Raw genomic sequence first — 144179 nt, 5'->3', positions numbered from 1 at the left:
ACAAACTGTACAAGGATGAACTTTCAGCAATATTTACGAAGTCACGAGTAAAACTTTAAGAATTTCTCCGTTTTACTAGCTTCGTTTTAGCGTGAAAACCAACTCCAGTCGTAGAACAACTTTTGATTCGTTTAACAAAACTTAGCTTTTGTAACACCTCAGAAACTGTTTAATATCGAACACACGAGTATTCTGAAAGCGACACACGAGTGTCAACTCCTGATCCAGAAACAACTCCAGTTAGAGAATATTTAACTTTTCAAAAACATTGGAAATAGTTTTGGGTTTGCATATATAAACGTGGTAAATGTAATTTAAACCTAATTTCACATAAACCAGTTGGTAATTTGCTACCGAGAAAGCAAGGGTGAGACAAATCACAATAGTTGGACAAGACTAATAATACCAAGCTTACGACAAAACAAATCAGAATCTAAAATCAATCATACAAACACTGTTACAGAGGTTTAATAGTTATGTAAGAACACATTGCATGTGGTAATGGTTGTAACAGGTACGAGCTACGACGTCACAGACATGTTAAACTACTGTGTATCTGGTTCACACATAACTTCACATTTCGACGGTGCAATGCTGCCATGATGCAAATGAATATTTTGCAGGAAGAATATTCATAGTCAAACTGTAAAATGTGGTACTAATAGACAAAAACGTTCCGAAGAACATAGACATCAGTACAACCCTTAGAAACAAAATATCGCACTGCAGAGTTTAGAATAGCAGCTAGAAACAAAATATCGCACTACAGAGTTTAGAATAGCAGCTAGAAACAAAATCTCGCACTACAGAGTTTAGAATAGCAGCTAGAAACAAAATCTCGCACTACAGAGTTTAGAATAGCAGCTAGAAACAAAATATCGCACTGCAGAGTTTAGAATAGCAGCTAGAAACAAAATATCGCACTACAGAGTTTAGAATAGCAGCTAGAAACAAAATCTCGCACTACAGAGTTTAGAATAGCAGCTAGAAACAAAATCTCGCACTACAGAGTTTAGAATAGCAGCTAGAAACAAAATCTCGCACTACAGAGTTTAGAATAGCAGCTAGAAACAAAATATCGCACTGCAGAGTTTAGAATGGCAGCGAGAAACAAAATATCGCACTCCAGAGTTTAGAATAGCAGCTAGAAACAAAATCTCGCACTACAGAGTTTAGAATAGCAGCTAGAAACAAAATCTCGCACTACAGAGTTTAGAATAGCAGCTAGAAACAAAATCTCCCACTACAGAGTTTAAAATAGCAGCTAGAAACAAAGTCTCGCACTACAGAGTTTAGAATAGCAGCTAGAAACAAAGTCTCGCACTACAGAGTTTAGAATAGCAGCTAGAAACAAAATCTCGCACTACAGAGTTTAGAATAGCAGCTAAAAACAAACTCTCGCACTACAGAGTTTAGAATAGCAGCTAGAAACAAATTCTCGCACTACAGAGTTTAGAAAAGCAGCTAGAAACAAAATCTCGCACTACAGAGTTTAGAATAGCAGCTAGAAACAAAATATCGCACTACAGAGTTTAGAATAGCAGCTAGAAACAAAATCTCGCACTACAGAGTTTAGAATAGCAGCTAGAAACAAAATCTCGCACTACAGAGTTTAGAATAGCAGCTAGAAACAAAATATCGCACTGCAGAGTTTAGAATAGCAGCTAGAAACAAAATATCGCACTACAGAGTTTAGAATAGCAGCTAGAAACAAAATCTCGCACTACAGAGTTTAGAATAGCAGCTAGAAACAAAATCTCCCACTACAGAGTTTAAAATAGCAGCTAGAAACAAAGTCTCGCACTACAGAGTTTAGAATAGCAGCTAGAAACAAATTCTCGCACTACAGAGTTTAGAATAGCAGCTAGAAACAAATTCTCGCACTACAGAGTTTAGAAAAGCAGCTAGAAACAAAATCTCGCACTACAGAGTTTAGAATAGCAGCTAGAAACAAAATTTCACTACAGAGTTTAGAATAGCAGCTAGAAACAAAATCTCACACCACAGAGTTTAGAATAGCAGCTAGAAACAAACTCGCACTACAGAGTTTAGAATAGCAGCTAGAAACAAATTCTCGCACTACAGAGTTTAGAAAAGCAGCTAGAAACAAAATCTCGCACTACAGAGTTTAGAATAGCAGCTAGAAACAAAATCTCGCACTACAGAGTTTAGAATAGCAGCTAGAAACAAAATCTCGCACTACAGAGTTTAGAAAAACAGCTAGAAACAAAATCTCGCACTACAGAGTTTAGAATAGCAGCTAGAAACAAAATCTCGCACTACAGAGTTTAAAATAGCAGCTAGAAACAAAGTCTCGCACTATAGAGTTTAAAATAGCAGCTAGAAACAAAATCTCGCACTACAGAGTTTAAAATAGCAGCTAGAAACAAAATCTCGCACTACAGAGTTTAGAATAGCAGCTAGAAACAAAATCTCGCACTACAGAGTTTAAAATAGCAGCTAGAAACAAAGTCTCGCACTATAGAGTTTAAAATAGCAGCTAGAAACAAAATCTCACTACAGAGTTTAAAATAGCAGCTAGAAACAAAATCTCACTACAGAGTTTAGAATAGCAGCTAGAAACAAAATCTCGCACTACAGAGTTTAAAATAGCAGCTAGAAACAAAATCTCACTACAGAGTTTAGAATAGCAGCTAGAAACAAAATCTCACTACAGAGTTTAAAATAGCAGCTAGAAACAAAGTCTCGCACTATAGAGTTTAAAATAGCAGCTAGAAACAAAATCTCGCACTACAGAGTTTAAAATAGCAGCTAGAAACAAAATCTCGCACTACAGAGTTTAGAATAGCAGCTAGAAACAAAATCTCACACTACAGAGTTTAAAATAGCAGCTAGAAACAAAATCTCACTCACAGAGTTTCAGAGTTTAGAATAGCAGCTAGAAACAAAATCTCGCACTACAGAGTTTAAAATAGCAGCTAGAAACAAAGTCTCGCACTATAGAGTTTAAAATAGCAGCTAGAAACAAAATCTCGCACTACAGAGTTTAAAATAGCAGCTAGAAACAAAATCTCGCACTACAGAGTTTAGAATAGCAGCTAGAAACAAAATCTCGCACTACAGAGTTTAAAATAGCAGCTAGAAACAAAGTCTCGCACTATAGAGTTTAAAATAGCAGCTAGAAACAAAATCTCACCACAGAGTTTAAAATAGCAGCTAGAAACAAAATCTCGCACTACAGAGTTTAGAATAGCAGCTAGAAACAAAATCTCGCACTACAGAGTTTAAAATAGCAGCTAGAAACAAAATCTCGCACTACAGAGTTTACAATAGCAGCTAGAAACAAAATCTCGCACTACAGAGTTTAAAATAGCAGCTAGAAACAAAGTCTCGCACTATAGAGTTTAAAATAGCAGCTAGAAACAAAATCTCGCACTACAGAGTTTAAAATAGCAGCTAGAAACAAAATCTCGCACTACAGAGTTTAGAATAGCAGCTAGAAACAAAATCTCTGCACTACAGAGTTTAAAATAGCAGCTAGAAACAAAATCTCACTACAGAGTTTAGAATAGCAGCTAGAAACAAAATCTCGCACTACAGAGTTTAAAATAGCAGCTAGAAACAAAATCTCGCACTACAGAGTTTAAAATAGCAGCTAGAAACAAAATCTCGCACTACAGAGTTTAGAATAGCAGCTAGAAACAAAATCTCGCACTACAGAGTTTAGAATAGCAGCTAGAGACAAAATCTCGCACTACAGAGTTTAAAATAGCAGCTAGAAACAAAGTCTCGCACTACAGAGTTTAGAATAGCAGCTAGAAACAAAGTCTCGCACTACAGAGTTTAGAATAGCAGCTAGAAACAAAATCTCGCACTACAGAGTTTAGAATAGCAGCTAGAAACAAAGTCTCGCACTACAGAGTTTAGAATAGCAGCTAAAAACAAACTCTCGCACTACAGAGTTTAGAAAAGCAGCTAGAAACAAATTCTCGCACTACAGAGTTTAGAGAAGCAGCTAGAAACAAAATCTCGCACTACAGAGTTTAGAATAGCAGCTAGAAACAAAATATCACACTACAGAATGTAGAATAACAGCTAGAAACAAAATCTCGCACTACAGAGTTTAGAATAGCAGCTAGAAACAAAATCTCGCACTACAGAGTTTAAAATAGCAGCTAGAAACAAAATCTCACTACAGAGTTTAGAATAGCAGCTAGAAACAAAATCTCGCACTACAGAGTTTAGAATAGCAGCTAGAGACAAAATCTCGCACTACAGAGTTTAAAATAGCAGCTAGAAACAAAGTCTCGCACTACAGAGTTTAGAATAGCAGCTAGAAACAAAATCTCGCACTACAGAGTTTAGAATAGCAGCTAGAAACAAAGTCTCGCACTACAGAGTTTAGAATAGCAGCTAAAAACAAACTCGCACTACAGAGTTTAGAAAAGCAGCTAGAAACAAATTCTCGCACTACAGAGTTTAGAGAAGCAGCTAGAAACAAAATCTCGCACTACAGAGTTTAGAATAGCAGCTAGAAACAAAATATCACACTACAGAATGTAGAATAACAGCTAGAAACAAAATCTTGCACTACAGAGTTTAAAATAGCAGCTAGAAACAAAATCTCGCACTACAGAGTTTAAAATAGCAGCTAGAAACAAAGTCTCGCACTACAGAGTTTAGAATAGCAGCTAGAAACAAAGTCTCGCACTACAGAGTTTAGAATAGCAGCTAGAAACAAAGTCTCGCACTACAGAGTTTAGAATAGCAGCTAGAAACAAAATTTCGCACTACAGAGTTTAGAATAGCAGCTAGAAACAAAATCTCGCACTACAGAGTTTAGAATAGCAGCTAGAAACAAAATCTCGCACTACAGAGGTTAAATTGGCAGCTAGAAACAAAGTCTCGCACTACAGAGTTTAGAATAGCAGCTAGAAACAAAGTCTCGCACTACAGAGTTTAAAATAGCACATAGAAACAAAATTTCACTTTTCAGAGTTTAGAATAGCAGCTAGAAACAAAATCTCGCACCACAGAGTTTAGAATAGTAGCTAGAAACAAAGTCTCGCACTACAGAGTTTAGAATAGCAGCTAAAACAAACTCTCACTACAGAGTTTAGAAAAGCAGCTAGAAACAAATTCTCGCACTACAGAGTTTGGAAAAAAACTAGCTAGAAACAAATTCTCGCACTACAGAGTTTAGAAAAGCAGCTAGGAACAAAATCTCCCACTACAGAGTTTAAAATAGCATCTAGAAACAAAGTCTTGTACTACAGAGTTTAGAATAGCAGCTAGAAACAATGTCTCGCACTACAGAGTTTAGAATAGCAGCTAGAAACAAATTCTCGCACTACAGAGTTTAGAAAAGCAGCTAGAAACAAAATCTCGCACTACAGAGTTTAGAATAGCAGCTAGAAACAAAATTTCACTACAGAGTTTAGAATAGCAGCTAGAAACAAAATCTCGCACTACAGAGTTTAGAATAGCAGCTAAAACAAACTCTCACTACAGAGTTTAGAATAGCAGCTAGAAACAAATTCTCGCACCACAGAGTTTAGAAAAGCAGCTAGAAACAAAATCTCGCACTACAGAGTTTAGAATAGCAGCTAGAAACAAAATCTCGCACTACAGAGTTTAGAATAGCAGCTAGAAACAAAATCTCGCACTACAGAGTTTAGAAAAACAGCTAGAAACAAAATCTCGCACTACAGAGTTTAGAATAGCAGCTAGAAACAAAATCTCGCACTACAGAGTTTAAAATAGCAGCTAGAAACAAAGTCTCGCACTATAGAGTTTAAAATAGCAGCTAGAAACAAAATCTCGCACTACAGAGTTTAGAATAGCAGCTAGAAACAAAATCTCGCACTACAGAGTTTAGAATAGCAGCTAGAAACAAAATCTCGCACTACAGAGTTTAAAATAGCAGCTAGAAACAAAATCTCGCACTACAGAGTTTAAAATAGCAGCTAGAAACAAAATCTCGCACTACAGAGTTTAAAATAGCAGCTAGAAACAAAATCTCGCACTACAGAGTTTAGAATAGCAGCTAGAGACAAAATCTCGCACTACAGAGTTTAAAATAGCAGCTAGAAACAAAGTCTCGCACTACAGAGTTTAGAATAGCAGCTAGAGACAAAATCTCGCACTACAGAGTTTAAAATAGCAGCTAGAAACAAAGTCTCGCACTACAGAGTTTAGAATAGCAGCTAGAAACAAAGTCTCGCACTACAGAGTTTAGAATAGCAGCTAGAAAGAAAATCTCGCACTACAGAGTTTAGAATAGCAGCTAGAAACAAAATCTCGCACTACAGAGTTTAGAATAGCAGCTAGAAACAAAGTCTCGCACTACAGAGTTTAGAATAGCAGCTAAAAACAAACTCTCGCACTACAGAGTTTAGAAAAGCAGCTAGAAACAAATTCTCGCACTACAGAGTTTAGAGAAGCAGCTAGAAACAAAATCTCGCACTACAGAGTTTAGAATAGCAGCTAGAAACAAAATATCACACTACAGAATGTAGAATAACAGCTAGAAACAAAATCTCGCACTACAGAGTTTAAAATAGCAGCTAGAAACAAAATCTCGCACTACAGAGTTTAGAATAGCAGCTAGAAACAAAGTCTCGCACTACAGAGTTTAGAATAGCAGCTAGAAACAAAGTCTCGCACTACAGAGTTTAGAATAGCAGCTAGAAACAAAATTTCGCACTACAGAGTTTAGAATAGCAGCTAGAAACAAAATCTCGCACTACAGAGTTTAGAATAGCAGCTTGAAACAAAATCTCGCACTACAGAGTTTAAAATAGCAGCTAGAAACAAAGTCTCGCACTACAGAGTTTAGAATAGCAGCTAGAAACAAAGTCTCGCACTACAGAGTTTATAATAGCAGCTAGAAACAAAATCTCGCACTACAGAGTTTAGAATAGCAGCTAGAAACAAAATCTCGCACTACAGAGTTTAGAATAGCAGCTGGAAACAAAGTCTCGCACTACAGAGTTTAGAATAGCAGCTAAAAACAAACTCTCGCACTACAGAGTTTAGAAAAGCAGCTAGAAACAAATTCTCGCACTACAGAGTTTAGAAAAGCAGCTAGAAACAAATTCTCGCACTACAGAGTTTAGAAAAGCAGCTAGAAACAAAATCTCGCACTACAGAGTTTAGAATAGCAGCTAGAAACAAAATCTTGCACTACCGAGTTTAGAAAAGCAGCTAGAAACAAAATCTCGCACTACAGAGTTTAGAATAGCAGCTAGAAACAAAATCTCGCACTACAGAGTTTAAAATAGCAGCTAGAAACAAAGTCTCGCACTATAGAGTTTAAAATAGCAGCTAGAAACAAAATCTCGCACTACAGAGTTTAAAATAGCAGCTAGAAACAAAATCTCGCACTACAGAGTTTAGAATAGCAACTAGAAACAAAATCTCGCATTACAGAGTTTAGAATAGCAGCTAGAAACAAAATCTCGCACTACAGAGTTTAGAATAGCAGCGGGTTCCGAAATAACGCCTCAACACAATTATGTGATTCATCTAGAAAGTAACAATAGCTACAAATGACAAATAAAAACCCATAGCTACAAAAATGAGTATATTTGGTACCATAAACTGGAAAGTAAACAAGGATTTGGGACTTTTGAAGGTTCGCACACAACTAGTGACCTTTGGAAACTTAGGATGGTTTCCATGGGAAAGATAACAAACAAACTCGAATTGCGTGAATTCTATTGAGCCGCATCTCGGTCGAGACTGCCAGTGCAGATCCAGTAGCTATTTGTAATATTCTACAACTGAAAATACGCTCAGTCAATGTCCAGCCATAACCATTAGTTATAGCACGATCAATGAAGAGGAAACAGTTCCAAGAGTTATAGTAAACTTGGAATATCGTTGTTAATACTCCACTGTGACTATGGACAGTCAAGCAACAAATCAACACTAATAGTTCTATGACAGTAAATGTAAGCAATTGTACAGTACTGGCACACAAATATTTACCCCTGTGTAATATTTGACGAAAGTTTACTACATAATCTAAGAAACCAAGCCCTGTTAAACACATACTGTATATTAAACTGCTCACAAAATACCCTCAAACTCGGTAGACACCAAATGCTTATCCATAAACTTAAAAATATGCCTTTATTTTGCTTAACTCTAGAACCCTGGCTACTTAATTAGAACATTAGGTTATAAGAAATTTTAACGTTAATTCGAATCCATCGCTATATTAAGACAGCTTTCCTAACCTAAACTATTTATATCAAAATTAAGCCCCCTTTCACCACCACCAGTGGTGGATCTGCAGACTTCTTAAAACCGGGTTTCTATACCGTTGGTGAGCAAAACACAGATAGCTCTTTGTGTAGTTTTATGCTTAATAACAAACATCAAAATTGAGCGAGTGTTAAAATATAACCAAAGTTGTCTAAAAACTAACGAGTTATCACAGCCACTATCTTTGTATTTTCTGTAACAAGACTGTGTATATTCGTAAATAATCTAATAGTTTAATTTCAGTACTAGTCAGTTTTCATATGACTATCTAATTCATCTACAATCTGCGTTAGCCTTCATAAATAACCCACGTAATTTTAAGCTTGCGTAATCTGTTCTATCCTCGTACCCTTAGTCTTCTTGAAAGCGATTCCTACGCCACCCCAGTGGTTCAGGATTAAAACTTAAAAATCAGGTTGATATGACATTTTTTTGTTTTGGCGTACTATATCTACACCTTGGGCTATCTACGCTCTCGTCCAGAATGGGAAACCTAACCCCGGAATTTAGTGATGTAAGACCGTAAAACTTGTCACTGAATTACAGGGAGCTTTTCATTTTTAGGAATATTTTAAACGAACGGAATTTTTGAAAATCATTACGTAGCACTATCTCCACTTAACTACAGAGTGTTCGGAAAGTCACTGTGCACTTATATATTTATTAACAGACAAAACTGCACAGTGACTTTCCGAACACCCTGTAGTAAGGATAGTTTGTACATGACAGTAAAGCTTCGACTTAAAGCTCAAGTTCAGGGTTCGAACCCTACGTTGAGAACAGCGCAACTACCTCAATCATTTTATATTTAAACAATCTTTAAAATACGTAACCTTTCGATGTAATACTTCAAACAAACGAAATAGGTGCACCGAAGAATAGGTTACGACTGTCGTGGGACTCGTTACGTAATGTGTTACTTTTAGTGTCACTATAACAAATTTCTATAATAGACAAATATTCTATCAATAAAGAAAACAAATAATGGAATAGTTTCTTACGCAATATGTAAAAGTGCGGCTCAACCCAATGTTGCTATTAAAGCTTCATGCTAAAAACATGACTCCTGTACATATAAACAATCTGTTCTGCTCATTTGGAAAAAAATAAATAAAAAAATCCAGCTTTTTCTAATTATAATACAAAGACGCTTATTAAAAATTATTTTTGAAATGTAATGAGCATAATATTATAAATCCATGTGGGTTCCTCGTCACGAACGAAAAAACTAATTAGCTACAAGAGGAGGATTGGAAGATAAAAACAAATCGTACCAGAAAATATCTATAGTGCTTAAAGTTCTCGTTTCTTTAAGTTGGTGCAAGAAGCTGTGTGATTTATTGTGTAGTATTTTGTTTTTGAATTTCGCGCAATGCTAAACGAGGACTATCTGCGCTAGCCGTCTCTAATTTAGCATTGTAAGACTAGAGGGAAGACAACTAGTCACCATCACCCACCGCCGATTCTTGGGCTACTCATTTACCAACGAATAGTGGGATTGACTGTCACATTGTAATGCCCCACAGCTGAAAGGATGAGCATGTTTGATGCGACAGAGATTCAAACCCGTGATCCTCGAATTACGAGTCGAGTTCCTTAAACGTCTGGCCAGGCTGAGCCTTATTTTGAAGTTGGTTTCTGTATGTTACTCGGTGCATGGTATACTTCCTCACAAGATAATGCTACTAAACAAAAACTGTTGTTTATTCTAACAAAATATTAATGGAACTGGGAACGTTGATTTCAGGCCTCAGTTTATCTATGGTTTAAGTATTCTTTTCTGAGTTTCTATTCAACATTGGCCTGAGCCAAGATCTGAAACAACTTGGGAGAGGAACGTAACATTAAACTAGGGCGCATGTACCGAATATATTTGACTTAACTGGTGATCTTAAATTAGCATGTTCTTTTGATAAAACCAATATAAACCTAACAGCTGTAAGGGAATGTGAATTTAAGTTTGTTTCAAAGTGATAACTTGTGTCAGGAAAATCGTTATCCTTTGTTTCCAAATGTGAGTCTAATTAGATACGTAATTCTTGTAATTATAGCTTTTATTTTTTCAAGATGAGAAATTGCAGTGTTGCAAAAAATTGACGTCTCATTAGAATGAAATGATTCTATTTTAATAAAAACAAACTTCTTCAGTCGAGTACAAGAATTTTCAAAAAATGATTGGAAATACAAAATACATACGTATACGAAAAAAAATTGTGTTTGTTTGTTTTTGAACCTCGCACAAAGCTACTCGAGGGCTATCTGCGCTAGACGTTCCTAATTTAGCAGTGTAAGACTACAGAGAAGGCAGCTAGTCATCACCACCCACCGCCAACTCTTAGGCTACTCTTTTACCAACAAATAGTGGGATTGACCGTCACATTATAACGCCCCCACGGCTGAAATGGCGAGCATGTTTGGCACGACGGGGTTGCGAACCTATGACCCTAAGATTATGAGTCGCACGCCTTAACATGCTTGGCCGTGCCGGGCCGCAAATCGTTTTGAATTGAATCGTCATTTTTTGTGTTTACATAAAGAAAAAAATTTAGCAACTTCCCACAAATGAAACATCGTTCAAAGAACTTCTTGAATATTTATAAAAAATTAGAGAAATTTTGACTTCATTTGATTATCAAATTCAAGTCTTATAACTGTTTTCAAAGTATGCATCTTTTACTTTAAAGTAACCCAAAATATTTACAGAACTCTGTATATTTATGAATAGGAACGCAACATTGAAAGTTTATTTTAAAGCACGAGTCAGTCCTCGATTAATTCTGTCAACGAAATAACTTAAGATGTTTTTACATAATAATTCTCTAATATTCATAAATTCTGTATGTGCTAGGTGTATCGAAACAATAAAAAGTAACTAATATGGTATAATGAAGTTCGCCAAATTAAGATTCTGTAAATTGTATGATGCACTTCACACTTAAAATGTCTGTTTATACTATAACTTAGTTGATGAAATATGTCGAGTTATTCGTTGTGCAGGTGGACTGAAAGCCATAAACAAAAGTGCAAACGTGCAGAATTTAATTAACGTAATTTCATTTGGTGTCTGCTTCGCTTGGTAAAATATAAAATGTCTGAAACCCACAAACCGCCTATTATTGGATTGAGGGTGAAGTAAAGTTGGGTTCAGCCAACAAATTGCATCGCAATTGGTTGAGTTAATTGCTCACACGAACTTGTGACGTCATGACACAACACGTACAACTGAGTGAACAGTTGCGAACGGGAATAAAAGCTTGTTTCAAGCTGACAACTTTCTATCAAACATTATCATCTCAACGTTTACATATTTGAAATATTCATTCGAGTAAGTTTAATTTGTAGGTACGATGTACCTGTTTACTCTTTATTTGGTCTTCATTTCTACGATTATTTATTTTGGCCTGATTACAGAACAGTCAGATTACTTTAAACCAGTATAAAGGAACACCTTTATACCTATACTAATTAATAACCTAACATCCGGCCTGGCATGTCAGGTGCGTTAAGGCGTGTTCGACTCGTAATCTGTGGGTCGCGGGTTCGAATCCCCATCGCACCAAACATGGTCGCCTTTTCAACGATGGGTGCGTTATAATGTAACGGTCAATCCCACTATTCGTTGGTAAAAGAGTGGCCCAAGAATTGGCGGTGGGTGATGATGACTAGCTGTCTTCCCTCTAGTTTTACACTGCTAAATTAGGAATGGCTATTGCAGATAGCTCACAGTAGCTTTGGGCGAAATTCAAAAACAATCAAAACAAACCTAACATTCACCTGCAACGCCCCCTACAATCCCGTACTTGTTTATGCTTTCGTCTCTAAGACGTGTCCGTCAACGGTCGCATTCGAATTTCCTTAACCTGAAGATGACCTAGAAATGTCGAAACGTTGTTCTCTTCCTATAAATAAGTGTTAATACACCTACCAGCCGTTCTGAGATACAAATTATTAAACGCTTCTACACAAAACGGAATTTTTCAACGACAGTTTTTTTCTCTATGAAATAAGTGAAAGCCATCATTGAGTCATTTACAACCTTATTTTTTCTGATGCTTTAAATTACATTTCAATGGCACTTGGTCTTTCCTTAATTGCTTGAAAATAGCAATATCTGTAAGCTGATTATAAGTCTACTTTGACAGCTAATTTTTCTTTTCAAAACCTTCACAACGTCAGGCCTTAATTTATTTTTCTTAGTTAAATTACTTGTTTTCGAACACTCAATTTAACGATTTCGTGCGACTCTCCAATAATATTTTTCACAACAACTACGCGTGCACCCCTCGTGCATTTATTCGTTAAAAAAAAAAATTATCCATATTTTGTGGAAAATTGGATTTCCAGTAAGTCTTTTTCCGAACAATTCTGACAGCGCGAGTGTTGGGGGTTAAAGATACATACATGGTTGAACTCTAAATGGGAAACCGATGTGATAACGATGAAGTTACGTGTCACAAGTACTTATTCGAGGTGATAAGGTACTCTCCCGAAATTCATGTTGTCATGCCAACGATTACAATATTCTCGTGCACGGTAGAATGTTCTATCCTTCATCCGCTTTAGTGACGGAAATCACGAGTTAAAATTCGTCCCGTCACGTTATCTTTATGTCTCTTCCAGATAAACTTTGGCAATGTAAAGAAAAGTATTTCACATACTCAACATAAAATAGGATAATGCCGAAATCGCGATCACGGACATATGTAGTTCACGACCTTCACCAGAAAACGATTTAACAACAATAATCAACGTACTTTATTGTAGTTTATCCATTAAGAAAGTTTTTAAAGTCATTAAAATGGTTTAAGTATCTACGAATATGTTTCCTGAACGCAATGCTGTAGAAGGGCCTTCCTGAGCTTTTCATTGCAGAAACAAACCTCAAATTTTAGTGTTGTCGCTATTTCGTCGGATGTGGAACGTTCACGTGTGCAGTTTTTTGTTTGGTTGTTTTTTTTAAGTAATTATCTCTTGATGACAAGGGTATCAGATTTAATTAGAATTGATGAAATGAAAAGACTGAAAACAAGTGCTTACTACAAACTTAAAACATAGCATTCCTATCACTTAAAATAAAATATTTAATTGAAACTAAAGACCAAGTAAACTTCAGGACAATAAAGTAAATATGAAAGACTAACATGCTGTTTGGCAACCACAAGAGCTCTACATATTAAGGAAAGAAGTGCATCATCTATCATATAATATTACACACACACGCACAAATTCACCAGCTAAACTGCAAGTTTATATCCTAACGAATTACTTCAGAAGATCCGAGGGTCGCGGGTTTGAATCCCTGTCGTACCAAACATGCTTACCCTTTCAGTCGTGGGGGCGTTATAATATGACAATCAATCCCATTATTTGTTGGTAAAAGAGTAGCCCAAGAGTTGGCAGTGGGTGGTGATGACTAGTTGCCTTCCCTCTAGCCTTACACTGCAAAATTAGGGACGGCTAGCACAGATAGCCCTCGTATAGCTTTGCGCGAAATCCAACACAAACAAAAAACACTTCAGAAGATCAACCAGTTGCATTATCTCTGCCACTGAATTATGGGTGAACATCCAAAGACGTAACCACAAGAGTTAGTACCCCATATTTAGTTCACTAAACATCACACGTTCAGCACGGTCTTATATCAGTTAACCCTGAAGATATATATAAAATGTTTGGTACTTGTGTAGGTTATAACCCTAGAAAATATTTTTACATGTTCATACAACTTAAACAGAATCTTTAGGTTGGCTTATTGGTTGAATAATTGTGGTAATGTTCTAGTATTTCTAAATAAAATGAAAGTTCCTATTTAGAACGTATCCTCTTACAAGCATTATTGAATTTGGAGAAGGAGGTTCCACCACCAAACAGTATCCAAGTTTTGAAGATATTCATTCCAGTAAGTTTTTAATGTACCACATGTTTAACTTTCTTCACTCTTCATTTCTACGATTATTTACTTTGACCTAATTACAGAACTGTCATAGCTGCAGAGTGCGCTCAGTCATTTACTGAAATAGACCACAGCAAACGGTTTCAACCTTTTTCTCTCCAAAACTGTTTGCATGTACTTTTGCCGTCAACGGGGTATTCACCCTGATACTAACTCCGTATTGGTGAAGTTGTGCTTCCCGTGATCCCTGAGGCAAAGTTCTTGGGGCTCATCTTTGACCGTAACCTGATCTTTATTCCACACATCAAGCAGTTGTGTGTCAAGTGTACAAGGACACTGAACATCCTCCGTGTACTCTCTTCCACATCATGGAGAGTGGATCTTTGTTCCATGCTAAAAATCTATCGTGCCCTTATTCGATCAAAACTGGACTATGGGTCTCTAGTCTATGGCTCTGCCCGGACTTCGGCCTTACATGCTGGACCCTGTTCACCGTCAGGGGCTTCGGCTCTGCACAGGGGCCTTCCACAATTTTCCAGTCCAGTTTGCAACTGTCTTTAATCTATGCTTCAAAACTTCGATCTTTACCATCGCATCCCACGAGGGGTTGCGTTTTCCTTAATCAGTGGGCCACACGTTTTCATAATAAATGGTCTGTCCTTTTTCCTTTTAGCTTTCGTATCTAGGTGCAGTTGGATGAATTGGGTCTTTGTGGGCTCTGCCATGGTTTGCTGTAATTCGGTTGTTGCACACAGTTTGTGTTCATTGTCAAACTGTACGCCACTTCTCTTACTCTGGATCACATAAAGCTATGCAATACATGAACTGTACTATGTATACCGATTCATTTAGCTCTCTTAGTCCTGGAATCGTTCCATATCAGTTCTTACCTTATTCTCGTCGATATTCAAAACGGAGTGGCCCATTTCTCTCTGTTATCTACTTCTGTTCAGTTTTTCTGGATACCAGGCCACGTCAGTATTCACGAAACAAGCTCGCTGACATTGCAGCTAAGTCAGTCTGCTATGCTATTATCACCACCATACCTGTCCCATAGATGGACTACGGTCTTGTATTCAAGGCCCAGCTCCACATCAGTTAGCAGTCAACTGGGAGTGAGCAATATCATAAGCTTTTCAAATCAAACCTTCTATTGATCTTTGTCCATTTTGCTTCCATTAGGATCAAAAAGAGGAAGTTGTTCTGGCTAGGCTACTCATTGGTCAGTTTTTAACTCACCACTTCCTTTTATCTGGCATTAATGCACATCTGACTATTACGTCGTTGTTATGATCTAGAGCGACAGCACCATTTTAAACATACTTTTAAGGTCAGTGTCATTGGTGAGGGTAAAAATGTCCACCCCAATTGCATTTTTCAATTTTAAGGGGTCATTGGTCTTTTTAACTTTAAGATTTTAATCTGAATATTGTACTGTTCTGTTTTTAGGACGATTCCTTTTAACATATTTTATTTGTTGCCTTTTTCCGACTGTTTGGCTTTGCGCGAAATTCAAAAACAAACATCTATCGATGATGATAAATCTTTTTAGGCTTCCCTTTCGTTCATAAAGTTGTGCTTTCAGACGGCTAATATCATTCATACGATTTTCACTATCAACTGGAAATTTTGCATCAAATTCGTTGCGAAAATTGTTAGTTTTGCTTAAGGTTGTATACTTTATTCCTAAAAACTTTGTTACACAAGACACATTGGCTTATTATTTGCTTCAATCATTGCAAATTTCAACCTATAACTTTCATTAAATTATCGTTTCACATTTTTCTAGTCACGCACCATTTTTTTCAGCAGTAATGCCAGAATCGGTTAAATTGTCTTTATTTTCTAAGTGTTCACTATCATCTGGATTCTTTCGTTTTCGAATTATCCACTTATCCATGTTATGGGACTAAAAACTATATTTAAACACCTAAGTTGCACAATAAAAAAGGTTTGCAAGCGCATGCAAAACGACGCACACTCGATAACTAACAGACTGATGTTACACAATAGGCAGTCTGCGGCAGTGATGAAGCGCGCGACATTAGCGATGACGTGAGGCAATGAAGTTGCTAATTACCAAATTTGCGATAAAAATAATAAATGGAAAAAGTTTATTCCTAAACTCGAGATGGCCATAATTGTGCTATCCACTAGCCATGGAGCTGCCCACTTATGTTCTAGAGTATACACGCTACGCTAAATAACCTCTTATGGCAGCGAAAATTCAGTTCTAAATTAGATGGCCATTATAGTGTTTAATCAACGTTATGTAAATGCACTTAATAGATATACAGAAAAGCCAATGTATGCTTGTTAATTTCGATCGCCCGTGGCATTAACATAGCAAGAACTCTGATTGGTTTTTGAAAGAACTTGGTGTATCCACACTGTAATACAGACTATTTCTTTGTTGGCCAAACTTCCCACCATATTCTTATTTCACGACCCCGACACACGAGTGCTCACAGATTATATTCTGCTTCCCAAACATACAGAAATACTAGTTTTGTAGAAAAAACATTAACCAAATAAAAACCAAACCATGCTTATAAAAATAGTTATTCACTACATTTTCGTGTGAGGTTGCTCAGCAGTATGTACGTTCAGTTCCTTTTATTATGATGGAATATATTTAAATGTCATTTATGATGCACGCAAGTGTCTACAGAGATGATAGATTTGGTAATTAGTTACTTTATAAGCTTCTGAAACATTTGCTTGCTACTTTACCAACTGTGTAGCTAGTTATGCAGATTAAATATATACAATAAAAATTGTTTGACGCTCGCACACAAACATCTCAACCATCTATATTTGTGGTAAAACTAACAATTACTAATGCAATTACTGTCTTGTATAATCAAGTCCAAAACTTCCATCGTGCGAATGCCGGCTTTAAAATAGTTCGTACTTTTCTCTCGCATTACAACCCACGGGGATTCAACAGGACGGGCAATTGACAATATGCAAATCTGGAGCTCCACCCCTCCCTCCACTCTTAACTTCTGGCTAAAACAACTGACATTAAAACATCAAACTATGTATCTGCCTTTATTAAAAGTAGTTTCTTAACTCAAAATTAAAACTATTGAACTGAGACGTAGAAATAAACATTAAATTCAAGTAGTATATGCATATCCACACCAAAAGATGCTCTACCCTTAGCCAAACCCTTGAATCTCCTTTCTCAATAAATTACAGGCAAAATATGTTCCCAGTACCAACAACTATCGGAAATTCTAACGTCATTCTTAATGAGAACAATCGTGAAATATTTTAATGTCTCTGACTCCAGGATAATCGTTTCTTTCGATAATTTTTACCATAACTTTTCTCAGTTTATCATACTGAACTCACCATTGTTTTAAAAAAGAAAATCGGTGGTTAAACATTGTCATTCCACTGACGTTGGTTGGATAATTTGGTCCATTATAAACGTGGTACGTTAGAAAGATGGAAACAACCCGATCAGTATTCATATCAAACACGTTTCACTTATCGATCGTCAGTTCTCTTACCTACATCACTACTGCTTCCCATGACCCTTACCGCAACTTTTCTCCTCGATATTACATTAATAACGGACGCTGCCCTCCCATCAGGGTTAGTCAACAACGCATAATTTAGGTCGGCGAAAATCTTCATGCCTGAATATTTTTTATAAAATTTGCAAAAAGACTTATCATTCATCCTTGCAATTAACGCATTAAATATAAAACACTTGCTAACTGGACTTAATTCGTGTGTTGTTTAAAAATAGTAAAACGCATTAAAGAAGCCTTACTTGTACAACAACTCAAGCCCAAAATAAACCAATACAAAGGAACACCTTTATACCTATATTAAAAACAATATAATAAATAATATAAAATTACATATTCAAACATCTAAGCACCCCTCTACATTCCGACATTCAGTTACACAACCCCTTTCAAACATGTTGTCAGCTTCCGATCAGTTACCACTTTCTTTCTTTGTGAACCTGATGATGACTGAAGAAGGTTGTTCGCTTCTCCACGTAAAAAAAAAAAAAATGTCTCAATCCAAACGAGCCGTTTTTACATAAATATTTTTCTCGACATCACTGAAAACGCATGTTTGTCTAAGCCATCCTCTTATCAATATAGTTTACATTGCATTGAGTCATTAAGTTAGATGAATATATTTTCTGTATATTTATTTAAGTTTATAATATGGCTGTAAACTAAATCTTTTAGTTTACGATAATCATACTAGCATATTTGTAGCGTTAACTCTGCAAGTTTTATAATGCACAGTATTTATTACATGTACATAATGTTTTTCTAAAAAAACGTGTTTTTTGCATATCGCACCAAAATATAATGTTCATGTTTGCTACAAGACTTAACAAACGAATGTCCAAAATATAATCAATTATGTATCACAAAGTTCCATCAAGTTTCTTTAACCTACAAAACAAACTACATTATATTTTACTATACTAGATATTTTTTATTATATACATTATTTTACAATAAATTTAACCACAATTTTGTAAGACAATCTAAATCTTGACGTTTCTTCTTGAACGAAGATCCCCATAATTATGTACAGTATATCAAAGCTAGTTCTGCACAGTAGCCAAGTACATACACACTGCATCTCTCTTTTCTTGGCCTACAATTTCTTCCTCACCATCATAATGTTCATTACTGCAAAACTGGACAGTTTCCTCACTTTCTTCCAATTCTTCACCTTCAACTAAACAAAAGTTATATAGAATACATGCAGCATGCACAGCAACACTCAAAAATTCCATTTTACTGACTCCCATGTACTTCAATCTTCTGAACTTCCCCTTAAGATATCCAAAAGCATGTTGTATTGCTTTTCTAGTACTTAATAAAGATTTGTTGTAAAATAGTTGGTTTATATTCAAATGACCATTATCCAAATACGGAGTAAGCAGCGTACTGCTCAATGGAAAGGCACTATCGCCAATTAAGTGGTAGTTATGAGGAAGAATTTCTTCTGGACTGTTCAATATCTGTTGATACAATGGGGTGCCGAGATAAACACGAGATTCGTGAATAAGCCCTGGAAAACCCACAAATATGCAAGTGAACTTACATTCGTGATTACAAGTAGCCAAGAGATTGATAGAGTATTTGTGCTTTTTATTTATTCGGGACTCGCGGTCGTGTTTCGGTGTTTTTATAGGTATGCGACAAACACCAACAGCTCCAACCACCCCAGGAAACTTTGCTATTTGTTCAAAACCACTGACAACATTATAAAGTTCATCACCCTGTGGCCAGGAAATGTTTGCACCAAATTTTTTAACCAACAACTGGCAAACTTCTTCACAAGATTCCCATGCTGTCGACTTAGAAACTCCAAACCTAGCTGCAACACCTTGATATGACTCAGGATTTCCAAGAACCCACAATGTTATCAAGACTTTATCGTATAATGGAATAGATGGTTGTCCACGTCTATTTTCTTTAGGAAGTTGGATACCTTGCAAGAGTTTCTGAAACACATCAATACTTAGTGACATATAAAGAATATGTTTTCCAAGAAAAATTATTTGCATCTTTATGTAACTTTTCCTTTAACATTAATATTTTAGGAGATTTATCTTAAACTGAAACTTCAAATTTTCAATTCACTTTTGTGAAAACAATCATTGCATGAACGGTTAGTTTGTTTTAATTGGAAGTTAACATACTTAGTGAAATTAAAACCCAATTTTGCAATCAGTATAGCTAATACCTTTCTTAAATTCCCACTTGAAAGTAAAAATACATTGTTTAATAAGCTGAATAGCAACATTAAGATGTTTTACACACTTATACCCATATAGCATTAGTCTGGCCAACAATAAATAATACAGTATACGTTGCTTATAGAACACAAACATTAGCTGTCAAATGACTGATGCTGAAAATGGCATTTGTATAATATGACCAGGCAGAAAATATTTGATGAGTTGGGGAAAGTTCCATAAACTAATTTAGCTACTCTGAAATTAAATTTACAATGGTACGTTAAATTGTGTTGACTCAGTTTTTGTTTGTATTACAGGTAAGTTACTGCTACTAATACTGTTATATAGTAATTACAAGCTATCTTTAATTATATTAAATTAATATAAAGTAAATTTAATAGTGGTCAACTTTTAAGTGGTTCATTATTACCCTAAACCAGCAATTTCTGCCCCTTTTTTTCTCTTCATGAAACCATTGAGTAATTAGTTTTCACAGCAAATCCCTTTCAAACAGTAACGTTGTGTAAAATTAACTCTCGGATATGTTGACTTGTTTTCTACAGTTTCAGGAACAGTTACATTAAACTTTAAATTTCTGATAGTACTCAGTTATTACCCAGTAAACTTGAAATAAAATTCTTGAATCAAAACATTAATTTTAGTTATTATTTCAGAGACTTGAGGTTATTTTGAAGGACAATACTTTAAATTCAGCTCAACCAAAGTCTTAAGTCTTCTAATAAACAAGAAACACTAAAATATTAGTAAGAACTGTAGAACCAATAAAGTGAACAATGATGCCATTACCAATTTATTCTTCAACCCCTTAAGAAATGCTGTTAAACAATATCCAAAAATAGGATAGAAGTTTTTGAAAGACTGCAAAGCTTCACAGCTGAAAGTGGCCATTTTATTAAACTTTAAAACTCAATACTGGAAGAGCATTTTTCCTAATGATCCACAGCTGTGTATAAAAAAACCTTAACTTTAGTACAAACATCTATATACTTAAGGCATGGCTGCTGTGCTGTATTTTACTACAGTCCCAATTAAATTTTTGTAGGGTATAAAAAAACTTTATTAAACATCAGGGAAATTAACTTGTAAACTATAACAAACTGCCATTTCTAAGGCAGTACTTTTGCTTTAGAAACTATGTGAAATTACATATATTAAATTCTATACACAGTAGCTTTATTACAATGATTCTGTAAAACTTCGATCCATAAACTTCTTTTGCAAGTTAATAAATCTCCCTACAGTATATCATTAAACAGATGCATTCCCTATGTATCCCAGTACGTCAACCAGCTGTATTTGATTTATACTTTATTTCTAATTGAAAGATACAAAGCAACTTGGCTATCATTAAACTCCAAACAACCAAACTAAGTGAATAATAGTATAATAGCTACAGCAAAGAGGTATTTAAACAACAAATTGAGGGCAACATTTTTCTTTACCAAGGATGAGAAGCACAACAAACAAGATTAAACATTCAAGAGTTGATGCACATGGAACTAATGTTGAAATGATTAGTTCCATCCTCCAGTTCTTACATACACAGGTGTACCAACAGTCAAGGCATAAATCAGTACCTTGAAGAACTAATTACAAACTTAAAGCAGAAATTTCAGCCTCAAAGAAGTACTACTGAGAACCACTGCTAGGGCTGAATGGCAAAAATTCTCTAACATACCCACCTAACAACAACATTAATCTTGCCAAACAAGCAAGCTCATAAATAAAACCTCAATACAAAGATGAATGGTATATGAAATCATCCATGTTATGGATCAACTGGGTGAACCTTAAATTCTAAGTTAAAAAAACAAAGTCTTAGCAAATTGGGCCTCTAAACTAAAATAAAGCCTGACACACGCACGCACACCTGCACGACAGCATTTACAGTCTCTATCAGAAATATAGAAAACTTACTAAAAAAAGAGATCTGAAAAAAGAATGCTACAAAGGATGATTACTTATCATAGAACAGTAACTTACATTTAATATCATCCTTAACTTGGCTGTAGTTAACTTTACAAAACCAATTATTTTATTTCATCAGGAAATTGTGGAAAAAAGGTATTAGTGAGAACTGCAGCATGAAAGTCAGGTTGTAAATTACTTACTGAAAATTTCAAATTTAAAAACACTATATTTAATCTGACAATTTCTCAAAAGTAAATGGACAACTCAGTAGGTAGTCTTGGTTGGTATTCAAAATGCATAGTGATTGGCTTAATAAAATGATGGTTCAATGAGTAGATGTCCTACCATTCACTTAAACATTTTAAGAATACTTAAGAATTAGTAGATGCTTTTAATGTCTTACAATATAGTGACATAACCTATGAACTTAAGCTCACGTGGTGGTATGTTATCATTCCTAGAATTTTGATGAAGATAGCATCCACACAAGAATCTGTCAGGTATGACAACATAGCTTAATGCTCAGGATAGTTGCTCCCATTAATTCTTTTGCTATGAGCTATTCTACATATTTAGTATTTGCACTGTAACTTTTGATACAGTATATGTATCTTCACAAAATTTGGTAGACTTTTATTAAAAATTATTTTGTACATAAAAGATCAGATTTTATAATGAAAATAGTATTTCCTTACTAGGCTGAGTGACTTCATGTTATGATTAAAAACTATTCTTTGAAACAAAAATCTCATTATTTACATAATCTATAAAATGCCAAATACATTTCAAATATTTAACTGAAAACAGACTTTACACTTTGTTATTTCCTATACGATGTGGGGTCTGTCACTTAACCAACCTTGTAACCATTATAAAAAAAAACAAATTAATATTTCATGCTAGTGACTACATATTATAACACAAAAATACAAATGTTTAGTCTCATAATGCTATGTATTTATTACTTTACTGACCTTCCTGTCATGCCTAGCTAACATTACATAACTTGTATGTTGTGTTTCAGTGAAATAAAACTGACCTGTAGGCTTAGTGGATTACTATTTTGTAATATAATTACATTTCAATTACTGTGTGTCTATATATATAAAATATAAATGTATGTATATACATTATTACTATTTAGAAATAAATTTAATTTAATTTTCTTAAAATACAGAACAATAAACCAAGTAAAGCAAACACTTCTCACTGCAACTTTTGTACTCAGTTGTTGCTGAACATAGGTTGCTAAGCCTTTTAAAATTTTGCATGCAGAGAATATGAAAAAAATTATTTTGTAGGTTTTACACACACACACAGTTGAATAACTAAATAATCAAATAACTACATAAACACTATAGAATTCCACTATAATTTATTAAGCTTTAGTTACTAATATGTATTTAGATTTTACAAAGTATGAAACATCAAGAAGACTAAAGACACAACTTACCTCCTTAAACTTGGATCAAAAGAATATGGTCACCTTTCTACAGAATAAAATGGCTGAGAAAACTACTCTGGGGATATTTTAAGCTTTTGATTGGTTATTCACATGCCATATACTGTAATAAGAGTATATAAGGGGCCATTTCAAAAAATGGAAAGAGTTGAACAGGGCCACTGTGTTTGATTCAGTACATAAACCATATCTCAGCACAATACAAGATATAAGGTTCTTTTATATTCTAGCTTGTCAATATTAGTAATTTGAGTTCCTACTTTGTACAAAACTATAGACTTAGTATTTTGATATCACAAACAGTGCTGCATTCAACATACCACACGACTAAAATCCATTTAAATGTTATTTTAATATTTACTTTTAAATTAAGAAATTAACTCCTACATAATATTAAAATTTAAATTATCTACAATTTTATTCCAAACTTATTCACATAAATTCATAAAATAGTAGTTAATTACAAATCAACAAACAAGATGACATGGCATTTGACACATGACCCATAGCAAAAGCATTAAATTATGTATTCTAAGGTTTTGGATACTATAGAAGGTTCTGATAATGTCTTTTTATAAGTTAGAGAATAGCTAAGTCAATAAAGCATTAGTCTTGTTAGATATGTTAAAATATTGCACCTGCACCAGATTGATACTTTCAAGCACTGAATTTTTAAGGGGGCCTGTTTTTGAGTTTCAAATATACTACTGTGATAAGTAACTTGCTCTGTTACCACTTCCCTCTCTAAAATGTGAAATACAAAATAGAAGTATACACCAAGAGGATAAAATAAAAACTGAAACCTGTAAACAATTTTCCATCTTACAATAAATTATTTCTGAATTTTCAGCAGTAATTTAATTGATTTCTCTACAGAATGTTTAATTAGAAAATTACATGCCTTGTAATACCATAATGCAACCTGTGGAAAATGAAACACACCAAGGTTATTTCATAAGGTCTTTACACCACTAAATTCCAAACAAGCAACCAATGAAAATATTTCAAAATCTTACAAGCAGTAGTTTAGACATTTAAAAATATGTAAAAACTAACAAATTTATGTAAATAAGCTACAAGTCCCAAATTTTAATGTCCTAAATCAGTGAAGAAAAAAAAAACTTTTGAGAAATAGAGATGAACCCTAAATTATACCTCAACTGTAGCTGCTGACATTCTAAAGTGAGTCTTGAACTCTGACATCCGATATGCAGGAATAACATCAGAAATGTAACTTTTCTCCTTTGATACTCCATTTGTATCCCTATATTTGTAGAACAAACATCCTTTTAATAACATAGGCTGAGTTTTGGTACAAAACAAATAAACCAGGTATATGCATTCAGAGAATTGTTTCTCTCGTTTTTGGAAATAAAAGTTAAGAAAAAATGGTTTGAAGACATGTAATGTCAATAACATGATTCAAGAGAGAATAAAAAGTTTTCCTTTATAATAATATACTGAACAAATTAAAACAGCACAAACAACAAAACACTTCCTATTAGAATAAAAAATAAGATAAATATCATTACAAAATGAATGAAATCCTAAAACTATTGACAGGTGTACCTGTCCTCTTTATAGATAGAGCAGTTCCATCTGTAATAAGCACTAGTTTTATATTTATTGTTTAATTTTATTAAGAAAAATAAAATTTCTTTTGTTATAAATAAAACATCAGAATTCTTAATGTTTGTTAAGTCTTGTTTGAGTTTTGATCCAGAGCAAAATGAAATGGAATCTAATGATAAAAATAAAAGTTGTAGATAGTCATTAACCACAAAATGACACTGTTAGTATTAATCAACCATGAAACTAATAACCTCTTAATCTCTAAAGTAAAATTAATACTTTCAAGTAAAAACTAATGATTCAGGGATTTTTATATTTTTGTTCGTTTGTATCAATTTTACTACATAAGTAATTAACCTTCGACTCTAATCTAATTTTGGTATTTGTTCACCAGGGTTAAGCCATAGCCATTCTTAATTTTGAGCTACTAACCAAAGGAAAGGTAGCCAGCCTGTAGCACTTATTACCACAAGATCCAGCTTTGAACAGAATAATGAGACTAAAATGTCTTTTATAATATCCCCACTCCTAAAAGTATAATGTGTATGCATTCAGTACACTGTATTTCAAACTCTGGAACTTTCAAACCCAACAGTCATGCCAGAATGAAATTTCGAGTACATATTCCATTTAGTTTCTTCGGGCAGTAGTACTTATGTTTAGCAAATTAAATATAACTTTATGCTCTTCACTGTAGGGCTGCAATGCAATGCCTAATTAAGAAAATAACTTCTGTCTATCAGTCACATTTCATGCTTTTGGATCTTGTAAAATAGGAAGGTAGTATCCAAATTTACCATAGAAAACAACAAATGTAAATTCTATAAATCTTATCAGTAGTGGTTTACACATTATATACCTTTTTTAATGGTGTAAATACACAGCATACTGCCTATTATTACTGTTCTAAACTAATGAGAGATGAACTTTTCAAAAGTAATGAGAGTGAATGTATACGTTAATTGTAGTTACCGAGAAATTTCTCTCACATACATTCCTATAAGAAACTTAACAGTGGGTAGTAGCATTAGAAATCAGATAAAACAACCTTCAGTACTAATTTTTAGTTTCATCTGGTGGATGGTGGAGAGAAAAAATCTAGATCTAGGGTATGGTGATAAAGCATACATGAAACGGCAATGACAAACAAATTGGAACTTTGACAAACAAATTGGAACTTTGACAAACAAATTGGAACTTTGACTTCCATAGGCTAAGAGAAGAAGAAAATACATTATGAGGGAAAGGTGAAACATGGAATATGAAGACAGTGGTTCAAAGAAAGGTAAAATGATGGAATGGAGGACTACATTAATATATTCCAGTCTAGAAGAGTAAGCCATCTGGGTGGCAGTGAATCCAGAAGAAATACATTAACATGTTAGGGACAGAGGAAGTAAAAACTCAGTAGTATTGGGAAAAATGAGAGGTATGGGATAAGGCAATCTGATAATCTGAGAGAAAGGAGGCCAAAGACCCTCAGTTGAAAAGCTAAGAGAAAAATTCTGTCCCTTAAGTCAGTGGGGAATCACTCAATTGTAGACCAAGTGTGGAACATTTTTCCATTGAAGGAGGATGTATGGTACAATTTAAAAGGAAAGCTGAAGCCAGAGCCCAAGGAACTAAGGGCCAAAAGAGGGGTAACTTATACCTGAGGTATGTGGAAAATGCATCTATATGGGGAGGACTTAACAACTGTGAAGCCACCATAAAACACAGGGATCTAAAGACCACTCAGTGGGATAGAGTTGATAAGGGTTGGAAAAATGACCCACTACAAGACTGAAATCACTTGGTGCAGACATTCTCTCAGATATATATGGTGCTTGTTCACCTATAATTAGTAACTCAAACATTTGAAAACCAATATCCCCCTTAGTGACTGATATGTGCTACCAACACAGAATTGCCCAAATGAATCATCACCAGAGAATGTCTGGCAAGAGGAAGAAAGTCATTCTAAGCCTGATAGACCAAAAGAAGCTAAAGGATGTTAAGATGCATAAACTTTTTTTCTATAGACCAACCAATCCAAAAACTCTTGGTGACTGACCCAGGAACCCCACACTGCTGAAGCAATATGTACATGAAAAGAATGTAAATCCTGACAAGGAGGAGGTGTGATATCCACTGACATACAGGCCTTGTATAAACACAGTAATGGGAACAAACAAGAAATCCTGAGCAAGGTTCAATTTAGTGTGTAGGGCCCTCTGATGGGATCATATAGGCATACAATGAAGACGGAACAGTGACATCATTGAATACCACATCTTCCCCCAAAGCAATAGAACCTTGTGAGCATAAAATTAGGAAGCTGAAAGGTCATTGCAAACTAACAATTTCATGGAAAAAAGTTGTAGAGAAGGTTGGTCCCAACTAAGATCAGTGTAAAAACAAAACACCCAGGTGGACGAGATATTGGGTAGGTCAGAGAAAGGACTTATCCAATTTGAGCAGCAACTATAAGAAGCTGGTTGATTGGCATTTTATGGAACAAAACAACTAGGCTGTCTGTGCCAAACAACTGGTAAAAAATTTAAAATAAAGTATAATTATCGATATTTGTAAAAAGAAATCAGGTTAAAACAAAACAAAGTCAAATTTTTGATTTAAAAAATTAAATAGTATTAAAAAAGCAAATGGCCCTCAAATTAAAATCATTTGTAAGGTGAACAGTGTCACTATTGCCAATGACACTTTTCAGCACTTTTTATCTGTGGATAAAACATATCTAAAATGGTGCCACCATTTAGAGTCATAATGATGGCATGATAGTAAATTGTGGACTATTGTGACTTGCGTATCACACAGATCACGCACTGGTGCATCAATCTAAGAACGAAAGAAAATGATGAGTTAAACTGTAACCAATGCGTAGTCTAGTTAAGACAACTTCCTCTTTCTGATCCTTATGGAAACAAGAGAGCCAAAGTCCAATAGAAGATTCTATCTGGAAAAGTTTATTATCATGTTGCTCACTACAAGTTGACTGCCAAATGGTACAGAGCTAAACCTTGAATACAGGACCATAGTCCATGTATGGAACAGGTACAGCAGTGACAGTGTCAGAGAGCTCATTCCCACAAATACCAACATGGCTTGGTATCCAGAAAAACTGGATAGAAATAGATGTTAAAGTGAAATGGGCCAGTCAGTCTTGAATATCAGGGAGAACAGGGTGAGAACAAACATGAAGTGATTTCAGGGCCAGTAGGGAACTAAGAGAGTCATTATAAACAGTGCAGTTTGAGTACTGCTCGACTTCTATGTGATCCAGGGTAAGAGAAATGACGTACAGTTCAGCAATGAACACACTGTTAACTCCTGTTAACAATTTCTGTGGGTAACCACCAAACCATGACAAAGCTCACACAGTCACCTGATTTTGAATCATCTGTATAAATGGGAATGGAAGGATGGTTCAAACGATTTTCGTCTTTTATTAGGTGACTCAAAGTAAGGTCACACTTGAGAATAGTAATAAGTCATGGTGGGATTGGCTGACCAATGGATACAGCATTTTCATCCAAATGCACCCAAATACAAGGGCCAAAAGGAACAATAATAGATCATCTGTTTTGAAAAAGCATGGCCCACCAACAAAGGAAAACACAACCCCAAGTGGGATGTTGTGGTAAGGATCAAAGTTTTGAAGCATACAGTAAAGACAGCTGCAAATGGCAGAGGTATAGAGGAGATTCGTGAGACTCAGCATCCAAAATCTGGACTAGCAGATCATAGACCAGAGACCCATAGCCCTGTTTTGATTGAATGAGAGCACAATACATCTTTGGCATAGAACATTGATCAGCTCCCCAAGAAGTGGAAGAGAGGGCATGGAGGATGTTCAGTGCCTTTGTACACTTGACTTGTAGCTGCTTGGTGTGTGGTATAAAGGTCAGCTTATGGTCAAAGATAAGCCCCAAGACCTTTGCCTCAGGGAATGTGGGAAGCACAACTTCACCAACATGGAGTTCAGGATTGGGGTGAAGAGATTGTTTGATTCGAGGAACTCAACAAGACAAGCATGAATCAAATGACAGTGACTATTATGCAAATTTTAAAAATGTCTGTCATTATGTCCAGATGAAAAATGGATGTAACAAAATAACAACAAGAAACACAGGGTATGTATATTTTGCTACATACTGAGTAAATGATCATTGTAATCTTAAAACATGTCAGAACACCTGAAAATAGCAAAATAAGTTTTAGTACATTAATTGATAGTTGTTTACAATGGTAATTCCAATAATTATAACTGATAAGTAACAGTAATTTACTAAAGTTAACTTTTTCAATTTGACTACTGTATATGTAAAATCCCTTTTTTGAAAACTTAATGATAATAACAATTAAGTTATAAACATACTGTGTGATATCAGAGACACCATTTTCTTTTATCACTTTGCAAAGCTCTTGTATGGATTGTGTTAGCAGTGATGTTTTTTCCATCCATTCCTTATGATGGGCTTCTTGGACAATAACAGATCTCCTGCTGTGGTTTATCCACTCGTTATTAAATTCTATAAACCATTCTGGTGGTTGTCGATTTGCTCGTCTAAAACGTTTCGTAGTTGGCCCATTTAACTGTGATGTTGGAATATCTGACTGAAGGGAAGTTGGCTGTGATGTTGAGTTTGGAAAAATAGTGGGTGAAAGACAGGAAGGAAGGCAAAGTGAAGCTTGGATGTAAGCTGGTGTTGTTGATACTTCATTTAGAAGTTCATCTAACACCTGTCAGGGGAAACAAAAATATTCTTCTGATTAAATGTTAATGTTATCTTACACTGAAAATGTATTGCCAAGAGATACATACCTCTGTTCACATAAGAGCTTTAATTCATAATTACTGCTTTATATGTGCACAAGTTTTAACTTGCCACTAGCCTTATGCTCCAACTCACCTCCACACATTTGCTAATGGCACAGCTGCATTATAGCATAAAACAACCCTTCATGAATAGGAGTGTGGCACATCCTCTTAGCATAGCTGACTCCCTCTATACTGTAGAACCCAATCATCACTTCAAGATCAGGCACAAAAGTAAGCAACAAAAGTGGGAAGAATCAACTGGAAATATATTTTCAGTGAAGGAAAATGTTAACTTCCAATTCCATGCTCACCCTCATAATTAATGGTTAAGATTCCACCATGTAATGGTGGAGGGACTGGTGCAAATTGAAATAAAAGAGCTCTGTTTGGAAAATATCTGAAGAGAGGTTATGGAGTGTGAAACTTCAATGAATGGGTTAACATCCATGGGAGACCACACCACATCTATAACTTGTATGCTCTTTGCCCATGGTGAAAAAAAATGGATGGACAGAAGCACATCCAAGAAAGTGGGCATGTAAATAATGTAGAGTGGCTAGGGCATCTTGGGATATAATAAGTGGGCTATTTCCAGCCCAAAATCTGATGACACAAAGAATGGAACATTTTGGCCATGGTCTTCATTTTAAGCCCAGGAATTGGAAGAAAGAAGACTTTACTGAAAATCTAGGAAAGCACATGCATGATAGGAAGGTAGAATGCAACATGGAGGGTTAACTCGAGTTCATATCCAGGCAGCAGTCCACAGTAGGAGGGAGGTACCAACCCAATCACATGTGAGAACTTCTGAAAGGGCATGTTTGGTGTGACGGATCAAAATATAATGGGTGAAAAAGTGTGTGGTATGGCCTGGATTATCCACCTCAACAAAGGAAAGAAAGAAATCAGCAGAAATGTCATGGTGAGGTGAGAGATATAATGAGAAGAGACCTGGAAATGGAGGTCAAAGAAGAATAAGTCAAATGAATAAATTATCAACCAAACCTGTAACTGCAATTGACAAAAAGTCACAGAAGAAAAGATTCCAGTAAAGAAAAAACCAGGAATGGGAACCACAGAAGAAAGCTATGCATGCCAGATAACATTTAATAGCTCAGACAGAACAAAGGAGGCAATATATGCCAGTTGGTTGGTTGATTTAGTGTTTTATGGCACAAAGCAGCTACGCTATCTGCGCCAAAAGTCCGTTAAAAAGATGAAAATAAATTAAATGTAGTAAAATACATAAAAGGAAATGAAAGTAAAACAAAACAGCATTAAAAACAGAAAAAGCATAAAACTAGTGTTGACACCTAGTCTATAATGTTAAGAGAGAAAGCAGAGTAAGAGAAGTTGTAAAGAACTTTCTCTAGCATAATGGTAATGATCATAACCCACCAGGAAGACTAACAGGTAAGTACAAGAACCACCATCAGTCACTTGAAGTTGGCCTCTTCAGTCCTAGTCCCAGGTTATGTGTCATAACAACCATTATCAAAAGGTAAAGTAATAAAAGGTTTAAAAGATATGAAGCAAAATCATAATAATAATTAGCCAAATGTCCAGTAAAAAGATAAAAGTAAAGTAAATGTAGTAAAATTCATAAGAGGAAATGAAGGTAAAAAAAAACAGCAATTAAAAACATAAAATGGCAGAAAACCAATGTTGACATCCAGTCTACAAAGTTGTAAAGGACTTTCTGTAGCATAATAGTAATGATCATAACCCGCCAAGAAGACTAACAGATAAGTACAAGAACCACCGTCAGTCACCTGAAGTTGGTCTTTCCAGTCCTGGTTCCGGGTTATGTGTCATTATGGCCAGTACTGAAAGGTAAAGTAATAAAAGTGTTAAAAGACACACAGCAAAATTGTAATAACAACTTGTCAGGATGACTAACAGGTAGTTCAAACGGGCAGTTCAAACAGCAGCATTAGTCACCTGAAGTTGGCCTTTCCAGTCCTGGTTTTGAGTTATTTAATGTTCTGGCCATTTTCCAATTTCAAATTGAACTAGAGAGATTGAGACTCTGAAAAGGGAACCACAATTAAAAAGGTGTAATGAATAAATATCAAACATTCAAATGAGATTAAAAAGATCAATGGCCAGTAAAAACTAAAAAATTTATCAAGGTGGACAGTGTCACCATCACCAATAACACTGTCCAATGATATGGACAAACCTTGGGACAGAACATGTTTAAAATAGTGCAGTTGTTGAGAGTTGTAACGATGGCAAGAAAGTAAAATGTGGCTTACAGTGATTTGAGTGTTACACAAACTACACACTGGTGCAACAGTTCCAGATAAAAGAAAACGATGAGTTAAAAAACTGTAACCAATGCGTAGTCTAGATACAACTTCCTCCTTCCAAACCTTACAGAAGCTAGATGGCCAAAATCCAATACAGGGTTTTATTTGAAAAAACGTGTCTGGTTGCTCACTCCAAGTGGACTGCCAGCTGGCATGGAGCTGAGCCTTGAATACAGGACCATAGTCCATGTACAGAATAAGCACAGTGGTGATAGTGACAGAGCAGATAGGTTTAGCTGCCGTGTCTGCAAGCTTATTCCTGCGAATACCAACGTGGTCTGGTATCCAGCAAAACTGGATAGAAGTAGTTGTTAAAGAGAAATGGGCCAGTCAGTTTCGAATATCAGCGAGAACATGGTGTGAGCCAACGTGAAGAGATTCCAGGGCCTGTAGAGAACAAAGCAAGTCAGTATAAATCATGCAGTTGCAGTACTGCTTAGCTTCAATATGATCCAGGGCAAGAGATATGGCATACAGTTCAGCAGTGAACACAGAAGCTGTAGAGGGGATTCTGCGTGCAACCACTGAACTGCAACAAACCATGGCAGAGCCCACAGAATTACCTGATTTGGAACCATCCGTATAAATTGGAATGGAAAGATTGTTTGAAAGATGTTCAGAAAATAAAAGACCGTACTTCCAATCGGGAGTATCTGCCTTTCTCAGATGACTTAAAGAAAGATCACATTTGGGGACTATAATAAGCCATGGTGTGATGGGCTGACCAATGGATTCTGCAATGTTATCCAAGGACAGACCCAAGGGTCTAGCATCTTTAAGGCCGAGGGTCTGGCAGAGCTTCAGAGCCATAGACCATTGATCCATAGTCAATTGATTGATTCGAGTCATTGATTCGAGGAACCAAACAACACGAGCATTGACTATCCTCTCTAAGGTTTTACAGAGACAGCTTATCAAAGCAACTGGATAGTAGTTTGAAGGAATCTTGGGACCTTTCCCAAGCTTAGAAAAAGGTACGATAATAGCCTGTCATAATTCTCCTGTCAGATCCAGTTAAAAACAATTAGAAGAATATCAAGAGAAGCAGGAGAGAGATAGCACAGCATGTCATAATGTACATCATTATGTCCAACAGATGTACTGCTAGACCGATGAAGGGCCATTTTCAGTTCCACCAGTGTAAAGGGATGATTATAGACAAAGAGAGAGTCAGTTCAAAAGGAAAGAGGTGAACGCTCTGCCCGAGTCTTCATGGCCATAAAGGTAGAGGAATAAGCAGAAGTGCTAGATACCCAGCAATAGCTTTCACCTAGAGTATCGACAATGCTCCGGATGTCAGCTACCTCTCAGACATCAGAGAGTAAGATCAAGAGAATGACAGAATTGTAGTGCCCACTGACCTTTTGAATCCTGTCCCATATGGCCTTGGAACTGGTGGTAGAAGATATTCTAGTTGTGAACTTAATCCAAGATTCCTTCTGGCTTTGACGTCTTACCCACCTAGCATGTGCACGGAAAAGAACCATTCCAACCATCATTGGAAAGCGATGCGGTTTGAAAGTGTGGGATATCTACGGAAAGTACCCCAGGTCTGTTTTTGAGCCTTCCGTGCCATGTGGCAGGCAGGATTCCACCATGGACAAGGATATCATGGAAAACATGTTGAGGTTTTAGGAATGCACTGACCAGCTGCTTGTATAATAGAGTCAGTTACTGCTGCCAGACAGTCGTCTATTGATGGCTAACTGACAATGGCAGGATCAAGTTCTGCAAGAGCAGTGAAAGTGGACCAGTCTGCCTGATCCAGCTTCCACCAGGGCACGTGGGTAGGGTGGCATCAAATATGGCCAGTCTCTCTCAAAAGTATATGAAAATGATTACTGCCTAGTGGATTATTGTCAACCCTCCATGAAAAATGAGAGAATAATGAAGGGGAGCAAACCGAGAGATCAATAGCAGTAAAGGACTGACTAGGTGCATGAAAATAAGTGGAAGAACTAGTATTGAAAAGAGAAAGATTGTGATCAGAGAGCATATGCTCTACAGAGCAACACCTCCTATCAATATCAGCACTTCCCCAGAGGGAATGATGTCCATTAAAGTTCCACAGGATGAAAAAGGGAGAAGGCAACTGTTCTATGAGAGCATCAAGATCTGATTGATCATATGTCTCTGCAGGTGATGGTAAAACCCAAGGAAACACGGGTGGCTATGGCCTCCAAGGATGTGTCGAGTGGCAAAGACAGGGTAAGGACATGTTGAGCAACCAACAGTGCTACCCCTCCATGCACTCGTCCATCACACAGCCTGTCATTTCTGTACAAAGAAAACTGCCAAAAGGTGACTGTATCAGCAGGTTTCAGAAATGTTTCTTGTAAGGAAAGACATACAGGATGGTAGGAAGCAATCAGTGTTTTGATGTCTTCCAGATTAGAACGTAAACCTCAACAGTTCCATTGTATCAAGGTAGCCATTTTTAATGACGGGTAGGCAGAGTGGGTGGAGAACCTTTCTGTTTATGACCAAGTCTTTTTTCCTTACTGTCTTTATTCGGAGGAGGTCTATCGACCTCCATGAATCCTGCCCTGGGTCAATTGGGCAGGTCTTTGTTGTTGGAACGGAATTCTAGTGACTAAGGACGTGAACAAATGATTGTTTTACATCTTGGGGTGGGAGAAAAAGATGTATCTGAAGAAATGCCTGTATTTGAAACCAAAGGATGTGGATCTTGGGGTTTGTTGGAATGTATGGGAGGAACAGAGATGGGTGTAGAAGTTGATTCATCAACCTTTTTTTAATCATGGAGGTCAAAGGTTTCTCATTTTTTTGAAAACGATTCTCTTGGAGGCACAGAGAGATCTGTCTGCACTCCCACTGTAGTTGTGGAATGAAGTGCAGCAGCATATGTCCGAGATGAAGTGGCGAACAGCAAATTCTGAGCCTCAGAATAACTAATGTTATGACTCATTTTCAAATGCTGCACCTCTTTTTCCTCCAACCATTTTGGGCAAGAATGAAAGTAGGAAGGATGTGAACTATTGCAGTTGATACAATGTAGGTCCATGTCACACTCATAAGCATCGTGGTCCTTGCCACCACACAAGCACATGTCAGGGAACCACAACATGATGTCTTTGAGTGGCCAAACCTCTGACACTGGAAACATTAGAGAGGGTTTGGAATGTACGGCCGTACCCTGCAATTTAGATAACCTGCCTCAATGGTGGCAGGTGCACGTGGTGATATAAATGTCAAAACAAGGATATTTGTCGGCAGTGTAACTCCATCTTTGCTAGTGGAGATGCGCCTCACTGCAGAAATTCCTTGAGTGGAGAAACCAGCAAGAATCTCTGACTTCGGGACGTTCTTCAAATCCCTCTCAACAATAACTCCTCATGATGAATTCAAGGTAGCATGAGGGGTAACCTCAATAGGTATATCCCCAATTGCTGTTGAATGCAAGAGGAGTTCACTGTGTTGGGATGTGGATGTTTCAACCAATATGTCTCCAGAATGAAGCTTCTTTACTGACTTTGGAGAGCCAGCAAGTCCCTCTAATCCCTTCTGAATAAAAGAGGGGACATTTGCCCTAAAGGTTTTTCTGAAAAAGAATGTAATATAAGAAAATGAGGTACATGTGTTACAGATGTTGAAGATTGCTGCTCAGAGTCTTCAAGACGTGGTCGTTTACCTATTGACTGTTTTTTCACTATTTTATTTAATCTTTTTGTAGGAGGATCCATAGGAAAAAAGGAAAATTTCGGTACCCACTGACCCCACCAATCATGGAGCCCTATGAGGGGATGCACTACAATGTCATGCAAGGACATTGCAGCAACACCAGCATCAGACACAATGTCTACAACACCCGTTGAAAACTTCCAACACTGGTACATGGTTGACTGTAGCCCAAATGGACCAGCCGATTGGTCCAAGGGGGGGCCACCCAAAGGCTGCCCATCTACACGAATTCAAAGCCAAAGTGGTGTGTTAGGGTTGGACCCCTCAACCACCAGGATCCTCTCCTCCCCTTCACGGGTCACCACGCACGGCAAACACGTGGGTGAATGTTTAGATCCAAGAGGAGGTAACCAGAAAGAACAGAACCTTCCCTGGGAGGTTCCCTCACCATGTACAGGTATACACACTGAGGGGATATATGCCAGAACAAAAATCAAAATTGGAAACAAAAGGTAGGAAAATTAGTGCAAGATAACCACAAGTGAAAAGATATGTGATATGATTTTGAAAGGAGATACATTAAGGGCATGCAGAACAATAAAGTTGCAATATGATATGGAAATAAAACATCAAGGTTCAGAAGAGAAAGGTATCAAAAGAAAAATAAGAAGAAAACACTTGGCAGAAGTGTCGGACAAGTTAAAGTAGAGGACAAAGTTGCTCTATAGCCCATAATTGTTAACATAGAGCCTATTGTCAAACAGCCATGTTAAGAAACTTGAAAGATGATGGATACTGGAAAAAGGTAAATAAAAAATAAAAAAAAAACATTGTTGAGACTAATGACTAAAGATTCACCATTTCCTCTGATGAATAGACAAGGAAGAAGGGCAAAATGAATTGGAAATAAATGATGCTATATGTATGAAGAATACATGAAGTTGGAGTGTGGGAATGGCAGAATGAAATATCGACATGGGAGATTAGCACATGAGGAACATGGTGCAGGATGAAACAAAGTATGCGACAATTGAAGTAGGTGAAGTAACATGTACCATGACTGAGCATACCCCAACATGGATTGGTTTAAATGATGGACAAAACCCTGGGAAAGTTTGTTTTGATTTGAATTTTGTACAAAGCTACACAAAGGCTATTTGCACTAATTGTTCTTATTTAGTAATAAAAGATGAAGGCAGCTAATCATCATCACCCACTGCTAACTCTTAGGCCAGTCTTTTACCAACAAATAGTGGTATTGACCATCACACAATAATGCCCCTCTGGCTGAAAAAGCAAGTATGTTTGGTGGAACGAGAATATGAACCCACCACCCTCAGATAGTGAGTCATGTACCCTGATCACCTGACCATGCCGAGCCCCCTATAAAAGTGTAGTATATAAAAAAAACTTTGACTGCCTGACAAAAAAAAATGTATGAATCAGAGTTAGATAAAACAGAAAAATGAAGAGCTGGTAGAGGTAGACCCAGCTGTCAAATTGAAAGTGACAACAAGATGCTGAGGAAATAAAGATGTGAAAGTATACATCTACCTTGGAATAGAAGTTCTTTGAAAATATAGGAAAGACTTCATGGTGAAATGAGGTAAGTCTTATGTAATGGTTCAAACTGGAAAGGTCTATGAACAAATCTCAGTCTGATATTTGTGAAGACACAACAAACAACTGGGAATAAAGCCTCAAAGTAGAGTGCCTGAAAAAGTTTAACACTCTTGAAAAGATCATGACCATTGTACACAGAGGCTGGCTGGAAAAGGATTCTGAAGAGAAGGAAAGGGAACAGGAGAGAGTAATAATGGAGGAGATGCACCCACAGGTTTGAATTGAAAGTGCACCAAAGAAGGGTAAATCTGGATAATTTGGCCAAACAGGATGTGTACTGACTGGATATTCACTGGAATTACTCATGACACAAATGTCAGTAGTCAGCAAGATGGCATCTCATTGCTTACTACTGACACTTATACAAACAAGGGAGAGGAAGAAGATTTGTTGGAGACAGAGATCTGAGTAAAGTAGGAGAAGACTACCAGTGATGTAAGAAAATAGTGAAATGTGCTATTTAGCACCCTCTACAAAAGAGATCCCAAAAACAGACTGGTGCAGAAAGGTGGCCATACATAAATATGTATGAAGGCAGATAGATACCTATAAGTTAAAAGTACAACTCTTCCCAAAAGATCCCAAAACAAAACAAGCAGGTATGTAGGAAAAGGACATAGGAAGACAAACAGGAAATGAGTTTCTATCAAAGACATCTTGGGAAAACAAAGGAGGTATATGAAAGAGAGTGATAAGGACTAAATGAAATTGGGAGAACTGGGTCTAGGAGTACGACTACAAACCTGAATTGATGATTCAGTATTTTGAGAACTGAGGAAAAAAACTGTAGTGCAATGATCTGCCAATGCTTGAGCCTCAGAAATTTAATTAGGATAAGGCATGCTGACTCCAGAATGCAACTGATCAATTGAAAGGAAGAGCATGGGCCTCAATACTGGGAGAAGGACAGAAAGCTATATAACTGGAGGAAGGGGTATCATGCAGAAGAGAAATCATATGACATAGTGGATAATGACAAAATGGAACAAACATGTGTCACCATGTCCAGGAATGCAGATGAAGGCCAAGGTACATCTAGAAGTGTAGGTTAAGACTGCACAACTCTCCCTAGGAGTGATAGAACCAGTCAAGGTTCAGGAGAACTCTCAGGAAAGACTCAAAACTGATAGAAGACAAGCTCAAACCTCCTCTGCAGTTACAGTAGTCCCTAAAGCCAGAGTAACAGCAGACTGTTGAGCAGTGGTATTTGTAAAAGTTAAAGTTATGGTTAAAGTGAAAGAAGAAAACATTTTGAAAAAAGAGTGAGCAACATAACCCATTTCTTGGAAAATAAAATAGGACATACAAGAAAAGAAAAGAAAAATTTAATGACTTCCTATCTATGCTGTACTACCAGGCATCCTTAAAACTAATAGTACAGTACAGATAGCTTGACAATGCAGCTAAACTCACAATGTTTAGCTATCTATACTGTACTATCAGTTTTAAGAATGCCTGGTATATAACATAATCTATTTCTTGGAAAATAAAGTGGGAAATCCAAGAAGAAGGAAAACAATTAATGAAGGTGTAAGAAAATCAAGTTCAAAACCCAACAAATATAAATTACAGTGTGTATTGGAAAAATATATATCTCAACACTATAGTGTCAAATTGAGAAGTGAAAACTGACTACAGTGAAAAAATAGTTGTGTTATGAGGCTGTGTTGTACTTATTGGTGGAGGATTGCCACATGCTAACTTGCATGCTGCTGTGCCATGTGCATACACATGGAGCTAACTGGAAGTGCAAAGCTTATGGTGAGCAAATATTTGTACATATAAAGCAGTAAACATTCAGAAAAACTATTATGCAAAAGGAGGTAAAGCATCATATCAGAATAACCTACAACTGTCAAAACTGATGTTAGAAAGATTAAGACACAATACATACCTCTGCAGTATATATTTGTTCTCACTCCACTGGGGCTATTGAAGAAAATGAAAAAAGATATCTGGCTAAACCTTTTTGCACTGATTCTTTCATAATGTAACAGTGCTAAATCTGGAGTCTTTCTGAACCAACTGAAATTCTGCCATATTCTAAGATGATAAAGGAGACAAAAATAAGAAGCAAGCTCAATCAAATGAAATGGAAAAACAAGGAAAGGCAAACAGCTAAAGGCATTTTGTTATGAATTCTGAACTTCTTCAAAAGTCAACATAAGTATTAATTAGAAACAAAATTGTAAAACAATTATCATTTATTTGAAGGAAAGAAGGATGAAACAAAACAAGAAAATAGAGAGAAAAATGGTACACTTTGAGAAAAAATAGTCAAAATTGAAATTTTCAGATGATCGTAAACTTGAGATTTTACATCTAAAAAATAAAAACCCTTGAAAGTATTTTTTGCTGCTCTATTTTTGAATTTGCTCCATTTCAGTGTTGAAATTCTCTAGAAATCAGCAGTGCATCAGGATATTTTTCCATCTCAAGGTATGCATTGCATGATTAGATATAGGATCATTTCAAACATTTTCTGCTGTTTCTAATTTTTCTTTTTGTAAATATAAACTTAAATCTGCTGCATGCTGTAATTTTTAAGACTTTTTCAAAATCGTTTTAACTTTTTTAGTTAATGATTTGTTTATACTTATTTGAATTGTGCAATGTAATGAAAAAAAAATAGTATTAATTCATTCATCAAAATCAACAATACTATAGATAGTACCAGATAATTAGAATGAGGGTTATATAAAATTAACAGTCTGTGAAATTTGACATGGTTCTTTTCTGCGACATTTGTTCAATAACCAATTATGTGACTCTTGCACAGTATAATAGATCACAAGATATCAACCTATTCTGATCTGTTAAACAGTTCCTTCAAAGGATGATCTATTATAAATTAATTTCTTCGGGTAAAAAAAACGTTGTTTTCCACGTTCCTCTTCTTGACTATTTTTCAATGTTACCCAACGTTTACATTGAAAATCACATCAAAATAACTCCTGGTGAATTACAAAGAGCCACCTTGGAAGCAGTTTGTAAAATACAAGATATATCCAAAGTCTAAATTTTATACCTTTCTGACTAGAAACCTGTAATTGACAAATTAAAAGGAATGTGGCACAAAAACATCTATATTACAAATGTTTTTTTATTTCAATATTAGGCCTTCTAGATTCTAATGCTTTGTCACTTCTCAGTATTCAACACCATAATATGAGAAATAATGCATTAGCCTATCATATCTAACCATTGTTCTCATCAGATGTTTAAAATTCAATCCAACCTATCAACAGTTGGAATTTGGTTATTGTGTAAAAACAATCTCCTCTCTCCTAAGATGGTATTAAAAAAGAAAGAAAGAAATATATTGTGTGAAATACTATAAATGAACATGTACTTTAAAACTGAGTATCTTTAATATATAATCTTCTTTAAGGCCAATGGTATATAGGTTTCTTTACATAAAACCTCACTAGATAGTTTCAAAAAAATACACATTACATAGCAACTTCTTAATACAGAAAAAATAAAAAATTGGGGCTAGGGTTGTAAAAAAAGGTAAAGAAATTAAAAGGGCACTCAACAGAATGCATTCCACAGTGCAGCACTGACTGTATTCTATATTCCAAAAATACAACAATATGTCTGTGTCTGTCATCAGCAATGAACACAAATCATTTCTGGAAGGGTAATGAGAAATAATATTATGCATAAGCCTAAGTTTCATCAAAATCCAATCCTTTTTGACTGAATTACACAGCCTAAAGATTATAAAAAGTTGTTCTCCATATTGAGAGATAGCAATGTTTTCTTGGTTTTTTTTTTGTGACCTTGATCTGAACCTCCAAACAATAAATAAAATCACTTATCAGTTGGCTCATAGTTCAAATGTATTACAGCTTTTGTTCAAACTCATTCAGCCATTTTCACATGGGTGAAAACAGCCTACATTACCTTTGGTGGCAAAGGTAGCAAGTCTTGAGATACTGCAGACATTATGCATTCAAACTACACCCCACCCTCATTTTAACTCCATGCTGTTCCCTAGAATTACATTTTGTGGAGTCAAATAGGGATTTGTGGTTTGAGTAAATAATGTTTACAGTATTTCTAGTTTTGTTTCCTTACATTTTTTACAATCCCAATTTTTATCGTGTTTGTTGGCTTTTATAAAAAAATTTCAACTATTAGCAAGAATTACTTTTACTTACATTGAAATATTCCCAGTGTGTTTTTCTTCGTCCTGACTTCGTTGTTCTTTCCTTAATTTTTTTATAAGTACCAATTAAGTTTGACCACTTTTTATTTAATACATCAGAAGAAGCTGAATAACCTAATTTCTTGAAAGCATTGGCCATTTCCTTCCAGAAGCATCGTTTTCTGAGTGTTACATGTTCATCAAAAGTCATCTTCAGCTTTCTGTACTCTTCAATTAACTTTAGAGTTGCTGTATGGGTCCAAGTAAACTTCTCTGTAAAGAGAAAGCCACAAATCAATAATTTTACCATACTATTAAATAACATTCAATTATCAAAACATTATCTATTACACAGCATATTCAATACCTTGATAAATCCTGTAACACATAAGGAAACTGCTGTTTCCAAACAGATCATAATGTGGTCTAACTTGTTTACCAGTCAAAAGCAGAATTTATCATTTTCCTTACTTAAAAAAAGAACTTTTGATAGACACTCACCCCTTCTCAAAATTTTACTATTTTCCCCAAATATTTGCTTTAGATATTTGCAAGCAAATAGCCTTTAATGGACTGTTACCTCATCTCCTAAGATATCTTGTGAATTCACCTACTGCATAATGATGTCATTATGCAGTAAATGCCCTCCACCAATAGGAAGGGGATACACCTCCATGCACAAATACTTATCCTACGCATTTACACTTGAAAACTTCGTTCTTTAACTGGATAAAGAATACAAAGGAACAAGCAATAACTATTCTTGTTCAATGCTTCCCTCTATATGCAAAAACATTTCATATTACACAAGCAATGAGCTCCTACATCTTACAATTACTGATTCAAATGTGTTTTGCATGTAAATCATCATGTAACAAACCTTCACCAATAAAAGTAAACCAATCTCTTCTTACACACAACTCCTCTATTTGACTCCACAACTTGTCACTTTGAGTGTTGGCACAAAATGGAAGAATCAGTTTTCAATGAAGAGGAAGGGAGAGAAATATGACAGGAGGTAACTACCTATCAAAAACAAATTTTCAGTGTACAAATATTATAACTTCCAATCAGGTACATTACCCTCACTCCCATAAATAGCTAGACCCCCAAATCAAATATATGTACATTGGTCACAATGTTTTAACTAATCATATTTTTTGATCTGGTTCTATCCACCAATGTGTAGCCTTTCACAATAGCCCACGTTTTACTGTCATACCATCATTATGACCTTGAGCAACAACATCATTTTAAATGCCTTTTTATGGGTTTACCCATGACATTGGACAGAGTCATTCATCTTTTAAATGTTATTTGACTTTTATACCTTTTCTAGTTTTTAACTATTTACTTTTACATTTTTCCAGTTATTTGGTGCAGACAGCCTAGTTGCTTTGTACCAAAATACACCAAACAATCAACTAACCAAACTGATGAAGGGATTACTGCAAGGGAAAGAAATATGCATCTTTTGAAAACATCCAAAGCCAAAGGACATCCTAAAAAGTACAGATTTGCAGTAAAGGATTATATGTGGGAGGTAGCACTACTTCTGTACCAGGTATACTCTTTACCCTGTGAGATGAAGTTGTTACTACCATGAGAAAAAATTGGGAGGAGCATATCCAAAAGGAATAGGAAAATAGTTGAATAGAGATCTAAACCACACAATACTGAAATCTTGATCCTTTAGAGTATATCAATGTGGGATGCACATTCTTTTATTCTTACCAGATGTAGAGTAGCTAGGGTGCAATGCTACATCCAACCTGTGGAAATTGTATGAAGATCATACTGTCAGCAAATAAACAAGATGAAAGTACCAAAAAAAGAAACTTTCACAGAGCAGTTATATCCTTCTACACAAAACAATCATGATGTGAAAGGAAGAAATTGTAGGCCAAACATAGGACATTAACTCCCCACAAACTTCAGCCTCTGCTTTTCCAGCAGTCATCAGCAACTCTGAGATCTAGACACTAGTGTCAGAACCAGTCTAATAATGCAAGAATTTCCTCATCCTCCCTATATTAAATCTTGAATTCATATGAACAAATTATAATTGAGAAAACAGAAGTATTTCTAAAACAAATGAGTAGAACCAATAAAAATCAAGCACAAAAGGTTGAATTTTAAAGTTCAAACTGATATAAATTTGTAATAAAACATAATCAAAGCTTTGTATTCACATGAAGAATGAGTTAAAACACACAACTGTACACTAAAATGCACGCTGAGAAAGTGAGGATTGTACTAGAATAATAGAGGGAGCTAGCTGCACTAGTACAGATAACACCATATGCTTGTTGGAAGTTAGTTACATGATCAGCACATCTTCTGAAATGGAATGAAAATAAAGGGAGATAAAAGATTGGTGTACCGTTTGCAAAAATATTTTAACAACAATCAAAAAGCAAACCAGGACTGAGAGAGCTTTACAAGAGCAGAAGTAGTTCTGGTTTGGAAATTAGAATTCTAAGGCACACATTTAAAAATATGAGAAAAAAAATTACTTGGATAGAACAAAATTAGATGTTGCTAATAGGAATGATATGTAAATTACAAACAATCTAAACATATCTAGTTAACAAGGCACTTATTAACAACACACTAACAAAACCTCAAACTTTACCTAGTAAACAAAGTACTAAATAATAACTGTGTAAACCAACAAAAATTGCCTACAAAATGAAGTAATAATCAATATCTAATTGACAATAAAACTAAATTAACTTAGACAACAAAGGCCAACAAATATCTTATTTATAAAGGTCCAAGCATTGATGACATAAAATACTTAATTCTCCTATGTGCAAGGAAAGACAAAGTGATACAAAGAGCATTTGAGCCATGCCAACCATAGGTATCACAACCAAGTGCAAATTATGTAAGCCAAAAATTGTCACTAATCCATGGGAGGTCTGGAAGAGAAGAACAAACCTCTGTCACAATGAACAAGTGGAGGAATGACAACTGTAGAGGGAAAAAGAAAAACTTGTGAAATCACCCTCATCTCAACCATGTAGAAAATGCTGAATATTCATCAATTGTCAACCTGAGTAACTGACTGTAAAAAAAAATGGGTGTGGAGTGTGTCAGACTAAAGTAAGAAAGTGCCTGAAAAACAGAGTCCAAATTTTCTTCTCCTTGATTGTATTCTGAGTAACATTATCATGATGAAAAGTAGAACAAATTTCCAGCAAAATATATGAATATAGCTTCCCATGAATTAAGGCATACACTGCCCCTGCAGATAAAGTCAAATCCACTTCCTTTGTAGTCAGATTAGTAGTATTGTTACCTACAACAGAAACTACCATAACCAACACATTGAATTGTGAATTCATAAGAAGTTCTCAGATACTATGGCAGCAAGAAACAATGCAAATATATATATTGTTTAAACAACTGAATGCAAGTGCAAGCACAGAGAAACTGTTGGAAAAAAATCTGAAATGGCAAATAAGTACAAACATAAATGATAGCCAAATAAAACAAGGAAAAAAATCTAAATGTAGCTGTGCCAATCTAGAAAGTGAGAACTGACCAGGACTTAAATACATATTGAAAAAGATTCCCAGATGAACAATGTATTGAGTCAGCACGAGAATGGATTTCTTGACTTTAATAAGAAAACCAGCCTTGGTGGCTTCTGAAATAAGAGTATGGGTGTGCTCTCCCACCAACTGACAAGATTGAGCCAGAAATAGCCAGTTGTTCATATAATGGTGTGTGCACAGGCCCAAAGAATGAAGGTGATGAGAAAAAGCTTGTAAAACTCTGCAGAAAACATATGGTGCAGATGCTAGCCCAGAAGACACAGCTCTGAAGTGCAGGACCTTATCCTTGTGCACAAAGTATAGATACCAGCAGGATGTCTTTGCTATAGGAGTGTGTAGATATGCATCAAACTTGGTCACCCACAGACCTGGTAGACAGTATTAATCTAGGTTAAGAAAGGACCCCATTGCAAGCCTGGAAGGATCTAAGAATTGGTTGAGAGGAGAGAAAGATCAATGATCATATACTAATCTTCTATCTTTTTTTTTTTTGGCACAACAAATAAATTGGAATATGATCTCAGAATAACAGGATCAACTCTTTATACAGCCCTCTTGATCAATAACTCTCTGATAGCCTTATAAAAAAGCTCCATACTCCACAGACCTGACAGAGATGTAAATACCACAGGTTGGAAGGATAATGGAAATGAAGAGATGAACTGAATCCCAAAACCTGGAGTACTCTGGTTAAGGAATTTTGAATATGCAGAAAATATTGTAACTGTGCTCCCACAGACTACACCATGATAATGTAGTCCCTGATGCTATTGGCATTGATCTGCCTGAGCTGAGGATCCTCTAAGATAAAAAAGAAATCTATTCTTAGTATCAACAGAGGAGCTGAAGCTAGAGAGCAGTAAACATGACAAATAGTCATGGCATAACTTCTAGCAGCAACCAAAGGAAGTCAAGAGGCCAAGTTGATAAGGAAAAATGCTAATGGGCAACATCAATCTGTGATTCCATTGCTTCTGGAACACCTGCAAACATCAAGGGATGAAGAAAAGAAACCTTGTGTAACTAACAAAGGCAGCAGCAAGTAGAGGAACTCCCTCCAACAAAGCATTACTACCCAGTAAGTCCCAACAACATACAAGACAGGAAATCAAAGAAAGAGCAGAAATTGAAAACCTTACCAGGACAGAAGTAGACAAAAGACCCAATTTGTCATCAAGTTGATAAGGAAAATACTAAGAGGCTTTTGACAAGATCTGGAGGGAAAACAAATATCTCAGGATAATTTAAGGGGTCACATGAATCCAAGAAAACTGAGATCTGTTCAAAGTGATCACAAGCTCCAGTCTGGAACCCCTCATGTTCAAAAGAGGATCAAGTCTTTGGTAATCTAAGTATGTTCTCCTGGCAGTGGTAAGACAAAGCATGCTGCTGTTCCAACAAACATGTGGAACAATGCAGTTATCCCATCACATAACTATGTGGTAAACATCCCAGCATGAACAGCAATATCAAGTGAAGGAGGAAAAGTAGTTGTCAGAACCTTTCAGCCAACAAGGAAGGAGTTGATTCAAAGGCAACTGAGGGAAGCCCAAAAACCTCAGGAACCCAGTTAATTAACTGAAAAAATGGAAAAGGAGGTGGCTAATCTAAACTGGTTTTGTAAGATGCCAACCTAGTAAATGAAATCACTGGAAAAAGAATGCCCATGATCATAAGCAAAATCAGCTTCAGAACCACCACCACCTGAAGAGATGCTCCCTAATCAAATACAAGTCTCTATCTCATAATTAATCAGATCACACATGGACTCAAATGGGAGTGATGATCCCCCCAGCCTGAATGTTAAGAAATGGTAGATAACAGGTGGAATAGGAGAAATCTGATTACCCTCTGGAATTCATTCTTGGAAATGACATATATAAATAAAAGGATTTTTAATAGAATTATTAAATATAATTAACTATACAGAAGTCAACTATCTGAAATGAAAATCACAACCAAGGACACTAGCTATTGCAGTACTTCTTTAGAGAAACTAGTGTCTAAATACTTTGTCAAGAAAACTGTGATAAAATAATCTGAATGAGTACCAGAATAGAGAGCACATTGACGTAAGTGGAGAATATCACTGGACAATTACAATTATTGCCAAGGGCAGTTCAGTGGGGTATAAAAGACTGGAGCCAGAAAGAAAAAATCAGACCAATACTTAAATGGGCAAAAAAGAAACCCTGGAGGTAAATCTGTTTTGGAAATACTAACAGAAAACACACTAAGTCCCATGATTATTAATAATTTACAAAGTACATTATCTATCTTAGTTTTTGAAAAATAGCTTTTCTGAAACCAGGGACTTATATAACACTGTTATAATGAACATCAAACATAATGATATTTTAGTTAGTAATGAAGTGGTTTTATAAAATCACATTTCTAACAATCTTTTTCACAGTAACAAAACAATGAAAAAAAGGTGTCTTAACCAGTAGAATCTCAGATACACTGAATGAGAAAAGAATGCATCAAAATTTCATTCAGCCTTGAATGAAACAAAGTGACTTATCCAGTTAGTTTTTGTAAAAACTTTCATAACAGAAGTACATTTAAAATATCTTTTTCCACAAAATTTCACGGTAAATGTTTAACCTTAAAATTAACAGTTGGGTCCAGATAACTCCCATTCACTCTTTAAAGATGTTTTTCTAAACTATTTATGCACCAAACTGTTTGTGAGTTATCATAACATTGAATACAATTTTATAAAAATCAGGGACTGTAATAAACAAATTTATCAAACCTACCTTCTTCATCAGAATCAATATCTGACGGCACTTCCAGAGCCTCTAGAGACTTAAATGGTGATACAGACAAGGAAGTAATTTCAACTAATTCTTTACAAGACGCAACAGAGGACTCTGTTTTGGCAGTCAAAGTTTCATATGCATTAAAAATTTCTTGAGCATAACTGGAATCTGAAAATGTTAAGCCTTTTTCTTATTAAATGTACAACTAAGTACACATCATCATTTACAAATTATTCAATATTTTTTTTACATAGTATTTAAACATTTTTTTCTCTATATCATTCAATATATTTAAAAGCTAATCATTGTAACACAATATACAGTGAAAAGATACGTGTATACTTAAATAAACTATTAGAGTAAAGAATATTCAAATGTATTAAAGAAAACAAAACCACAGTATCCTGAATTATATTTTGTAAGTTACAACTAGAATAATGACTATATATACTTTTCAGCAATAGCTGTTGGTGCTGCTAATAATCAAATTTTTAACATTTGGATTTATAACAAACATGAACACCAGTTAGTGAATATGTATTATTATATAAAAGATGATAACAAAGAATAATGTTTCCAATGCCATTAAAACAAATAATACAAGTTTGAATGTTGTTGGCTTCAACAACATAGTGTATTATAAATTGAGTCCAAGCTCTAACAAAAGTAAATTGAGTACTATCAATGTGAAATGATTTAATGCATTTCTTTCTTTTTTAAATAACAGCTATGTGCAGCAACATTAAGATAATAGGAATAAAAAGAGATTTAAACATACTGAACTTTTCAAAGAGAATCTTCACAAACAAATCAAAATGTAATTGTATTACTCGTAAACCTTAAAAAAGGCAGTAACTTGGACAAATTAAGCTGAAGTGTTAATGTTTTCGATCATTTCAAGAAATAATGACTTATACATGCAAATATACGTAGATGTTATAAAATTCAAATAAAAAGTTATTTGCTTCAACAAATGAAAATCACCTTGAAACAACTGCATATAAAACTATGCTTCATATAATACCACTTTACTATAAAAAAAAGTTAATAAAAATAGCTTATTCTTTGTAAGTGATATATGTAGGTATAAGTATATCTAACATTCAAGATAATGGCTGAAATCTCTAGGACTAATAAACAACATTGCATAAAAGTGCAATCAAAATACTAAAATATAAACACATTTAAGGAGATTTTAAGATTTGTGATAAAACAATGAAAATTATCTTTGTCATAATATCCTACATAAAACTACATAAAGGATATGTACCTGCAACCAGAGTGTTTCTGACAGCAGTAATAAAGTATTATCTTTGACATGTAACCTTTTATATGATTAACAAAATGTAGTTTGTGCCAAGCAATTTCATTCATACATAGTAACATTTCAAACTAATTTTCTTCTATTAAATAAAAACTTCCTATCTAACATAAATAAAATCTGTACAATGCATGACTGAATAGCAATCAGCCACAACTGATTTACAAGTCATCTTCATAAGTATAAGCCTCTAAGCATAACAGCATACAATGTTGTTAATCAAGGTTCAAAATCTTGGAAGTTCGAGATGCACTCTTGCAGTGAAGGTTTTTCCCAAGGTTTCAGAAAGAAGCACACTCATAGTAGTTATGGGTGCAAACTCTTCTTACTAGTATGCAAGTTTTCATGTAGAGAGATTGACATAACACGCTGCAGTTCTATACTTACAAGAAACAAATTTCCATACAGAAGAATACAAAATCAATGAATATGAGATACACAGTTTAATCACTGTAACATCTGTTATGATACAAAAATGCTATGTGACCTTGCAGCTTTTACATTTAATAAACTTTGTTTCAGTATAGGAAGCCACAGAAGATTATTTTATATCAAGATCACCACAGAGGAATTTTGGAACTGGCTTACTATGAATCTTAAATCCTCTTCTTCTTAGTAGATGAACTTGTAATGGCTTGGTCTCTACTAATAAACAATACTAAAACTTATGTATCAGTGGAATATGCAATGTCCAAGAAAGTTAGCTGTTAGAATGTTGAATAAAGAGCAAGATGGAAAACAATAAGTTTTAGACTCAGTTGTACAAAACTTAAAATAAATACAAAATTGATAAAGTTTATATCCTATATTAAGCTAATGTACTAAAATATATTTTACAAACGATGTAAAACATTCATTCAAGAAGTGAAGAAACAAAAGTGGAGTATTAAATCTCAAGTTCATTTACATTAGGTCTTTAAGTTTAACTAAATATTTAGTTAATTCTTAAAACTGTAGGTTTTTTATTGAAATGACTTACATACTTCTCTAGTGAACCAAATAAAAAACAAAAATTTATCAAAACCATAAATAAGTCTTCCTCATTTAAACTTACTATATCGATTCCTCATTTAAACTTACTATATCATTTAAAACTTACTATATCAATTCCTCATTTAAACTTACTATATCAATTCCTTATTTAAACTTACTATATCAATTCCTCATTTAAACTTACTATATCGATTCCTTATTTAAACTTACTATATCAATTCCTTATTTAAACTTACTATATTGATTCCTTTAAGAATTGGAATAATTTCATAAAGTTACTTTTACTGTTACTTATTCAAACGACTGAATCAAACTAAGCTTCACAATATTAAACAAACATCTGAACCCTCGTTTCACATTTCTTTCTCCATAACCAAATAACTGTGTTAACCTACTATTTATTTATGATGGTAGCATTTTTATATCATCAATTTTTTCCCTTATTTATATACTGTTTCTAATTTTTCATGTATACACCTTTTACAGAACAAATCTTTCAGAGGTGTTCTATATATTGGTGATCAAAATATATGATATATATCAATAAATTAATAGTATCAGTAATAACATTAGTTATTAATAGCAGGAATAACTACAGATATACACTATTTTGTGCAAAGCACAACTACTTTTGAATATACCCAATTTTCACTGATGAAAATGTATAATCCTAATAAGTTAATATGAATTTGGTTTACAAGAAAGGCATTACCAGCAATAATTGGTTTGGGGTTTTATGGCACAAATCAAAATAAGCCAACTTCTTAAACATATGGTAACTTAGTCATGAAATATTAGTACTAACAATTGTTTAATGAAACATTTTGGAAATGCAATTATAAACACAAGAATAAGTAAGTAATAAAACTGAATATTTAAGACATTCACTTGTAAGTTATATTACTATTATAATTAAGTTTAACATACTGAATATGTAATGGTGTATAAATAGCTCACATTGTTTCTTATTTGATTACCAAACTTAAAGTACCCAACTTTAATCAGCAACAACTGATTTTGAAAGTTACATTTAGGCCATTATGACTATTACAATTACATTAAACATCTGGGTTTAAAATAAGATTTTAATTTTGGTCATTAATTATTTTTTTAATTACAAATACAAGTTGTTTTGTCTTACCATTTTAATTTATTTATTCTATGTTATTACTGTTTAAGATCCAAGTATCTCCAATATCAGGAATAACATAGTGCATTAGTTTCTATTTCATTTTTATATTAGCATGAAGTTAATATTCAAAAGTTTAAAAACTAAATTTTCATTACACATTGGCTAATTGAGTCGCATACGGATAGTTAATACACTCGCCTTTATCAATATTTATCGTAACTTAAGCGATCATGCTCATGCAAACCATAAAAGTCCTCGTTATACTGACATCAGCTCACATTTTTATGTCAAACAGGTCGCAATACGAACAACGAGAAAGATGAAAAATTAATTACCATTAATGATTTTTTCATGGACTTCTGGGGTAACTTGAACTACTATCTCACGTTCCTCCTCTTCCGACGCCGCCATGACAAACCCAACATTGGTTCGTTTGCCCTGTAATTATATTATCAAGTATGAAAATTGGAAATAAAAATATTTCGACGTCTATAGAAGAACTGAATAGATAGACTTCGTGATTTTTTTTATTTTTATGTGTTTTTTTTTTGCTATTCAGAACAAACTACATCAAAGTATATTTGTTTTTATTTACTTAGATTGTAAAATAATTGAAGACTTGTTGACTTTTTATCCGAGGGTCGCGGGTTCGAATCCCCGTCACACCAAACATGCTCGTCCTTCAGGCGTGGGTACGTTATAATGTTACAGTCAATCCCACTATCCATTGGTGAAAGAGTAGCTCAAGAGTTGGCGGTGGGTGATTATGACTATCTGCCTTCCCTCCATTCTTACACTTCAAAATTAGGGACGGCTAGCGCAGATAGCCTTTGTGTAGCTTTGCGCGAAATTCTAAACGAACCAAACCCACGGTGGATCGGTAGTAAGTTTAGAGACTTAGAACGCTAACATTAGGGTAGTCATTCCGTACAGTGGACACAGAAGATAAACCAATGTGGTTTGCGCGTATAAAATCAAATATATTGTCCCTAGTTGGCTCAGCGGCAAATTTGAAGGCGTAAAATGCTAAAACTCGAGTTTCGATATATGCGGCTGTACACGTAGGCCATTATAAGAGATTTACGCTTAACAACAAATAAACAAACATAACTTTATTCAGACTGTAAATTTCCCCTCTCTATATTGTTCAAAAAACGAGATTAGTAGTAACCCATAAATTTGGAGTAAACAGGTAAGATTATATTTTCAATTCCAGAATGATCAGATGTACCAACTCTTCACCAGTCATAGTGGGTAAAGGACAAGGTTATATAAATGCCACACCATCTCTTTAGGCCTATAAATAAAGCGACATTGTGACATTTAAGTAAAAATAAATAAATAAGTTGTTGTTGTTTTGGAATTTCGCACAAAGCTACTCGAGGGCTATCTGTGCTAGCCGTCCCTAATTTAGCAGTGTAAGACTAGAGGGAAGGCAGCTAGTCATCACCACCCACCGCCAACTCTTGGGCTACTCTTTTATCAACGAAAAGTGGGATTGACCGTAACATTATAACGCCCCCACGGCTGGGAGGGCGAGCATGTTTGGCGCTACTCGGGCGCGAACCCGCGACCCTCAGATTACGAAGCGCACGCCTTAACGCGCTAGGCCATGCCAGGCCCAAATAAATAAGTAATAAAGAAGTAGGAACAAGGGGGAAAACAAGTATAGGCTACTTAAATCTGTCACAAAAATATTTTGCAATCAAACAAATACAGTTAATATACACTTAGTACAGATGTAACAGTTATCTGTTTATTAAATAAAACCTATTTTTGGTAATATTTGACAGGAGTATGTAAGTTTGAGTTGCTTATTTTCATAACTACACACGTAACGTGATTCGTTTTACATTAACAAAAATATAAATTGGTCAGCATCTATAGCCTTTGTTATTAACCTTGACCATATTCTGAACCTACACTACATGGCCAAAAGTATGTGGACACCCGACCATCACACCTATATGTGCTTTTGAACATCTCATTCCAAAACCATGGGCATTAATATGGAGTTGGTCCCCCTTTGCTGCTATAACAGCCTCCACTCTTCTGGGAAGGCTTTTAAGCAGATTTCGAACATGGCTGCAGGGATTCGCTTCTGTTCAGCCACAAGAGCATTAGTGAGGTCGGGCGAGAATGCCTAGCTTGTAGTCGATGTTCCAATTCATCTGAAAGGTGTTCGATGGGGTTGAGATTAGGACTCTGTGCAAGCCAGTCAAGTTATTCCACACCATCCTCGGCAAACCATGTCTTCATGGATCTCGCTTTATGCACGGGGCATTGTCACACTGAAACAAAAGAGCTTCCCTAAACTGTTGCCACAAAGTTGGAAGCACTAAATTCTCTAGAATGTCATTATATGCTGTAGTATTAAGGTTTCCCTTCACTGGAGTTAAAGAGCCTAGGCTAAACCATGAAAAACAGCTCCGGACCATTGTTCCTCCTACAGCTGGTACTATGCATTCAGGCAGGTAGCATTCTCTTGGCACCTGCCAAACACAGATTCGTCCGGTAACTGCCAGATAGTGAAGCGTGATTCATCACTCCAGAGAATGAGTTTCCACTGCTCCAGAGTCCAATAGCAGTGTGTTTTACCTCACTCCAGTCGATGCTTGGCATTGCGCATGGTAACCTTAGGCTTGTGTGTGGCTGCTCGGGCATGGAAACGCATTTCGTGAAACTCCTGACGAATAGTTCTTGTGCTGAAGTTACTTCTAGAGGCAGTCTGGAACTCAGTAGTGAGTGTTGCAACTGTGGACAGACAATTTTTACGTTATACACGCTTCAGTACTCGGGTGTCCCTTTCTGTAAGCTTGTGTGGCCTACCGCTTTGTGTCTGAGTCGTTGTTGCTCCTAGATGTTTCCACTTCACAGGGCAGAAATTTGACGAACTGACTTGTTGGAAATGAGGCATCCTATGACAGTGCCACGTTGAAAGTCATTGAGCTCTTCAGTATGACCCATTCTACTGCCAATGTTTGTCTATGGAGATTGCATGGCCGTATGCTTGATTTTATGCACCTGTTAGCAATGAATGTGGCTGAAATAGCATAACCCACTAATTAGAATGGGTGTCTATATACTTTTGGCCATGTAATATATTCTTTTCCCATCTAAACAGTGTGCATAGTAATACTAGCGTAACATTATGCAGCTAGTGTTTAAATTTTCTTTATTGACATGTTAGTATTGTTGTCAGGCATTAGTATATAATCTACTTTTAAAATTAAATAAATGCCTGGAAGTTTATTAGTTATTAGAAACTGCATACTCTTTGTGTTTTTTTTAACTGTTGTTTAAGTTATGAATGTGAGAACTGTTGCATAAAACAAATGTTTAAGCCCAAAGAAAGTTAATTTGTGAGTTGAAAGTAAAAAGCAACATAAAAGAAGATCTGAATATAGTATAAAAGCACACTATGAATATCTATTTTCTTATTTTAATATACTATAATTTGGAATTTATTAGTTATTTTTCATTATGTTAATTTTTCACATAACATGAAATCAAGCAATTAAGTTGATGTCTTTTTAGCTGATATTCTTCTTTTTCATTATATTGTGGTTGTTGTTATTCCAATGGTTCCTGAAGCTAAGTTCTTGAGACTTGTCTTTGACAGTAAGCTTACATTCTTTCCTCACATAAAGCAGCTACGTGACAAGTGTACAAGGGTGCTGAACATTCACCGTCTTCTTTTCCACCCTTTAGGGAATGGATCGATGTTCTATGCTGAGGATCTGTTGTGCCCTCATTAAATCCAAACTGAACTATGGGTCCCTAGTTTATGGCTCTGCCAGTACCTCAGCTTTAATGACACTGGACCCCATTCACCATCTGGGGTATTGACTCTACATGGGGCTCCCCATACTTCTCCAGTGCAGAGTCTGTACACTGAGTCTCACAAACCCCCTCTTCATCTCCATCATTTTCAACACACTATCAAGCTTCAATCCTTACAACAGCATCACATCCAGGGTTGTTTCTTAATTTATCAGTGAGTTGTGCTCTTTTAGACTTCATATCCAGGCACAGGCTGAATTGGATCTGTTGTTGGATGATGTTGCAGAGTCTAATGATTAGCCCAACATGACATGGCTTATCATCATCTCTACCTGTAACTTTTTGTTAAATTATTTGAGGAAGGCAGATACTCCAAAACAAAAGTACCATCTTCTCTTTTCCAAACATTAATTGAACCATTCTTCTATTCCTGTTTTCATGGATGGTTCGAAGTCGGGTGACTCCATAAATTCTGCCATAGTTTATTATGGTTTGGTGGTTTCTCCCAGAATCCCCTCTATAGTTTCTGTGTTCACTGCTGAATAGTATGCTATTTCTCTTGCATTGTTCACATAAAAGCTATGCAGTACACTGACTGTAATACTTACACCAGCTCTCTACAACTCCGGAATTGCTTAAAGCTAGTTCTCACCTTGTTCTCTCAGACATTGTGAAACAACTGGTTCAGTTTATCATCCATTTCTCTCCAGTTTAATGGAAACTTGACCATCTCAATATTCTAGAGAATGAACATGCTGACACCGCAGCTAAGTTTGTCTGCTTTGATGCCTTCACAGCCATATCAAGGTTTTGGTTCTGTGATCAAGGACTTGTTTCATGCCAGTGAGCAATTTCACAACAAACCTTTCCAAATCAAACCTACACAGTTCACAACTGCCCACACTTTACTTTTGTGCTGAAATTATGAATGTCAGAAATGGTCCTATTAAGACATGTATTTTCTTGGAGTTTACCTCTTACACTGAATGGTATCAATGGCAATAGTGAGTGTTCAACTTGTCCTTGCCTTTAACGCTTTGCAGGTCATTGGCCTTTTTTATTTCTGTTTAGTTTTGTCTATTTTTCAGAAGTTGTTTCATTTTTATCTTATATTTACCCTTTATTGTATTTTACAGGTTGTTTGGTGCAGGTAAACCTATAGTTACTTTGCACCATAAACCAACCAACACTTAAAATAACAAGTTTGCAATTAATTTTTAAACTTGGCATTCTCATGGTGGTTTTTAAACTCATAACTTTAGATCTGTTGATGCTATAGACTTTACAATTTACATTAATATGAGTAGTAGTGTATCTGTAGTATTTATTAAGGTAAAGATGATATCCATTTGGGTTTTATCAAATGACCATTAACAAGTCACTGTAACATATGTCCTACTTAGAACATGTGCAGTAGTGCTATAGTTTGAACTCGACTTAATTTTCAGTTTTCATTAATCCAGACTAATGCTTCACATCAAAGTCTGGACCCATTTTCAGAAGAATTCAGTCATGTTTGTAGAAGTTGTCAGGATCATAAGGTAATTTCTTTATTTGTATCAAATAAACTTTGCCAGAATATGTCTTTGATATATTTAAATACATTTTCATATAGAAGCATACTATAAAATGTTTTTTGTTTTGATAAAAAGGCCAAAGTCTAGATAATACTATATAAAGGGTATATTCTACCCAAAGCCATTATTATTTTTTCTTTGCTTTTGGGTTTTAGTGCTTAACAATCCCTATTGCCTCTTGCTCAACCTTCACTTCATCTGTATTCCACAGATATTATAGCATACAAATGTTTGTCATAATCTGTTTGTCATAATGAAAAAAAAAACAATTAAGCTTCCACTTTTCTTAAGCTTTATATGAATAAACTGAGATTTAAGATAGAAATCAAACAACATAATTTTGTCTTTCTCCAATGTAAAGTGAGTATATTAGTAAAGCATAATCAAAGAAACATTTCTATTATTTAAGAAATGTAATATGTGACTTAATAAGAGAAATCTGGCATGGTAGGTTGTTAGGGTCCTTGACATGCAATTAGTATTGTTGGTTCAAAATGCCATCCCACCAAACATGCTCACCCTTTCAGACATGGGCATTATGATGTGAAAGTCAATCCCAATATATGTTGGCAGAAAAGTTGCCTAAGAGTTGAGAATGAGTGTTGATGACTAGCTGAATTCCCTTTTGTCTTTCACTGCTAATTAGGGATGACTTGTGCAGATAACCCTTGTGTAGCTTTAAGCAAAATTCAAAACAAAAAGAGTTAGTAAGAAGGAAAAAGCTGTTTTTATATACTCTTATTTACAATACACAAATAAAGAAATACATAACAATATCATTACTAATAAAAGGAAAACATTAAACAAAATTATCTAACTTAAAGGTTTCAACAGAATGCACCAAACCTATAATGGAAATATAATATACGATGCACACCCTTGGTCTATAAGCACAAATAAGATCCTACATTATTCTTTTACACATACAGCATTAGAAATATTATGCTATCAAACAACTTGTTTGTTTACAAGAATATTCTTCCTCAAGTCTGACAGTACATTTTCTTGAGAGGTATACAAACAATAAAGTTTTAACTTATTACAGGGTCTTAAGAGTAAAATATGCAGACACATTTCTCAAGGTACCAATAATAACAAAAGAACCACACAATAATAATAAATGTTGAATACAAAATACTATTAATATAATTCAGTCACCTTAAACAAGCCTAGTAAATACACAAGTATTATATTTATACCAAGCATCAAGCTCATAGATTTTGCTGACACTGCAATAAGTCTGTTAACCAATTCTCTTTATTATAGTATATTTTAAAGAATAACACAAAGATTATAATGGTAATTATGAATTTTTTTCTGTTAAGCAACCTGATAAAATCTTATTCTACTTAGTTTTAAATAATGTTTCTGGAAGGATTTTTGTTCTGTTTTTAACTTTAGTAGGAAATATACACTAATAAATACTACTTGCTGTTCATGGCAATGTCATTTAGTACATTTTAAAATTTTTAACTTTAATACATGCTGAACTTTTATAACTTCACAATCTTATCTTACGTTTGCATGATGGTGAAAAATTGTATTTTTTTTGTTCATTTAACTGCAATTCAAACAGACATATATTAGGATCTTATTTTTAAAGATATTGGTGCTATTCTACCAAAGTGACTGAATAATTAACTTAATTTCAATCCCTTCATTCTTCAACAGTTTTCTTCATGCCTGTGTCTGTTCCATTAGTTGTACAATGTGTTCTACACTACACCTCTTAATACATAAAATAAAAAATTAAAACACATACTTTTAGTGTAGATAACTATTTTACACCCAAAATATTCAAATACTAATTCACAAATCAAAACGTAATCCACTACCAATATTTTTAACATGTACACCAAGTAGATATTGTTTACACTTTTAAAAAAAACACCTTAATCAAATAAACATTAACAAAATTTATCTGAATTTGAAAAAAAATTAATATTTTGAAACAGGCTGGTAACTTCTCTTTCAATGTTTAAGGCACATTTAAATATCAAATTAGAAATCCCACTTCTGAAACTGTTGATCTTAGACCATTATTTAAAACAAAATCCAAATATTAAACTACCTCTTGTTTATATACTTCTATTTGAAAGTTAAAATTAAATACAGGTTAGGGTTTAAAAATTATTCATAGAGCCTAATTCTGCAACTTGGATCAGTCAATAAGTAAGATCAAACTTATTTTCAAGAAATACTTTCTATTTACATAATTAAAATAGAACAAAAACTTTTAGTCACAACAAATCTATTAAACAGGTGAGTTTTGGGAAACAAGGAATATTTTAATTTTGGCCTGAGATGTTTTTTTGTAAAAACAAATTTTCATAATGTTTTAAATCTTGCTGTATTCTCACAATCACAATAGGAAATGTTCTTTACTAATTCTTGCTTGACAGAGGAAAGATAATTACAATGCAAAATGATTAAATACACATTTACTATCAACATTAACACACTATTACAAGTGACACAGGTAAAAATTAGTTAATATTTTTGAGAAACATAAATAAACATCATTAACACATAACATTCTAAGCCAAGAATGTATCCCCTAACTTCACAATGAAAATAAACTAATAAAAATGTTTTGAAAAGGAGACAAAAATACACATTTATCTTGTATTTTAAGGTATTAAAGACTTACTTACATTTCAGTTTTATATTTTTAATTAAAACTTTTCTGTGTACTTCAATAAAATACCTTTACAGCCACTTACATTTCTACAGTGGACAACTGAGCATATTATTAACAAAAGCAATTATTAAAATCAGTACTTTCTATAATATATGTAAGTCAAATGTCAAAATGTTATAATTCTTCCCTCCTGCTCTGCTGGTATATCCAAAAATGGCATTTCCTTTATCTGTTTATCAATACATTTTCAGCCTATTTCATTATGTAAATAAAGCCCAAAAGAACTTCTGTTGGAGTTAGAACAAACTTCTAAGGCCATAAACTGTATAGACACATGGACAAGGATTAAACTGATAGCACAATACGAGGCCTAACAAATATGTGTCCTATGGGTGTGGCCACATGATAACTCATAACTGGCTAAGTAATTTTGGGAAAAAAAAAGACTGTATCATTTATGTTTTCTTTAAGGCAGATTGTTTGAATGTTGACTTATTTCCTAAGGCTTTCAAAAGCCCAGGGATAATAAAAGAAATTACAATATATGTCTTTGAAAGGTATCAGCATGCTCAAAACTAAAATACATTTACATTCTACAAGTAGTTTTGTATGTTATATTAACAGAAAATGCAAAAGTAATGCTTTTAACTTTATTCTTTAAAAGTTCGAATCTCTTAGGCACCTCTTTCATTTTATTACATTCATAATATATTTTGTACATCTGAAGTACAAACACACACAGAATTGAATTATTGTTCCCATTCCAAAAAATGCTGTCTTCCTATTTAAATGGGAAGAGTTGGACCAAACAAATTGCTAATTAAATGCATATACGGGGTCACTTATTGTGTACAACATTTCCATTTAAAAGATATATATATTTAAATATTCCCTTGTATAGTGTGAAAACTACCCTGAATTATCAACATTTTACAAGATGTATCTAACCCTTGCACTACAACTGGTAAGCAGTTATCTTTCATACTTTTAGGACTCGCAAATAGACTGTGCACTTCTGAATGAGGACTGCATATACTAATACTTTTTGTAAACTAAACTAAAAACAGAGGTGAATATGTACATTTACAGTACATCACTAGCTTGCTATTAACTCACCATTCATAAAAGAGATAGAATCTTTAAATTTAAAACATCATTTTATTAGAATTAAAAACATTTAAAATGTCTCAAGCTTAGGTAATATCACTTTAATAAAGATTTTTTAAGATGCCACTGAAAGTTCCATCTTTTGAAACCTTTCAGCTAATAAGGTCTCTTACTTTCATCTCTATCAATTTCTTGTACTTCCGTGTTTTCATAACATGGTGAGTGACACCAGACAGAGAGTAAACTTCTCAAAAATATTTGCAATCAGGAATGGTGATAATTGTTTAACAGTTCACAGTTCAGCCTATAAATTATGGTGAATTGTAATGGTCTAAACAAAAAGGAAGTCTATAGTGCTGTACTTACTGCTAGATACACTGTGGATTAGCCACAAAAATTCCAATACAGTTCAAGTTTTAGTCATGATTTATCTTATTTGATGACAGTACTGAAAATAATCATTTACAAAAAAGTTAGAAAAAAACTTTTGTTATTTTTCAATATACTTATGAAGTCTGAAACTTTTTGTTCATCTATATTTGTGACTGTTTTGTTTGTTTTTACTGATGTTAAATGTAAATGCATAAGTACAAAAACTAGTCACTGTATAACACATTACATAATAAACAGAACCCAACACTGTAAAACCATTTACTTTACAAAGTAACTGCATGTAACACTACTTCATTAATACAGAACAAAAATCTTTTAAACAGAAATCAACCATAACCTATATTTATTTAAAGTTATATTGCTATAAAAATGTCAGATAACTGCATTTAATGTTTATGTGAAGTACATTTGCCTAAATAGGCCTGCATGGTTAAGTCGTTAAGATATTTAATTCGTAATCTGAAGGTTGTGGATTAGAATCCTCATCTCATCAAACATGCTTGCTCTTTCAGCTGTGTGTGCATTATAATGTGACAGTCAGTCCTACTAACTTTTGGTAAAAGAGTAACCCAGGAATCAGCAGTTAGTGGTGATAATTGTCCTCCCTCTAGACTTACACTTCTAAATTAGGGACAGCTAGCACAAATAGCTTCCATGTAGCCTTTTATAATAATTCAAAAACAAACAAACAATTGCCTAAAGAAAAGAGTGGACAATGATTCCAGTTCTGTGCTCATATTTTCATCAGTACAGAAACCCAAATGCCAAACACTACAAGCAGATGCAACATGTGCAAATCTAAAAACCAAACACAAGCCAATTTAGAAAAAACGTCTGCTCAGTAACTGTTTACTATTAAATTTTCAAACAGTTCTGTTTTTTACTAATAACAAGAAAAAATATACAAAGTGTACATGAAAAACATAAAGCTGTAATAAATGGTTTCACTAAAATAGGAGAACATTATAGGAAAGCATGCTGTACTGTTCATTAAGAGTTCTGAAAAAAATAGTGTTATGTTGTTAAATCAGTTTGATAGTTGTAGTGAAACATCAGGTAAGGAACACGATAGCCTGGTGGTCATGAATCCCCTTGTGCAGGAACTTAGTTCACCCTGACATTTAAAGAAATAGGTATTATTTTAATCCTCTTAGATTTAACTGTTTTTGTTATCAACTAAACTCTTTATCTTCAAATAAAATACCAAGGTTAAATACCTCCCCCCTTATTTGTTTACACTCACCTTTAAAAACCTGTAATAGCCATACTATTAACAATATTAACATCACCTTACAAGGTTAAAATGATAACGTTTTGCTAATATTTGTTTATGTATTCATGGAAGGAATAAATATAGTTTCACTCAAATCAACAAACAATGTATGTATGCAAAATATTGTTTTTCATTTGCCACGATTTAACACCAATGAGTATGTTAAGTATCCAAGTGTCTCATTAAGTTTCTAACAATTCCTTAACAGGTTTAGATACTTGTTGAAAAAATTATGTTTCATTACAGAAGATGGTCTTATTAGGAAAGCATAGATTTTTATGGTTTAGACATACGCACTATAATGCTTGTTTGTACTTGGAGCAATTGTACAGTTCGAACCACTCACTAATGCCTCATATTAACAATTTTGTTGTGAGTTACAATATGCATCTTAATTTTAGTCCATTTCATTTAGTTATCACCTAAATTAGAATGTTTTTAATTTTCACATGCACCTATCAAGATGGCACCATGATGACTACATCAACTTATTTCACAAATAGACATTAAAATGAAGGATGCTTTGTTGAAATAATTCAAAACTGTTCCTTATATTCTTTAAAGGATGATGATGTCCTAGTTGAATAAAATTTCACATGCTTCAGTATAGTGATGGTGATAACTGTAAAGGAATCAGTGAGGAAAGGATAAGGTACTTCTTAAGATATAGATCAGAATATGTGATAACTTTAAATATATAACCATAATAGAAAAGATAAATACACTGTAGACTTTACATAGCTAGTGAAACTTTATACCACCGTATGAAAAAGAAATAAACATCACAGCAAATACTGAACAGAGAAGTCCTAGATAGTTTGATATTTACTCCAAAAATCCTGAAACAAATTATTGGAAATCTCTTGAATCTTAAAAATTAAAAAAAAAAAAAATGCTTTTATCTGTACCAGACTGATACAGGGAACTGTGAACAGAAAAGGTTAATTCCATAACCTACACAGGGGGCACACAATGAGGCAGACTCCTTGTCCTGTTATGGTTTGGTTTTTTTTGAATTTTGTGCAAAGCTATACAAGGGCTATCTGCATTAGCCTTCCTTAATTTAGCGGTGTAAGACTAGAGAGAAAGCAGCTAGTCATCACCACCTACCACCAACTCTTGGGCTACACTTTTACTAACAAATAGTGAGATTGACCATCACTTTACAATGCCCACATTGCTGAAACGATGAGCAGGTTTGGTGTGATGGGGATTTGAACCTGCAACCCTCAGATTATGAGTTGAGTGCCTTATCCACCTGGCCATGCTGGGCCTCCCATTATGATGAATAAATTTTAGTTCAGTCCAAATGTGACACACAAAAGAGTAAATTTTTTTTAAAGTTTTCCCACTGCTTTTATGTCATCCGCAAGAGAAACTGCTCCACTGAATACATAAAGTCCATCCAAGCTGAGCTTTAACAAACTACAGATGAGAAGTGTCAAGGTGAAAACAACTGAACTACCTGTGCAAACTACAAGTACTAAAATAATACCAGTTTGGCCCTTTAAGAATCACAGTGACTTAAACTCACAAATTAAGTTTGTTTTTTTTTAAATTGGTTGCTGAGTTATTAAAGATTTCTCATCACAAGCTTACACTCATTGGAATGAAAATTTTTGTATTTAAGTAAAATTTCATGTGCATATAAAAGGTTTCTATAATTATATACATTCAGCCTAAGAACACAAAAACCTTAAATCTAAGTTCATCATGTATAAATGTGCAATAATCAAACTTATTGCCAGTAGTTACTAGGATAACGTATCATTTCAACCTGTACATTGACTCTCTGTATAAGTTGTAAATATTCTGTTTCTAAAATTATGTATAATATGCTAGAATTTTGAAATACTTAACAATAAGGTTTCATAATAATCCTATTTTGGAGCACATTTTTATATAGTGATCATCCAAAATTTATTAAATGGAGAGCACAGAATCCCTAGAATCTTGTCACTTTTGGACAGCATAAATATGGAAGAAAATGATGTCAAACACTTTATATGTGTTAACATCAAATATTAGCAAACCCAACACCTAACTAAAATCTATTGAACACTGTGAGAAAAGTAGCCTATGTATAGAATGTTTACCTTTAGCACATATTAAGTTATTAGCATATAATTAATTTAGAAGATTATGCATTAGAAACATGGCCACACCGTACTGAATTCTGTGAAGATTCACTAAAAGCAGATGGTAGTTACATACACTTTTATGTTATCATATACCAAAATGATGAGTATAATGAGAGTTGAAAGAAAAAATGTAAATCAAATGTCTCCCTAACCTAAAAGAAAAACTTGATCAAAACAAGGGTGCTCTTAAACACATAGCAACTACAGAACATTGTCAATAGCATGCTACTTGTGCATACTCAAAAACCTATTAATATTTGGAATTTCGTAATTTTACCATTTTTATTTTAATAAATTACAAGAAGTTGCTTTGATTTTTTTATTACATTTTTAAGTTTTAAATGTAGATGTTTGAATTTGATATTTAAATTTTGAACAAATAACGTGAATTCACTCCCTTAATATTCATTGAATCTTGTTTATTCTGATTGTTTAATGAATAACCTATTTTGAGGAAAGCTTGGGTTATATGGTTAGCAGGGAAAACATGCACCTGAACTCTCAAGCTTCCAGAATTCCTACAAAAGAAACTGTCATATGGCTGTTCTTCTATTTAACATCATAGCTTTTATTCAAACTTATTGGTATCAATACTGACTGGTTATACTTGCAATCAAAACAATGAGCCATTAATGGCAATCTCCAGGAAGCTGCCACATTTATTCACCATGCCAAAGTGGTAAACAATTTTTCTGAAAGAGAAGTCAAGCTCATCAAGGACTTTTCAAACACCATGAACAAAGATGAAAAACAAAGGCAATCCATACTGTATGTAGTCATGAGACACCATTGTAATGTCCTAAATTTTACAAAGAAAACTCTCAAAAATATCCAACTTGTTTTTTGTGATTGTTTGATTTTCTAGACCATTCTGTATTGTGACACTTACATTATTATTAAACTCACTGATTAAATTGAATATTGATCACAGAGAACATGATTTTTCTATATGTATTAGTATATGTAACAGGTATATATACTGTAAAAGTGAACAATCTGAAACAATATTTTTCTCTAGTGGCAAGACTTTAAATGATATTTTTGACATCATACAACTATGGTCTCTTAGAATGGTCAATGTAACAGGAAAATACCCAGAGAGCATGCATTTTTTTTAGCTTTGAATCTTTCAGCACATCTTAATTAAGACATTAAAATGTGTTATTTTATTCTATTTATTCAATGAGAGTAAAGTTTGAAGGCACTACCTTTATTTCTGTAATACATTTCACCAAGGTGTCCTAAACTAAAAACAATTAAATATGGTAAATCTTTAAGAAAAATAGAATGTAAAAAAAATTTAAAAAATACATAAAACATGTACATCTATGAGTTAATGAAAATAAGTTCATTTAGTATTTCCATCACTAACAAGTAAACATAACCAAATGGAATGCAACTCACCCAACTTTTAATCAATGGTTTAGACAATATTTAGTTAACATTTTTTTCATTCAGATGCTGAACTTAATGTATCTAAAGCCAAGTCTTCACATAAATTTAATATCAAGAACAAGTGCCTCTATACAAAAGTTGGTAATATACAGTAATAGAAATGATTAAAGAAACAGTGAATATTATGGGAAGTGCTCCTCCTCTAACACATTAAAATTAATTGATTGTTTATATGATAATTAGCTGTATCCAACCAATCAGAAAAACCAGGTTTCAATCCCCATTGTGGGTAGAACAGATAACCCATTGTGTAGCTTTGGGCTTAACTACAAGAAAGAACTAACCAGTATTGCTCAAGAACAATGCCTACAAAAGTACAGATGGTCCTACTATTATCAGCAGTAGCATGGTGAATGAATTTATGGCTCTCAGAATAGACTTGCCAATAACAAATATATAGAAGCCAAAGTTTTGGCTAATGAAGGCCATTTCATGCACCAGACTGAGATAAAATTACATCTTTAAACTACGTTCTTTACAATTCACAAGGTTCCAATTACTTACATTCAAAATTTATTTAAACAATTATTATCAGTTTATTCTAATGAAATTTGGATTATAATATTAATGTACATGATAATACTAAGGCTTATATTATACAAGTTTGAACTCCTTTATTTTGAAAAGAAATGTGTATGGGTTTAAGTGGAGCCTGAGAAAATCAAATGGCAACTACGTAATTTGACTGAAAGGTAAACAAAAAAAAACAAACCAGTTGGAATATTTCATAAACTTATGGAGGCACAAAACAATATGTTCTGCTCTGTTTAACCAAATACAAAAAAAAGAACACTGTATAATGTATTTAAAGTTTCTTTGTATTTACGTGAACAATATGTTGTAATGACGACAAATGACCATTAGTTGCAACTACTTAATGTTTGGGTATAACCTGTGTGCATTTCCATAATTATCTCCAGTTTAAATGAAATTATTTACATATATATAGAAACATATACACACTATTATACTTCTCTACACAAAACAAGTTGAAGATAATATAAAATGTCAAATCACTATTAATATACATTATACATTATTAATATACATTAATACATTATACAAAGAATGAGTTTTTATCAAATATATCTCATATTTCAGTATATCTGAAAAGCCATGAGAAAGCTTAAACTGTGTAACCGTCAAGTCAACGTTCCATGCAGTATAAATTGTGTTACAACTTAAGTTCACATAACACAAAATTATACTATCAGCTTCTTAACCTATGTTGACTGTACAAATATGATACAAACATGAAACTAATAATTCAAAATGTGAGTTAGTTAACATGTTTTGAACACTGTAAAAAAAAGACATGAAACATATCAAAGTGTTTTGTTTGAAAGTTTAAACATGCATATATATAATTCCCAAGTTCAATAACAAAGAACTGAATATTTAAACTACCATTTCAGGTAAGTAACTTTATTTAACTTGTGTATTCCCAATCAATATATAGGGACCGTTTTGTGTTTAGAATAACACCAGAAGTGGAGTCTTGAATCTTCTCCCGGTCTTCTAAATTAACATACAAAAACTTAGGAAACTAGCTCATCTCTCACACACAGTTCGGCCAATTTAATCCACCACAGGATGCAGATACAATGATATAAAGAACAATCTGAGAAGTACAATACAAGATGACATTACAACAGTAGAACATACCAGACAATATATACAAATGCAAAAAGAAACAAACACAGAAATGAATATTTTATTTTGTTTTGTCATTGTACTTTAAAATTAGACTTTCTCACTTCTTCTTATATTGTTTCTAAGTGCTGAGTAATCAGGTTTTTTGTTTTTTTACCATGTTCAAATCAAGTTTATAATTTACATTAAAATAAAAATTTAACTATTATATTTAATGATTTGAATATTCAATTTTAAGTGTTAATACAAAATATTTCTCAATAAAAGCAATTTATAGGTGGCTTTCACAATACTACTGACAAAACCTCAAACAAATGTTGCAATGAATTAAAACAAAACTTTACATGCCTTGCTTTCATCATAAAAATATATAATTATTTCAGCCTGAATAAAAGACAAATATTCTTTATAAAAATTAATGATCCTGCAAGAACAGTTAAACAAATCACAAGCAAAAGAATAATATGAAGCAAATTCTAATGAAATTATCAGCATTTGTTAAATAATGCTGGGAGAATATATTTAGCATGTACTGAAAGAACTGGTCCTGCAATCTGGAACAAGTTCTCTCAGGATACTGATTCAGAAGATCAATGCTCCCCCATATGTTGGAAATCCTATTCAAAACAATTCCTCAAGAACTTGGTGTGGACAGAAGCAGTTCACAAAACTATCTACAAATACTCTCAGATTATTGGCTTTTTGGATCAGTACTTGTCTGTCTGTGAGCTTCCCCTGAGCACATAGAAGTATCAGTATCATGTGTGCACTAAATATCAACTATACCTCATCCCAGCAGAAACCTAGTCAAGAACAAACTGAAAACAATGGTGGTTTATTATTTAGGTATGCAATGGTTAAATTGTTGGTTCAATCATCACAGTGAGCTTGTACTTATATAAGCATTTGAAAATATGTAGCACTAATTCTAAACTATTCAAGGGCACAACTCATTTAAAACAATGTAGTTTTTCTCACATGGCAAAATTTTAAGTAACAACTTGAAAGAAACTTGAAGCCTACTTTATCATTCAGTTTGCCACCATTGAGCCACAATAAAACCTAAAGAATAACTTAGGCTAAATACCATATACAAATTTGTCCTATGCATTTTAAGCCCATTTAGAAAACACACCATGAAATTATTTCTAGATACAGATACAATACATTGAAAAACAAAGAGAGTAAGAAAGACCTAAACATGTAGTAATTTATCTCCTGCTACAGATACAAAACATCAAAAAGTTACAAAAGTGACAAATTATCAAATTAAGCTTAAGTAGGCATGACTATCAGAAAAAAAAAATTAGGCTGTTGTGGAAAATAAGAATGAAGTAGCATAATATTACAACTTTATTTACTACGATATAGTTCATAAAAACATGCACATTAGTTATTTTGTAACAGTTGGCTTATAACAAATTTCTCTTTTTTTATATATCTGTTACTGCTGGCATGATGGCTTCCACAAAATGTTTTTACCCACATGAAATTTTTGGTAATGTGATAATGACTACAACTAAACAGGATCACCTAGTGAAAAAACTCATTTTGGTACTTGTAATTCTATAATTTAGTTGTTCATTTTCTATCAAAATACTGACACAAACCTTCTTTGCTGTCACTGACATACAAAGGACCTTCAAAGAAAACAATCTGACAGATTTAGAAAAAAATACTCACAAAACAAATGCCAAAATATTTTTGTCTCACGATACTAGGATATTTGGGCAATTGTTTGAGAAATTAGGGATGCTACAAAAATACAACAAATAAGAAATGTAAGAGCCACTGAGAGGGCTACTTAAATTGTATGAAGTGAAATATTATACAAATAAACAGATGTTGTTAAAAACAAAATCTAGAAATTAATAATGATTTAATACACACCATAAAAGAAGTACATGTAAAGAGTGAACTTCATGACACTTTTTTTGATAAAAAATTACACAAATTCAAAGATAAATAAATATAAATAAACTTACAATGACAACTATAGTGATTATTATGGTCAACTTGATGTTTTTTATTAACATGGATCGAGCTAATCCCGGCTAGTCTTTTGAAAGGTGACAGACTGTTGAAAGAAAGGAAAAAAAAAAGAAGAAAAATTCACTTATTAATATTTAAAGCTTAAATATACAGAAGAAACTTTATTCCTAAATAAACAACAAAATACAGTAAACACAAGTAAGATGGACAATCTGTTTAGAATTAAGCAGGAAGCAACAAAATGTGCTATCCATGCTCTGCCCACTACGGGTATTGAAACCCAGTATCTAGCAGTGCAAATCTACAAACACACCACTGTGCCACTAGGGGGCAAGATGGACAGCGTCACTATTACCAATGACATTGTTCAGTGTCAGGGTTAAAACCATGGAAAAATACGTCTGAAGTGGTGTTGTTGTTCAGAGTCAGTGAAACGTGAGCTCTTGTGACTTAACTGTCACATCAGCACTGTACCCAAACACCAGCATAACACACAATGTCCACAACACCCGTTAAGAATGTCCAACACTGGTTCTCAGTTGACCATAGCCCAAGTGGGCCAGCTGACTAACACTGGAGAGTGGCACTCCAAGGCTACACATCTATAGGAAATTAAGGCCAAACTGGCATGTTGGAGTTGGACCCCTCAACCACTAGGATCCTCTCCTCCTCTTCATGACATTCTTAATTCCCCCATTAGAGGTAAAGTGAAAGTAAAGAATCTTTCCTGGAAGGTCCCCTCACTATGAACAGGAATCCACCTCAAGGGACACAGTAATAAACTAAGCAAAAAAATGTTCTTTACAATCTGTATTTGCTTCTAAATAATCAGCAACCAAAAACTGATGAGGCCTAGTGAGATGTAACAAGGTAGAGACCACAAACTAAGCTAGCAGTTCCCAACTCCCAATCTGTAAGGTTTCAGCCAGTCTGCAGGAAACTTGAAAAATAAGTGCTTTATTATGTAACTACTAAAGTATATTGTTTTACAATGTAATATAAAAGTATTCTAAAAATTTAATATTGAAAAAAAGAGTTCCATGAAACCTGAAGATCAAAATAAGATGGCTCTCAGTCACAAAAAGTTTGAAAACAGTTGACCTAAGCTGTAAAGAAATAGCTATATCATAAATGAAGGCTGTTGTGAGTAAAATCACCCAATTCATATTCTAAAAGAAGTTGAATTATTGAACTTATCATTTAATTAAATAACTATTTCTAACAAATTATCAAGTTTTTATTGCTCCATTATACAAGAAAAACTGAAAAAAGTGTATAAATTTGCTTATTGTAAATTTATATAAAAAAATTAATATGTAGGTCTATCAAAAAACGACATTGTGTAAAACTGATAACTCAATAGCCATATCTACTACTTCAAATATCGTTTCTTGAAACTTGTGTCAACTTTACACCTAGTCCAAGACAGATTTGAATGTTATTACTTGGTTGTGTAGACCAATATATTTATCAATTCAGCCTTAAATGTACAAAAATAAAATAAAAATACAAAACCACTGCAGTTACTACAAACATAAGCTGCATTACCTCTGCCTCTTGCTCATTAGAACATGAGGAATACACAAAGTAATAATATATGAAGTCATATGAAACAAAAAGTTGGATATTAACCTTTGAAGTTTGTATCAAAAATTAAGATATTGGTCAAAGTATTTATTATTTATTACACAACATGTAGCTAATAAAATTGTCATAATACCTGGATACTATCCACACCATGAACAATATTTACGATTTCAGAGAAGAGCTTATTAATGCATCATATTCTTTAATTATCTTCCAAATACAAAAATTTTGGGATTATTCTATCAATCTTCTTTTGAAACCTCAAGAGGAGAAATAGTTTTTATAAAGTTTTAGCTCCTGTTTTTTTTTAAGCTTTGTCATTTTTCCTTTGAAAAATGTTTATTTCTTTTACTTTCTTTACAATTTATTTTTCATTAATTTATGTATTGCTGTTTTAAATGCATTTTTGTAAAGTTCATCTTAAATTAAAACCTTCTAACCTAAATTATTGTTTAGATTTTGTCTAAACTATATTATCCAGAACAACATAAAACTTTCTGGCATACAGGAGTTAATCATACTTTATTTGAATTTTCTGTATATACAAATGTAGCAGAGGTTGCAATGCATGCAAACATTTATATATTTGGTTCACGGCAAATGGTAGCTGAGTAAATTTACAACTGGAAAAACCTATAAAAAATACTTTTTCAAATAGAATAGCTTATACCACATAATTTTTAATGCTGTAGACTGTGGAGCTTAAGGATACAACCTTTTCAACCAATTGAGTTTTCAATGTTCTCCATTGAAGCAGAAGAATTCACACAGCACAAAATTTATATGATGGCAAAATTCTCAATCAAAAACCATTTTGTAAATGAGAAAGTTTTTCCAAATTGGACAGAAATGTGTTTTTGAAGCAATGCATATCTCCCAAAACTTTCAAACAGATAATAAACAAGGACTAGAATGTTATGAAAAAATCATAACCTAAATGCTCAAAATCGTTCAGCCAGATTTTGAAAAAAGCCATTTTCATGAAAATGTTGATAAAATCAACTTCAAACCTACTTATTCCATTCAATCACATACCTTTCACATACTCAAGTGAAGCATCAATATGATTTTGTTCTTTCAGTATATTCAGGAGTTTTTCTGAAAGTCAGTGTCCACACACAGTGTGGTCTAAGACTGACCTTACAATCCCTTGCAAAAGAAACTGTAGTGCTGGATAATAGCATGTAATTAGAATTAATATAATCATATAATCAACAGTCAAGTATTTAGTTCCAAGAGAAGGACATGACCTAAAATACTGTTCTTATACACTGTGATTAGTTTTCATACACTAAAGAAAACCACAGCTTTCACCAAAGAAAATTCAGTTTTGTTTATGGTTTACATATCATTAAACTTAATTTTGTTTTTAATTTTTATATACAACTCTTTTATAAGCATGCTTTATTTTCATAGAAACTTGCAATATATAAAACTTCTTTCTGAAGGTCAAAGATGTTTGTACATATGCATAACATAAAACCTACTGTGGCATTGAGGTTTTCTGTTTTATCAACTAACAGTTCTAGTCTCTCTCCCCTGCTTGCAACAGTGTCTGAAATGAGGAAAAAAAACATAAAACATACCAAATTAGTACAAGTTTCAATGACAATGCAAATGCAGACAATAAATACATAATATCTGAAGTACAGCATATTTATGTTTCCAAATTCATTTTGATATTTTAGTCACTTCTGAAGTACAGAAAATACTTAACTTCTAAGGCCTCATAGATTTTTTATAAATGGTTTAAATGTTTCAACAGCAAAGAAAAATACCAAAATTTCTAAACCATCTACTGTATTATAGGAAGTAAACTTTGATGATTCTGTGGTAAAAATGTAACCGACATTTAATTGTATACATCGCTGTTAGAAAATATTTCAACAATGAAAAAATGCATATGCAAAAGATATTCTTAGAATAAAATTATCTGGTGCTTTAAACAAATTGTTATTAGTTCTTAAATATAACACATTTATAAAAAGTTACTTACTAAATATGTGCACAATGTAAGTATAATAAAAATATATAAAACTGCATCTGTATTACATAAAGAGAGCAATAAAAGGTTTTTCTCATGTCATTTTTTATTGCCTTTATTTTACTTAGTATATTGATAGTTATTACTGCGAGGCATACGTGTAAGGATTGTTGGTAATTTTTAGATAAGTTGTCCCAAGAGACAAGTAAATGCCACTTTTCACCTGCCAGGTTGTAATGTGTATTTGCCCTGCATATCCTTATATCTGTATCATAATGTCATAATTAGAACTAGGTAACTTAGTTAATAAATCAATATAATGAATTACCTACAAGCACTCATAATACAGGGTGTTCGAAAAATCACTGTGCAGTTTTGAAAGCAGTGATAACAGCATTCATTCAGTCTATTTCAAGCCAGCAACTGATAGCGGTGTTTAGAAACAAAATAAGAAGGATCCAGGCCTGTATTGATGCTAACGGGGGTCACTTCAACATTGTTTATATTGTCATTCATATTTACCTCCTGCATTCTATATTGAAACATGTCTGTTAATAAATAATAAGTGCACAGTGACTTTCCGAACACCCTATATTTATTAGTAATACATTAAGTAATAAAGTTAGCAAAATTATGTTAAAATTGACAAAGTGAAATTAGTGTTTCTGATTATTACAGTTATTGATTATTAAAACAATCAATAAAAATTGCAATTATATTAATTGTCTTGAAAATAATCTAATAATTGAATTACAGTTAAATCAACTGTGACAAAAGTAATCAAATACATGAAAGTAGGGTTTCTCCAAATATTTCAACTACCTAAGCAATTAAAATTTTTCCTAACTTTGTCACCCTGTTTTTTTGTTATGGCCAAAAACTAGGGTTATCTACCACTGTCATTAATTTAGAACAATTGACTAGAGGGAAGGTAACCATTGAGCAACTTCTGCTGCCAGCCTTTTTAAATGTTATTGCCATTGAACTGTTACCCAGGGGAAAGGTAACCAGCTGGCAATATCCCCCATCAATGTTTTTCTTTTTTTTTTTTGCTTGCTTGCTTGCTTTGATTTGAGGAACATTATACTGACAAATTAATAAGACTGTAAGAATCAATTAGCAAATATCACTAGCTGACCAGCTCTTGTCAATAATTTAAATGTTGGGAAAACAAGGAACTTAAACTTGTTATATTATGTAGATATTAACAACAACACACACACAAACAACAGCAAGAGATGAATTCCTTTAAGCATATATTTGGATTTCACAGAACAGTTATTCTGAAGCTAAATATTTGTTACAATTGCAATAAATTACGTGTCTGCAGTATCTAATAATTTAACTTAGTATTGTTAAACTCCAATCAAAACATCATGTTCATAAAAAATGCATTTTACTTAAAATATAAATAGATTTATGAAAATATACATTATAACCATGTAGCTTATTTTAATAATTGATTTCAGACTTTTATGTAATATACTGAGGCACTGCTAAATATTTGGATGCCTCGTTTACTTATTTGTAATAATAAGTGAGTTTGTTTGTTTGTTTTGAATTTCGCACAAAGCTACTCGAGGGCTATCTGCACTAGCCATCCCTAATTTAGCAGTGTAAGACTAGAGGGATGGCAGCTAGTCATCATCACCCACTGCCAACTCTTGGGCTACTCTTTTACCAACGAATAGTGAGATTGTCTGTCATAATAAGTGAGATAGTTAGGTCTAAGTAAACATGTTTATAGAACAATAACAACTCAAGGAAACACGCCAAGAAACTTACTGCTGTATGTTTATTCTATAAAGAAGCAATGCCATTGAGGATAACAAAATATTTATTCAAGTTATGGATTAAGAGAAACCTGTTGAGAAATTTATATGTAAAAACGGCTTGTTTGGGTTGAGAAAATATTTTACATAGAGGAATGATAAAGCTAAACAATACATATATTTGTAAATACTAAGTGTCTAAAAGCTTAAATAAAAAGTGTTACAGGAAGTCTTAGTCTCAAATCTTTGTTTTAACTGTAAACATTCAAGATAGTGTCTGTATGTTCCAGTCGATCACTGCATTCTCACCTAAAAACAAATAAATCTTGTAACAACAGGAAGTATTAGTCAAAGCTCCAAATACAGAGCCAAAATAACCTTTTGGCCTACCTAAGCCACTCTTACAGCCTCTGTTACAATACATAACTGCTAAAAATGAACAGGGAAAACTATGGAGAAAAGAATAACTGATTTTTCATAACTTAAAAAGTTGGGCAGGTAGAAGTATCTACTTGCCCAAAACAGATTTTTAGCTGTCCCAGACCATCAGTCCATTACTGTTGAACATTACCATGTATACTTGTTTATAGATTATTAAACAAAGCTGTTTTTTAACTGAAATTTGTGTCTCAAATGGAAGACAAATAGATATGTTATGACAATATCTTAAGATTAAGATAGAAAACCAAATTTAATCAACTAATGCTCTAACACAGTTGTGGAGCTCAGAATGTTTGTTACAGATATGTTTAACTCCCTCCCACACTTGTTGATGTTTTTGTAATATATACTTGACAAAATTGTAAACAATTGGGACATGCTTTATCCTAAATAAAGTGTACTTTTCAAAGTTAAAAATGGTACTGATCAACCAATCTGTGGTCTTTGTGACAATAGTTCACATTTTACTGTCATGCCATTGTTGATTCTAAGCAGTGGCACCACCTTAGACATGTTTTCTACAGGTTTAGCCCTTACAATGGGCAATGTCATTGGCAATGGTGACATTGTCCAATTTGATTGTATTTTCAAACTTTTATGAGCCATTGGACGTTTTAATTTTATACAAGTCTTTTATCAGATTACTTGCACATTGTTTAGTTTTAACTTGATTAATTTTCACATTTCATAAATTTTACTTTTTAGGATTTTAATTGGTTGTTTGATGCAGATACCCACAATGATTTGTGCCAAAAGATGCCAAACAAATAAGCCAAAGTTTAATATTTTGTTGTTGCTTTAGTACACAATCAACTCCTGATTTAAGTCCATTAGCTTAGCATTAACCATGAGGAGATGAATGTTGTCAAACTGGATTATTTCATGACACAAAAATACCTATCATGTCTTTGACACTACTGTTTTGATAGTAGAAAACAAAGTTCTGTGATGAAATTTGTTACATACGACAAAAAAGATGACAATTTCTTCACAAGGCAAGCTCCAAAACCAAAAATATCCTTTTAATTTTTTTAAAACAAACTTCATCCATAAATGATATGATTGAGTTATAATAAATAATTTTTGTATGAAGAAGATTAATATATTATTCTAACTATAAATTTCAAGAATTTAACAAGCTTACCAATATTCTTAATCATAATATCTTTTAATTCATCTAGCTCTCCTTGAACTTTAGAGACATTATCCACATCCTTGCTGTCTGAATAATATTTCTTAGAGAGAAAAAAATATTACTACATACAAAAAATTTAATTTTGAATTAAAAATAAACATGCATTATTCAAATTATACTCTAACAATTATTACAAAGAAGTTAATTTTCCTATATTGAAACTGTATTTCCTATAGGCACTTAACTCCTATAACAAGATTAGCTATTCCCATTTAGTGTTGCTTTTTATATGTGAAATTTTTCTTTATACATTTCACAAGCCATTCACTTCCCCCCTTTGGAATTGCAAAATTTCCACATGTCTCTCATGCAAATCATCATGCATTACATCCTCACCAATAGGACCATGACATGCTCACATGATGCATGTAGTTCCCTCTACACTATTCTTCTGAACTATCACTTTGAAGTTTGACAGGAAATGTCAGCACTGAAAAAGTGGAAGGATGAAAAGTTGCAATGTCAGTACCTATGAAATATATTTTCATTATAGGAAAATTAAAACTTCTGATAAGGTACTTACCTCCTCTCCCAAGTTTAGCAAGAATCCCACACTGACCAGTGCTAGAGAATGACAGATGTTCCCCCAAAAACATCTGAAGGATACCCCTGAAAATGAGAGATTCAGACCTGAAGATTAGAAGAGGGGAACCACACCACTTATGTGGCAGGTATATTCTTTGCCCATTTATGGAATATGTAGTAGATACAGGAGGAAAATAAGAGGAGCACATCTGAGTGGGAGAGAGTGCAACAGAAAAGTAATTCTAACCATAGAAATATATTGCAACTCAATCCTACAATGAGAAAGGTGGGCTAACAAAAAAAATGTACTCCTGGATGTAGAGTGGCTGGGGCATGACAGACCATACTTGGTAATTCATCTACATACAAAACTTCCTCATGGGGTTCCAACATCTATGCAAGGGTAAGATAAGGATTATACCATCTTCACCTCAAACCAAAGAACCACTCCAATTCTCAGGTATGAAATAAGGGTTAGTTCTGAGCTCTCAATTCAAGTACTTAACATTTGGTGTTGAAAGGATGTTTATTACATAGAATCAACTACCCAAACCATGACATATGTTGGGACCATCCAAATAACAATAACATCCCTTTAAGTAATGAACAAGAGATAGTCAAGGACAGAACCTTAGCAATTCCACATACTACCATTGTGACCCACAACACAGATGGAGGAAATCAAGGGAGGATGATGCACAGTCCAAACCCCTGTGAGGACTTATGTTTATTGGTTCACTCTAATCAAAACCTCCTCATGGGTTCTCAAACAAAAGATGAACTGAAGTCTGACGTCTTAGTCCATTCCACTGGTTAACACAAATAGGAGGATATTACATTGCACCATCACACTACTCTGTAACTGAATGGTTATTATGTGGTAGACATTCAGCATGGTGTCTCCACAGTCACCTACCCCAGCAGTTTGAAACTAGAAAGTGGCAAGGATTCTCATACTCCAGTTAAAGAAAAGAGTGACAATGTGATGGAGAGTCTGGAGAAATGTCGTTACTGGAGACAGTGAGATGGGTGATCATGAAAACGTATTTTGAAAAGCAGACCATAGTAAGTTATTAACACCACCAATGGCAGGACTGGGCAGCATAACCTTCTGCTTTACCCACTCAGTCCATGTGTGGTACTGTCTAGGATGAGAATGTTTATGAAGCAAAATGTTGCAAGGTTAATCTGGTAGCACACTCCATCTCCACAGTAAGGGTGCAAAGCTATGGAAAATAAAATGCAAGTCAGCATGGCTGGACAGTGTAAATTTAGAGTTAAATAATACCTGGTTAACCACTACTCCCCACACACAATGGAATCCATGAGATAAAAAGTGGATACAGACCCCTTGAAAGAAAAAAAAAACATGAATTCAAAACTCGTCAGTTAGGGTTACAATGAAGTCTAAATAATAGGAAAAGGTCTTGAACAAAACTCTGACAAAGAGGAATTAAAATAAGATGAATATAATGGGAGATAAGCTTACTGGAAGTGTTCCACATGTTAGATTGCAGAATCTTCTCCACTGGATGACAAAGAAAAGAAAAGGAAAATATGAAAAGTTAGATATGATGGGATGACCTCCTGGAAGAAAGAAGGTAGGGATGAACCAAATGATGGATTTGGTTGGCAAGAGTAGAAAGAAGGAGTATAGCCTGGAAATAAAGAGTCAGCAATATCAATGTATAATCCAAAAGGTAGCAGTATGGGCTGTATAAAACAAAGAGCCTGAGTAGGTACAGAAGTTCATCTGGACGTGGTGAAGGGTACAGATGGGAAAGTGAAAGAAAGGAAATATGAAAAAAACACCCTTCCAAGGTGTCCAAGGTCCTCAAGAAAAAGGAACAATCCAGATGAAGAAAAGACAGATAAGATAATAAAAAATACATGAAACATCAATGGCAAACAAATCTGACCTTCAACAATCACAGGCTAAGAAAAAAAAGAAATATGTTTAGAAGGTAAGATAAATCATGAAACACAAGAAAAATGGTTCAAACTGAGGTAACGTAAGGAAATTTAGGACAACATTAATTTTTCAGTCTGGAAGGGCAGGACACCCGGGAAGGCAATGTATATAGAAAGACCACATGAGGATGGTAAAAATAGAGGAAGTATAGACTCTACAGTATTGAAAAAAAATGAAATGTTTAGGAAAAGGTTGCCCAACCTCCAGAAATTGAGACCAAAGACCCACAGTCAAAGAGTCAGATGAGAAATTCAGCCACATGAATCAAGGTAGTTATGTCAAGAGAAAAACCCCTGGTTGTAGATCAGCTTAAAATACCTTCCACTTGCATTGGTACACATCCATGGAAGATGAATGGACAAAACTAAATAACAAGAAAACAATTCGCAAAGTGAAACCAAATCATCTCGCCAAGAACCTGACAAAAGCCAGACATGAAAATGCATGATGTAAAGTTCTAAGTTCCTATTTTGTTATAAGAGTCTCATCAAACATATCATACACTGCTATTGGTAACAGAAGTGATGGAGAATTGGGATTTATGGTGGTATCAGAAATTAACCTCCCATAAAATATGTATTGCTCATGTTACAAAACTATTATATATTCAACTTTTTCATTTTTACAAGTGAACAACTGTGTAAGTTATAAAAGATAGCGAGGCAAAAGATTTCAGATCATTTGAAAATTCCAAAAGAAATACGACTCCACGGGGCTCAGTGGCAATCCTTATATGCATAGTGTAGACTCACTTGTAAACACACAAAAATGAAACTAAACTAAACAAAGTTACCACTCTATTATAGGAACCTGATATATACCAAACACTGCTGTCAAAAATATAAGGGAAAAATCATTAGAGTTCAACAAATAGTGTATCCCTTAACTTTTGAACACCAGTATATACAAGATAATGTAAGCTATGCCAATTAGAAATTATCGTCAAATGAAAAGACTAGTTTTACCAGAGGTTACATCAAGACTCACTTGCAAAACTATATATACATGATCTTGTAGTTCATATTTTAGTTGAAGCATATTTATTTGTACTTGGTTTAACAACATATTTTAAATTAAAAAAACAATTATATTTTCATAAACAATATTAAAAAAAACTTTTCATTCAAAGCCATTTAAATACCTGGGAAATTTAACCTATTATCTGAATGATGCTGTTAACTGTATATTAAATGTTATTAACAGATGCAAAATTCATTATCCAACAACAATCATTAAATATTTTCATCTTCCTAATTATTTGTATATTACTTATTTGTATCTTGTAGGATGAAACTGCTTTATATTTGAGAAAAATTAATAGCTAAGTAATAAAATAAATAATTATCAGAAATCATAAAAACAGTAGCTAAGCATTTCATCAAACAACAATCCAAAATCAAGCTGTAGTAAAAGAAACCTCTGGTTTCAAGATTACAACTGTAAAACTTTAAAGTTTACATACTACTGAAATAGTTACATTTTTCAATGAGTAAACCTCTTCACCAATTACAGTGTAGATTAATAATGTAAGAGTTCTTATAAACAGATATTTCTTATTTTGTAAATTTATGAATTTTGCTACATAAAATATTAAAAATATATTACAGTGTCTGGAAATGTCAAAGTTGATTACTAATGATGAGAATGGATAAAGACAGCCATGATCCACACATAAAATAAAGATATCATTGATTTATTAAAGCTTCTAATAAGCTTTAACTTTCTTTAGTATAGCTGATAAAATCTGAGATTTACAAATAAATTAATCAATTTAATTCAATCTAAGCAGTTGTAAGTAAAAGTATCAGGTTGAAGATGTGTATATGGACACATTACGATTTGTTTTAGATATAGAACTAAGTACAATACTTGGAATTCTTAAATCTACAGCACTGTAACTACACTAACAAAAAGTTGCACTTTCACTATACCAATGCTATTAAACATGAAGCACTACAATAACACTAAAGAAAATTCAGATATACAACTCTAAACTTTTATCCATATTGCCAATATTACACAAGTCTAAGTTTATGTATAGCATAAGGCAGTAATAATTGTAACACTAATAATTTTTAGTACAAATCTGGATAGGCCCACATCATGTTAATAATTAGCATTGGTCAAAATAGGCTATTTAACATTTCACTAGCCTTTAAACTGCACTAAGTAATTTTCTGCACATAGCAAGCACCAGTACTACAACTGGAAAGCATAAACTCCAATGCAATCATAGATCAAAGGCCCTCAACAACTAAAATGTCAAATGGACAAACTGAATACCACATTGCTCTCAGATTATATACTTTACAAACACACATGCAGAGCATATGCAAATATGAGTTCAGTAGAGCTGCTTTCAGATGCAGGCCCTCACTATTATTTCACCATTGTTTGGCAGTATTTTCTCAAACTTTAAAAAAAAAAGTAATGCAGGTGTGCAAATGTTTATATATATTTTCAAATGTTTTCACTTTTAGTATTTATATTTATGTTTGTTGCGAGTCCTAATGCCACTGACAAGTCTCATGACTTAAACTTGAAGGACCCATAGATCCCTGACGAAATCTCACCACAGACGAACAAACTGTGATAAATGAGCCCCCACTGACCAAAACCCACAGGTTAGCCACCAATACTGTTGCCAGTGTGACACTTAGTATTAAATAAAATGACAAAAAGAAAATCTACTTGTAGAAAGAAGGGGTAAGTGTTGGGACATGGAACAAAAATAAGTATCTTTAAAACAAACACACAACCAGTGAGAAAATAGTTGACTCCAGTCTCACAGATGTCACAGTCACTGGAAGATTTCCATACATTAACTGATGGAGAAAAGAGACCAGTTGTAAGTATTTGACAAACAAAAATGTGGGACAAAACAAGGTCTCTTTCCAAAAGATCCAAACAACATAGGAACCGCATGTGTAAATAAAAAGCCATGACAAAAAACATGCCTACAAGGATGCAATTAAGGCAAATGTATCCCAAAAAACCCTCAGGGTCTTAGTGGATCACCTCAGAGAAGAGAATTATAGGGTAAGTACAATAAAATAAAAGTGAGAGGAAAACGAAGGTTAAATAATCGGGTGTATCAGCACCCTCACATAACTGAAACAGGAAATGCCAGCACAAACCCCAATCGTGCAATGATGGAAACAAAATACTGAGAGGAAAAAGTATCATGTAAAAAGAATGGTAGAGAATTATAGGAAATCGAGGGGTTGGGATACTACAGAATCTATATGGACAATCATGTCCAAAAAAGCTACATTGGGCCTAACAAAACACAGACTAAGAACTAGGGAAGTCATACTTCATCATCCCAAACAGGTTTGGTTTCTTCGGAAGGAAGTTATGCAACATCAGGAGAAAAAGGTTGGCTTAAATAACAATCAATCTTTTGATAAATAATCCCTGATAATTCCAAAGTCATGTTCACCACACTTGAAGCCTGAGTAAAAGTGCTGGCAGAAGGTAAAACCTCTGACACTGTAGCTTGCACTTTAGAATTTATAATGCAAATAAAAACCAAGCACAGCTGTGTTGGTAAAGAAAGAAGAGCACAGAGAAATGACCAAGTTCTGTAACTGGTTAGAAAATTAAATAATACAACTAGAGAATGAGGTAAAAACAAAAACTATTTAAGTAGAAACCTGAAAAATAATTAATATTAAAATGCAAACTTTTAAAGAAAGCACCAAATAAAACATCTGAAAAGAGACACTGCTGTATGAAAAAAAAAGTAGAACAGCACAGAGAGAGTCACAAGAGTCATGTGTCTAGGGAGTGCATCTATTGGTGGAGGTTTATTGCATGAAAACTTGCATCTGAAAATCTTTTAAACCTTGGGAACCAAGGAGTATGTGGGAGTGATAGATTTGTTACATGCAAAAAAAAAAATTTGTAAATAGAGGGCAACAATGAATGTGAACAGCTATGGATTTCAGCGAAAATAAGGTACTATGTCAGAAAAAGATACAAACTTTCTAAGACTCTCCTATAATATCAATGTTTGCAATGAAAATTATAGGAAATAATACAAAAATAGTTTAAACAGTTTTAATATGTCATATGTACCCAAATGAAATCCCATTTTTATGCCATAAAGATGCCCAATTAATTTAGTTATCTTCACACTATCATTGTTGCAAAGATTTGGACAGATTATTAACTAACTTCTGACTAAAACAAAACTACACAGATCATAAATAAAAATCAACATAATAGTTTAATTTTTTTTAAACTAACATAATTCTGATTCTTACCATTTGATTAGCAAGAGATCTTGAAAAGTCACTATTCATGGCATAAGGTAAAGCAGTATGTGCTTGAACTCCATATGTTGTCTTGAATCTGATGCAAGTTATAAGAATAAATGTTAAGGTGTTTTTTTCTGTAGCACTGTGAAACAAAACTCATATTTTTAAGCTTCAATGTTTTTCTTTAAATATGACACTTTTCTTTCACTCTGTTGGAATTCTAACAGTCAAGTATTTTAAGGTAATTTTCTGTTGAAATTTTTCAAATCAGTCAAAATGTACTGAGGTCATCTTGCGTTGGAACCTTTTTTTCAAAATTAAACAGGTATATAAATGTCAGCTTCTGTTTCAAACCTTTTTATCAGCTAAGTATATTAAGAACACCTTTTGGTTCCTAAAACTTATTCTGTTAATATATTAGGTCGTGTTCCAATTAACCAATGATAGTAAGTATTAATGCAGTAACAAAACAAAAACTATTCCCATAGAAGTTAATCTGTAGCATTAAATAATACATAAGAATAAAATAGCCATATGCATGAAAACACTTCTTAAATAGTCCAAATTTATTCACCTCTATCATATTTAGTGCTATACAATTATTTCTCATGATGTTCACACAGGTTTCTTGACATATGACCCCCATATTTCAGCTTCTCTTCAACTTAGATACGATGTTATGAAGTCTTGTATGAAGACATTCTACAAAAACCTCATGGAAACATTCAAAATTGTGGATTTGACATTACGGTAAATGATGGAGAAATTCTGACATTGTATTTACTTTTTAAACAGTAGGCTCAAACAGAATGAAATCTACATGAAAGTTCCTTATAATTAGAGTGGTCTAGCATATTAGAATTACTTTTTATAATTATCCTATCCATATATGTGGAAACCATGAAAGTTGTATCAAAATTGTGTTTGATAAAATACAGCACCTTCTACAGAAAATAGAAATATTCATTATTTTATTTCTGTTAACCTAAAATTGGTGTAATAAAATTCAGTTCTATCATCTTATATTTTCAATGGAATACTATTTGAATACCGATTTTGATGCTGACTTTGGCCATTTACCTTGCTCATTTCCCTTCTGTGTACATGTGTGTCAATTTAATCCTAATTTAACACGAGTAGGCTTTCACAGCTTGTGGCAGATAGATTAAAACTACCATATTTTCTGTCCCTTTTTTTTTGGAAATAAAAGTATACAAAACCACAACACTGTATATTTATGCTCAACCAGGAGTTAAAGGCAAAATGTTATTGCACTGATTTTTGTTTTGCAATGTTTTCAGAAAATGTATGGCTTTATACTAAGATTTCATTACAAAACATTATAAACAGAACATTATATTCCTATGCTGAACCATCCACAAATCAAAACATTATTTTTAAACCATCTTTTAGGTTAAAATATCTCTTAACACAAAGGCTTATCTACTTATCACTCATTTCTTCTGTATTGTATATAAATACACATATGGTTACTGTAAAACCATCAATATGAGAAAAACTAAAACTTCATTTGTTGGAAATAAGTAATTCTTTCTTGTTAAAATAACAGCTAACAATATTTTTTGCTACCCTAACACCAAAGTGCATATATGTGGCAATGCTTACTGGAGATATTTACTTAACTGAATGAATAATCGTCATTATTGAAATGTGGTAGCAGAGTTTAAGAATTATATACTTACCATTAATAGTAACTACTGCAATTTAGAAACTCAATGTTAAATATACTGTCAGATCATAATATAAACTTAAATCAGCTACTGGAAGAGAATCACTAACGAATGTTTTATATTAAAAACTGTTCACGCTTGACACCATTTAATTCTTTCAAAATGAAACATTTCAACTTACCTTTGTCTGATATCACCGAGAAAAGCAAATGCTCTAGATCTTTCAAATTCCTATAAATATTTAAGAATAACTGTTTTTATGATACATCATAACAAACAAAAATCAACTATGTTAATTAACTATTGATTAAGTATATTCTAATGACTATCAAGTTTAATACTTTTATCATACTCTTGGAGCAAACCAGTATAAAAATCATTCTATGTTATGACAAAATATCCCGCTACATAAATTTTTATTCTTCAGAAAAAAATTATCAAAATTCTTACTTAAACATTTTACCAAGTCATCCTACAAGTAATGTCTGAAAACTTAATACAGAAAGTGCATCATCATTCCTGTCTTTGTAGAAGGCTTTAATGACTAAAATATGTAGTAGAAAGTGTATAAAAATGTTCAGTCAAATAAACTAACCTAACTCCACTTTTAAGATCATTAATCAAATAAAGCCTTATGAAGATGGATGTGTCTTAGGAGCACATTAGGCATATAATGCTTTATGAGTTTAAAAATAAAAAGGCAATAGTGCAGCAGAAACTACACAAAACATTTAAGGTGTTTACGGTACACAGTCTCTCAATGAAAGAAAATGTCTAAGTTCAGACCAGGTGACTATAGCTTAAGTGACGCACCACATTCAGGTCGTCCTGTTGAGTCTAATGATGACTTGCTGCTGGCTGCACTTGATGAAGACTGTGCTGTAACAGTTGAAGAACTAGCACAGAAGCTTAGTTCAACCCATTCAACAGTTCACCATCATCTGCAACAGCTTGTAAAGGTGTCAAAACTTAGAAAATGAGTCTACCATGATTTGACAGAAGCCTACCTTAGAGCAATAGTGGACATTTGCACTTCTCTGCACTCTTGTGAACATTACTCACCTTTTCTGGACAGGTTAGTGACTGGAGATGAAAGTGCATATTTTATAAAAATGTTAAGCACCTCAGATAATGGCTCAGTGCAGGTAAACTGGCTAATGCACAGCCCAAAATGGACCTCTATTCTAGGAAAGTCTTGTTAAGCAATTGTTGGGATAGTGTTGGTGTGATCCACTTTGAGTTGCTGCCACTCGATGTAACAAATACATCAGACTTCTATTGTCAACAGTTAAAGTGCTTGAATGTTACAATGAGAGAAAAGAGGTCTGCTTTGATCAATCGTAAAGGTGTTGTGTTACACCAGGATAATGAATGCCCCATAGAGTACAGATCACATCTGCAAAGATCGAATAGCTAGAGTGGGTAAAACTTCCACATCATCCTTATTCTCCATACCTTGCCCCATCTGATTGTCATCTATTCCGATGTTTGCAGAACTATTTTGATGGAAAAGAACTTGGAATACATGAAGATGTCAAAACTACCCTCTCTAGATTCTTTTCCTCAAAACCCCAAGAATTTTATAGAAGTGACATTCAGAAGCTTGTGAATCATTGGCAGGAAGTAATTAATAATAATGGAACATTCATTATTTATTAAATAACATTAAAAGCATTTGAAATACTTTATTTTTCTGAACCTAAAATCAGACATTACTTAAGGGATGACCTGATATTTTAAGAAAAATAACAAAAAATGCTGAAAATGTTGAACTTACATCATCAGTTATGCACAAGTAAATGATAGAGTCATCCCAAATGTAATGAAACAGATAGCTGAAAAAAAAAGAAAATAAGCAGCACCTATGAATATATTGAAACATTTTTATATTTTACACACACAAATTTCTTACTAGTTCTAACAAACATAATGCTTTGACCCACACATTTCTTCACTACACAAACACTAAACTGCAGTTATCTACCAGAACTACTCTACAAGTAACATCAGAATAACTATCCATAAAAACTAGCAGAAATGATCCAATTTAGATATCTACATTATATCTGAAAAGTACGAAATCTAATATTTATTAACATTTACAATGGTTATGAAGTTTTATGCTTGAAAGTGTGATTTAATTATTTTTATCTAAAACAAATCTATATTAAGCAAGTATACAGAAACAAAAACTACTAAACAAATGTAAAAGATGTCAAAGTATAGAAGGTCATTAAAGCACAATGCAAAACTCACTAAAATTACAAAGGGAGTGAAATATGACATTACATCTAAAAAAAATTATGTATATAACTTCTAGTTTTTTCAGTAAACTGACCTTTTTAGGTAAAAGATAAGACCTAAAACAGTATTTTGAGGTTTATCCTCATTCACGTGAAACTAGCTACATAAAGCCAGAAAAACATGTATACAATTTTAAACATAACATTATATATTTTCACAGAATAGTCTATATACACAAACTGTTTCCCTCTCTGCTATTAAATGTTTCCCACAAGAAATTCTGTAAACCACATGACACTATTTAAAATATTAGGTGTCTAAGAGTTAGTGGAGTTTAGAAGTAACATTAAAATTAAAGTCCAAAAATTAAGGTTTTTAGCATTTTATATTAACATAAACAAATAAATGATCATTTTTAAAATGGTAAAACAGTTAACTTCTGATGTCTTTTAAATTCTCTTAAAACTTCTCTCCCACAAAAAATGTAAAAAACAAAGCAAAGAAATAACAATAAACAGAGCTAATGAATTCATATATAAACCAGTCAAATTAGTACCCATATTTAAGTTGCTACTACTTATAGTTCTTCAGTGTCATTAATGAAGGGAAATGGGCCAATTGTACACTATAGATTATCAAAGTTGCTTTAAAAACACAACCTTTTTTGTTTATGATAATTCTCTGATGAAAATAATTGCACTTAATATCTTAAGCACACACTTACTAGATAAGTATCCAATCAATGACATTGTCACAGAAAAGGAAAAAAATATTTGCATGCCCATATCAGTACCAAAATATTCTAACTGGAAATATATATATATTGGCATACTATCTCTTGTCACAATCCAAAACTTTGGATTAATAACTTTTGAGAAATATAATCACTTCACAGTGAACCTATAGTGTACCCAGAATTAATTATATCTTATTGAACAAAAATTATTTAATATGTTTATATTTTCCTACATGTAGACAATTTTACAATATACCAGTGGTTCCGAGGCTAGAATACTAAGTATTCTCATAACTCTCTTCAAATGATTCCTGTCCATGTAGCATGCTAATTTCTACATTTTCATCAATTTAAAACGTAAAACAAAATATGAAAACTTACTTCATCTACTTCCAACCAATCCATTTTTATCATTCAACACAAAAGCTGCTGATAATGGAGTAAAATTTCCTGAAACCTTACTACCCAAGGACTTTTGTTAAAATAAGAAAAACACCTAGAACCTTAATATCCATGGACATTGCAAAGGAAAGTGCTTTGCAATAATCAATATAGAACTAATTTTCAAAAATATTATTGAATATCCAATTAAAATTAAAGTACTTAAAGAAGAAAAAACAAAGCCCAAAAGAACATCAACTGTGTTAAATTTAAATAATTCACCCTAGTGTTGTTTCTCTCTCTTACTTTTAAATAATTTACTTCAAAATTCTATAAGGCTGCAAAAGTTTCACTAACTTTACACCCTTCACTAAGCTTGAAGTTTGATTACTGTTTTAAGCATGAATTTTGCAAGATATATTTAAAATGTTTGAGTGTAAAAAAAAAGAAGAGTACCAACTATAATGGATTTAATGTTACATATTTATTTTAGTCCCTATGTTTGTTTCAGTTTGATGTATGCAACATATTTTTGGATGTGCATTGCACAAGTTTTGTCTGTTCTATAAATTTGTAAAAGATTCTTGAGAACAAGAATCAACAACATGTAGTTTGTGTGTTTTTAAACACTGTTAAATGTTCGCCAATCTTGGGCAAGTATATAAAAGCAAGTTATCACAATGTGTCAAGAGACAGGATATTGCTTGTCAGCTACAGTCAGTATACTATAAGCCTCAGAAGCTGCAATTGTAATTAATGCTTATTCATCAGAAAACTACAGAATTTGACCAGGAACTTTTATGCATTTCAAACATCATAAACTACTCAAATTCAGTCAATTAACTTTGAATGTTAATATTTCTATGAGGGCATTAAATATCTTCCTTGGTTTTAAGTCAGCTTATAAGGGTGTGAAGCCAGCCAAGAAAAAAAAACGTTAGATTAAACAAGGTGTAAAAATAACAACTCAGAATTAATTTGGTCATTGTGGATCTGGACTGTCTATGAAATATTCAATTCTATACCAGATAGAAGACTCAGTACAGTTTGCAAGTTTGTAAAACTTTTGTATATAAACTACTATTTGTAATGACTAGTTGTAATAACCATTATTATATACTGTATTGTTGTTTTTCCATTAAAAGATATTTGTCAACAATATTTGTCAATTTTGTTTTTCTTAACACAAATATATGTTAATATGTATCAACATTTAATTAACTTCTAAACTGAACTTCAAATTTCTGGCTAGTTGATATCATAATACAAAACATGTGTAACATAATTTTATTTTTAAATGGAATTCAGGCCATTTTTACAACAAAGAATTAAAGGTGCATTTCAATGGAAACTTATATCGCTGTAATACGTCCGGACTCTTTATTATAGCACATTCGTTTCAGATGACAAATGTATCAGAAATTATTACTTTACTCTGATACATAAGCATATTATTAATTAAAGAAAGCTAATATCAAAACTAAGTTCTGTACTTTAAGAAAACAACCAGCTCAAATCTTTTAATTGTAATTTTGTGTTAAAAAAACGTCAAGGAAATTTACCGATTATTATTAGTGATATTCTTAAACAAATGTCTTTCATTAGAAGAAGTACATATACAATCATGATAACACCTAAATAGCTTCCAAAGAAGTCCAAATATTTAATAGAAAATCTATAGAAAACCCAAATCAGACAATATTTATGGAATAACATTTATCTGGTACAGCTTAACTGAAGAACACTATACTAAATGTGAAGAGAAACCAAAAACTGGTTTTGGTTTAGAAGCTGATAAGAATAGGAATATCATTCTAACAAAAAAAAAAAAAAAAAAATAAAAACCCATCAAACAAAGGTTTGAGGCAAGTTTGTTTTTTTTCAATAACCAAACTGGAAGTGCACATTGTAACTCAAACTGTAGAGCAGAGATCACAACAAACTTGTAAATATGCTGCCAAAATCACAAGTTACAATGCAACAACAATTAGGACCAAGAAAGTTACAGATATGATGATGTTAGAGTGATCAATGTCAAACTATACTGACCTCCAAGAGATTGGTCAACTACATCAATAATTACATAAATGAATACTACTTACAACACTGAAAGCTTGGAACTCTCAAACATGCTTTTAAAGAGCATATAAGTAGGCATAATGTTCACAAGAAGTTAGTATCACATGAAGTTTCATTCTGCAATATTTCTTTCTACTGACAAGCTAAAATAGTCAATAAAAACTGATACTTCAAAACTGTAGTTCTCAGATGGTCATGGTATGGGTTGCTTTGTTTAATATAAGGTACATATTTTTTGTAGCATAACCTAAATATCTACATGACAACAAAAAGACTGAATCACTTCTTAAAAATGACAAGGTATTCAATCAGAAATATAAACAAAACTTACACCATATCACACATAGAAGAAATAAAAGTTTACTTAAATAATTACTAAATCATATGTTAATCCAAAAAAGACTACTAAAATCTAAGATTTTTAATATATTACAACATAATTTACCTTTATCATGACTACTTATACTCACCTCCCATGGGAATAGGTAAGTTTTGGAATTTCTGGAGAAATTTTTGCTAAAATCTGTTCTGTAACTTCCAAGAAATTCCCAGCACAACTAGCATATTTGGCTAACACAGTTGTACCTCTCGATACCACGGAATACAATATTGGCATCTTTGTTATCTACTACATAAAATAGATGTAGTTTAGTTGAAAGCAAAGAAAACAATAGCTCTTATTGATTGTCATTCAGTTTGCAACAACGTAGTAACCATTATTTATAAAATTAACATTTTAACTGAAAAATAAGAAAGTTACAATAATTTTAAGTTTCTTACTTTTTGCAAATAATTGTATTTCCCTCCTTACTTCCTTTTCCCTCAATTATTGATCATTATTTGCATCTGTAATATTGTGCAAAATAAAACAGTTTTTGGATGTTTGATAATCAAATTTTATGCCCTCTACTTTCAAAATCTCTAGGTCAATCATTTTCTATCACATAGTTTTATCTCAAATTAATATCTAGTTTGCACTACTACAACTGCATGTGATCACATTTTCTATCACAGTTTTATCTCAAATTAATATCTAGTTTGCACTTCTAAAACTGCATGTGATCACATTTTCTATCACATAGTTTTATCTCATATTAATATCTAGTTTGCACTACAACAACTGCATGTGATCACATTTTCTATCACATAGTTTTATCTCAAATTAATATCTAGTTTGCACTACTACAACTGCATGTGATCACATTTTCTATCACAGTTTTATCTCAAATTAATATCTAGTTTGCACTTCTAAAACTGCATGTGATCACATTTTCTATCACATAGTTTTATCTCAAATGAATATCTAGTTTGCACTACTACAACTGCATGTGATCACATTTTCTATTACATAGTTTTATCTCAAATTAATATCTAGTTTGCACTACTACAACTGCATGTGATCACATTTTCTATTACATAGTTTTATCTCAAATTAATATCTAGTTTGCACTACTACAACTGCATGTGATCACATTTTCTATCACACAGTTTTATCTCAAATTAATATCTAGTTTGCACTACTACAACTGCATGTGATCACATTTTCTATCACACAGTTTTATCTCAAATTAATATCTAGTTTGCACTACTACAACTGCATGTGATCACATTTTCTATCACATAGTTTTATCTCAAATTAATATCTAGTTTGCACTACTACAACTGCATGTGATCACATTTTCTATCACATAGTTTTATCTCAAATTAATATCTAGTTTGCACTACTACAACTGCATGTGATCACATTTTCTATCACATAGTTTTATCTCAAATTAATATCTAGTTTGCACTACTACAACTGCATGTGATCACATTTTCTATCACATAGTTTTATCTCAAATTAATATCTAGTTTGCACTACTACAACTGCATGTGATCACATTTTCTCTTAAACCCACCAGAGTGGGAAAGAAGGTTGTAATAATTATGGTAGAAGTATATTTCTGAATTGTATTTTACTGCTAAAATATTAAGTTGAAATGAACCTTTACTATAACCTTGAGCTGGAACATCACATTAATATGGAAGTAGTACCAGAAGATTCAAAGAAACACCTGTAGTTGTTGCTTATACAGATAAGTTGAGCACTGTTTCTATAAATAAACCAAATTTAGATATTAAATTCAAAGAACTATGCACTGGTGCCATTTTTCACTTGGAGGAGATAATCAAGAGAATCTTATTGTTGACTCAATGACAACATGACAAGTGCTTTAAGAACTTAAGTACACACACTTTGGTACAAAAATATATGTGGAAAAAGTAATAGGGAGTTCACCAGGTTTAACATTGACTACCACTAAAGTGATTACCTCAAATGTGTGTGGTTAAGCAAACCCCAAAGAAGTACCAAACTATCAAGAAATATAAACACTGAGAGCAGAGGTACAAGGCACTGCTAAACCAGAGATCTATACATGCAAAAATATCAAAATCCAGTAAAGTATAAGCATATCTGTTTAACATCAATGAAAACATGATTAGGCAACCATTACATGTAAAAATCAGGATAGTTAGTGAAAGTATGACAATGGTTCATTAGTCTAAGGGTCCATATTACTCTTAAAGTCCAAACAGTCTGAAGATATGTTGTTGTTTTTTAAGTTACAATGTTAAATTGATTGCCTTGTTAAATTTAACTTTTATGACAAAAACACTTGAAAATGTGACCTAAAAGGTAGCAATTTCTCATAAATAGATGGATAATTTTACCATCATTTCCTCCAATGTTATTTTCTTGTATGCACATACAGTGTTAGTTGAAGACCCACACATCAGAATTTGATTAAAAAAACTAGTTTTTCTCAAAGAATGGACATTATAGAATAAGTATCTTATTCTATAGAGCAAATGTTATATCCCCTACTCATTAAACATATTCTATAGTGCTGTGGAACAAATGTTATATCCCCTACTCATTAAACATATTAAAATCTTCCAGTCAGTAAAATTATCTTGACATTGAACAAATGCAAGAAGCTGTACACTGTCAAGATGTACCCTTTAAACTTTTCATTTGAGATTGCATTTATCCATTATGGACTTACAATTTTAATTTTGTTTTTTTTTCATTTTCATATCACAAAAACTAAAACCAAAAATCTGGGTATTCAGAACAACAGACCTTCCGAACACTGGATGGTCACCAAAAGTATGAGATACTTTTTACATCAAAATGGAATATTGTTTTCATCTGAATTCTACCAGCAACAGCCAAAAATGCAACAAGGTGGTTAATATAATGAGAATAAATATGTAATGGTATGTCAGATCCAAACTGAAGTGATCACATACAAAATAGAAGAAGAGAAGTGTAGGTCATCACATACAAAGTAAAAGCATCTCTTAAGTGATGACACAATATTTCATTACCTTTACAGGGCACAAATGATAACATCAACTGAAATGAAATCCTTTTGGCCATTTAAAGCAAACAATCCCTCTCCCAAATAAGGATATAAATATAACAATCCTTTGAAAAGAGATAGTGTGGTTCATATTAACAGTTTGACAATGAAAAGATGCAACAAAAGCAAAAGATACACTTTCTAACAAAATAAACTAGCTAAAGTAGCTATGTACCAATGCCTTGGTATCAAAGCAGTCTAAAATATCAGGAGTACAGGTCTTACTACACTGGAAGATTAAACAGTTCCATCAAAGCAAGAGGTTGAAGAGGAGGTTAATAATACAAAAAGAACAATGACTTAAAGTAACCTGCAGGGTAAACACAAACCACTCCTTACAAAGAAGTAAAAATCACATAAGAGAGAAAAAGATGGTGATGCACAAATAATTGAAATGACATAACTTATTACCTATCAACTATTACCATATTAAGATAACTGATTAATCAAAGTTATGATTAAATTTATTAATGTCACAAAAATAATTAAAATAGTAACAAATTTGTTTTCAGTTATAGCTATTTTCAATTATTACAATTATCCAAGTCTTCTATGAGAATGATGGGCAAGTTAAATGCAACAGGCTAATAAGCTTGATAATTAATGAATTACCAAATTCCACTATTTGTCCAGCTCTAGTGAATATAACAAAAAAACATTATCTACATCACCTGAGTTAAAACTCAGAGAATATCTGAATGAACTGGTAAATCAAGAGGATTTTTTTTCAGTCAATAGATCATAAAGAAGCTGGGCATGAAAATTTAAGTGGGAAATCTGTTGGTGTAAAATTGATGTTTTGGACTGATAACCTGGTAATATATTTGACAGAACTTGAATAACTTCTTTATCAGGACCCAAACCATCTGAGCCAAGCCTGAATTGAAGCACTTATACTGAAGTCTACTGGATCCAGGAACTGATGACAAAAAACCCAAGCTGACAATATTGCTTCAAGGACAATATTTTCAATAAGTGTAAGGCTAATCTATCAAATATAATTCTTGTGGAAAATGACAACCTCAAAAATTGACAGAAAGTGCATACTCAAACAAAAAGGTCTACTGCTTCCATACACCAAGCTAGTGAGCATTGTATTACCAAATTAGTGATATAGGCAGTGACGATGTAACTGTCAAAATTTTAAAGTCCTATAATGTGTTCAAGAAATCTAGGTAAATATTTTAAACTCTCCACTATGTCACAACACATACAGGCATGTGACTTCCCAAATTTACAGAAAACTAACCTTCAAAAAGTACATAAGATTTTCTGGATCACTTTTCATTCATGCTCAAGACAAGGCTACCCTAAAAATTTAGAAATACAGAATTTCAAAAAAAAAAAAAACCTAGCCAGACTGAAGGAAAACCCTGAAAGTTTCAAAAGTATGAGAATATAAAAATAAAAGTGATTCACCAATATCAGTTTCAGTACTTACATTTCAGTAACAAAAAGAGAGATACAAAAACTAGTTACTCATCTCCTATACCTGTAAACCTTAGAGAGATAAGAAGAAAGAGTTGGATTAAAATTTGATAGACAAAGGAAAGAGGTGGTAAATGCTCAGAATAATGTAGGCCTCCTAAGTGGTTGTAAACAACATCCTCCAAATATCATTAAGTCTGTTCTGGTCATCCTGCCTCTCCTGCTTTTATGAGTTTAGGAACAGAATACTATTGAAACAACTAGACATCTCTGAAAGACTCATCCATCAGGAATCAGTGTCTAAGAGACAGTCTACATACTTGAAAACTTTAAAAAGTTAGCTTCTCAATAAGAATTCCACACATGAAATGAATAAGCAGTAATAAATTCACGTATGTGGATGAAAGACCAGATTCTCCAGAATTTATGATCTAAAATGAGTGACTCAAAATCAAAGGATGAAGAAAAGTATTGATCTTGGCTTCTTCCAGTTATGAGCTTTGGTGAAACACATGCTCTGTAAAGTTCTTAAAGACCAAGAAGCTGAGATTACTGCCTGAGAATGTCCTTGAGAGGCCTTCAAAAAATACAAGGGTATCTAAGCTTGAGCAACTAGTTGCAATGATGATATAAGGCATGAAAAAGAAAACAAAAAAGTATAAAGATAAAAATATGGCTTTAGAAATATAAATGGATGATGTTCCTCAATCGTTTTCTATAGCTAGTAATCGCTTACACAAAAAAAAATTATATCTGTCATACCTACTGTTCAAAAAGATGCAAATATGAAATAACATTTCAACTGGGAAATGAAAAGCCAAGTCTGTAATCCATCAGCTGATGAAAAACAAAAACATCTGCCCAAAAATAAAGAAAACCAAATGAGAGAATCAATGATAATGAACTAATAAAAAATCTAAAAATGCAATAACAAAGTTACTGGTTTAAGCATCACTTCATTTTAAGTGAAGGCAATCAGTCATAAGATTACATCAAAAAAATCCCATGATTGATCTGACTCAAACAAATATAGTGTTTTACAAGTTGTGGTGTACTGAGTAACTGACAGCTTCATCAGTTGATTACATTTTATTAACTGCACAGTACAGCATCCTTCAAACCCCAATATATGTAAGAAGAAAAAAAAGTTGGTTGCAGGTGTTGTCAGCCAGTTTCCTTCCCTTTAGTTAGCAGTTTCATAGGGATGGTTGCATATTAGAAATAATGTGCATATCAAATAAATTTAACAATCACCAATGTATGTGCATATTTACCAGTTTATGGAAAACAAAACAATAACAAAAAAAAACAAGTGTATTGGTGATACACTAAACAAAACACAGGAGATAATTCTCACACAAACTGAAATACCAGTTAAACAACAATTGCTGGCTGACAAAATATCTAGTTTATGGTCACTACTGATCTTAAACTGTCTCAGTAATTTTATCACTGATCGATAACAAAGCACTTAATGTATTGGATTTATGAAGCAATTGTTTGGATGGTTCTTAAAAGGATATTCATATATAAATAACAAGCACCTAGTAGACACAGCAAAACCTGTATTCCTCTTTCCTAAAACACAACATAAATAATATCAAAATAATGATCTGAGGTCACAGTGAAGGAATTATTTGCTCAAACGTTATGTACCTTACAGTTTTAGTATTAATTATTCCGATAAACTACATCACAAAGCATCATCACTGGTCTACACCACAGTACGAGTACCACTCACTCATACAGTCAGAAATTTATCTAGTTGCAAAAGTCAACCTCAGTCGATCAAAATAAGTATTATTGATTTGCTTAGTGTAAGTGTAAATACAATATTTATAGTACCTATATATATTAGACATAAACGGTATTTTGATATTTGTGTACTTCACACTGTTTTCAATATGTGACAAAAAATTAGTTTCATCTCTCTCCTTAATTTCAAAACATATATAAATAACAATCTTGATAATAACAGTACCTTACAAACAGAATAACACTGCACACAGTCTATCAGGTAAATAAGGATGCACGTGAATAAGTTTATATAAAAATATATATCCTCTAGCGGTGTAATTGTAAATTAAAATTGGTTATTTCTGGCTGTATCGTGTGTGCTTTCTAAAGTTTTCCTCGCTCCAATGCATTACTGATAATTTAATGCCCCCGCTAGTACAGCGGTATGTCTACGGAGTTACAACGCTAAAATCAGGGGTTCGATTCCCCTCGGTTGGCTCAGCAGATAGCCTATGTGCCTTTGCTATAAGAAAAACACACACACACACCCCGATAATTTAATAAAGTATTATTTTATCACTTTTACTTTAAACATAAAAAATCTCAAATTACAGCAAAGGACACATCAACGAAATATTCATAAACAAAATTAATAAGTCACGAAACTACACACCCCTTTATTGAGTAGAAATATATTCTATTGTTTTATTGAAATATTTTAGTTTAGGCAAATAGGTTTATATGATTATTGAATATGCATAATAATTTTCCATGATTGTTGTCAAGGGATTAAGATAGCCATTTTTTTTTCACACAAAAGTTTTCGAAATGTACATCGTGCAGAAAGGAGATTTAGAAATAATTTCAATTGTACTTACGTTTTTAATCCATAGAATCCAGTGGGGAAGTATAGGAGATGAATTTCATTTCCATAGTTCTCTGCCATCTACGTTTATCGTATTTAAATCACAGTGCACTTTAGAATAGTGATTCACCAGCTGCGTTTTTATTATTTTACAAGTTTTAATGTTTAGAACTTCCAGTGTTTATATAAATGTTTCATTTTTTATGAGGCGTTACAGGTTGTTTCAACATCGATAAAGAAAAAATCATAATATTTAAAGGAAGTGAAGTTGGGCATCATCAAAATAAGTACGTACATAATAGTTTCAAGGATAAATTGTATTTTGAATTTCGCACAAAGCTACTCAAGGGCTATCTGCGAGTATCTATCTAAATTAGCCGTCCCTAATTTAGTAGTGAAAACTAGAGGAAAGGCGGCTAGTCATCACCACCCACCGCCAACTCTTGAGCTACTCTTTTACCAACGAATAGTGGGATTGACCGTAACATTATTACGCCCCCACGGCTAAAAGGGAGAGCATGTTTGGCGCGACGGGGATGCGAACGCGCTACCCTCAGATTACGAGTCACACGCCTTAACACGCTTGGCCATGCCAGGCCCTTCAAGGATAAACTTAGCACCTAATGAACTTGCAACAACTAGGGATTCAAGGACATGGTTAAATAAAAAAGAAATAAACGACGACGTTGAAGTTAAAACAATGATATAATACTTCATTTTAAGTTAAAACAATGATATAATATTTCACTTTAAGTTAAAAGAATTATATAATACTGCATTTTATTGCGAAAGAGAAAGAAAAGTACAAGTGATTGTAAGTGAAAAGGAACTGAAGATTAAAGGCTGATATCGAAATTATGAAGTCGAATAACCATACGTTTCTGTATTCTTCAAATATTATGGTATGTACACTGAATTTATCATTCATTCTGTACATTTCCAAATTCCACGTAACACTTAGTCAGGAAAGCCCTTAATTTGATTCAGTTTTAGCTGCCTTTGTTCCTTTCATGTTATCTACCAAGTAATGCCAATTCTGTGCATCTAAATGATACTGTCTTATCTATACTAAAATGAGACTGACCAGTCATATGCACAGCGCCAGTCGCTCTACTTAAATGCACGTTTTTTGTGAGCTAAGAGATGTTGAATTACAACAGGGTTAAATAGATTATATTTGTTAGCTTGAGCTATATATTATGATGCTCTACGAAGTTAGAGAAAGGAAACATCAAATGTACTAAATGAAAAATATTGTAAAAGGAAAGAATATTAAATCAAGAATGATTAAAATAAATATATCAGAAAAATAGAGCTACACATGACAAACAAAAATTATAAAAGAAGTGAGACTCGCAGCACGTCATTAATTTAAGCAAGAAACAAACCTACGTTCATCTTTGTAGACGACAAGTTAGAAAAGCAGATTTAAAATTTTTTAATATCTCTGCTCCATGTGAGTTGTAAAGCATATCTCTATACCACTGAATTATATGTTTTCTACCTTTTACGTAATATAATATATACCACGATGATCTGTAAACATGGTAAAGTATGACACAATAAAAGTATTATATGAAGCAGTAGAGAGCTCTCATGATTGAGTCTTGTTACTGATTGTAACCTCGTGCTAAGGTTAACATTTGACTTTGAGTGAATTTAATACGTAGTGCACAAACACTTGATATTTTATGGGAATATTTTGGATAAAGTATTTAAAATTAATTTACATGATGTTTATGGTCTATACAAACAGAAAACGATTTATGTAACAGTTGAATTTTGTTTAGTTAGACTTGCTTATTTGAAGATAAACATAAAACAACACAATTGGTTATCGGTGATCTGCCCACCACGGTATCGAAATCTGGATTTTAACATGGTAAGTTCACAGACATACTATAGTGTCACTGAGGAAGGTTTAATTAGACTGAACGAGCAATCAAAATAGCATTAAAACAAAACTTTACAAAACAATTTTTCAAATAACTTTAACTCCATATGATAAATAGTTTGAAGCATGTATAAAGTATACAATAGTAGAATGGAGATAAAATGTATACTTTTTAATCGTGCGTTTCTTTTATTTCAAACAAATTTGAATGAACAAATTCATATAAATTTATTACAATCTATGTTATAGGGATGAGAAATTGTACCATTATGGTTAGCGTGAAAATAATCTCGGGATGAAAGAACAAATTCATTGTTAAATATTATATATAGGAGTTAATTATTGTGCTTTTGTTTTTTTTTTTTTATATTTTGGGTGATCTACGTTATAAGCTCATAATTCGTGTTTTGAAGCAACATGAGAAAATAATTATAATATTTGAAACGACATTAGTTGATACCTTTAAATATTATGTTGGAACAATATGATATTGAAGATTTCTGTAATCTGAGAATATCATGCTTATCAAACATTAGCTCCAATTCATCATATTGGCAAAATGCTTGTTCAATGTGGCTTTCAAAGCGAGTCACATATTTGGTACCAATTTTAATCCATGAAAGCTTATCAGTAGCTTAAAACTCTACCATATCATCACCTTCTTCATTCCTATCAAGTGCTTCACTTGTAACAAAGTGCTCTATTAAAACGTTTTCCTTTAAGTATAAGTTACTTGCGTAATTATTTTCAGCAGGGAGATCTTATAAGGTATTCATTAGGTAATTTTTCTTTGCATAGAGAGCAACTGTAAACCCAAAATTTGCTACATAGCTCTTACATAAATATTAGGTATTGCCGCAATAATTATTCTTGCCAAGACTATTTAGAGTTCTTTCAACTCTTAATACCTATCTTCAAATGTTACTTTAATTGCTCTTAAAGATTGCTCCCTAATGGAACGGCAGACTTACAATACTAAAAGGAGTTTAATCTCTTCGAGATGTGTTTGTGTACATGGTGAGTACTTCCCAGGGAAGGTTTTGTCTCTTTAATTTACCTCCACTGAGACCCAAACATTCAGCCACACATTTGCTGTGCATGATATCCTGTAAAGGGAAAGAGAGGATCCTGGTGGTTGAGGAGTGTCATCTTCATGGATAATTTATGTCAGGAACACCACGACATATCACTTTGACCTTAATTTGTTCTAGATGGATAACCTTGGAGTGACTTCCCCAGGGTCAGTAAACTGGTCCTATTGGGCTACGTGCCAGTATTGGACACTCTCAACAGGTTTTGTTAACATTGTTTCTAATGCTGGTATTTGGGCATAGTACTCACAAAATCCTGAAGTTGATGCAACGTTTCTTTAGTATTGTAGTATATCCCCTCATAGGGCTACATGGTAGATGGAGTCCGTGGGAATTATTTTTTCTTTTCTTTTCACCCCTCGTACTTTCGTTCTTGCCATAAGTAGGTGAAGAAAAAGAGGTGCAGCACATAATGGATAACCTTGGAGTGACTTCCCCAGGGTCAGTAAACTGGTCCTATTGGGCTACGTGCCAGTATTGGACACTCTCAACAGGTTTTGTTAACATTGTTTCTAATGCTGGTATTTGGGCATAGTACTCACAAAATCCTGAAGTTGATGCAACGTTTCTTTAGTATTGTAGTATATCCCCTCATAGGGCTACATGGTAGATGGAGTCCGTGGGAATTATTTTTTCTTTTCTTTTCACCCCTCGTACTTTCGTTCTTGCCATAAGTAGGTGAAGAAAAAGAGGTGCAGCACATAATGACTGTAAACATCATTTTTTACTTCAAAACTTGGAAGTTGTTGTTCCCATTTCCTCCGAGACATACCCTGCTCATTCCATCCCACTGCTACTGTGTGAATGCAGATAAATGTTTTTTGTGCCTCCAAATGTGTCTTTCTCTTACCCTATCAATTCATTCCCCCCTGTGTGGATGCAACAGTTGACAAGTCTACATCTACTCCTGTCTCCGTCCTCACTATTGCTTACAGTGATTGCTCGGGTCTATTTCCTTTGGCTCCTAGGCCTATTATTTGATCATAAACTCAACGTCTGAAATCTGTCCCACAAACCTTCAGAAGGTTCCATGGAACTCAATATACGTCTTCCTTCTAAAGAAAAATATCGTTATTACGAAAAAAAGAATTATTCACCCAATTCTCCTCTTTCTAAGTTAAAATGTTGACATTGTTACAGTGGAACCGTCAAGGTTTTCATTCTAATTTGGATTACAGTAGAGCCTTGATCAGTTACTATCATTCCATGTGCCACTCCTTGCAATAATCGTTAATTTAGACTGCTGATACTGTCGTCTTTCAGCAGTTTTCCTTGTACAGGAACAACAGGTTGTGATGAGCAAGTTCATTGAAGTGTGACATTGCTGATTGAACAGCACATATCCACCATTTATGCACCTCTCAACACACTTAAAGGATGTGGTCTTATGTATCTCTCTGGGTCATACAATTACTGTATGTTCTATTTGCCTGTCAGCAAGAGATTTATGACAGATCAGACTTGGGTGGACACAGTACTCGATGTAGTGATGCTGATAGTAATGGTCGTTTTGTGAAGTGTAAATCTCAGATTACAACCCTTCCCTTCTCAATATTGGTTAATTTATTTAATATACTTAATCAGTCTTGTACTGCTACTGATGCCATCCAAGCCATGTCATGTCAGAGATTGGAGCAGGCCAACTTCACCATTCTCCAGACCTTGATCCTGCTATCGCAAGTTTTTCATTTATTAGACTGCATGGTGGCAATAATTGATTGTATTATTCATTCTCTCTCCAAAACCTCTACACGTTTTGCAGTGTCCCCATCCATGGTTGTTTCCTACATGCCAACAGGTATAGAAGACTTAGAAATGGACCTGGTATATCTTTTACAAGTATCCCACTTTTCCCAACTACATTGCTTTCGAACACGCCCAGTTGGTCATGTGCCAAAGAAGTAGAAATTCTGGATTACGTTCACAACTAGCATCTCTTCTATCACCAGTTCCAAAGCTTTCTGCGACAAGATTCAGGTCATTGGGAAGCTTTTCAATGGCCAGGAAATTACTAATGGAACATTGCTAATACTCTTGGTGAGTGCATTTCCCATCATTTCAGCATGTCTGTCTCAACTCCCGCCTTCAAATCTCAGACTAAGAGATCGACATTTTCTTTCCAGACAGATCTTCTGTATAATTATAACTACCCATTTACACTGGCAGAACTTAAACTTTCTCTTCATCTGTCTGGCAGTAGTTTGTTCAGTCCTGATGATGGTCATCATGAGATGCTGTAACATTTCTTTCCTGCCTTTCTTGCTCTTATTCCGATTGTTTAAAACCTGATTTGCCGGAATTTTTTTTTCTGATGTAAGGCTATTGTTCCTCCCTTTTCCAAACCTGTAAAAGATCCCAAGATTCATTTTAATCATCATCCTATTACTTTAACTAACTGTCTCTGTAATGTTTTGGGGAAAATGATTAATGCACGTTTTCTTTGGTTTCTTAAATCAAAAAACGTCCTTTTTGCCCAACCAATGCGATTTTTGTGGATAGCACTCCACCTCTTGAAACTTCGATCAAGAAAGAGCATTTATTTTTATCTTCTTTGACCTTGAGAAGACTTATGATACATTTTGCAGGATCTCTACTCCTATAAGTTAAGTGGCTATTTGTCCATTTTTATTCACAACTTTTTACTTGACAGGAGATTCCAAGTCTAGGTATATTCAACCTTATTTTTTTTCACACAGGAACTTGTCTTTCAGAGTTGTGTCTTGAGTGTCACCCTTTTCAGTATCAAGATCAATGCTATCACTAAATAACTTCCTCCTGCTGTTGCTAACAGCCTCTATGTCGATGACTTCCACACTTCTTGTTGATCATTAAACGTACGACTTATTGAGCAACATCTTCAAACACCTCTCATTTGCCTGTTAGACTTTTACCTTCTCTTCTTCTAAGATGATTTGTACCTATTTTTGCCACAAGTGAGGTTTGCATTCTGATCCAAAGCTCCATCATGGTAATGATAATCTTCCTGAAGTGGCTGAGAAGTACTTAAGATTTGTCTTTTATCATAAGTTCACTTTCCTTAAATTAAGAAACTTCACGTTAAGTGTACAAAGGCACAGGACATCCTCTACATTCTTCCACCTCTTTGAGAGCAGACAATGTTCCATGCTGAAAATCTATTATGCCCTCTTATGATGCAAGCTGGATTATGGGCCTCTGCCTTGAAGACGTTGCAACCTGTGAACCATCTGCTGCACCATCTCTGTACATGGGTTTTCTACACTTTACGAGTCCATGTTTATACACTGAGTTCAGTGACTCTCCTCTTACCTTAGACATTTGCAAATTTCCTTGTTTTATGTTACCAAGCTTTGATTCTTACCATGGCATCCCATCTGATATTGTCTTTCTTCTTCAATGGGCTGTACTCTGAATAGATGGTCTGCCATTCCTCCTTTTGGCCTTCATATCCAGGCTGAACTGGGTCTATCACTGGATGATATTGCCAAGTCCAATGATCAGCATATACTGCCATTGCTCATTACCATTCACACCTGTGATTAGTCATCTGAGGAGTATGGATACTCCTGATTGGAAGTACTGTTTTCCTTTGTCAAACGTCTTTCAAACCATTCTACTGGTGACTGTCACAGTTTATTGTCACTCTGTAGTTGGGCACAGGATCCCCTCTTCTGTTTCTGTGTTCACTGCTGAGCTGCATGCCACTTCTCCTGCCCTAGATCCCATAAAAGTTAAGCAGTAAACTAACTATACTATTTATATTAATTTAGCTCCCTACTGGCCCTGAAATTGCTTAGTGTGAGAATATTTCTGGACATTCAGAAATGACTGGCCCAGTTTTGTCTGTCATATGTTTCTATCCAGTCTTTCTGTATACCCAGCCATGATAGTATTCCTGGGAATGATACTTCTGTCACTGCAGCTAAGTCCATCTGGTATGGTGTTGTCACAGCTATGTCTGTCCCACATATGGACTATCACTAGGGCACAGCTTCCCACTAGTTGGCAGTCTACTTGAGGTAAACACATCCATAACAAACTCTTTCAAATTCAACCTTCTACTGTTCTTTGGCTGTCTACTTTCCATGAGAACTGGAAAGAAGATGTTGTCTTGTGTAGGATATACATCAATCACATTTTAACTCCTTGTTTTCTTTCATGTAGAACTGATCCAGTGAAGTTTGTGACACACAAGTCACAAATGCCCATGTCTTGTTTTTATGCCATTCTTATGACTGTGAACAGCAACACTATTTTAGGCATATTTTTTCTTGGGGTTTACCCCTGACTTTGAATACAGTTATTGTTAATGATGAAATTCCCCAGCTTGACTGTGTTTTACACTTTTATGACTCATTGGCCTTGTTAACTCTGTTCAAGTTTTTACCTGATTTTTTAGCATTGTTTAGATTTTACCTTGTTTTCATTTCACATTATGCAGTATTTGACTTCTAGAATTTTTGCTAGTTATTTGGCACAGATGTCCTAGTTGCTCTGCATCAAAAAATACTGACCAACCAATGTGAGTTCATGTCCTATTCTTATCATTATTCAGAAATGACTGGTTCATTTTCACTCTATTTTTCTGATTACCTTGCCACATTTATCTCAACATGAATGAGCTAACTGATGCTTCAGCCAAGTCTGTCTGATCTGGCAATATTACAGCCATATCTAGCCTGTATGTGGACTGTGGGCCTGGGATGAAGGTGTGGCTCCAGGTCAGACGACATTGGATTTGGAGTGAGCAATTTCATGACGAGCTTGTACAGAACAAACCTACAGTTGTATTTTTGGCAATCTAGTTTCTGTAAGAATCGATGTGAATTTGTTTTAGCTAGGCTATACACTGGTCACAATTTTGATTTAATTTTGGGCCTTTTGAACTCTATTTTGTATTTTACATAATGTTTCAGTTTTGTTTAGCTATCAACTTATTTTTTACATGTTAGTATTTTACTTTTGACATTTATACAATTGTTTGTCACAGACAGCCCAGTTACTTTGAACTGAAGAACAAATTAATTAATTATCACATTATATATAATAACGTTCTAAGATTTTCTGGAAGCACTTTTACAAACAAATCATAAATGTCATGTTTTGTGATGGTTTTATCACACTCTCTGATCTCTCTTTACAACAACAATGAAAATATGATTTCTTTTCAGGAACATTGAGCTACTGATGTTACAAATCTCACAATAGTGATCATGTTGTCAAAAGTAGTCAATAAAAAATATGAATAATAAAAAACTAAATGTAAAGAAAAAGAAAGCTGAATTACAGAAACTATTATCTGTATGTAAAAAGCTCAAAAATTTTCATTTAACATGTTTAGCATTTATCATGTTTGACTTGATAGCCCTCGTGTAGCTTTGCACAAATTTCAAAACAAACCAAACCATTAAATTTTATTTACAGAGTACAAAAGTAGTAGGAAAATCGTTTTGAAACTGCAAGTACACCTGTGAAAAATCTGATAGATTCTTATCTCTTCTTGTAAAGACAAGGTTGTAGCTGAATTGAAGGAAGTTTCTGTCTGTTGCCAATACCTTTAGTTTTCTTGAAATCAAAGAAGACAAACATCTTTTGAGACTGCTCCTGCAGAAAGAAAATATTTAAAATATTATGAACAAATTGACTCTCCCAGATCTATCACTTTGTACTTTTTATCTAAATACTCAAAACAGTAAAACAACATTTCCAAATTCATCCTATTTTACTAAAAAATTATTGAAGAACACTAATAATTTTTCTTGGTGCCAGGAAACTTTTTAAAGAATTAATCAGAATTAATAACTTATGATGAAGTTAGTAATATATTTAACAAAAAGTAAACTGATAACTTTTCCACTTCAACATTACTCTAGTAAAGTACCTAATAGATATAAACTTCTTCTGATCTACTGTTCAGTCAAATGGTTTTATTCAGAACTATATAAATATACTTTTTTCTAAACACACTTGTCACTAAGCCTTCTTTTTATAACAGCATGAAGAATGTGTAACAGTGCAGAAGTCCATAGTCTGTTTTTTGTTAAGCCAAAAGCTGCACAATAGGTTATGTCTAAAACAGGGATAAAAGCTTAAATTCCTGTGTTCTAAGCCTAAAAGATAATTATTGAGCCACTAAAGGACAAGCCATTGAAAACTTTGAACTGTTCATGAACTTGTAAACATTTCTGTTTTAAATTAACATTGAACATCTTGTGTTTAAACATGCAATTATCCTTTAGAGGTCCAAACTTCTGAAGAACTATTTATTAATATAGGAATAACTTGATTTAGCAATGTCTTTCAATTCTTTTCAAATTGCACATTCCCACAATATAGTGTACTCTATGCATTTATAAGAGATAAGGATAAATTAAATAAACTGGTATGAAGGAAGTGTTTCCTTAACTTATGTCTGTATCTTCTGTGCCACAGCAAAGAAACAATAGTAGATTATCTATTTTAATTTACATTACAATAAAACTTTCACCATCAGTGACTTAACAAAAAAATAATTATTTTTTTGTATTTCTTTTTATCACTTGAACTCCATAATGAAGGTTGTTAATTAAAATCTAGTCAAATAACTTTCAAACATGCATTAAAAAAGAAAAAAACTACTTTGGTAGTCAGTCACCTCAAGGATTTAATAAACTACTTTGGTAGTCAGCCACCTCAAGGATTTAATAAACTACTTTGGTAGTCAGCCACCTCAAGGATTTAATAAACTACTTTGGTAGTCAGCCACCTCAAGGATTTAATAAACTACTTTGGTAGTCAGTCACCTCAAGGATTTAATAAACTACTTTGGTAGTCAGCCACCTCAAGAATTTAATAAACTACTTTGGTAGTCAGTCACCTCAAGGATTTAATAAACTACTTTGGTAGTCAGCCACCTCAAGGATTTAATAAACTGCTTTGGTAGTGAGCCACCTCAAGGATTTAATAAACTACTTTGGTAGTCAGCCACCTCAAGGATTTAATAAACTACTTTTCATTAGACATTTTGAGTTTGAAAAATATATATGTAAAAATGGCTGGTTTGGGTTAAAAAAAGTTTTAGGTAGAGAAGCAAACGACTTTTCGGCCTTCTTCAGTCATCATCAGGTTTACAGAGAAAGAAAGAGGTAACTGACCGACAGCTGACCAAATGTTTCAAAGAGGGTTGTGTAACTGAGTATAGGAATGTAGAGAGAGTGCTTAGATGTTTGATTATATTTATTAATAAAGGTATAAAGGTGTTCCTTTGTGTTGGTTTATTTTGGGCTTGAGTTGTTGTATAAGTAAGGCTTCTTTAATTTGGCATTCATGTTTGTTTCTTTATTTAATATTTGAGTGTTTTCTATGGTTATGTTGTGTTTATTTGACTTGCAGTGTTCGAAAACGTGTGAAGGTGACTTTTTATGTTCTTTGAATCTGTTTTCCATTTTTCTACTTGTAGGTAATAAACCAATACAAAGGAACACCTTTATACCTACATTAAAAATAATATAATAAATAATAACATCTAAGCACGCCCTCTACATTCCAACACTCAGTTACACAACCACTTTCAAACATGGTCAGCTTCTGGTTATGTACCTCTTTCTTTCTTTGTGTAGCTGATGATGAACGAAGAAGGTCGAAATGTTGTTCGCTCCTCTACATAAAAAGAAAAAATTCTTAACCCGAACGAGCTGTTTTTACATATATATTTTTCAATACATGTGGGTTTTTTCAACATCACTGAGTACATCACATTATTTGATTCAAATAGACCTCAAAAAACGTTTATCATGGTAAATGCTAATGGCTGGCTGCCTCTCCTCTTGTTAGTAGCTCAAAATTAGGGACCGTTACACTAAGTTTAAGTGGTTTATTTTTTAAACCAAACATTCCAGCATACACCAATGTTTGTGTGCTGGTCACAAGATACGAAGCTGATAGGATCCAACTGAACTATATAAGAAGTATACTCTAAATAATCTATTATATATGTCTAAGCATTGAGAGTTCCGATGAACCATTTTAGGTATTACTTACACTTTCCATATTATGATCCATTTTATAAGTATGAATTGAAATTCAGCTAATCTGTCACAAAATTAAAAATCATGAACACAAAACCAGTTTACCTGTGCCAGGAAGTAATACGTAACATGATAAAGAAGTTGCTCCTTCTGGAGAAGCAACACTTGCCACATGCATAGAAGTCATTCCATTATATATACGTTCAACCGTTTCACACATTGAACAGCTGGAAAACGAATTGGATATCCATACTATTCTGTATGAAGACAAACATGACAAGTCGCCTGATGCAGCCCCTACGATTGAATTACTGGAAGAAACACTGGAAAATTGTTCACTCTCATATGCTAGATTGAATATGGAAAGCAACACAGAGGAATCGTGTGCTTTAGACATGACAGTCTTACGGTAACACCTTTAGCAATGGAGACTACGCTGTAGAACTATTATAAAGATTCAGTCATCAAACAGAGCATGACTTGATGTGTCTACATAGAATGTAACGACATGGTGAAGCCCCAAAATCGTTTCAATGTGACAAATTCAATCTTCTGTAGATTCATCTGCTGAAAAAAAAGCTAAGAGGAATTTCCTATACTTAGACAGTTTCTACTGTTGAATTACCTGTCCATATAGTTAATTATTCATAAACCCATATTTATCGAAAAATTGAAAGTTACGCATTTGTTTTTCTCACAAACGAAAACATATTTCCAAAACATTGGTAATTAGAGATTACCATCTTTCTAATATTCCTCTTAGTTTCGTTTTCCACGTTATGATTCATTTTAACCTTTAAAAAAGAAATTCTAGTATCATCACAAGTTTTCTTGCCAAAACACAAACTGTGTACTCGGTGAGTGTTTATCTAAGACTATAGTCAGTTTCTTTTCCTTGAATTATATATTATCTATTACACACTGTAACAAGAATCTTGACTAGCTTTATCTTGTTTATCTTTACTTGTTTCTCCAATATAGAAGTCGTGGCAGTTATTGCATTGTATTTTATGAATAACGTTGGTGTGGTGTTTGTCAGTGTAGTTTTTACATTGTATAGACCTTAGTTTTGTGCCTGGTTTTTGAATAAATTTGGTATTAACTGGAATGTCATATTTTGTTACTAGATTTTGCCAAATGCTGGTTATTTTTCTGCTGATGTCGGGTATCACTGATTATTTTGAGTTTGAGGATAAAATCCATTTCTGAATTTTTTTAAAATGTGGTAAATAAGAGTTTAATTATAAACTTGCTAGAATTCAACCCTTATCTTAAAACTTTTTTTTCGTAATAACTGATATTACAGTTGATATTTAGGTTTTTGTATCAGTAATAAAAGTAAACTTCTATTAAATTGGCAATATCACAACTAAGGTTTAACACTATTGGTTTGATGTTTATTTTGATTGAGAAAATCTTAGACTATGTTATGTTACTTGTTCAGAGCACTGTACAACATTTTAAATTCTCTACTTCCAGGGAACAGGACTGTTTTGTTTGATCATGAGGATATTTTTTGAAGAACCAGAACAATCAGCAACACAAGAAATCATTGGTTTGTCCTTCTAAAATATACAGAACATTGAGAATTAAAAATTGAGAGTAAATGATTGAAGTCAGAACTTTCTTTTGGTTGTTGGTAGTAGAATGAAAAATAATTGAAGAATTTGGAATTAAACTCTAAGACTGTAGAGCAGGGTTCAGAGATTAGAGTATGTTTATACATTTATAGAACTTAGAGTTGAGACTTTTTCAGTTCTTACAATCCCACAGTATATTATTTAGGTAACTGAATTTTGCACTTGAGTAATATTTTTTCCAGTATTTAATTTTTTTATGCTACTATAAGAGTTTAGACTAACAGTGCAAATACAATATTAACATTAACCTAAAAGTAGGCTTGCTTCCTGTTATTTCTTGAATGATTTTCACAATTATCTTACAATTAATTAACACACTAGCTAATTCTAATGTAGTTACTGGATCCTAGGTTCTCACTCAAAGCTTACTATATAATAACATATAATTATTCTTGCTGTTTTGCTCTAATTCTCTCTGATAAAGCCACACAGTTTTTAAAACAGACTTGCCTACTTAGAAGAACCATCTTACAACTAAATCTTCAGAGTAGGAGAGAGACACGTTTCTCCTATAGCTATACTACTCAAATGTTTTGTTAATTAGGTGTAAAATTTTGTACTCAAAAACTTACCTTAAGTTAAATAGTGTAACAAAATAATACATTTTCTACTTACCTTTGATAGTAAGGAGAACCCAATTTTTTTCAAAATGTTAATAAAGTTTTCAATTTTAGTAAACCGACTTTCTATTTCTGCAATTTTCAGAAGTCCTCTGAATCAAATAGTGAAAAAAAAGTAATACTAAAGTTATTGTATGAATATTAACATGGATAAACAACAAAAAAATAGAATTGAAAAACTGTTATTCAGTTTTCACTTAAAAAATCAAAAAACTTTCCAGCTCAGTCTATGATATTATTACTAGAAAAACAAAAGTAGCCTGGAGAAACTTTGTTATGAAGATAAAGTGAAACACAAATATGAATGTTTCATAGTTCTTACAACTTTAAGACAATTTTCTACACAAACAGAATATAATTAATAGTACAACTCAATATGACACAATATACAAAGTTTTTGGGGAAGAAAAAAAAAGACAGAAATAATTAATACATGAGAAACTAAACAATGATTAAACTTATGTACAGAGAAAAGCTTACAATATGTATTAAGGTTTACATTTGGAATTAAAAATAGTGATAAGTAAATTACAATATATTAACAATGTTACGTTAGAAACTACTTTTGTGAACACATATAATTCCTCCAATCAAATATAAGTACAAGTTAGGTGACAAGTGATCACTTCATTCTTTGAAGAAACTGAACATTTTGAAAATTTAAAGAATAGGAATGACAAAAAATCAATTATATCACAACTGACCAGTTGAAACAAGTATATAATAAACAATCCTAGCAGCAGCAAAGCTGAGTTCTAATAATCACACTTCAAATATCATAAAGATTCTAACATTTTCTTTATTGTGCATAGTACACTAAGAAATGTTTTTGATGAATCCAAATTTTAGACACTATACAAAGAAATTACCTACATTAGTCAGTTTGTCTTGTTTTTAATTTTGCACATAGCTACAAGAGGTTTCTCTGTGCTAGCTGTCAATAATTTAGTAGTGAAAGACCAGATGGAAGGCAGCTGGACATCACCACCTACCACTAACTCTTAGGCTACTCTTTTACCAACGATTAGTGCAATTGACCATCACATTATAATGCCACTAAGGCTGAAAGTGGCAAGCATATGTTGTAGAACTAGAATTTGAATCTATGAATCTCACACTAAGAGTTAAGCACCCTAATCACCAAGCAATGACAGGCTCCCTTTATCAATATATAAAGTAAAAACACAACTGCCTACTCTATAAACAATGTGTTTCTGTAATCTTACCCTTTCTTCAGGACTCTGTTTGCTTCAGCCAAGTAATCCTGAAGGTTGGTGCCCATGAGAGAAAGACAAAATACTGCAATATCTATACAGTCATTGTGTAAGGGAACCTGAAACATATCAATAATTTTTTGCTAATAAATCTACTATTCTGAGTTTGTTAACAATTAATTTTGATGTTAATTAAATTACATTTGGGTACAATAATACAAAAAAAAACAAAAACATTTAAGTTATTAAAATTATGAAATCTCACTAAAATGTTAAAATACCATTTCAATTTTTAACCTTATAGTAAAGAATCATTATAAATAAACTACAGCTTAACATTTTTAATGAACAAACAACCAATTTGTACTTAAAACACATAACGTATCAGTTTTATCATTTACATAAATATAACAAAAACACTATTTCTAAAGGAGATAATGAGTAAATTACAAAAAATATCTTTTGTATCCAAGCCAGCTTTGTAATATTTTATCCCAAATTAGTTTTATACAGAGAACAGTACAAATACTGTACATGTGCTGATGAGGTAAAGGATAATACTCTCTATTCTTAGCTTCAGTACACTAACTAGAACAGATATACATGTCATAAAGTTCAGGTTTGACTCCTTGAAACTTTTAATGCTACTTTATAATGTCTGTATTTCAAGTCAGTACTTACCTCTGAAATATGATTTTTCAAACCCAAAGTCAACCACTCTTTTACCTTCCACATAACTTATTGATCAACTACCAAGAAAACTGCTTAAATTCAGTTTTTGCAGGATAATCCTGATTTATATATTTACAAATGTGTCATCATAATATATATATATATATATGGCCCATTTATGGTTATGGGGATCTATTAGATATACACATCCATTTCATTTAAATTTAACATGAGAGTTATGATTTACATAGTTCTAAAGCACAAGTGTTAAATTTAGTATTTTTAGAAATGATAATTTCTCACAAGTTCATTTATGCAACTATGTATAAATCCTATGATGTGTAAGTCACTAATCTGTGACTGTTATATTGTATCATGTTACTAAAAATCTTCCAAGATTTTCTCCTTGTTTCATTAAGTATTGTTACATCATAACATCATACATACACACACACATACATACATACATACATAGGTGATCAAATTAGTGAGAGTTATAGTAAAATAGACCTAAACTGTGTTTGTAAGCTTAGCCATAAAAAGTGTATAGTGGTGACCTTAAAGTGTTATAATTGCAGACTGTATTATAATAACAGAGTAGAGAATTATTTGTCTCCTTAGTTGAGTTATAACTAACATACTGTGTGAGCTTCTGATGTAAAATAAAACAATTTAAAGCTCTGGATACAGCTGTGATAATCTACAGGATAATGTAAGTAAATTTATCCCTTATTGTATTGTGATAACAGAGTAAAGGATAATAATTCATTTGTCAGTTAAATGTTTCTGAACTCTTGATGAAAGAGATGATTACTCAAAGCTTTGGATAACAACTGAAGTTTATTAGCTGTGTAAGAAGCATTTATACAAATGTTTAACCTGTTTTGAGTATATTATTTTAAAACAAATGGATTGTGTGCTGTCCATTTATTATTGAAATTTATTGCCAACAAGTTATAGACACCTACCATGAAGAATCTTGCCCATATCCACACACAAAATTATGACAGGATGGGAATGTATTTCAGAGGTAAGTACCTGCTTGAACTTCAATTCTAGTAATGTAAAAGTAGGTAGAGTTATTTCTGACATAATGTGAATCAGAATATCCACAATGAGAAAGTGAAGTGAATTGACAGATATCCTGATAAAAGACAATTGGAACACCAGATGTTTGGGTCTGGGAAAAGAAAAATAATATAACTATAGTACAAAACTTTAAATGGTATTATCAAGCAAAGCTTGAGCAGAATCCAAAACTAGAGTAATAGGTGATGGACAAGATAGTCTGGAAGGATTAAATAAAAAAACCAGTCTTTAAAAGGACTGGACAAAACTGTTTACAACAGAAAGGAAAACCATTCCTTTCCATAAAGTATCATTTTTTCTTAAATTCCTTTTATCAAAATATATAAGAGGATTGGACAGGATAGCAATATCTAAATTACCTTGTCCATTTATAGGTGTGATCATAGATAATGACTAGACAGTTAAAGGGCTACACCATAAACAACTGTCATGCAACTGTTAGTTGAAAATTTTCAGTGAAGAAAAGCAATAGAAGGCTAGCAAACTCACAAAATCAATCTAATCATGATGCACCTAGGGAAATGAAGAAGAAGAAGGAAGAGCAAAATGATGATAATGGATTCAATGGCTGAAGAATATTATGATGGGTATACTATGTAATGAAGAAATAAAAGTTTAAAATGAAATTCGATGATGTACAAAGGGTTCATCTGGAACTGAAGAGTGGTTCAAGAAGAACCACCACACTTGTTTCTACTTTGACAACAGAGTGAAAGGAATGAGTAAAAGCAGTGGGTGTAGAAGACTGAGAAGCAGAGAAAAAATCTAAAGGAAGATATACCTGTTGGATGTCTCAATGATGCAAGAAGGAAGTATCACTGGAGTCCGCTGAATTTTGTGGAGAGGGGAGAGGAACAGCTTACAACACAGCACAACAGGCTAGAGTATCAAAAGAAACCATGTGATAACAGATATTAATTCAATGAGAGCTACAAGTAGTGAAAACTGCAAAAAAATAATAAAGAACCTGATTAAGGAAATTGGGTGAATGTGAGTAGCTCACAGCCAAAACTGCTCTGTATAAGAAAGATAAATCATGGCACCTAAGAAAGAAATTAATGAAGTAATGTGAACTGAAAAAAAACAAACAGTTTTTCACAATGTACTCTTAATTGTTAGATATGTTGTATACCTGAGTGTGCCTAGAATTCAAACATAGGCAGCATTTGTACATGTGTAGGTGGTAAAAATATTAAGTTATTTGAAAGTGACCTAACAGGTTGAGTGTGTTATTTCAAACACTTTTAAATATGGAAATAAATGACAAGACAACCACAACTTACATAAAGTTGTGGTGGAACAGAATGTACCAGACATTATTTGTCAATTAGATAGTATGATGCCAAGGAAAATTGATGGCTTCTTCCAACATAACATAATTAGACACTGAAATCACGAAGAATGTAGTTAGACAAAGGATTTACAATTCTGAAGATAAGGGTATCCCTTGTACTTACTGACACTGCAAAAACTAAAGAAAATGGATCAACTTAAAGTACTGGGACCATCTAGAGAAAATCCAAAAATAAATCATACACCCATTGTGGGAAGCAAATTGTGGTACCTAGTAAAAGGAAAGAAACCATGAACAAACAAAACGTCATGAAGAAAAGCTATCCATCTGACCCAGGCAAAAATATGCAACATAATTAAAAATGGCTTCCATATGAACAAAAAGGCCAACAGGGTATGGGTTCACAAAAATAAGGTTCCCAGTTATACTTCCCCTTTAACCATAGTGTAGCTGAAAAATTAAACACGCATTCATGCTATTTCACATAAAGACATACACATCAAGTAATCAGACACAGTGCTAATGAATTTCTGTGTGATCAGACCATTGAAATTGGCACTGGAAAAGTGTCATTCTCATACATTAGATGGATCATGGAAAGCCAACAAGAGGAGTGGTGTTCTTTGGACAGCCTAACAGCATCATCCTTTGTAATGTAAACTTAACTGTAGGACTTCTGTCAAGATTTATGGTCAACAGATGGAATATGATGAGGCTCCAAAACTTTGTTAATATACAGTACTAAACCATTTATAATTATACAATATGTTATACAACAATTACTTGAACAAACCAGAAAATGCAACTGGTACAATGTCAATAATGTGTCTCTATTATTCCAACTATCACTAGGTTAGTACTGTAAAAAAATCTTACCTTTGCAATATCACAAGCTGTTACATATTCATTAACTGCTAAAAGGTCAAATGAATAAACTCTGCGATTTACAAATGTTTGGGCGATTTTTGCTTCTCCACATCCAAAATCAGCTATAACGGCATTCAATGGTCTGTTGAGAAATAATAAATTTAATAACAATCTTTTTCATAAATAAAAATTCACACTTTTATGCAAGGAAAATAAAACAATTTTATGTCAAATATTATAAAGACACATCTCTGAATAATGCTTACAAAGATGTATGTCAATATTGTTGATGTCTTTGTACTTTAAATTCATTCTTCACACGGATAAGCATGAATCTATTGCTTTAAAAATTTACATAGGAGCTCCTGACACTATTTCAAACACAATAAAAATTTATATGAAAATAACAAGCTACAGTGTATTGTATAAAAGTAATAATGACCACCGACTAGTGTACATCCATATGCTTAGAATATGATTTTTTTTATGATTGACTTTTAATGGGAAAAAATGCAAGTGTATCTATCTTTTAGCTAAAACAAAATTTAACTATGTTTTTTTTAAAAAACACATACTTGTGAAAATTGTACATATAATTTATGTACAACATTATTATTATAATACACATAAAGCAAAAAACAAGCAAACAAGATTTTTGTGCTTTTCAAATTAAATTTAAGAAATACAGAAGTAAATGTATTAACTGAACTAAATCTGGCTACCCTATTACTGATTTACATCATTTCAATGGTTTTCATTAAAAATAGATAAATGACAAATAAAAAGTTAAAATATTTCATATTATTATAATTCTATGTTTAATAACATGAATACAGTAAGGGTATGGATTTACTAAACATGCTTTAGAAGGCTTTTAGGACGATTTCAGGAATGGAATGACAACCTTACACATATAAACTAAGATCTATTATTATATATCTTTACTTTTGCTTTATAGAACTTAGCTTTGCTTCATCATTGAGCATAATATAGCATGATAGTGCATACAATACAAAGTAGCACAACTTACACTTTTTCAATATCTTGAATAATGATATTTACTGGATTAATTGGCCACTTAGAAACCTGAATTTTATAACCCTTGTGGTAGAGTTTAAAAGAATCTGGATCATTATGAAACATTTGAAGTGCTTCTTTACTTGTGGAAGTGTAGAGTTTCTCATTGAGATACCGAAACCTGGCAGCATTCAATCGATTTAGTGCCTTCTCCCTGATCACAGAACTACTTTTATTTTTTTTTACATTACATGGATGTTTACTTTGGTTAAAATAACCTTCCTGTTGCTTATTTAAGTCTTCACTTGTTTCACTGCATAAATTTTGTTTATGTGTCAGTGAAACCCTATGTGGCTCCAAATGACTATCTTTGTTTTTATCTTTAAATCCAGAATTTGGAATATTCTTTTTCTTCTTACTTTTCATCAGGGTATAGTCCTTCTCATTACCCCTTTGAGCATCACTGTTACTTCTGTTTGGCATATGCTTGTAGGATAACTTATCACTGTAAACATCATTGTAAAGTGATTTATCCTGATGATCACTTGAGGAAATATATTTATCATTAAAAGTATTTTCACCTTCTGTGTTTATGTTATATGACATCCCATATTTAAATTTTTTGGAATTTTTAAGTGAGTTCACATATTTTAATTCTGTGTTATTAGATTTACTACTATGAACTAATAATTTCCTTTTCCTATTTTGTCTAGTGTCATTACTCATTTGGGTTTTCCTACAACAATCAGAGGAAAATCCAACTACGTTGTTGTTCCCATCTTCGTTCATACTGGCAATCTCTGTATTTGTTCTTTCAATGCTATTTTGAAAAACATTTAAGTCAGAAGATGTATGTGCATCACTCTTTTTATTAATCAAATGTTTGTATTTATTTCTCTTGTTTGGTCTTCTCTTCTTTTTGTGAACTTGACTGCCTTCTGAAGCCCTAGTTCTTTCTGTGCACATTCCATCAGTTTCGACTGTTTGACGTTTGCCCTCAAGAGACTTGCACACAGTAACAGAATCCACGTTATTTGTGACACATGACTTGGAAACAGTTGGTGTATTGTACATGCTTACAACATCATAAGCTGTTGTATTATTATCTGTTTTACTATGATCATCATTTTGACTCTCTCTTACTGCAAGACAACATTTTAAGTTTGTATTTTTCTTCTTTCTTTCCTTCTGTTTTGGAAAATTGAAGTTTTTGATAGATGTCTAGAAGAATAAAAAAGTTTACAAAATTAACAATACAAGAGGCAAAGAGTAAATTATTTATTCTTCATAAATGAAACTTTTACTGTTTATATTATTATGAATTAAAAATTCATTTTACAAAATATACTCATCAGCAATTCTACCATAAGTATGTAAATATAAATAGGTCCAACAACACACAAGCTTAACCTTATTTAGAGAACTGACACATACTAAGAATATTTTTGCTTATATTAAATACCCTTCATTCTCCTACCAGTAAATAATATATGAACAAAGAAGGATCATTTAGTACTTGAAGGCCGTCCTTGTTCAGGTGCTTGTGAGAACTAAAAAACACTTTATTATTCAGGAAATTGTCAATCTCACTCTTAAACTTCTGTAATGTGCTCGCCTCTATCATTGCTGATGTCAATAAGTCAATCAATCTTAACTAAAGCCTTGCCAGTATTTTGTCTAGTCTTATAATTGGTTTAGGTTTTCATATAATGGCAAACTAGCTTGTCTTTTTTCTGGGTTATAACTTTGAAAGTTAAAATTTTCTTCACCTGAAAATACATTTCTGACAGATACCTCTGCAAAGAATAGCTTAATCCCTTGTGCTTCTACTTATGAGACTTGCATGCCACAAGCCTTAAGCTAACTTCCATTAAAACCACACTTAACATGAACTCAACTAGTGCATGATATCATCACGAGACAATGGCCCTACACCAATGGTAGTTCATGGAACGGTACAGTCTGAATTGGGCAATTGAGTAATTTTAATACCATGACGATAACTCTAGTAATTCTGTGTGAAAACTAAAACATAAATATAATCAACAAAATTCCATTTTTCTAACAGGGTAGTCAGCCAATGGTACAATTTGTCTTCAGGTGTGGTAGATACTATAACATTAGAGAAGCGTAAGAGAAGGTTGAATGATTATATATTATAAATCAGGGCAGAATATAGGGGTTATCAAATGTAGTTTACAGTAGGATGGTGGTAGAACATGAGATGGCCTCATTTGGCAAAATGGTCCCTTGTTAATTTTTATACATCACAAACAAATATTTTATTCTCCAAGTGGGAATTCTGTTACTGCAGAAGGCCTAATCAATGAAATACTGTTACACAACAAGTTTTAATATATGTAATTTAAAATCAAAAGTCAGCAAACAAAAATCAGAATTGAAAAGTACATCCTAAATTAATAAAGCCAATTCTATATAACAAATAAGCTAGAACTTGAAATAAACAATATCATAGATACCCAAGAAAATTAAAACCTACACTGCATAATGATTAGAATACACTAAATCATTAGTCAATTTCCTTCCCTGTTAATGTAATTTTTCTACCATAAACCTTATGAAATCTATCCAGCTATGAAGATTCAGATTTGTTCCAAGTCCACATATACTGTATTACAGAAAACTTGCAATGCAAAATTAGCTTCATGAGCATAAAAATCAATAATACATTTAAAATATTTTAGGCATTATAACCAAAAAGGCTGAATTATGACCTAACTTCCTCTCTCTTGAGAAAAGGAGAAGAGAATGTCTGTGAAGTTGACAGTTTTCCTGTCATTTTCAAGATTACATTCCATGTTTAACAATGTAACAAATATAGGCCTAACAGGACAAAAGGATACAAATTTAAGATTTGGAGAAGATAACCAGGCTCTAGTTAGGAGAGATTTCTAAGAGGGTTATTGACTAAAAGAATGAGTTGCCATCACCAGCAGAGAATGTCAGCACCTTATATACATTTAAGATGGGAATTTTATGACTTCCTGAAAAGTAAAGCATAGATTTAATTTTTTCCAAGGGTGTATGCAAGGATAGTCTTCAAGGACCAAATGGTCTATTATGTGTCTTACATTAATGTTAGTGAAATTAACTTTACAAAACAGAGCATGTTACTTCTTAAATAAAAGAAATGAGTAATAATCTCATGTTATGTTCTGATAAAGACAGCACTAAAACTTGCAAAAGAACTTGCACAACTAGAAACTATAACTTAAAACATAAGGCTTGGAAACTGAATTTCTGTATTAACACTTCAGCAATTCTGCTTCCAGTGTTTAATATTTTAAATTCATGTTAAGTGCAAGTGTATATGAATAGAACATTAAGTTTACACTTAAAATAACTAAGATCTTACATAAGATCATACCCTAAACAGAATATTGCAAAAAAAACAACAAAACACTATCTCAAAAAATAAGTTTTAACATAATCATTTATTTCCACTTCATAAACAACTGATATTGATTTTTATTCAAGCATGAAGTTACCTGTATGGAACTAATGGGTTAATCATAATTACAAGTGAGGAACTTTACAACTTTGACTAGCACATTATTCTTTCTTTCAAACTAGGTAACTGGGCAATTACTAATTGGTCCTTAATTTTTCATTTGGTAAGCAAATTTTTTATTTTAATTTTTGTGGTTTTCTAAAGCAGGATTGGACTACCACAGCACCACAACTATGATTGATTTGTTGTATTTAACTTATCAAGAGCTTATTTTGAAGTGGACCTAACATTAAACAGAAAGCATATGCCAACATTTCATACTCTGCTCAAACCCTACAAGCTACACAGCAAGATATGATCAAAAATTAAACCTTCTAACATAAGATAACAAATGTGATATAACTTTGTTTCTTTATTCTTAGTCTAATAACATTGACACACTTGCACTCAGTTGCAGAAAAGAATACAAAAAAACAACTAAACACAAAAAGTCAAAATCCAATTTTTATAGTTCTACTTTGTAGTTAGTTTCTACTACTCGCTTTGTTGATATTTTTGCAGGTTTTAATTTATAATCATTGCAACATTTTTAAATTAAAAGTCCTTGCGAGTTAACACAGTCATGCGTTACTGTTAATAGTAATAGTCCCATGTTTTTCTATATAAATGTGAACAAATTAACAATAGTATGATGCATCACACTTCGTCCTTGAAAATTACTGCTGTTAATATTATCATTCAATAAGATTCACACACCTTCCCGAACAATTTTTCTATGAGAGTGTCAGTAAAGTTGTCACTATTCCAATCATTTTCAAGATCAAATTCCATATTTAATGTAACAAACATAAGCCTAACAACAATACATTCGTATTTTAAAAATCAAGATGTGTAACCTATCGTCATATGGTTACGCACGAATATCGTGCGGTGAACAATTGCCATCTATCGTGTAGAAAATTTATTTTATCAGGTCATCCCTCAAGTAATGTCCGATTTTAGGTTCAGAATAAGCGAAAGAATTTCAAACGTTTTTAATGTTATTTAATAAATAATGTTCCAGATGGGGTAAGATCTGGAGAATAAGGAGTACGTGGAAGTTTTCCCTGGTCTAGCACTTCAATCTTTGCAGATGTGATCCTTGTTGTATGGGGCCGTGCATTATCCTGGTGTAGCACAATACCTTTACGATTGATCAAAGCAGGCTTCTTTTCTGTCAGTGCAACATTCAAGCACTCTAACTGTTTACAACAGAAGTCTGATGTAATCGTTACACTGAGTGGCAGCAACTCAAAAGGGATCACACCAACAACGTCCTACCAAACGCTTAACAAGACTTCCATCGGGTGGAGGTCCATTCTGGATTGTGCTTTAGTCAGTTTACCTGCACTGAGCAATTGTCTGCGGTGCTTAACATTTTTATAAAATATCTATTTTTCATCTAACCTGTCACTAACCTGTCCAAAAAAGGTGAGTAATGTTCACGAGAGTGCAGAGAAGTGCAAATGCCCACTCTTGCTTTAAGGTTGGCTTCTATCAAATCATGTGGGACCCATTTTGAGACCTTTCCAAGCTGTTGCAGATGACGTCGAACTGTTTAATGGCCTGAATTAAGCTTTTGTGTTTGTTATTCACCTATTACATCACAATCTTCATCAAGTGCAGCTAGCAGCAAGTCATCATTAAACAGGACGACCTGAACGTGATGCATCGCTTAAGCTGTAGTCACCTGATCTTAACTCAGGCATTTTCTTTCATCGAGAGATTCTGCAGCATAAACATCTTAAATATTTCGTGTGGTTTCTGCTGCACTATTGCCTTTTAAACTTGTAAAGCATTGTATGCCTAATGTGCTCCTCAGATACATCCATCTTCATAAGGGTTTATTTGATTAATGGTTTGTAAAAGTGGAGTTGGATTAGTTTCTGTTAATTGTCTGAACATTTTTATACACGTCCTACTACATATTTTAGTCATTAAAATCTTCTACAAAGACAAAAATGATGATACACTTTCTGTATTAAATTTTCGGACATTCCTCAGAGGATGACTTGATATGACAGGATACCACATTTCCACGATCAAATCAGGTTTAATTTTCGTACGAAGTTTTGAAATTCATTCTTTGTAGTAATGTTGACTAGTTATATTATTCGATTACAAGCGCATTAAAAAAGAATACGCCCTATATGGTTACATAGAATATGAAATTAGTAGTTAATAAAAATAAATAGGACCAGTAAATTCAAAGATTATGATCTCGAATAGTGGAAAGGAACGCTCTAATTTTGGTGGTGACGAATACGTCATATATTTAGTTTGGAACCTCTCTTACTTCAGCTGGACACAGGTTGATTCTGTGCTTGCGCTTTAGGTTTTAAAGCTTGGCCTCCGGGTTCGAGTCCGTGTAATACCACATATTTGTCGTACCTAAAATTTTACGTTATAGGAATAACGATCAATCCCTTAGAATTGATGGTGAGTGGTAAGATGCTGCTGAGTAACTGCTTTTCGTGTGATCAGTAGTTCAGAATGGGGGACAGTGTCATGTCATAGATTTAAAATAATGCAAATATTTATTTCATTCATCTGTTAGCCAGTTAGTCACTAATCAATCTGAAAACAAATTTAACAATAGGAAAATCCAATAAAACCTTATTTCCGTTACAACTTTTTACTGAATCTATAACTTTAATCCAAAACGGAAACAAATCTTAAATCAAGCTGTTAAGACTTAGCGTGGCATGGGGACAGCGGCATATACCATTAATAGCGTTGTCACAAGTTAAAAAACAATACAAATACTTTTCCATTCATTTATTAGTCATAAATTAATCGAAATACAACTTTAACGAAGGAAAAATACCTGATAAAACCTTAATTCAATTGAAACTTTCATTGTTTCTAAAACTTTAATCCTTTAGCCTGTTTGTTGAAAGTTAAGAAACAGCAACACTACACAATGGGCAATCTGTGCTCTGCTCAACAAGATATCAAAATTTGTGTTCTAGCGTTGTAAGTCCGCAGACATACCATTATACCACAGGGAAAGGGGAGCTTTCAGTCATTGGAGTATTATAATATGATGGTCAATAAGAGTATTCATTGAATACCCTATAAATCATTTAAAAATATAGTCACATGAAGAATTTTAGTGCTAAATGTAATATGTGGATTGGATTAAGTATTTATTTCCTGATTGATAGTACACATTTTAACCGCTAGAAGTAAGTTAGAGGTTTTCCTCGTGGTTTACTTTGCGAATTTATAAATGGTATTTGACTTTATCTTTGTGAATTAGTTGTCATTTTTTTTATTAAGAGTTTGTGTCTTCCTATACCCGAGAGTAACAAAATTCTTCGTTTAAAATGAATAGCGGACAAAATGTGAAAATTGACAATGAACTAAAGAGTTTTATTGAAGGAGAAACTCAAAAACAGAGATTTCAGTACCTTGTGCACGAGTTGACTGAACGTTGTTGGGAATTGTGTTTGGATAAGCCATCCTCAAAGCTGGATTCTCGTACGGAAAACTGTTTGACGAATTGCGTTAATAGATTCATAGATACCACAAATTACATCGTTGAACGAATGGAAAAAATTGGGACACAGCATGGACTTGACTCAGAATTTCAATAACACTACCGTATAGACAGAATACGGTGTAATTTAGTGTTAGTGTTATTAGTAATATTATTACTAGTACAAATATAGCTACTAGTAGTATTAGTTATAATATATTCGTTAACAACAACTTGCCAAACTTCTGTTTTAAATAGAAATTAAAGTTTACAGTTTAGGTATTGTGTTTATAGTTAATTTATCCACAATGAAAATGAGTTGTTATAAATGTGCATGTTTCACATTATTGTATTTTATTTACATAGTTACATATTATATTAAACTCCAATTTTTCAAATTATACCCCATGATTCAAATTCTAAATATGCATATATGATTAGAAAAATTACTCGAATTTTTGTCTGTTTCAACTTTAAAATATTCAATAAACCTAGCATGATAATGGACTCTCATATTGATAAAGTTAATGTAGTAATTGCCTACAAGTACTAAGATCACAGAGTATGTTTTGCTGACGTAAGTCCAAGAAAATAACAAAAGTTTAGTATTCCTGCCAACTTCTTATTTTACTACTACATCACACTCTGTTTTTTGGGAGGGTGGGTGATTGTTTTCTTTTTTTTTTATTTTACAAAGAAACAAAGGTTTCTGAACAAAACATGAAATGAGTTACCTCTCATACCTATATAACATTACATTTTTTTTAAAATATGTACTAGTAACCCATTGCATCACTATGAAAATCATCACAAGTTTATAATTTTTAACAGTAAAAAACGTTTGACCAATACAGTTATTAACATTTTGAATTTCCAATTTTATTATTCTATGCTCAAATGGATAAATACATATACATATACTATTTAACAATTATAATTACATAAATTAAGTCCTAATAGTTTTCTTTGTAACTCAAACATTTTTCAAAGAGTCATGATTATAATATAATTAAGTAGAATGATAGGAGGCCATTGAGCTAACTGAGATCTCTTCTCTTTCACAGCAAGTAGAAACATTTTTTTTATACTAAGTTCAATATCACAATCCAATAACAGTTTAAATGGATTTGAAAGCAACAGTACATGGTACATTGTGGTGCAATCCAGTCCATATATTTGTGACCCTAATATAAAGAACTATTCTGAGTATCAAGTTTTCATCTAAGTTTCTGAATTTAAAACTTATTACATTAAATATTTAATTTTAGGTATATTGAGGTAACTCCGAATTTTAATTCACAACTTAAATGGTGTAAACTTTGAGTTTATTGGAAGTAAGAAATTTATAAATACACTACTTTTCACCTAGTTTACCTGGCATCTTCAGGTGATTGATATATAATGGTTTGGAAATTTAGAAAAATGCAAAAGAAACTGATCTTAGAAACAAAGAAATATTGCTTGAGAGAAACTTGAATTTTTATGAAATTAGATATAAATGATAAATATATAGTTAAGTGTTTTTTGAAGTGAGAATAGCCAAATATATATATATATATCGCTAGTGCATATTAAAAAGACATATTTGTAATATATTCTTTAACAATTTTTGAAATTTTCTGTTAGTGTTTCAAATGTAAGATCTATCATACTGTTAACCTAGTAATTTATTTTAACCTGAAGTTAATAAAATACATCTAAGAAAGTGATTCAAGTTTGCATTAAACTGAAACTATGATTTTGTAAGAATATAACTGCATAACACTTTTTTTTTTTTTGAAGCTGGATATTTCAACATTCAAGTTAGCATTTGAATGAAAATGATTATAAACATTTGAATGCTAATTACATCATAAATTATTATTACTGTTATTAATAAACAATATATGTTCATCTAGTGTTATATTTGTATTGTGTAAATGATATATAAAGGTTTTAATAGTATTTTCTATTTCATAGGTGAAGATATTTCAAACTATCTACAATGTACAAGGAGTTGAAGCCTGTAAAGTTGAATATTTACAGAAGTGTGATGATGCATTTAGTTATTTTATCCTTATGTAGACATTGTAGGTATTTTAGGTTTAATAAAGTTGTTATTAAATAAGCATTACGTTGAAAAGGCATTTTTTATTTATAGCAACTCTACAGCAAAATTAATGCCCAAAATCTTCTTATTATCTTTTATGGCAATCGATAACTGCTAATTGTTGTATACGAGTGTATTTTAGTCCTAGGTTCCATCATATATGTCTTCTCATTTTCACCATCATTTATAAATTTCTAATAAGATTGCACTGGTATCACTGTAGAAACGCCTGTTAAAATTTTAAAAATTGTGTACATCATATATGAAGAGCTGCTTGCTATACAGAAGTATGTATTTTTATCTGTAATTGACAGCCATTTTATGCAAAAAAGTTTGACAAAAGAGCACCTTTTGGTTTTAAATATTAAATTTATTTTTGTGTATATAGATGGCAGTCAGTTAAATTAAAATTTGTACTTTCATTTCTTATTTAACACTTATGTTTGAAGCTTCAATAAGTTTAACAACAAAAATTTGTACTTTCATTTTTATTTAACACTTAATTATGTTTGAAGCTTCAATAAGTTTAACAGTTCAATAGATGATGTTTTACTATTAGAATTATTTACATTACAGAGTATATGTACAGAAAATTGGTCATAATTTAATGTAACAAAATGCATATTAAGTCACTTTACCTCAGGACATCCTGTGACCATTCAGGTTAAAAGCTAATGGAAATCTGGTGATTTGCAATTGAAAATTCATTCCATCTTTAAGGGTTACATTAAAGGATTTCCCAACATGAAGTTCTATTTTGTGATTATAAAATTATGCAAGACATGAAGTTCTTTGTTCTTAAAGAAGAAATATCTGTAATGGAAATGTTTTATTCACTCACTAGAAGCAAGATAAACAGCTTGTCATCAGAAGTAACCCATGAACAAAATGGTATATTGGAATTTACAACAATATAATTCACATGGATATAGGTTTACAAAATTATATTAGCCATATTCAGAAGCTTTCTTAAAATACACAATTAGACACTGTTACACTATGAGTAGCACCTGGAAAATGACAATCTGAAGTATTTCATTTCAGTAAATGTCTTTTTAAGTGTCTACCAGTTATTATGGTCTTGTCAGTGAAGTAATATTTCAAAAATGTTAGAGAACATTTTGCAAATATTTTTGAAGAGATTTATGATGATTTCAGGATACAGCAACAGTCATAAGTTAAACATTTGGAGAGTTGAGAAAGATACCAAGGTAAACTCTGCATATAGATGCTGATAATCTGATACCATTTTACCAGAGAAAATACCATACTTGTCTAGAATAGATGTGAACAACAATGTGGTTTTGTCAAGATGAAGCATGCATCAACATGCAAGTTCCTATGTAAGATCAAAGCACAGTAGATTACCATGTTACATCATCTGCAGATATCAGTTAACACATATTTGATGGATTTTGGAGAACATGCAAAGAGAAAGGCACAACATTGGCTTCAGTGTATAGCTGTAAAGGATCCTTCACATAAACACTTTTGAAGTAATAAAATGGGAGTGGGTCTACAAGACCTGGACATCATCCTGTAATTGTAACCACTGGTAGTGAACACTTATGGTATGAACATTTTTGGACTGTTCAGATATTAACTTAAATTTAAAGAAAATATTGGCATATATAAGTTTTCCAGAGTATTTGTAGTACTATAAAAATGTACATTTGACAAGCTCAGAGCTTCTTAAACTACACAATTACTGTAACAAATAATAATCAAAAACAATTTGTGTTTACTGAGTGAGCATATACCAGTAAAAGCTACTTTCTACATTCCTGTACAAGCATAGCCTACAAAAAACTGCAAACAACAGGATAAGCTTTCCAAAGTGTGTCAAGAGAGTACAGTTCAGTCACGTAACAGTTTCCCACCAGTATCCTTGAGGTCGGGCTGTTCTGGCAATTAACTTGCAATCTGAGGGTCCATGAGTTCAAATCCAATCATTATACTTGCTAACTGTTTTAGTTGTGGGTACTTAATAATGTGATGGTCAATCCACAATTTTGTTGGAAAAAAAGTTAGCAGTGGGTGGTATTGACTAGCTGTTTTCCCATGAATTTATCACTTTTAAATTCAAGATGGTTAGTGAAGATTGCTCTCAGAGTACCTTTGTGCATAATTCCCCTAGACAAACAAGCCAGTACCTCTGTTATACTTTTGTGCCATTTGTTTGGACTTGTTAATATCTGCAAGAGATTGTATTTAGCAAAGTGGAAGGAGTAAATATTGTAGTGTGACATTTTTGCTAGGAGATGGAAATATGTAACGATTGTCTAATTTTAATGATTTTGAGTGATTGATTAAGACACCAAAACGTTTTGCATAATTACATGAAATTAAGCTTTAGTTTGTTTCTTGTTAAATACAAATCTACACGTCTATGCTGTACCCACCACTGGTATGAGTTTCAGTTTCAAGCTTTTCATAAGCCACCACAATAACCGTTTGTACAACTGGGGATGGAACTGACTTAAAAAAAATTTGGGGAAATTAACCGAGATATATAAAAGGTGAGGAATAGAAAATCATAAGTCAAGAGTTTTCTCTACTTTAATGGAATAACAGATTCATAAAGTAATACATTACCAAGTCAACAAATGTATGGGGTGAAGAAAGATACACCATGTAAACCTGGATTATTTACTGATAAGTTACAAGAGTGAAACCAACTAAGCTTTATTTGTGTGTGTGTGTGTGTGTGTTTTTTTATAGCAAAGCCATATTGGGCTATCTGCTGAGTCCATAGAGGGGAATCGAACCCTTGATTTTGTAAATAGCCATGGTTAATTTTGATTTGAAAATAACTAGTGATTAACAGTTTCGTCAATTCTTGTTTAAGAGAATTTAGTGATAAAATGCTCAAAGTAAAATTCGTTTGGCCAAAAAATTTAGGCTCATCGATTTAAAAAAAAATGTAAAGTTTGTTTTCTCTAAGACAAATTTGGACTAATGATTTTCTCTTATTAAAATTAAACGTAAAGAAAAAGATTTTAGAAAAGAAAGGAAACAGTCACATCGCAACAGTATATTTTTAATACACTTTACTCATTCCTTGAATGCTGTATAATACAAGTAACTTAAGTCATAGTAAATTATCAAATATCACAACATATAAAATAAATAGTATAATATTCAAGTATCATTGCTTTTGGCCCAGCATGACCAGGTGTGTTAAGGCGTTCGACTCGTAATCAGAGGGCCGCGGGTTCAAATCCCCGTCGCACCAAACCTGCTCGCCCTTTCAGCCGTGGGGACGTTATAATGTGATGGTCAGTCCCACTATTCGTTTTTTTAAAGAGTAGCTCAAGAGTTGGTGGTGGGTGGTGATGATTAGCTTGTTCCCTCTAGTATAACACTGCTAAATTAGGGACGGCTAGCGCAGATAGTCCTCGAGTGGCTTTGCGCAAAATTAAAAAAAGAACAAACAAACATCATTACTTTTATTTGGAATGAAAAAGAAAAGTATACATGTCTTTTGAGTTTGGTTAAATAAACTTATTAAAAATATGTAATATCTGGAATTTCGCTCAGTGAAATGCATCCTCGATAAGAGAGTCATAATATTTCTGTTACCGTATATTCTACAGTTCTGAACTTCATAGAACAAATGGACAAATTTCATATCCACTTCTCGCCAGAAGCAACACATATTGACTTGTATAAGGTGTGAAGTTCCCCCAGTGGCTCAGCGGTATGTCTGCGGACTTACAACGCTAAACCCGGTTTCGATACCCGTGGTGGGCAGAGCACATATAGCCCATTGTGTAGCTTTGTGCTTAATTCAAAACAACAACAAAGTGTGAAAATATGTTTTACAGTTTTGATTGAATATTGTACGAAAAAATTATTAGAATGTTAATATTAAGCTACAGTGTCACTACAGATATTCCTTATCAGTGTCTTGATTTGCTGAATAGCTCCACCATGTTTGCAGACTAATGTCTTATGATTTTACAAAATCGATAAGTTTAAACTTTAAATGATCTGCAAAATACGAATCAGCTACTTGCAAAACACGTGTCTCTATGTGTGTGTGTGTGTATATATATATATTCAGTACAGACAGAAAACATGTTGTCAAACGATGATCTAGTTGTTGTTCTAAACATGGATTTTATCATGCATATCAGTTATTCAATAAGTACAGCTCCATACCCTATTTCACCTTTTCAAGATTTATATTCCACTTGATGTGATGACCTAATACTGTCCCCTCTCTGTGGATGGTGGTGAGGGGATCTCCCAGGGAAGGTTCTGTTCTTTCAGTTTACATCCTCTGGGATCTAAACATCCACCCACGTGTTTGCCGTGCATGGTGACCCATGAAGAGGAGGAGAGGATCCTGGTGATTGAGGGTCCAACCCTAACACACCACTTTGGCCTTGAATTCCTGACGACGGACGGCCTTGAGGTGGCCCCCTAGGGTCAATTGGCTGTTCCACTTGGGCTAGGGTCAACCAAGTACCAGTGTTGGATGTTCTCAACACGTGTTGTGGACATTCTATCTGATGCTGGTGTTTGGGTATAGTGCTCACGAAATCCTGGCGTTGCTACAGTGCCCTTGTTTGTCATTGTACTGCATCCACTTGTAGGGCTCCATGGTGGGTGGGATTAGTGGGTACCGAAATATTCTTTTTTTATTATGGATCCTCCAAATAAAAACTTAAATAAAATAGTGAAAACAGTCTATAGGTAAAAACCGCATCTTGAAGATTCTGATCAGCAATCTTTAAACATCTGTAACACCTGTACCTCATTTTGTCTTACTACATTCTCTTCCAGACAAATCTTGATGGCAAATGTCTCCCTTTTCATTAAGAAAGGACTAGAGGGACTTGCTGGCTCTCAAAAGTCAGTCATAAAGCTTTGCTCTGGTGACATACTAGTGGAAACATCCACATCCCAACCCTGTGACCTCTTGCATTCAAAGGCGATTGGGGATATACCTATTGAGGTTACACCTCATGCTACATTGAATTCGTCACAAGGAGTTGTTGTTGAGAGGGATTTGAAAACATCCCCGAGTCAAAGATTCTCGCTGGTTTCTCCACCCAAGGAGTTTCTGCAGTGAGGCATGTCTTCACTTACAAAGATGGAATTATGATGCTGACCAATGTCCTCATTTGAACATTTACATCACCATGTCTACCTGCCACCATCAAAGCAGGTTATCTTAATCGCAAGGTAAGGCCATATATTCCAAACCCTCTCAGATGCCTCTTGTGTAAGCAATTTGGTCACTCATAGAGATCGTTGTCCTTGCCACCATAAAAAGCACACGTTTAGGAATCATGACATGACTCTCATTGCGTCAATTGTAATGGCTCTCACCCATCCTACTTCCGTTCTTTCTTTAAATGGTTGGAAGAAAAAGAGGTGCAGCATTTGAAAACGATTCAAAACATTACTTTCCCTGAGACGCGAAAGTTGCTGTTCACCACTTCATCTCAAATGTATGCTGCTGCACTTCATTTCACTACTACAGTTTTCCATCCTAATGAAAAGTATTTTGACCTCCATGGTTAAAAAGCTTATGAATCAACATCAACACCCATCTCTGTCCCTAACATACACTCCAGCAAACCCCAAGATCCACTTCCTTTGGTTCTGGGTACGGGCATTTCCTCGGGTACATCTTATCTCACCCCAAGATGTTAAACGATAATTTGTTCACATTCTCAGTCGTCGGAATCCTCTTTCAACAATAAATACCTGCCCATTAGAGCCAGAGCAGGATCCATGGATGTTGACAGACCTTTCTCTAATAAAACAAAACGTGGTAGTAAACAGAAGGGCTCTCCACCCAATTCGCCAACACCGAAATAAAAATGGCCACCTTTACATAATGGAACTGTCGAGGTTTACGTTCTAATCTAGATGACATTAAAGCACTGATTGCTTCCTACCATCCTGTATGTCTTTCTTACAGGAAACACTTCTGAAACCTGCTGATACAGTCACCTTTTGGCAGTTATCTGTGTACATGAATGACTGGCTGTGTGATGGACGAGTGCATGGAGGGGTGGAACTGTTGGTTTATCAGCATATTCCCACCCTGTCTTTGCCACTCGACACATCCTTGGAGGCCGTAGCCATCCGTGTTTCCTTAGAATGTACCATCACTGTTTGTTTTTTCTACCTGTTGCCTGGAGAAACCTATGATCAATCAGACCCAGATACTGTCATTGAACAATTGCCGTCTCCCTTTTTAATACTGGGGACTTTAATGGGCATTATCCCCTCTGTGAAAGTGCTGATATTGATGGGAGGGGTCGCTCTGTAGAGTGTATGCTTTCTGATCACAACCTTTTTCTTTTCAAAACTGGTTCTTATACTTATTTTCATGCACCTAGTCAATCCTTTACTGCTATTGACCTCTCAATTTGCTCCCCTTCAATATTCTCTTACTTTTCTTGGAGGGTTGACAATAACTCACGAGGCAGTGATCATTTCCATATAATTCTGAGAGAGACTGGCAGTGGTCGATGCCCCCAACCCGCGTGCCCCAGTAGAAGCTGGTCAAGTAAATTGGCCCTCTTTTACTGCTCTTGCAGAACTTGATCGTGCCATTGTCTGCAAGTGACCAATAGACGACTGTGTGGCAGCAGTAACTGACTGTACTATACAGGCAGCTGCTCAATGTATTCCTAAAATCTTGACACGTATTCTATGATATTCTCGTCCGTGGTGGAATCCTACCTGCCACATGACACGGGAGGCTCAAAAACTGGCCTGGGATACTTTTGGTAGGTATCCCACACTCTCGTACTGCATCACTTTCCAGCAGGCCCATGCACATGCTCGGTGGGCGAAACGTCAAAGCCAGAAGGACTCTTTGATTAAGTACAAAACCAACATGTTTTTTACCACCGGTTCAAAAGTCATATGGGACAAGATTCGAAAGGTCAGTGGGCAATATAATTCTGTTTTCCTCTCAGTTTTGCTCTCTGATGGCCATGAAGTAGCTGATACCCGGAGCATTGCCGATACGCTTGGTGGAAGCTTTTGCCGGGTATCTAGCACTTCTTTTCATCCTCCACCTTCTTAGCCATCAAGACTCGGGCAAAGAAATCACCTCTTTCTTTTCGAGCTAATTGTTTATGTGACTATTATCGTCCCTTTACACTGGTGGAACTCAAACTAGCCCTTCATTGGTTTGGCAGTATATTAGTCAGACCTGATGATGTACACAATGAAACGCTGAATCATCTATCTTCTGCTTCTCTTGCTATTCTTCTGATTTTTTAACCACCAGATCTGGCAGGAAAATGTTTTTTCTGATGCTTGGCGCCAAGCTATTGTTCTACCTTTCTCTAAGCCTGGGAAGGAATCCCAAGATTCTTTCAAACTACTGTCCAATTGCGTTGACGAGAATGGTTAATGCTCGTCTTGTTTAGTTTCTCGAATCAAACAACCTCCTCTCGCCAACCCAGTGTTGGTTCTGACGACAGTGCTCCACCATGGACCACTTGATTCGACTTGAAACATCATGCGGAGAAGCCTCTCTCAAACGACAACATCTTGTATCAATATTTTATGACATTGAGAAGGCTTGTGATACAACATGGAGGTATGACATTTTGCGAGACCTCCATATATATGGGTTATGTGGCCATTTGACAATTTTTATTAAAAACTTTCAATGGACAGGCGATTCCAAGTTCATGTGGGTTCGACACTTTCACATTCTTTTCTACAGGAACCCGAAGTTAAGTCAGAGCTATGTTTTGAGTGTCACACTTTTCAGTGTAAGGATTAATGCTATCACTGAACAACTCCCTCTTACTGTTGCAAATGGGCTCTATGTTGACGACTTTCACATCTCATGTCAGTCGTTGAATATGAGGTATATTGATCGGCAGCTACAGACTCCCCTCAATCGTTTACTGAAGTGGAACACGGCAAACAGTTTTGACTTCTTTTTCTCTAAAACCGTTTGCATCCACTTTTGCCGCCAACACCGTAATCCTGAACTCCGTGTTAGTGGAGTTATTCTATCTGTGGTTCCTGAGACAAAGTTCTTGGGACTTATCTTTGAAGGTAAGATGATCTTTATACCATACATCAAGCCACTTTGGGTAAAATGTACAAGAGCACTGAACATTCTCCGTGTCCTCTCTTCCATCACTTGGGGAGCGGTTTGATATTCTATGCTAAAGATATATCGTGCTGTTATTGGATCGAAACTAGACTATGAGTCATCGGTCTTTGGCTCTGCCAGAATCCCGGCCTTAAAAATGCTAGACCTCGTTCATCATCAGGGACTTCGGCTCTGCACTGGGACCTTCTGCACTTTCCTAGTTCAGAGCTAATACACAGTCTCATGAACCTCCTTTGCGCTTCCGACGTTGGCAACTGTCTTCACTGTATGCTTCAAAACTTCGTTCCTTACCAAAGTATCCCACCTGGGGTTGTGTTTTCCTTCCTCAGTGGGCCATGCTTCTTTAGAACAGACTGTCTGCCATTGTTTCTTTTAGCCTTAATGTCCACGTGGAGTTGGATGAATTTGGTCTGCACTTGGATAACATTCCTGTATCCACTGTCCGTTATTTGTTGAACATCTTTCGAACTTTTCTTCCATTTCTATTTATACAGATGGTTCGAAATCAATGACTCTGTAGGCTCTGTCATGGTTTGTTGTGGTTCGGTGGTTGCACGCAGAATCTCCTCTACAGTTTCTGTGTTCACTGCTGTACAATACGCACAAAACTGTACGCTGTTTCTCTTGTCCTGGATCACATAGAAGCTAAGTAGTACTCAAATACATTACTTATACTGAGTCGCTTAGTTCTCTACTGGTCCTGGAATCGCTTCACATTAATTCTCACCTTGTTCTTGCCGATATTTAAGACCGACTGGCACATTTCTCTTTAACATCTATTTCTATCCAGTTTTTCTGGATACCAGGATACGTTGGTATTCGTGGGAACAAGCTCGCCTACACTGCAGCCAAATCTCTCTGCTCTGGCACTATCACTGCTGTGCCTGTTCAATACATGGACTATTGTCCTGTATTCAAGGTTCGGCTCTGTGCCAGTTGGAAGTCGACTTGAAGTGAGTAACGTGAAAACAAGCTTTTCCAAATAAATCCCTCTATTGGACTTTGGCCGTCTTGCTTCCATAAGGATCGGACAGAGTAAGTTGTTCTAACTCGACTACGCATTGGTCACAGTTTTTAACTTATCATTTTCTTTTATCTGGGACTGATGCATCAATGTGTTGTCTGTGTAACACTCAGGTCACAATAGGTTACATTTTACTGTTTTGCCATCGTTACGACTCTCAATAACGGCACCATTTTAAACATGTTTTGTCCCAAGATTTATCCATAACGTTAGACAGTGTTATTGGTGATGGTGACACTGTCCGTCTTGGAAATGTTTTTAGTTTTTTAAAGGTCATTAATCTTTATAATGCTTTTTGAGTTTTTTAAGCTATACATTAGACCTTTTTATGTGATTCCCTCTTAAGAATCAAAGTCCATCTAGTTCGATTTGAAATTAGAAAATGGCCGTAATGTAAAAGAACTCGAAACCAGGACTTAAAACGCCAATTTTAGGTGACTAATGGTGGTTTTTGAACTTACCTGTTAGTATTACTGGCGAGTTATGATAATTACAGTTATGCTACAGAAAATCCTTTACAACTTGTATTACTGTAGTTTTTCTCTTACCGCTGTAGACTAGATATAAAAATTATATTTAATGTTATTTATGTTTTTAATTCAAAAATTAAACTTTACCTTGCTTTACCTTAATTTCCTTTTATGATTTTTAATAATTTTAGTTTAATTTTAACTTTTTACCGAATATTTGGTGCAGATAACCTAGTTCCTTTGCGCCATAAAACACCAAATCAACCAATCAAATACTGTATTTTGGCTTTTAAATGTATGTTTTGATTTGACAGTTGAATTGCAAGTGTTTTCTGAATGTGAGGTAACATAAACTATTTTTAGAAAAATAAATAGAAGATATATATGTAAATAGTTTCAAACAACTGAGTGTCGAAGATATTTTGTTTGTTTTAACACACATTTGTTTTATAAAGCGATAAAAACAGAGCTAGAATTAAAACTACTCTCATACCGCTAAACTGTGTCCTGTATTATTGTGATTTACAAAGTTCTGACAAATGACACGAGTTTAGCAGCAAACGTTATGATATTTGTAAGGATTTGGATAAAGTGAAAAGTTTTCTGATATACAACAAGTGACGAAAGTGTAAATACTGCCATCATCTCGAAACTCAACTCTATTTCTCACAAGTTTAAGTTACATCATGTTGTAAGTATCACAAATCACATGAAAACATGCAGCTTTTTATATTCTCTAACATTAGAATAATAAAATATTAAATGCAAATATGATAAATGAAAGCTGTAAAAATGTTATTGTGTTTTTTAAAACTCGTTAAAATACTTTTAACCCTTAGCGATATGTGAAAAATGATAGAAAAGTAAACAAACTGAACGGAAACTCAGTAGCCAACACTAACATTAGCTTTCTTTGAGGTTAAAATATCATTTCAAAATTGTGTAATTTAAGCTTAATTGTTGTAAAGTACAAGTTATATGTGCTCTGCTGGTCAGGAATATCGAGCCGTAAGAAAGCAGTGTACATTTCTTGTTTCTGTGTGATGGTAATTTTAAGTAAAATGAGTTTTATATTTTTCTTCTAGATTTTATTCACTCACGTATCTTTTGTTCATTGACGTATTCAAATATTTTGTAAGTTAAAATTAGCAAAGTAATTTTTCTTGGTAATAAGTATGCTATATAAAAGAACTTCAGAAATACCTCACCAGATGGGGGGGTGAGTACAAAGGGAATATATGTGTATTATTATGAATTTTATTCGCTTCAGTTATGTACATAACATAACGATGCGTGACCTCTAATACATAAAATAAATTTTTTATTATGCACAAGTTACTGATTTTATAATTTCACACATTTCTTTTTGCTGTCTTTCCAAAAGACCTGAAATTTGAGATAGAAGTCATGCAAACTGCATATATTTGTTGTTGTTTTTTTGTATAGATATTCCCTATAATTTGTCTGTTTCAGATTCAAAGTCAACGATGTAATAAAACAGCATTTTGGACCTCTCTTTTGTCTCCTACAAACTAGTCATTGCTAGAAATCTTTGGTTAAACAGCAGAACTAGTTAGTCGGGCTGGATAATGAGAAAGAAATGGTTCTTTGAAACGCTCCTTATATATGCTGTGTAATGATTCAAAATCCACATTTTAAAAGCCGAAAACTAGCGAAACACTATACATTTGATGCTCCTATATTGAAATATATGCCTTCCCCTCCTTCACATCTAAAAGTTACATTCTAACAACGCTGACGAATTTAATTGAAAATTGAAACTTTTTTTTCTAATTGCTGATAAGTATTTCAGTAAGAACATAAAATGTAAAGTATTCACCTGTTTTTAGTCATGTTAGGAAAAAAAACACCCTCACTTCTGGATCTTCTGCTTTAAAAATATATACGTTATAAAAAATTTCTTCCGAGAATTTTGCTTTGCAAATATATATGAATCACAATGTTGAAATCCATTTTTCTTGCTGGTTTTTGTTCAGATTACAGCATTGTTAGCCCTTTTATCCAATATTGAGTCAAGAAGCATGGGTTCTTCTAGCTCTTGAATTCTAGAGGTTTGCTTGTTTATTTGTAATTAAGCGCAAACCTACACAAAGGGTTATGTACGTTCTGCCCATCACTGGTATCGAAACCCGGTTTCTAGTGTTGTAAGTCCGCAGACATCCCGCTGTGTCACTGGGGGTTGAATTGTAGAGGACCTAAAATATTGATAAGCTGGTCCTGTTTACAAATGTGCCTTTGCTGAATCGTAACAATATATTGGACGATGTTCTTTGTCCCAAAAAGCATTACTCTTATAAGTCTTACAAATGAAACCTTCACAAAATGAGGCTGACTTGGGTCAAATCTTGAGGCTATAAGCCCTTAGGTCAGCTGCCTCAGCTTTCCCACGTGTATATTTGACATTGCGACTGTGTATCATCAGACGGCTTCTTGGGCACGGAGAAAAGAAACCATTACTTTTATATATCTCGCTAGTGGGCCTCTCAGGAGTTCGATAAGACGGCCCCTAGGGAAGGTGGTCAATGTATATGTGTGCCACTAATATCTATTATTAATAGTTTAGAAAGCAGCATGTAGTGTATACCGAAGTTAGCTGTTGCCATATTGAAGTTCTCCAAAATATTCACTTCACGATGTAATGTTAACATATTACTGTTTAAAATGTCTTTGTGAAAACTTTATTCTTCTATCCTAGAATGAGATCTAAAATAGGTACACAAATCTTAGGGAAAAAAATACCCCAGTAAGGAAGCTCCCTAATGTTTCAAAAATAAATAATCATCAGGAGGTAAAACTAGTAAAAAGAGGGAATTTGATTTTTATAATTTTTAATAAATTATTCTTATTGTGCTTACATTTTGTATATTATATATAGTATGTTTACCTGTAAGTTTTACAAGTGTTTTAGTGAGCTATAATTTGTGAAATGTGACGTGTTTTTTTCTGGGAATAATTCATATGTGTGTGTGAAAAATTCAATTTCTTTTATTCGTTTCCCCCCCGGGGGCCTGGCATGGCCTAGCGCGTTAAGGCGTGCGCTTCGTAATCTGAGGGTCGCGGGTTCGCGCCCGAGTCGCGCCAAACATGCTCGCCCTTTCAGCCGTGGGGTCGTTATAATGTGACGGTCAATCCCACTATTCGTTGGTAAAAGAGTAGCCCAAGAGTTGGCGGTGGATGGTGATGACTAGCTGCCTTCCCTCTAATCTTACACTGCAAAATTAGGGACGGCTAACACAGATAGCCCTCGAGTAGCTTTGTGCGAAATTCTAAAACAAACAAACAAACAAATCTTTTCCCCCCCAGTGGTATAGTGGGCTTACAACTCTAGAAACTGGATTTCGATGCCCGTGATGGGCAAAGCACGGATAGCCCATTATGTAGCTTTGTTCTTCACTAGAAACAAACTATGAAGTTCGACTTCACACGATGGACGAAGCGCAAGATAATACATGGTATATCTATACGCTAAAACAGCCATTGTAGAAAAACATTCATAGAAAACACTGAAAAACTGGTTTCTTAAGGTGAAGTATACATATATTTGGCATTTGAGTGTTCTTAACATATATAACGCAAATTTTCTACATATTGAAATAATTATACAGATCTAAACTTCGGAAAGTTAAACAAATTTTTGTTATAAATCAGTTTACTTTTCTCAACATTTCACTATTACAACTATATCAGGAGAACTACACGATTGCTATATTTCAGCAAAGCCTAACCTTACAGCTGTCTCTCTTGTTTTAGGTTAAGCCTACATAATGCTAAGCATTTTAAACACGAGCACAGGTATATATTAAACGTACTCATACAATGTAGCAGGGCCCGGCATGGCCTAGCGCGTTAAGGCGTGCGCTTCGTAATCTGAGGGTCGCGGGTTCGCGCCCGAGTCGCGCCAAACATCCTCGTCCTCCCAGCCGTGGAGGCGTTATAATGTAACAGTCAATCCCACTATTCGTTGGTAAAAGAGTAGCCCAAGAGTTGGCGGTGGGTGGTGATGACTAGCTGCCTTCCCTCTAGTCTTACACTGTTAAATTAGGGACGGCTAGTACAGATAGCCCTCGAGTAGCTTTGTGCGAAATTCCAAAACAAACAAACAATACAATGTAGCAAAGATAGACCCACTTCAAGAACCCACTCGGATTACAGAGCACTAACACAACTGTGAGAAGATACAGTATAGCGATGAGAAATGAACCAAAGTGTCAGATATAAACGTGGTAGTCATATTAAACCCAACTGGAAGACAGCAGAAATGGAATAGGCCTAAACATATGAGAATAAAGCCAATAAAGCAAACATCGAGGTCAAAAAGTAAAATGAAATAATAGAACAGAAGCATTGAACAAAGATACCTCAGAATTACAAGAATAGGAAAACAGTATCAGTCAATTTATATAAGCAGTGTGACCCAGCAGAACGCAGCATACAAAACCAAGTTTGTAAATTGACAAAAAAGAAAAGAAGAAATTAGCAACAAGTGCGAGTTTTGTAAAGTTGAAGGAGATCAAAAGACCCAATGGTGAATGTCTTTGAATTGATCAAGAAAAAGGTAACTCTTTCTTACGTGACCAAAAACACCACGATACTGATTAAATTGGAGAGATATTTACTAGGAGCAAAGAAGGATTCGAATGAGGCTCAAAATATCTAAGATAACCTGAAAACAAAACTCTTTCTATGGTAAAGAAAACAGCTTGCTAAAATATTCTAGTTGTCAATAATGTGGAGGAAAATATAAAAGGACCTCAGATACTTCTTAATACTCAAATTCTTCAAACATCTTTACACACGGGGGGGGGGGTTATGTTGAATGATAATAATGTCAAATGTATAGCTCATAAAAACTGGAGAACCAAAGTGATCCGCAATCTCAAATACTGAGGTAGTCACATCAAGAATTCAACACAAATTACATCACTGGACTTGAAAACGACTACAAATGGACATTGGCATTTTGGCAACGCAGCTAACCACTTCTACAGTATTGAGCATTTTCATACGATGAATATTAGTTATACGCCAACCGTCTTTAATTTTGCAGTGTAAGACTAGAGGGAAGGCAGCTGGTCATGTTGGGACATTTAAATATGGCATCTGTTTTTAATATATAAATATATACTATGAATACAAAAATTATACATAATAATTACTACCAATAAAGTAAAAAATGGTCCTTCCGTATAATAGCCTATCTGAGATCAGTTGTTGAGTGTCAGGACAGCACACTGTTATCTGGACTTCGCACTGACAGATTAGCTGTGTTGGAACTACACGCTTGAACGAAAAAATTCGTGTTTTGGATAGTAAGTACTATGTTTACCCAGTACGTAAGCAGATGAATACTTATATGATGTATCGTAAAAATGTTTTCTTGAATGTAAACACGTGTTTACAGAAAGAGAAAATTTTTCTTTTTACGACTTTTAGAAATTAGGCAGAAGTGGTAAAATAAAAGTACGAAGATAAATGTTTACTCTCGATTGTTAGCATAAGCCTGTAGGTAAGGTAATTATAGATCTTTTTTGGTGTTGTTCTTAAGAGATCTACTCACGAGTTTCGTTGTACCGGTCGCGGGTTCGAATCACCTTCCCACCAACCACGTTCACCCTTTCAGCCGTTGGAACGTTATTATGTGACGGTCAATCCCACTATTCGTTGGTAAAAGAGTAGCCCAAGACTTGGCGGTTTGTGGTGATGACTAGCTGCCTTCCCTCTAATCTTACACTGCAAAATTAAAGACGGTTGGTGTGGATAACCCTCATGTAACTTTGCGCGAAATTAAAAAAACTAAAAAAAAACGCATGTATCGTGTTTTCTTTACAGCCCTTGTTTTAATTCTATTGTAAATAGTAGAATTTTCAGTTCTTCTCATTCAACGTATATAATAATTTCTATCTTAAGCAACTTGATCAAGTGGTCAATAATTCTACAAAAAACCCAAAACAGGTAAAACAAAGATAATGCACAACATGAAAAGGAACAAAATTTAATATGTGCGTATGTGTAGAGATTTCTGCAAGTATGGACAAGTGTGTTAAGACGTTCGACTCGTAATCCGAGGGTTGCGGGTTTGAATCCCCGCCACACTAAACATGCTTGCCATTTCAGCTGTGGGGGCGTTATAATGTGAGGGTCAATCCCATTATTCGTTGGTAAAAGAGCAGCCAAAGAGTTGGCGGTCGAAGGTGATGACTAGCTGCCTTCCATCTAGTCTTACGCTGCTAAATTAGGGACGGCTAGCGCAGATAGCCCTCGAGTAGTTTTGCGTAAAATTCAAAACAAGCCAAACCTTTATCCTTTCATTATGACTTGTCTGGCAACTCGCCAGAATTTCAACTAAGTATGCATATAATTAAACTTTGCTAGCAGTAATTAGGCCAATAACCTCGTTCGACCTGTGCTTCCGGCTCAATCACTCAATCTGCTTGTTTACTGTTCTTAGTTTTGCGTCACACTTTTCAGGGTGATCTCGATCAAGAGGTTGTGAAATAGCTAGGCCAAGGTTGTAAAAGTCTACTATTTTACTTTCTTGTGTTCTCACAAACTAGGATACGAAATACTACATTCTTAGGCCTAAGGAAATCCAACCAACCCTGAAGGAAAACCTGATGATGTAATAGAAGAATTAACGCAACACCATTTAAGGTCCTTCCTAGTAAGTTCCTACTGATATATATTGTAGCTAATTCTACTTCACTAGGGCCGTGATGAATTGAAAAAATAGGACCTTATCGGTTTACTTAAAGAAAATGTATTCAATAAGCAAATGAAAAAAAAAATTCTTATAAGTCATATTATAAAACAAGAACAGATAAATATATTTGGTTTTCGTTAAAATAATAATATTTATGCAGTTTTCCTTTGCATATTTATAATAGCGATAACTGTTTTAATTTGGTATTCATTTGGTTATAATACGAAATTTCAAAAAAATTTTGTAGTTGCTAAGAAAAATACTAAATAAAAGGGCTCGGCATGGCCAAGCGTGTTAAGGCATGCGACTCGTAATCTGAGGGTCGCGAGTTCGCATCCCCATCGCGCCAAACATGCTCGCCCTTTCTGCCGTGGGGGCGTTATAATGTTACGGTCAATCCCACTATTCGTCGGTAAAAGAGTAGCCCACGAGTTGGCGGTGGGTGGTAATGACTAGCTGCCTTCCCTCTAGTCTTACACTGCTAAATTAGGGACGGCTAGTACAGATAGCCCTCGAGTAGCTTTGTGCGAATTTCAAAAACAAACAAACTAACTAACTAAATAAAAGATCTTGTGCCTAGCCTGGATGACTTATTTATGCCAAAAAGAACTTTTTTAATTATAATCACACAGAATAGGAAAATAAAGGAGTCACGGGTAAGCTGTTTTGAATCTAGGAAAAAAGTCTCCGTATATTTGAAAACGTCCCCCACTGGAACAGCGGTAAGTCTTCGGATTTATAACGCTAAAATCAGGGGCTCGATTCGCCTCGTGGACACAGCAGATATCCCCATGTGGCATTGCTATAAGAACACACACACATATTTAAAAATGCGGGAAATTACGTAAAAAGATGACTACAGTTATAATTCATTTTTCTCAACTTTTTGCACACTTAGAATGTATAAATTAGATCCACAATGACTGATAGTGTGTTTGTTTTTGAATTTCGCGCAAAGCTACTTAAGGGCTATCTGCGCTAGCCGTCTCTAATTTAGCAGTGTAAGACTAGAGGGAAGGCAACTACTCATCACCACCCACCGCCAACTCTTGGGCTACTCTTTTATAAACGAATAGTGGGATTGAGTGTACCATTATAACGCCCCACACGGCTGAAAGAGCGAGCATGTTTAATGCGACCGGATTCGAACCCGCGACCCTCGGATTACGAGTCGAACGCCTTAACACACTTGTCCATGCCGGGCCTGCAATGACTGATAACTAGTAATGCATTAAAAAAATCATAATGTTGTTTAGTTGGTTTTGAATATCGCGGAAAGCTATACAAGGGCTATCAGCACTAGCCGTTCCTAATTTAGCAGTGTAAGACTAGAAGGAAGACAGCTAGTCATCACCACCCACCACCAACTCTTGGGCTACTATTTTACCAACGGATAATGGGATTGACCGTCACAGTATAACGCCCCCACGGCTGAAAGGGCGAACATGTTTGGTGAGACGATTCGAACCCGCGACTTTCAGAGTATGAGTCGGATGCCTTAACCCATCTGGTCAAGCCTGATATTGTTGAAGTAATCGTGAAAAAACAAAATAACTTCAATATTATTCAAACAAATCATTATTTATTATTAAAAATACATTTTAAAATGTTCCATTTTTTTTGCACACAAGTGTATGTGTGATTCCATCACACATAATTTGTGTTGTCAATGTGTAGAAGTTATGTATTTTTAATTAACAACCGGTTTACAATATTTTTTGTTTTATTACTTTAATTATCCATGACATTAAGTAAAATGTGACGTTTCTTCTGTAATTTCTTCGTAGCCCAGATTGTGGTTTTTTTCCTTTCACTACCGTAATTATGTAAGTATTTGTAGTTCTGTGTTATATATTATAACCTTCCCACACAATTTGACACCCCGATTACGTTATCTTTGTTATTGTGATGGTGTTTTTTG

The 144179-nt window shown here is 33.7% G+C and overlaps 2 protein-coding genes and 1 long non-coding RNA gene across 3 annotated transcripts; 1 reads left to right on the top strand and 2 right to left on the bottom strand.

Moving 5' to 3' along the window:
* Positions 1 to 57216: 57216 nt before the first annotated feature.
* LOC143252246 (vesicle-associated membrane protein 7-like) lies at positions 57217 to 96894 on the bottom strand. Its single transcript, XM_076504090.1, is given in 10 exon segments — positions 57217 to 67139; positions 69157 to 69221; positions 69224 to 69248; positions 72238 to 72305; positions 76092 to 76182; positions 82908 to 82995; positions 84774 to 84823; positions 86370 to 86427; positions 90503 to 90657; positions 96849 to 96894. Coding segments are annotated over 9 exon segments (654 nt in total). The 5' UTR covers positions 90649 to 90657; positions 96849 to 96894; the 3' UTR covers positions 57217 to 67076.
* Positions 96895 to 105820: 8926 nt separating this feature from the next.
* Positions 105821 to 121269, bottom strand: LOC143252245 (uncharacterized). The gene is made up of 6 exons (XM_076504089.1): positions 121081 to 121269; positions 116866 to 118073; positions 115845 to 115977; positions 111926 to 112032; positions 110695 to 110791; positions 105821 to 106037 (listed from the first exon to the last, which is right to left on the bottom strand). The coding sequence occupies exons 1-6, from the start codon at positions 121171 to 121173 to the stop codon at positions 105924 to 105926; spliced, it is 1752 nt and encodes a 583-aa protein (XP_076360204.1). The 5' UTR covers positions 121174 to 121269; the 3' UTR covers positions 105821 to 105923.
* Positions 121270 to 123548: 2279 nt separating this feature from the next.
* LOC143252244 (uncharacterized) lies at positions 123549 to 125954 on the top strand. The gene is made up of 2 exons (XR_013028899.1): positions 123549 to 123997; positions 125804 to 125954. It is a non-coding gene; the product is annotated as an uncharacterized LOC143252244 (long non-coding RNA).
* The last annotated feature ends 18225 nt before the right edge of the window (positions 125955 to 144179 follow it).

Source organism: Tachypleus tridentatus, chromosome 6 (genome assembly GCF_004210375.1).
Source record: "Tachypleus tridentatus isolate NWPU-2018 chromosome 6, ASM421037v1, whole genome shotgun sequence".
In the NCBI taxonomy this organism is placed as follows: domain Eukaryota; kingdom Metazoa; phylum Arthropoda; class Merostomata; order Xiphosura; family Limulidae; genus Tachypleus; species Tachypleus tridentatus.
Note: the sequence above shows the minus strand (reverse complement) of the source record. Positions and strands in the feature narration are given on the sequence as shown.

Bases quoted from the DNA above. Each gene is read 5' to 3' on its own strand.
- LOC143252245 (XM_076504089.1), bottom strand. From the start codon at position 121,173: ATGTTTGTTACATTAAATATGGAATTTGATCTTGAAAATGATTGGAAT. The intron at 118,074-121,080 runs GTGTGTGAATCT...TTATTCTTCTAG, and splicing joins TAGAAAAATTGTTCGGGAAG to ACATCTATCAAAAACTTCAA. The intron at 110,792-111,925 runs GTAAGATTACAG...TATTTGATTCAG, and splicing joins AACAGAGTCCTGAAGAAAGG to AGGACTTCTGAAAATTGCAG.